The 144,179-nt window shown below is 35.7% G+C and overlaps 1 long non-coding RNA gene across 1 annotated transcript; it reads left to right on the top strand.

The window, feature by feature from the left end:
- Nucleotides 1-45,916: 45,916 nt before the first annotated feature.
- LOC103889811 (uncharacterized) lies at nucleotides 45,917-100,250 on the top strand. The gene is made up of 6 exons (XR_002913830.2): nucleotides 45,917-45,987; nucleotides 50,706-50,871; nucleotides 51,839-51,978; nucleotides 64,207-64,418; nucleotides 69,067-69,297; nucleotides 99,950-100,250. It is a non-coding gene; the product is annotated as an uncharacterized LOC103889811 (long non-coding RNA).
- Nucleotides 100,251-144,179: the final 43,929 nt, after the last annotated feature.

The raw sequence follows: 144,179 nt of genomic DNA, 5'->3' as shown, positions 1-144,179 counted from the left end.
GACCTTTCTGATGATCTAAAGAAAAACATAAACATTATCCATAGGAAAAAATGCAAATGCAAATAAAAACAACACACATTTCTACTACAACCCTTTAATTTCCCTTGATCCTCCCTTCCACAACACCTCCCACCCCCATCCTTCCATCTAGGCCAAGGATTCTGGTGAACCTTGCCTTAGAGTATGATCCCCTTCATGACTTCAGGTAGCAAGTGTTACTGGCATATAAATTATATTATGCAGATAAATAATAATAAGGCCAAAAATAATACACAGCAGAAATAGATTAAGAAGAGTGAAAACATCCTGAAACCAACATCTGTACTATTTAATTAAAGATGATTTTTGGAGGTTGCCGGGGCTGGGGGATGGAGGAAATGGGAGACACTGGTCCAAGGATACAGAGTGAAAGTTAAAAATGAGATGATTTTTATTTCCATCTTTAAACTCTTCATTAAAAAGTTAAAATCCAAAATAAATGCATATAATTTTATTTCTCACTTAATTTAAAATAGACCCAACTTGAAAACTTTTATTTTTAATGTATGGTGAAAATGGCTTTTCTTCCTAGTACTTATTTATAGTAATAAAAACACTAGACTGTGAATTCCTTTGGCATAAGAACAATGTCTGATTTTCTTCTTCATATTCAGCACCTTGTAAAGGATCTACCATACTTTACAAGGGAAGTAAATATTTGTGAAGGGAGAGACCAAAGGAGGAAAAAAAATAGAAGAAAGGAAGAAATTTAAGAAGTGAGAAGGAAACAAACAAAGGAATAAATAAAGGACTGAAGAAAAAATAAAAAACAGCAGTATAGCCAATTACCAACTTATTTATCAATGCACCACAAAGATCTCCCTCTTTCTGGCTTTGAGTTCTTCCTGCTGAAATGACAACTTTCTTAGTAGTATGAATATGTGAAAAAGTTGCAGAAGAAATAAGATTTTATGCTAAAGAGAGCTTCCTCAAACTCAGTCAGGCTCTGTTAGACTCTTCATGGTACTGTGAATAAGACAGGATACTTTGGGCACTGGAAAAAAACATATTGAAAATGCCCCAGTTTGTGCTTCCCTACCTCTCTCCATTCTGTCTGTAGCTTTCATAATTTCCCATATTCAAACCCTTCACTTCAATATTCTAAAATTATCTCTTTCTACTCATTAGTCCATTAACTTTACTCTCCCTTTCCTTCACAGTTGATCCTTATTTATCATTGAAATGGACCTTCTTACCTACATTACTGGTGATTAAGTCATAAAAAGGTAAAGCATTTGCACTGTAAAAGAAATGCTGCTAAATCAAAGGGTTTTAATTCTAGCAATGTGATGTTTCTCTGTGTGGCATCTATAATCTTTTTTTTGAGAAATATTTTCCCAACAGTCCAATGTTCCTAAATATCACATAGTTCAGCCTATCCTTTCTTTGCTTTTGCACTTCACTTTGTTTTCATTTGTCTGGGTCTGTAGTAGAAGGAAGCAGTAACAGTTGGGAGGCTCTAAGGAATCCCACCAGGCTTCAAGGAGTACTGAGAAGGATTAATCTCCCCTACTGCAATTTCTAGATTTAGATTGTCTTATGTGACAGCCCATCTTGCACGACATGCTGCCAGTTGATAATGGGTACCACTTGCATAATGGATTAGTCTAATGAAAAAGGAAGGGGTTAACTGCCAGAAAAATCCAGATTTGAACTCTAAAACTACTTCATCCAGGTTTAGTGGCTTTTCTAACTTTTCTGAACCCTTGAAATGTTCTGATAGTAATAATAACTAGAAAGCCTTATAAAGATTTTATGAGATTGATTGTATAAAGCACAGTGTGACATATGCATGTTCTAAGTGCTCAGAAAATGTGGATTTCCATCTCTTTTCCAACTTACTTTTATTAGCCTTGTGTTACTAGGAGGAAAAAGACATGGTTTAATTGTTAAACTCAGATAAATATATGATAATAAATACATAAATATAGGTAATAAATATATGTTAAAATATAGGACTGTATTGTTAGAGTTTCTCTTACTCCCAACAACATCATTTTTCAAGTATTTGTGACATGTTCTTGAATGTCATTTGACTATCTGACTTTAATAGCCACATAGTATTCCATTTTAGCAACAAACCATAAATAAAATTTTTAATTCTGTATTTTTTCTATTTTTGTTTTACATACTCAGTCTTACCATTAAAGAAACAATGAGCTAAAATAATATATGTAAAATTTTATATCTAACATGACACTTGACATGGTTTGGCTCTGTGTCCCCACCCAACTTTCTCCTTGACTTGTAATAATCCCCATATGTCATGGGAGGGACCCTGCGGGAGTTAATTTAATCATGGGGGCAGGTTTTTCCCATGCTGTTCTTGTGACAGTGAATAAGTCTTGTGAGATCTGATGGTTTTATAAAAGGGAGTTCCCCTGCACATGCTCTCTTGCCTGCCACCATGTAAGACATGAGTTTGCTCCTCCTTCGCCTTTTGCCATAATTATGAGGCCTCCCCAGCCATGTGGAACTGTGAGTCAATTAAACCTCTTTCCTTCAGAAATTACCCAGTCTTGGGTAAGTCTTTATTAGCAGTGTGAGAACAGGCTAATACAGTAAATTGGTACCAGGTAGTGGGGTGCTGCTGTAAAAATACCTGAAAATGTGGAAACACCTTTGGAATTGGGTGACAAGCAGAAGCTGGAACAGTTTGGAATGCTCAGAAGAAAACAGTGAGATGTGGAAAAGTTTAGAACTTCCTAGGGACTTGGAGGACTCAGAAGACAGGAAAATGTGGGAAAATTTGGAACTTCCTAGAGACTTGTGAATGGCTTTGACCAAAATGTTGATAGTGACATGGAGAATAAATTCCAGGCTGAGGTGCTCTTAGACAGAGATGGGGAACTTGTTCGGAACTGGAGCAAAGGTGACTCTTATTATATGTTAGCAAAGAGGCTGGCGGCATTTTGCCCCTGCCCTAGAGACTTGTGGGACTTTGAACTTAAGAGATGATTTAGGGCATCTAGAAGAAGAAATTTCTAAGCAGCAAAGTGTTCAAGAAGTGACTTGGGTGCTGTTAAAAGCATTCAGTTTTATGTATTTACAAAGATGTGGTTTAGAATTGGAACTCATGTTTAAAAGGGAAGCAGAGCATAGAAGTTCAAAAAATTTGTAGACTGCTGATGTGATAAAAAAGAAAAACCTATTTTCTGAGGAGGAATTCAATCTGGCTGCAGAAATTTGCATAAGTAATGAGGAACCTAATGTTAATCACTAAGACAATGGGGAAAATGTCTCCAGAGAAGGTCAAAGACCTTTATGGCAGCCCCTCCCATAACGGACCTGGAGGCCTAAAAGGAAAAAAATAATTTGCTGGGCTGAGCCCAGGGTCCCCCTGCTGTGTACAGCCTAGGGACTTGGTGCTCTGTGTCCAAGCTGCTCCAGCCATGGCTAAAAGGTGCCAAGGTACAGCTCAGGCCATGGCTTCAGAGAGTGTAAGCCCCAAGCCTTGATGTCTTCCACGTGGTTGTTGGGCCTGCAGGTACACAGAAGAAAAGAGTTGAGCTTTGGGAACCTCCACCTAGATATTATAGGATGTATGGAAATACCTGGATGTCCAGGCAGAAGTCTGCTGCAGTGGTATAGCCCACATAGAACCTCTGCTAAAGCAGTGCAAGGGGGAAATGCAGGGTTGGAGCCCCCACAAAGAGTCCCCATTGGGGCACTGCCAAGTGGAGCTGTGAGAATAGGGCTACCATCCTCTAAATCCCACAATGGTAGATCCACCAGCAACTTGCACCATGCATCTAAAAAAGCTGCAGATAATGAATAAAAACCTGTAAAAGCAGCTGGGAGTGGGGCTTTTACCCTGCAATGCCACAGGGGTGGAGCTGCCCAAGGCCATGGGAGCCCACCTCTTGCATCAGTGTGACCTAGATGTGAGACCTGTAGTCAAAGGAGATCATTTTGGAGCTTTAAGATTTGGCTGCTCCAGTGGATTTCAGACTTGTGTGGGGCGTGTAGCACCTTTGTTTTGGCCAGTTTCTTCCATTTGGGGAAATGGACCCAATGCCTCTACCCCCAATTGTATCTAGAAAGTAACTAATTTGCTTTTGATTTTACAGGCTCATAGGCAGAAAGTACTTTGTCTCAGATGAGACTTTGGATTTAGATGTTTGAGTTAATGCTGAAATGAGTTAAGACTTTGGGGGACTTTTGGAAGGCATGATTGGTTTTGAAATGTGGGGACATGAGATTTGGGAGAGGCCATAGATGGAATGATATGCTTTGGCTCCATATCCCTACCTAATTCTCACCTTGACTTGTAATAATCCCCACGGGTCATGGGAGGGATGTGGTGGGAAGTAGTTGAATCATAGGGGCAGGTTTTTCTCTTACTGTTCTCATGATAGTAAATAATTCTCATGAGATCTGCTGGTTTTATAAAGGGGAGTTCCCCTGCACATGCTCTCTTGCCTGCTACCGTGTAAGACATGACTTCTCTCCCCATTTGCCTTCAGCCATGACTGTGAGGCCTCCGCAGCCATGTGGAACTGTGAGTCAATTAAACCTCTTTCCTTTATAAATTACCCAATCTCGGGTACGTCTTTATTAGCAGCATGAGAACAGACTAATAAAACACTTTTAGAGTAGAAAGTCTCAGGATGGTTATATATATTTTTAAGGCTCTTATAATGAAGTTTTTTCCTCTCTCTCTTCCTTTTTTTTTAACTTTTATTTTGAGTTCAGGGGTACATGTGCAAGTTTGTTATTTAGGTAAACTTTTGTCATGGAGATTTGTTGTACAGATTATTTCATCACTCAAGTATTAAGCCTAGTACCCATTAGTTATTTTTCCTGATCCTTTCCATCTTCTCATTGTCTACTTTGTGTTAGGCCTCAGTGTCTGTTCCTTTCTATGTGTCCATGTTTTCTTATCATTTAGCTCTCGCTTATAAGTGAGAATATGTGGTATTTGGTTTTCTTTTGCTGCATTAGTTTGCTAAGGATAATGGCCTGCAGCTCCATCCATGTGCCTGCAAAGGTCATAATCTCATTCTCTGTTATGGTTGCATAGTTTCCTATGGTGTATATATACCACATTTTTAAAATTCAATCTATCATTGATGGGCATATAGGTTGATTCTGTGTCTTTGTTATTGTGATTAGTGCTGCAATGAACATATGTATGTGTGCATCTTTATGACAGAATGATTTATATTTCTTTGGAATTACTGGGTCAAATGGTAGTTCTGTGCTTAGGTCTTTTAGGCCTTTTTAGGGTTTTTTAGGTCTTTGATAAATTGTCAGCCAGGTGTGCTGGCTTATGCCTGTAATCCCAGCACTTTGGGAGGCCAAGGTGGGAGGATCATTTGAGGTCAGGAGTTTGAGAACAGCTTGGCCAACATGGTGAAACCCTGTCTCTACAAAAAATACAAAAATTAGCCAGGCATGATGGTGGGTGCCTGTAATCGCAGCTACTTTTGCAGGCTGAGGTGGGAGAAGTGCTTGAACCTGGGAGGCAGAGGTTGCTGTCAGCTGAGATCGCACCATTGCACTCCAGCCTGGATGACAGAGCAAGACTCCATCTCAAAAAAAAAAAAAAAGTGTAATTGCCACATTGTTTTTCATAATGGTTGAACTAATTTACACTCCCACCAACAGTGTACAAGGATTCCTTTTTCCCTGCAATCTCACCAGCATGTATTTTTTATTTAATTTTATTTTTTTCTATTGTTTTTGGGGAACAGGTATATTTTTGTTACATGATTAAGTTCCTTACTGGTGATTTCTGAGATTTTGGTGTACCCATCCCCCAAGCAGTGTGCACTGTATCCAATGTGTAGTCTTATATCTGTCACCCACCTCTCACCCTTTCCCCTGAATACTCCCAAAGTCTGTTATATGGTTCTTATGCCTTTGCCTTCACATAGTTTAGCTCCTATTTGTAAGTGAGAACATACAATATTTGGATTTTCATTCCTGAGTTATTTCATATAGAATAATGGTTCCCAACTCCATCCAGGTTGCTCCAGATGCCACTATTTTGTTCTTTTTTATGGCTGAGGAGTATTCCATGGTGTATATATATCACATTTTCTTTATCCACTTGTTGGTTGATGGGCATTTAGGCTGGTTTTATATTTTTGCAACCTCAAATTTTGCTGCTATAAACATGTGTGTGAAAATGTTTTTTTCATATAATGATTTATTTTCCTTTGGGGAGATACCCAGTAGTGGAATTGCTGGGTGGAATGGTAGTTCTAATTTTAGTTCTTTTTTTAAATTTTTATTTTAGGGTTGGGGGTACATGTGAAGGTTTGTTACATAGATAAACATGGGTCATGGAGATTTGTTGTACATATTATTACATCACCAGGGTATTAAGCTCACTCTCAGGTCACAGCACAATAACAACAGAAGTCAACAGGAGGTTGGCTAGTCATCTTTTCTGCTTCTCTCCCTTTTCCCACTCTCCCTCATCAAATGGACCCCAGTGTCTGTCGTTTTCTTTTTTTGTATTCATAATTTTTTATCATTTAGCTCCCACTTATAATAATATGTGGTATTTGGTTTTCTATTCCTGCATTAGTTTGCTAAGGATGATAGCCTCCAGCTCCATTCATGTTCCTGCAAAAAACATGATCTCATTCTTTTTTATGGCTGCATAATATTTCATGGTATATATGTACCACACATTTATTTTTATCCAGGCTGTTATGGATGGACATTTAGGTTTATTCCATGTCTTTGCTATTGTGAACAGTGCTGAAATGAACATTCATGTACATGTGTCTTTAGGGTAGAATGTTTTTTATTTCTTATTATATACCCAGTAATGGGATTGCTGGGTCGAATGGTAGTTCTGCTTTTAGCTATTTGAGGAATCACCATACTGCTTTTCACAATGTTTGAACTAATTTACATTTTCACCAATAGTGTATAAGTGCTCCCTTTTCTCCTCAACCTCACCAGCATCTATTATTTTTTGACTTTTGAATAGCCATTCTGACTGGTGTGAGATAGTATCTCATAGTGTTTTTTATTTTCATTTCTCTAATGATCATTGATATTGGGCTTTTCTCATTTGCTTGTTGGCTGCATGTATATCTTCTTTTGAGAAGTGTCTATTCATGCTCTTTGCCTACTTTTTAATGGGGTTGTTTGTTTTTCTCTTGTAAATTTGTTTAAGTTCCTTAGAGATGCTGGACATTAGACCTTTGTCAGATGCATAGTTTGCAAGTATTTTCTCCCATTCTGTATGTTGTCTTTTTCTCTGTTGATAGTTTATTTTGCTGTGTGGAAACTCTAATTAGATCCCACTTGTCAATTTTTGCTTTTGTTGTGATTGCTTTCGGTGTCCTTGTCATAAAATCTTTGCCTGTCCCTAGATCCAGGATGGTATTGCATAGGTTATCTTTCAGGATTTTTACAGTTTTGGGTTTTACATTTAAGTCTTTAATCTATCTTGAGTTGATTTTTGTATATGTTGTAAAGAAGAGGTCCAGTGTGAATCTTCTGCATATGGCTAGTCAGTTATCCCACACCATTTATTGAATAGGGAGTCTTTTCCCCATTGCTTATTTTTGTCAGCTTTGTAAAAGATAAGATGGTAATAGATGTGCAGCCTTATATCTTGGCTCTTTATTCTGTTACATTGGCCTATGTGCCTGTTTTTGTAGCACTACCATGCTGTTTTGGTTACTGTAGCCTTGCAGTATAGTTTGAAGTCAGGTAATGTGATTCTTTCAGCTTTGTTCTTTTTGCTTAGAATTGCCTTGCCTATTTGGGCTATAGTTTGGTTCCATGTAAATTTTGAAATATTTTTTCTAGTTCTGTGAAGAATGTCATTGGTAGTTTGATGGGAATAGCACTGAATCCATAAATTGCTTTGGGGAGTATAGTCATTTTAATGATATTGATTCTTTCTATCCTTGAGTATGGAGTATTTATAATTAGTTTGTGTCTTCTCTGATTTTTTTGAACAATATTTTGTAATTCTCATTATAGTGATATTTCACCTTCCTACTTGGCAGTATTCATAGGTATTTTATTCTCTTTGTGGCAATTGTGACTAGGACAGCTTTCTCATTTGGCACTTGGTTTGCCTTTTATTGGTGTCTAGGAATGCTTGTGATTTTTGTACATTGATTTTTTATCCTGCAGATTTGCTGAAGTAATTTATTAGCTGAAGGGGCTTTTGGCCAAAGACTATTGTGTTTTCTAGATAAAGAATCATATTGCCTGCAAACAGAAATAGTGTGACTTTCTCTTTTCTTATTTAGGTGCCCTTTATTTTCTTCTCTTGCCTGATTGCTCTGGTTATTACTTTCAATATTATGTTGAATAGAAGTGAGCTGTCTTACAGTGACACTGGTTTTTGTGTTTAATTGTGTGTGGTTTTTTTTTTTTTTTTTGGTCTTAGCTGGTAGCAGTCTTTCTTTTCTATTTTAATGCTCTTTTCAAGATCTCTTGTAAGGCAGATCTGGTGGTAATGAAGTCCCTCAACATTTGCTAATCAGAGAAGAATCTTATTTCTACTTCATTTAGGGAGCTTAATTTGGCTGGATATAAAATTCTTGGTTAAATTTTTTTTTTCTTTAAGAATGTTGAATATAGGTCCCCAATCTATTCAGGCTTTAGTGTTTTAGCTAACAGGTCTGCTGTTAGTCTAATGGGGATTCCTTTGTAGGTGACCTGCCCTTTCTCTCTAGCTGACTTTAACATTATTTTATTTTGACCTTGGAAAATCTGATGATTATGTGTCTTGGGGATGACCTTGCGTAGAATCTTGCAGGAGTTCTCTGTATTTTCTGAATTTGACTGTTGGCCTCTCTAGCAAGATTGGGGAAGTTTTTATGGACAATATCCTGAAATAAATTTACCAAGTTCTTTGCTTCCTCTCTTTCCCTTTCCGGGATTCCAATGATTCACAGATTTGGACTCTTTACATAATTCCATAATTCATGGAGGTTTTGTTCATTTGTATTTATTCTTTTTTCTTCATTTTCATCTGACTGTCTTATTTCAGAGAACCAGACTTCAAGTTCCGAGATTCATTCCTCAGCGTGATTTATTCTGCTGTTAATACTTGTGATTGTATTGTGCAATCCTTTTGTTGTGTTATTCAGCTCTGTCAGACTCGTTAAGTTCTTTATTACACCAGTTATTTAGTCCTTCATCTCCTGTATCACTTTATTGTGATTCTTATTTTCCTTGGATTGGGTTTTGCCATCCTCCTGAATCTTGATGATCTTTGTTTCTATCCATAATCCAGATAATATTTCTGTCATTCCAGCCAGTTCATTCTTGTTAAAACTCTTGTTGGAGAACAGGTGCAGTCATATGAAGGACATATGTCACTTTGGCCATTTGATTTACTGGAGCTCTTGTGTTGCTTCTTTCTCATCTCTGCATGTGAGTGCTTGTTTAACTGCATTGTAGATTGAATACAGTCAATAGACTTATTTTCTGGATGTTTTCACCAGGCCAAAGATTTGTGGAAGTTCTTTCTTTAAAGCTGATTTTTTGTCTCTGATTTCAGAAAAGAGTATGTTAGTGAGCTATTTTTGGTGTTCAGGCTTTGGGGTGTAACCTAGCGGGTAACACTTAAGCTTCTTGGTCAGTCAGTAGACTCTTGCTTAGTTGTGTGGCTCCCCCATGTTTCCTCACAATTACTGTTGTGTTCCCTCTTAGTGCTGTAAAACTGTGGGTTCCTTTCCTCCTTGAGGGCTGGCCATGATATATGACTTGGCACTCCTGGGCTGGCCACTGCAGTTCTGGGCAATCTCAGTTTTTATGTTTCTTCCCCAGCTTAGAGGCAGCAGAGGAAGAGATTTTAGTAGTGGTTGTGACCAAGGGTTATGTTCTTGACTCCTGGGGGCTCCACCCCAGAGAGATGCAGGGCAGCAGTCACTCAGTGCAGTCAGCTCAAGATGGAGAGTTTGTCCTATAGACCCAAGCCAGGGGTTCCCTCTCTGGTGATGAGCTGTGAGAGGGTGTGTGGGACCTGTGGGAGATGGACTGGCTTCCTCTTCTTGGGTCAATTGCAGCTTGTTGGAGGTGTAAATAAGGCATTTAGGGTCTTTTCTCCTTTGTTAGTCCAAGGGTGGCAATGGTGGCAGAGGCAGTGGCAGAAAATCTTTCAGTTCCCCCTGGATGCTCTGTCCAGGGCATTGCCTAATTGGTACCGGCTCAATAGCTCTGGTGTGAGAGGTGCTGGAGGCCCAGGCCTGGAGGACCTGCCCAGTGATAAGATAAGGGAATAGGCACCCACACAACTGTCTGGCCAATTTTCCATAGGCCTCCTATGCTTGGGGACTGCTCCAGTCCCTAGTCACCTTGGATTTTCCAGAACCTAGAAGTGTTATCAGTGAAGGCAGTGAAACAGCAAAGATGACAGCCTGTCTCTCCCTCTGGGAGTTTTGTCCCAGAGGGGTACAGACCTGGTGTCAGCCCAAAGGCACCTGTAGGACGTGGCTAGAGAGGATGTGGCTGGAGAACCCGGGTGAGAGGTCCCACCCAGTGAGAGGGAATGGAATCAGGACTCACTCAAAAAAGCAATCTGGCCACGTTTTGGTAGACTAGCTGTCCTGTGCTTGGTTTCCACTTCAGCCCCTGGTCATCTCAGACACTCTGAAGCCCAAACGCTAGAATGGCTGTTGCTAAGCAGCAAAGTTGCCCAAACTTCCTCCTTCTGGGAATGCTGTCCCAGGGGAATTCAGATCTTTGTGGCTGGAGAGCTCAGGCAGGGTTGGCTAGAGGCCCTGGTTGGGAGGTCCTGCCCAGTAAGGAGGAATGGGTAGCTGGGTGGAATTCCAAGACAATGGGTCTTATTTTGTGAGGTGCTGTGGAAGTGAGACCTGTGGGCTGTTGCTGCTCAGCCCCCTGGATTCAGCCTCTTTCCTAGGGGTATGTACAGGAGTCTACCCTCTCACTTTGCAGAAGCTGAAGCTACTTTTTCTGGCAATCCCAAGTATCTAAGTCTCTAGGGTCTATAGGCATGCCTGAGCAGCTGTACTGCTGACACACTGTGTAGTTCTGTCTGTCTGATGGGAGACTGAAGTCCCTCATGGTGTGGGTCCACAAAACAGTCTTCTGACCTGAGGGTTGCAAATATCAATGGGAGAAGCAGGGTTTCCTGGGGTCACTCATTCACTCACCACTTCTCTGGGCTGGGGAGGATCCCCTGGCTCCATGTCGCTCCCAGGTGGGCCATTGTCCTGTCTTGCTTTTCTCTCTTCTCTATGGGTCACGTTGTTTCCTTGATTAATCCCAATGCACGTACCTGCTTATTTCAGTTCAAAGTGTTGTATTTACTAGCCCTTTCTGTTTCTCTCCATGTGAGCCACACACACTAGCTGCTCCGGGGTGAGAATCTTGGCTACTCCCTACTTTTAGTTCTTTAAGGAATCCCCATACTGTTTTCCATAGTGGTTGTGCTACTTTACATTCTCATCAGCAGTGTAAAAGTGTTCCTTTTCCACCACATCCGTGCCAATGTCTATTTTTTTATTATTAAATTATAGCCATTAACACAGGAGTAAAACGGTATCTCATTGTGGTTTTAATTTGTATTTCTCTGATTATTAATGATGTAGAGCATTTTTCGTATGTTTCTTGGCCATTTATATATCTTCTATTAAGAACTGTCTATTCATGTATTTGACCACTGTTTGATGAGATTGTTTTATTCTTGCTGATTTGTTCGAGGTCCTTTTAGATTCTGGATATTAGCCTTTTGTCAGATGCATAGTTTGTGAAGATTTTCATCCACTCTGTGGGTTGTCTGTATGCTCTGCAGTTTCTTTTGCTGTGCAGAAGCTTTTTAGTTTAATTAAATCCCATCTATTTATCTTTGTTTTTGCTGCATTTGCTTTTGGGTTCTTGGTTATGAAGTCTTTGTCTAAGGCAATGTCTAGAAGAGATTTTTTGATATTATGTCTTACAGTTATGGTTTCAGGTCTTAGATTTCAGTCTTTGATTCATCTTGAATTGATTTTTGTATAAGGTGAGATAAGAGGATCCAGTTTCATTCTTCTACATGTGGTTTGCCAATTATCCAAGCACCATTTGTTGAATAGGGTGCTCTTCCACCACTTAATGTTTTTATCTGCTTTGTCAAAGATCAGTTGGTCGTAAGTATTTGGCTTTATTTCTGGGTTCTCTTCTATTCCATTCATCTATGTGCCTATTTTTATTCCATGCTGTTTTGGTAACTATAGCCTTGTAGTACAGTTTGAAGTCAGGTAATGTGATGTCTCCAGATTTGTTCTTTTGTTTAGTCTTGCTTTGGCTAGTGGGCTCTTTTTGGCTTCAGTATAAATTTTAGGATTGTTTTTCTAGTTTGGTCAAGAATGATAATGGCATTTTGATGGAAATTGCAATGAATCTGTAGATGGCTTTTGTGAGTCTGGTCATTTTTACAATATTAATATTACCTATCTATGAGTATGGAATATGTTTCCATTTGTTTGTGTCATCTCTGATTTCTTTCAGCAGTGTTTCACAGTTTTCCCTGTACAGATCTTTCAACTACTTGGTTAATTATATTTCTAAGTATTATATTTTATTTTTACAGCTGTTGTGAAGGGGATTGAGTTCTTGATTGGATTCTTAGCTTGGTCATTCTTGGTGTAGAGCAGTGCTACTGATTTGTGTACATTGATTCTGTATCTTGAAACTTTACTCAATTCATTTACCAGACCTAGGAGCTCTTTAGATGAGTCGTTAGGATTTTCTATGTATAAGGTCATATCATCAGCAAACAACAACAGTTTGATTACTGATTTACATGCCCTTTTTATTTTTTTCTTGTGTGACCTTTTTTTTTTTTTTTGGCTAGGACTTCCAGTACTATGGTAAATAGAAGTGGTAAAAGTGGACATTCTTGTCTTATTCCAGTTCTCAAAGGGAATGATTTCAACTTTTCCCCATTCAGGATTATGTTGGCTGTGGGATTGTAATTGATGGCTTTTATTACATTAAGGTATATCCCTTCTATGCCAATTTTGCTGAGGGTTTTAATCATAAACAGATGCTGGATTTTGTTGAATGCTTTTTTTGTGTCTATTGATCTATGGTTTTTGTTTTTAATTTTGTTTATATAAGGAATCACATTTATTGACTTGCATATATTAAACCATCTCTGCATCTCTGGTATGAAACCCACTGGCTCATGATGTACTATCTTTTTGATATGCTGTTGGATTAGATTAGCTGGTATTTTGTTGAGAATTTTTGTTTCTATGTTCATCAGGGATATTGGTCTCTAGTTATTTGTTGTTGTTGTTGTTGTTGTTGTTATATCCTTTCCTGATTTTGTTATTAGGGTGACACTGGCTTCATAGAAAAATGCAGGGAGGATTCCTTCTTAATCTTTCAGCATACTTTCAGCAGGATTGGTACCAAATCATCTTTGAATGTCTGATATAATTCAGCTGTGAATCAATTTCCTTTTGAAGTTAATCTTTGCTTTCAGTCCACTGTGGTGTTAAGAGGGTACTTTATATTATTTTGATTTTTTAAAATTTATTGAGACTTGTTTTGTGGGCTATCATATGGTCTATGTTGAAGAATGTTCCATGTGCTGATGAAAACAATGTATATTCTGCAGTTGTTGAGTAGAATGTTCTCTAAATATCTGTTAAATCCATTTGCTCTCAGGTATAGGTAAAAGCCATCATTTCTTTGTTGACTTTCTGTCTTGATGACCTGTCTAGTCCTGTCAGTGGAGTATTGAAGTCACCCAACATTATTGTGTTGCCATCTATCTCATTTCTTAGGCATAGCAGTAAGGTTTTATGAATTTGGGAGCTCCAGTGGTAGGTACATATATATTTAAGATTGTGATATTTTCCTGTTAAGTTAATCCTTTTATTATTATCATATAATGTTCTTCTTTGTCTTTTTTTACCCTGTTGTTGTTTTACAATCTGTTTTGTCTGATACAAGAAGAGCAAATCCTGCTGGCTTATAGTTTTCATTTTCATGGAATATCTTTTTCCACCCTTTTACCTTAAGTTTATGTGAGTCCTTATGTGTTAGGTGAGTCTCTTGGAGACTCTTGGAGACAGCAGATACTTGGTTGGTAAATTTTTATCCATTCTGCCATTCAGTATCTTTTAAGTGGAGCATTTAACCCATTTAAATTCAATGTTAGTGTTAAGATGTGAGGTACTGTTCTATTCATCATGCTAGTTGTTGCGTAAATATCATGTTTATTTTTCACTGTCTTATTGTTTCATTGGGCCTGTGAGATTTCTGCTTTAAGGCGGTTCTATTTTGATGCATTTTGAGGGTTTCTTTCAAGACTTAGAACTCCTTTTAATATTTCTTGTAGTGCTGGCTTGGCAGTGTTAAATTTGTCTAAAAAATGCTTTATTCTTCATTTATGGAGCTTTGTTTTGCTGGATACAAAATTCTTGGCTGACAATTATTTTGTTTAAGGAGACTAAAGACAGGACCCCAGTTTCTTCTGGCATGTAAGGTTTCTGCTGAGAAATCAGCTGTTAATCTGATAGGTTTTCCTTTACAAGTTACCTGATGCTTTTGTCTCACAGCTTTTAAGATTCTTTCCTTTATCTTGACTTTAGATAAGCTGATGACTATGTGCCTGGATAACGATCTCTTGGTGAAGAATTTCCCAGGAGTTCTATAGGATTCTTGTGCTTGGATGTCTAGATCTCTAGCAAGGCCAGGTAAGTTATCCTCAATTATTCCTTCAAATAAAGTTTTCAAGCTTTTAGGTTCTTTTCTTTCCTAGGAACACTAATTATTCTTAGGTTTGGCTAATAATTTAACATAATCCCAAATTTCTTGGAGATTTTGTTCATTTTTAAAAATTCTTTTTTTCTTTGTCTTTGTGTGATTGGGTTTATTTAAAAGCCTTGTCTTCAACCTCCATGGTTCTTTTTTCTACGTGTTCTAGTTTATTGTTGAAACTTCCCAGTGCATTTTATATTTCTCTAAGTGTGATTTTGATTTCCAGAAGTTGTGATTGTTTTTTCTTCATATTTATTTTTCTGTAGAATTTTTCATCCATATTCTGTATTGTTTTCAAAATTTCTTTTTTCTGGTACCTTCTTGAACAGCTTAATAATCAGCCATCCGAATTTTTTTACCTGGTAATTTGGAGATTTCTTTTTGATTTGGATCCATAGTTGGGAAGCTGGTGTGATATTTTGGGGGTGTTATAGAACCCTGTTTTGTCATATTACCAGAATTACTTTTCTGATTTCCTCTCATTTGGGTAGACTATTTCAAAAAATTATTCCTGAATTTATTTCTGATTGGCCTTTTTTTTTTAGTTTTTGTTTTTTCCTCTTAAGGATTAGACTTTAACATTTATTTTAGCCTAATTTGAATTTTGGTGCTTGTGTGGGTGAAGACTGTATAAGATTCTTAGTTACAGAGTCTTTGTGTGCTGACTTTCTCCAATGCCTGTTGTAGTAGTTGTATTTTTGGTGTGTAGGCGAGTTCTCTGTATGGAGTTGAGATGGTAGGTATCTCTTGAAATTTATCTTGTTCTCTTGTGGTGTATAGTTTATTTATCTATTTATTTAATATTTTCCTGGTGTTTTATTTACTGAGTTGATGGTAGGTAATCCTGGGTAGGCACCTGTTGTGGCTAAGGCAGGTGGGTAGATGTAATCCTCATTGGTCAGCCAATGTCCCAGCCTTGATGAAAGTTGCTACAGGAGCTTTTTATTAGATGTGTTGAGGTTTTATCAGGGTGAAGATTAGGAGCTACCTCAGTTCCCCTGCCAGATCAGCAGGAAAGCCATCCACCTCACAGCCTCACTTTTGTCCCAGTGTTGTGGTTATTCAGATCGTACAGGCACCTCCTTTTGTATATAGGAATGTTGATGTTCCGAGTAGGGAGGAATTATGACTCTGCCTCTAGTGCAGGGCTAAATCTGGAATTCACTACTCCTGTGGAGCTGTACTCACCCTGGATTGTTCCAGAAAGGCTGTCTATAGGTGCATCCATGCTGCATTCCTGTGGGGGAAGCCCCAGCTGTGTCTGTGGTGGTATGCCAGTGGAGAACAAGGACCCCTGCTCCAAGGCCCTTTATGATTATAGGGGCTGCCTGCCTGTTGGGGAATAAAGGCAGACATTCCCTACTTCACCTAGCACTGCAATTGTGTCTCTGCTGTGAGAAAGAAAGTGCCCAAGAGTGGAAAGATCTGGAATTCAAGGCCTGCTGTTCAGATTCTTATTCCATGGGGCAATACCTTGATGTGGGCTCTCCTGCTTCCCTTAGTGGGGCTTCCTGAGAGCCAGACTGCAGTAATTGTTATTGCTTTTCTGGGTCTAGTCACCCAGCAGTGCTCCATGCTGGTGCTGAGGAATATCTGCAAAGAGTCTTGTGATGTGATCCATCTTCAGGTCTCCCAGACAGCCATGTATACCAGCACCTGCTCTAGTGGATGTGGCAGGGGAGTAGAGTAGACTTGGTGAGAATCCTGGTTGAAGACATGTTTAGTGCTCTGGCTTTCTTGAATGCTGGCTATGCTAGCAGTGAAGTTGTCCATGACTGCTAGCAACTTCACTGCTAGAATAGCCAGCATTCGAGAAAGGTAACCAGGACCTCTGGTTAGCCAGGATTTTTCAGGTGGTAGAATTAGCTGTTGTGTTTTCCTTCCTAGGAGCAGAGTTATTCTGTTATGAGTTGCTGTAATGGCAAGAGTTGGTTGGCCTCCAGCCAGGAGGTGGTGCTTTCAAGAGAGCATCAGCTATGGCAGTAGCAGTGGAATATAAGCTTGGCGTAAGTTGACCAGGGTAGATATTCCGGTATCTCAGGTGATGGGTGGGGCCATAAAGCTCTCAAGAATTTTTGTCTTTTGTGTTCAGCTACCAGCGTGGGTAGAGAAACGTCATCAGATGGAAAAGGGTTAGGTGATCAGACTCTCCTTGGGTGGGCCTTGTCACAGCCACTGCAGCAGACGGGGTTTGGCTCTCAAGCCAGTGAGGTTATACACCTTAGAGGAGATTATTGCTGTCTTTGCTGTGCCATATAGCTCACCACAGAAGTAGGAGATAGCTTGTAGCAAAAGATCTCACCCAGCTTCCACACAGTTGGTGAGGCTGGTCGTGCTCCCTGCCCTGCTAACAGCACAAAGTTTAGATCCAGACAGCCTGCCTGCAGAACTCTGATCTTGTTCCAGGCCATAAACTTCCCAGTTGAGAAAGCATGCTTGGCTTTCAGGCCTCTCCCCTTCCAGTCTTCCCAAAATATCGTCGGTGGCTCCCATGCTTGTCTCTGCAGCAGTTCCTGTTTGCTCCCCAGATTCTACTCAAAAAAGCCTGTGCCCAGTCAAAATTATTACAAAATTTATTCAGAAGTTTCTTATACTCTGTAACTCCTCCCTAATTCTGGTGGCTGCCTTCCCCAAGGGCTCCTGTGAGATATACTCAGGGATGGCTTTCCTGGGCTCAAACTTTGGAGACTGGGAGTGCCTATAAGGTCTTCCCACTGCTACTTTTACATTTCACGTGGCTCCCTAAATCTGTTCCAGCTCTAGGTCAAGTTATGTCCTTCTCTAGTGATCTGGATTTTCAGATTCCCCAGTGGGGATATGTGTTTGAAGGTAGGTTTTTCCCCTCTCAGATTTCAGGAACACACAATTTTTCACCTGTCTGGTGGAATTTGCAGTGGTGTGCCACTTCTTTCAAAGGATTAGTGAATTCTTTTAGTTTTCCTGGTATGTTCCCGCAGTGGCTCTTGAAACAAAAGTTCACTGTGTGAGTCTCCACACACTGTTCTGTCCATTCAAGTGGGAGCTGCACACCCTGTCTCCTATCTGCTATCTTCCTTCCTTCTGTTTTATAATTATGTTTTAATTAAAATTTTCATTCAGAAATATCATAGCAATTTATCCATTTATCAGCATTTGTACTTCAATTCATTTACCAATGTAGATTTCCCAGGTCACACAGATCATAGCCCATGTTCTTAATTATTATGTTCTTCTTACTGGCTTATATAGTTTGTTAGGTGAATATGTTCACATTTAAAACTTCTTTTATGTTGAAATATGGCATACATTTAAAAGAAAAACATATTCCATCCATATTTTTTCATATGAACATTTGCAAAAATAATTATTAAATGATTCCCTTACTGAAAATAACAAAGATATTAAAAATCTTTTTAGATTTTATATTTGTCTTTATAATATTTAAATCACTAGAGTTCTTTTTGTGGTTCATACGTGATATGGAGACCTTACTTTCCTGCTTTGGTGGGAATAACAGAGGTAAGTATTTTTTTTCAAACATTAACTGTTGAATAACCAATTTTTTCAGCAATTATAAATGTTAACCTATTTATATGGCAAACCAAAATGCCTTCATCTAGGCCTTTTATTATGCTTTTTCATTTATTAACTATAAGTGTATAGAGGAAGGAGGCAAAGCAAGATGGCTGAATAGAACTCTGCAACATTTGTGCCCATGCAGGAACACCAAATTGAACCAACCAGCCATGCAAAAAAGCATCTTTATCAGAAATAAAAATCAGGTGAGTAGTGACAGCACCTGGTTCTAACATAATATCTAGGAAAGAGACATTGAAGACTCTTGCATTACCTACATTATCCCTCCCCCATTCCTCATGTCATAGGGAGAGAGAATCTGTGTCCTGGGAGAGGGACAGTGAAGTGAGTGTGGAAATTTGCACTGGAACTCAGTACTGCTCTGTCACAGAGGAACATGACACATGGCTGAATTCTGCTGGTGCCTGTAGAGGGACCATCTTTATTAGCCCTGGGCCAAAAAGGAATTCCCCATCCCTGTAGGAGGAATCTGAGTTTAGCTGGCTTCACTATCACTGAATAAAGTGGCCTGGAATCTGGAACAAATTTGAACAGGAGTCAGGCTACAAGAACTGCAGTCATTGTACAAGCTCTAATGTTTTTCTGGTCCCAAAGGCAGTAGACTTGGGGTATGTGTAACCTAGCATGACACCAACTGAGGTAGCCAAGGGAGTGCTTGCATCATTCCTCCTCCAACTCTAGACAATGCAGCTCAGTGAGAGACTCCTTTTGCTTGTGGTAATAAGAGTAAAGAGTACAGGGAACTTAGTATTGCAACTTGTGTACTAGCTCAGCCACAGTAAAATAAGGCATGAGGCAGATTCCTGAAGCCTCCAATTTCAGGCCTTAGCTTCTGGATGGCATTTCCAGATGCACCCCAGGCCAGAAGAAAATCAATTGCCTTTAAAGAAAGAATGTAGACCTGGCAGAATTCACCACCACATATAAAAAAGCCCCTTGGCTTTGAATAAACATCAGTGATAGTCAGGCAGTAGTTGCCATGGGCCTTGGGCAAGACCCAGTACTGTGCTGGCTTCAGGTATGACCCAGTGCAGTGCCAGCTACAGCATCCATGGGAATGCTAACATAACCTCTTCTCTAATTCCAGGCAGCACAGTGCATAGAAACTCCTTCAGTTAGGGAAAGAAAGAGGAAAAGCGTGAGACACTTTGCCTGGTTACTATGGGAATTCTCACTTATCTTACCTGAGTCCACCAAGGTGGCACCCCCAGGAGTCAGCAAGAGTTGCAGCATTACTGGGCTTGGCGTGCCCCCAATGCCAATATGGTTGCAGTGACTACAGGCTTAGCGCATAACACTCAATTCCCTTTGAATACTTAGAAAGCTTTCTCAAGAAGGATGGCTACAAACAAGTCAATACTGGAATACCTAACTCTTCGATGCCTAGACATCAGCAAACATCCTCAAGTATCAAGAACATTCAGAAAATCATGACCTCGCTGAGAAAACTAAATAAGCACCAGTCACAAATCTCAGAGTGTTGGAGATATGTGACTATTGAGACAGATAATTCAATATAGCTGTCTTAAGAAAGCTCAACAAACTTGAAGATAACACAGAGAAGGAACGCAGAGTTCTGTCAGAGAAATTTAACAAATAGATTGAAAAAATTTTTAAAAAGTAAGCAGAAATTCCGGAGCTAAAATATCCAATTGAAAAGCTGAAAACTGCATCAGAGTCTCTCAACAGCAGAACTGACAAAGCAGAAGAAAAAATGAGTCAGCTTGAAGACAGACTATATGAAAATACACAATCAGAGGAGAATAAATAATAAAAAATAGATCAGGGTAAACATTTTAATCAAAGAAATAATAATAGAGAACTTTTCACACCTACAGAAAGATATAAATATCCAGGTAAAAGAAGGCCATAAAACACCAAGCAGATTCAACCCAAACAAGACTACCTCTTATTTGGCATGTAATAATCAAACTCTCAAAGGTCATAGATAAAGAAAGGACTCTAAAAGCAGCAAGAGAAGAGAGTGGGATGACATATTGAAAGTGCTGAAGGAAAATAAAAGTCCAATCTAGAATATTATGACAGCAAAATTATTCTACAGTTATGACAGAAATAAAGACTTTCCCAGAAAAACAAAAGCTGAGGGATTTCATCAACACTAGATTTGTCTTACAAAAACTGCTAAAGGGAGCTCTACAATCCAAAAAAAAAAAAAGGATGCTAACAACAAGAAATCATTTGAAAGTATAAAATTCAGTGGTAATAGTAAGTACACAGACAAATACAGAATAACACTATAATAGTGGTGGTATAAACCACTCGTATCATTAGTAGGAAGACAAAAAGACAAACCTATGAAAAAAAAACTCCAGCAATTTTTAGGAGATAGGCCATATAAATAATTAAATAGGGAAAGCAAAAAGTCAGAACGCAGGGGAGAATGAGGTTAAAATGTAGAGTTTCTTAGGTTTTCTTTTTTTGCTTTTCTCTTTTCTTATAATAAAAGTTGAGTTGTCATCAGTTTAAAATAATTGGCTATAGTATGTTGTTTGCAAGCCTCATGGTAGCCACAAGCCAAAAAACCTATAACCAATACACACACAAAAAAAGCAAGAAATTAAAATGTAGTACAAGAGAAAATCACTTTTATACAAAAGACAGGAAGGAAGGAAGGAAGAAAGGATGGAGGGAGGGAGGGAGGGAAGGAAGGAAGGAAGGAAGGGCCAATGAAACAACTAGGAAACAAATTACAAAATGGCAGAAGTAAGACTTTACCTATTAATAATAACATTGAAAGTAAATGAGCTAAATTACCCAATTCAAAGACAAAGAGTGGGTGAATGTATTAAGAATATTTGCAAAGAACCCATTTGACAAGAGATTAATAACTAAAATATATAAGGAGCGCAGATATCTCAACAGGAACAAAACTGATAATCTGATTGAAAAGTAGACAAAAGCTCTGAATAAACATTTCTCAAAAGAATACATACAAATGACCCTTAGGTACATTACAAATTGCTCAATGTTATTAATTATCAGAAAATGCACTCCAAAACCACAATGAGATATATCACCCCAGTTAAAATGACTCTTATCCAAAAGAGATGCAATAACGAATGCTGATAAGGATTTGGAGAAAGGGGAACGCTTGTACACTGTTGGTGGAAAAGTAAATCAGTACAGCCACTACGAATAACCTTATAAAGATACCTCAAAAAACTAAAAATAGAACTACCGTATAATCCATCGATCCCACTGCTGAGTGTATATTCAGAAGAAAGAAATTCATTATATCAGAGTTATCTGCACTGCCATGTTTCTTGCAGCACTATTCACAGTAGTCAAAATACGGAAGCAACCCATGTGTTCATCAGTGGATTATTGGATGAAAAAGAAGTGTGTGTGTGTGTGTCTGTGTCTGTGTCTGTGTGTATGAACAATAGAATATTATTCATCCATAAAAATGAATGAAATCCTGTCATTTGCAAGAATATAGACGGGCTGGAAAACATTATGTTGTTTGAAATAAGCCAGGCACAGAAAGACAAATATCACATAGTGTCAATTGCATGTGAGAGCTAAAAAAGAAAATTTAACTCATGGAGATATAATGTGAAATAATGTTTGCCAGAGGAGGGGAAGTGTAATGAGGAGGAATGGATAAATTGTGGATGGCTAGTGGGTGCAAAAATATAGTTAGTAGAATGAAGAAAATCTAGTATTCAGTAGTACTATAGGGTGACTATAGTTAACAGTCATTTACTGAATATTTTACAATAACTATAAGTGTGGAATTGGAATGTTGTTCACACAAAGAAGTGATAAAGACTTGAGGTGATGGATACCTTAATTACCCTTATCTGATTATTATGCATTGTATGCCTTTATGAAAAAATTACATGTACCCTATGTATACAACTATTATGTGCTCATAATAATTGTAAATAAGCTTATGGAGTTTTAAAATATCTGCTGGAATATTTCATCTATATAATGTATAATACATTTTATATTATAGATTTGTGTGTGTACGTCTATACATAGAGATGTACACACACATATGGATGTACCTTATCAAGTATATATTGGTAATATATCATAAAGACCCAGCCAAGTATATTATGTTTTTATATTATAGATGTGTGTGTGTACATCTTACATATAGATGTACACACACACACATGGATATACCTTATTAAGTATATATTGGTAGTATATCATAAAGACCCAGCCAAGTATATTATGTTTTTATACTAATAAAAACTAGATATCTCCAAAATGTCAAACATACAAAAAAGTGGGTAAATAAATCACAGTAAAACCATACAATAAAATGTAGCATTTACAAAGCATGTGGGTACATACTATCAAAGAAAAATTAGAAAGATGGACAGCAGTTAAAGTGGTAAAAACAGATTTTATTCAGGAATATTGCAATATGGAAAAAGATATTTTAGCACAGAATTTGCCTCAGTTCTAAAAACAGCATGGGAATTGAAAATTTGTAGGCAAGTAACATGATAGGGGTCAGTGTGGATGGTAAATTACTAAGAGGAAACCTCAGGGAGAGGGGAAATCTGGCCAATTCCACCTAACAGGATTATTGCTGAAGACAGGCTAATCAGACATCATTTGGGGGTGGTCAAGGATGACAACCTGATTAGGTATTGAGGACGATCAGATAAGGAGAATGAGAGGTTCTTGTTAGATTGACTTAGCAGGGGGCCGAGTCAAATAAATGTTCAGTAGGATAAATAACATTTGGAAAAGAATCCTTGTCAGTACCTATTGATGTCTTTGTTCATATTCGTGTTATGAACATTCATGATGCATATTTTTATTAGAAATGTTCCACTCTTTAAATGACCATATTGGTAATATTTTATTTTTCTTCTCATACAGTAACTTTTTAAATATGAAATTTGTATTTTAACTCCTACTTATTTTGTGCACATTTTGCTTTATCTCTTTCTGATTCATTTAGCTTTAGGTTAGTTATCATTTTATACTGCATATTGTAAACTTTGATTTGTTTCCTAGATCTGAGAGACTGTCAGTTTACAACAAGCGATGGAATTTTTTCATTTCTTTTTTCTCCAATTTGCCTTTCCCCTCCTCTTGTCCCATCTTTTAACAAACCTCAATCCCATTTTGCCAACAAGAAATCCGTTGCTTTATGAGACTAAATAACTTTCCCAGGTCACACAGATATAAGTATTAAGATTCTGATTCTGTTTGACATCAGAGTATTTACTCTTCATTACTGAGTTTATGAATTTTCAAACATCCTATTATCCCTTACCAGTAAAGTAATAGTGATAGCTGAGAACTTAGAAAGCAGATGCCCTTTAGGACACAGGCAAGTTTCAGAGACAGTAAATATTGAACTTTAAATGTCCATCATAACTGAGGATTTGTTAGACATTTACAATATTTCCAACTGTGAACTATTAATTATCATTTACAAGGTTAAGTTTTACAATGACTTTCTATTCTGATAAAAAAAAGTAATGAGTTTTATTTTACTATAGGCACTAATTATAGGTCCTGATTTAAATATCTTAAAAAATTTTATAGCCTCTTTATTTCTGGCTCAAATAATGTAGATAATGAGTTTCTCTGAGCCAAGATTTTTTGTTTATATATAAGGTGTTCTAACATTTTCCCTTGTGGGAAAATTTCTTCAACATACTTCTTTCTCTTACCATGATTTATTTTTAGTTTACAACAAAATTAGCCAAATAGCTGAATCTGTTGATAACGTTCTTTAATTGAGAAATCCTAGGTCTACATAGAGAACACTCTGGGCTTTGTCTTCTAGTGATATAAATGGGTACTTCTCAAGAGGCAAGTTTAGTTCTCATGTACTGTTTACAGTGATTTATAAGTGGAAATCTCCCTAGAAATAATTTCTAGAAAAAAATCAACCTAGAGTCATTGTAACAACAAAGAGATCAAAGCATACTAAAACCTCATTAGGTAGTATCACCAAATCACAATTATAAAACAGTTTATTCCTTTCTTTCCTTCATTTAACAGAGATTTGAAAAATATTTTATTAAGCTTCTATTATGCGTCAGGCTCTGTAATATTTGGTTGAGAAGCAGAATCCTTTTGAATCCGTCATCCCATACAATATTTCAGGCCGCCATTTTTAATTAATATGAATAGATACGCAAAATGAAAATTACTTATCCTTCTCTGACCATGGATGCTTCACCGGAATCATCTGGAAACATACTTTAAATGGTAAGTATCTCTTTCAACTAACTCTATACCTAATTGTGAACACGTACGTTATTCTTACTAATTATTCGTAAGTTTCAGAAAAACAGTCTTACATGCACTGTAAGTGTGTGTTTTAGTGTTAGATTCGCTAAGGAGCAGATCCAAGTATTTTAATACAAGTGATTTAGTGAAAACTCTTCTCAGGGCAATGGAGTGGAGGAAGCAAGCTAGGAAAAGGGAAGAAATCAAATGAGTGTGTAATTACAGGTGATGTCCCAGGCTCAGCCTGATCTCTTATGGAACTGTAGAATATAAACTCAACTCAGTAACAAAAGGCATGAGCTGTGTATTACCCACAGGTCAGTCACTGGCCATGGGCTGTCCCAGGGTCCATGAAGTTCCCAGGAAATTCTTGTTTTCCTTGATAATTTAGCAGATCCAGTGGCCAAGGGCATCCTTTAATGTCCCTAAGTGCAGAAGGCAACTTTTGTCAGGGACAACACTGAAGAAAGCACCTGCTCAAAGAAAGTTAAATGTATCTCCCTTTTTCTTGAAATTCCCATAGCCCATTTAACTTCACAATGGCCTTTCCACTGCTTGGTAATGGATTGCTTCTTTGTTCCAAATCTAGCAATATCCCATGACCTTAAAAATTGCTCCACAAGAAAGACTCATAGTCTGACATTAAATCAGTCTATTACCTACAAGTAAAAAAAAAAAAATCCCCATTTTTTTCATATATGATACCTGCAATGACTTGGGTAAATTACTAAGTGATGTATATTTTTTCATTTTTGTATCTTCCCTGAAAACCTGATGCCTCACACGGGAAAGATGCTTAACAACTTTAATTTAAAATAAAATATCCTTTATGTCTAAAACAATTTAAATTCCAGCTACAGAGAAACATAAACACAAATGAAAAATAAGAACAAATTCTTTAAATTTGTGGTCCTTGACATTTAATAATCTTAACATTGACCAACCTGCATAAACAGAAATGTAAGGCAGTGGGCAGGAAATCCCGTCTGGGGAAGTTTCTTCAATGAAACTCTGCAAGTAGCAATCAAATTAGTCTCTCTATTAGACTCCTGGAAGGAGGCACCAAGATGATCTATAATTAAATTCCTAGAATCCAATTTTCACTAGCCGCTCCTAGAATAAACATCATTAAACTACACATTGCTCATCAAAGCAATGCATAAATGCTTTCTAGAGCACTAGAAAGGGATGAGCAAAGGCACACATTATGTGTAATATTTGGATTCCTCAATCTAGCAAACAGAAGCAGAATACAGGGCAAAAAGATGTTATAAAATTACTCTCTCGGAGAGCTTGATGTTTAATAGATCATGTGACATTTTATTTATTTGGCTGTTTTTGGTATAATAAATTCCCATCTTTGCATGCATAGCCCTATACTTTACCTCTTATTTCAAACATAAATGTTCAAAACCAATATGTACCTAAAGAGTTAAGCTATAAGGTTTGAAGGTTAATTTTTTCTATATTTAAAAATTAAATGGGCATGTAACTTGAATTTTCTTTGTATTGCATATGGTGTAGCATAGGGCATATTATAAAATTAATATTCTGTATTGTATATATATACATACACACAGATACATACATACACACACATATACATATATATATGTACACTCACATATATTCATGGTTCACAAGACAAATCTTCTATAATTGGTGACTTTAAAGGCCATAATCAATTATCTTATCTCACAGAAACAAATACACTTTATTTCATTTCAATGTGTTCTCAATGGGAAGTTGTTTTTGAAGGGAGGCAGTAATTAGAACTGCAGTGAACCATTTGATAGTTGAAAGGTTGGACAGATTATTCTCCTGGGATACTTCTGCCTGAGAGTTTTTCTGGGTACAAGCCAGGTACAATAATCTTTATACTCACTTGAATTATTTCACCTTAAAACTTGGCCAAATATTACCATTAACAGAAGCTTTAACTTCAATCATAGAAAGCAAAAAAAAAAAAAAAAGAAATGTATAAACTTACACATGTTTTATGCTAAAACGTACAAATAAAATATCAAAGTAACATTATTTGAAATATTTTTGAAATGAAGTGACCAAAATATTTTCATACTTACTTTGTAAGAGTAGTAATAAATATTTTAAGGAATCAACTGGATACAAATTCAAGGGAGTATAATGATGTTTTAAATTGATTTACAATTATTAGTAAATAATTATTTTAATTTTACAAAAAATGTTTTAATAAGATTTTCAAAATTTGAAAAAAGTCAGGAGAAACACAAAAATAAAATGACAGAAATGACCTAGAGCAGGAATTAACAAATCTTTTCCATAAAGGGCCAGACAGTAAACTTTTTTGGCTTCCTGAGTCATATGGTCTCTGTCTCAACTACTCAACTCTGTAGTTAGAACAAAAGTAGCCAAAAACAATATGTAAATAAATGAGCATGGCTGTGTTTCAATAAACTATATTTATGGATGCTGAAATCCGGATTTCAAATAACATTTATACATCATAAAATATTATTCTTCTTTTGCCCTTTTTAAATCACTTAAAATGTAAATACTTTTCTTAGCTCAGAGAAAAACAGGCTACAGTAAAACAGAAGGTGAGCTGGATTTGGTCTGTGGTTCTTAGTGTGCAGACTTCTGATCTATAGTTCTAGAGTATAACCTTCATATAAATTGGCACAGCTGACATTGTGATTTTTGCTTTTTTCCCTTCTATTTTTATAATAATGTACCTTTACAAATGTCTATTTTAATATGGTATTTCAGTATATATACAGTGTATATATATAAATATAAACCTCTTTTGTAAAAAGATTATGAATTGTATCTCATTAACATACTATCATGTTAATAAGAAATATTATATATTAATATAATTGGTTTATACAATATCAGCATCATTATTGACATAATTTTCTTCATTTTATGGATAAGAAACCTCAGACTCAAAGACTATCTAGAGGTTCCAAGTTCAGGTCCTCTGTTTTGAAGATAGAAAGACTGAAGCAGAAAAATATAATTTAAATTGCAGTAACATAAATGGACCCTTCTGATCCTGAAACAACACTTGGGAACCAGTATGCTAGGTAAATAGCAGTTTAAAATACATTAACAAAGAAAGTAATAGCAAACACCATTTTATCCAAACGATGGAGCAGACTCATAGATTATTCTTTTTTCTCAGAAAAAAAAATACAGCTCACCAGTGTGACAACAATAATGATTACTGATTATTTTCCAGTCTCAAAATTATTCATATGGACAGTGCTGAGTAAACACTCTCAAACTCTGTTTATTCTTCGTTTCTTAATTCATGTTAACTATCAACATTTCCTTAGTAAATATTTTCCATTAAGTACAATAAATTCAATTTAATTTCTTTTGTATTACTATTTTCCAGTTCTGAGTTTAGCCCATGTCATCTTGACTGAACATGGTTGTGATGTTTTCCTTTACAGACAATTTACAATTTTTGCTATCAGTGTGTATCATTTATTACTATCACATACTATTAGCGTAATTAATTAGTCTAATTGTCAGAAAACCATCTTAGCCCGCCCCTGCGCCCAAACACCATTTTTTTTCTAATTTCTTTGGAGACACCTTAAGGTGTTTTCTGAGTGTTTTCTATGTTACATGGTTGTTGAAACTGATTGAATGAGGTTTGACTCACAGTAGCTGCTAAATGCATTTTTGTGGTTTCTTACTTTCTTACCTCTCTCACATGTAATGTATTATGGCAGAGAAAAAAAAAAGCTCCATTCTTCAGCTTACTATAAGTGTCTTCAGAAAAGCTCATTTTTTCTTTCTCAGTTCATTATGTAAAATATTTAACGCAGTTGGAAATTACAGCCCAAATCTCAATTATGGGAGAGTGTGTGCATGTGTGTGTGTGTGTGTGTGTTTGCACGCACACATGTATATGTGTGCACAATCTGTAAGCCACATTTTCTGAGGTAATAGTTTATCTTTAAATTCTTAAAAGTTTTCTATTTTATGCATATTTTCTCTGAGATCCCAGTTTCAAAATCATGGTTTTACAGAGGGAAAATGCCTACTCTTTTTTCACAGCAAGGCTATTATTTACTCTCCTAAAATATTTATAAAGAGTTTTAAAGTATTAACCTAAATACTTTTTAAATTTTTGCTTAAATATATTTTTCATTCTGTTTTGGGAAGTTCTACGCTATAAGAACTGTAAATTGATGGGCATTGTAGAAGATTGAAGATAAATAAGCAGTTTTTAAAATATGACAACAAATTGGCAGTCATGTTAGCAATACATGAAAGTGACATTATTAAAATATGTTGATTTGTAATTGTTTTGACATTTTACCACTGAGTTTTCAAAACAGTATTATAAGTACAATCAACTCCATATTTTAAGAAGTATTAGCAGATAGCTATTAAGTACCTCTTTTGGTGCCAGACAGCAAATCAATGGAATGATCAATATCACAATCCACAGGCCCTGAATCAGCTACAAAATAAGTGAATTTTGTCCAAATATTAATGTTCACACAAAACAATCATTAAGGTTTTTAGTGAGATCACTTGCAATCATTAATACTGTCAATTATTTCAAAGTTTTTGGTTTTTTTTTCTATCCCCAAAAATGTATTTTTTAGTAAATATATTATCCTGATCTCCTGAATTCGGATGTTGGGCTTATATTTTTAAAAGGTTGGAAGGGTTATTTGACTCTAAGTGTTATGACTTTAGCCAAAGAGCAAAACAAAATGCCAGTAAATGTGAGCTGCCCTTAAAGAAACTAATCTAAACAGTTCCAGAGATTTGTTGTTCATTGGATATATTTTTAACTGCTGGTAAAAAACTGATATCATCATTAATTACACAAATATTCATCTTGAATTTTAGAGGAACTCTATATTAAATATATCTCAAATAAATAATCTATTATGCCTTTCTAATATACTCTGAAAGACCTCAGGTAACTTAATATTTAGTCACTGGGGAAATGAAGGAAGAGCATACATAAAGCTCTATGGCATCCTTAATCATTTTATTAAAAACAGCAATAACTATTCTTTTTTAAGAAAGGAAAAGCAAGCTGGGCGCGGTGGCTCATGCCTGTAATCCTAGCACTTTGGGAGGCCGAGGCAGAAAGATCACAAGGCCAGGAGTTCAAGACCAGCCTGGCCAACATGATGAAGCCCTGCCTCTACTAAAAAATAGAAAAGTTAGCTTGGGCATGGTGGTGTGCATCTGTAATCCCAGCTACTCTGGAGGCTGAGGCAGGAGAATCTCTTGAACCCGGGAGGTGGAGGTTGTAGTGAGCCAAGATCACGCCACGGCACTCCAGCCTGGGCGGCAGAGCAAGACTCCATCTCGAAAAAAAAAAAAAAAGCAAAAACAGACACACACACACAAACTGAATAGGAGAGGATGTAAGCTGGGGATATGGAACTAGTGGAAATAAAATATATCCAGAAAGTGTATTTCTTATATATTTCAGAGACAGGAAGAGCTCTGGTTACTTCACTTTTAAGGTTGCAGGTTCCGAGAAGAAATGGTAGATACAAGGCATTATTTTCACTAAAGTTTCAATAATACTTCTCAGTACATATCTGTATGTATTAAGAATGCCATATAATAAAAATACACATAATAGAAATGATCAAAAGCTGATAAATAATAAGCATTTCCTAAATCTATTATTCTACTGCAATAATTATTGAAAGCCATTTAGCAATACTAACTAAAACGTATTAGATTTTTATCTTGAACTATGACCTAAAAATTCTACTCTTCTTCAAAACACTTATGTGAAGGAAACACACAGATCTATTGTAAAGTTGAACTGTCAGGATTTCCATCACAGTCTTCATTACAATAGAAAGATTAGGAACACTATAACTATCTAATGTAGGGCTTTGATTAAATAAATTATAATGTAATAAAATGCAATATAAAAAGTAAAATATTTACTAGAAATATTATCTGCATTAATTTGTTTATGATTTACTGATAAATAATTACAGCAGATTTATTATTATACAATTTATATTGATAAAGGATTACAAAACTAACTATATATTCGACCTCACTGTATTTAAAAGAGAGGCCTAATATAAAGTGCTGAAAGTAAAGTAAATAAATGCTACAATTTATGGAGTGAGATTTAGGTCATAAAATGTGTTTTGGCTGCTTGTCTGCATTTTAAAATTTATCATCAATTATTTTTGTAATCTGCATATTTAAAAAGATGTACATATTTGTTTCCGAAACAATATTAAATGTTGAAATTTTGAGAGGTCTAAGCTTCATCGATTTTTCTTCTTCATTCTTTCCTTGATAAAAAAATGAGGAAAAAAAAACTTTTTTTCAATGGTTTTCCTTACAAAATAAATTGCCACAAATTAAACTGTCAACAAATATCAAAGGGAAAGCAAATCTTTCTGATAACTGCCTAGCAAAATGTCACTTTGGGATATTTGACATTTTGATACAATCATTGATAATTGTGAAAAGCTCAGTAAATTCGTAAACCAGGTGCAAATAATGTGGCATAAAATGATCATTACGCAAATTAAATGGTTTAAATCTTCACATGTAGCTTATGTGTTTATGCTGAAGTTGAAGGCATTTATTTTCTTCTCACCTAGCAGAACCAACTGCAAGCACATCCTTCTAATTGTCTACATGTTGAGAAAATTACTTATATTACTACGTAAAGAAGCCCACCAAAGACACGCTACATAAAATGGGATCATTTTAGGCCTTCTATCCAAGTGGTATAATAGGAGAAAAAGGTTTCAAGATAAAATGACTTACACACAGTTGTTATAGGAAAGAAACTTAATAATCATAGGTTCTTGTTCTCAATCAGTGAGGAAATTGTAAACTAAAGTAATTGAATTTCTCCCTTAAAACTTAACAATTAGTGGAATAACGGTAGTGTAACTCTAGTCTAGTTATAAGTTTACCTACATATTAGATTATATGTGAAAAGAAAAGCTATTTCCTTTATTTCCTTGTTGCTGATTTTATCTCCCTTACTCTGCTTGGTGCATGAGGAATTGGGAGTGTCATAATAGTCAGTTCCAGTAATCCATGCCCAAACTAACGACTGTGTCTTTTTGCAACTCTTCACGCGAAGAGGCTTCTGTTTCTCTGTATGTTTCTCTGAATAAGGGGCAGGTATGATGAGATAGATATTCTGAGGGAATTAGAGACTATTATAAATACTTAAAATGATGAGGTAAATGCAGAATGATACATGGGCAGCATAATACCACCAGTCTTACTTAATAAATATGTGCAATCATTATTTGTCAATTAAGAATACAATAAAACTTAAAATAAAGTTGTTCTTTTTTCCAGTAGCTTTTGAAAGCTAGATGGAAAAGCTGAGAAGCCAATATTTAGACTTTTACAAAATCACAGTTTAACTGGCAGCATGTAATATGCATGCAAATAAGGAAAAGAATTTGAGATGTTGGCAAGAGAATGATTAAAATGATGCAGCAGAGAATTTAGATAAAAGGGGAAGATAGATAATTCAGTAGTGGGGATATGGCTAGGAGGCTAATCAATAAAGAGATGATATTACAGACTAGGCACGCGGTGGCTCACACCTGTAATCCCAGCACTTTGGGAGGCTGGGGCAGGCGGATCACAAGGTCAGGAGATCGAGACCAACCTGGCGAACACGGTGAAACCCCGTCTCTACTAAAAATACAAAAAAATTAGCCAGGCGTGGTGGCGGGCACCTGTAGTCCCAGCTACTTGGGAGGCTGAGGCAGGAGAATGGTCTGAACCCGGGAGGCAGAGCTTTCAGTGACCCGAGATCATGCCACCGCACTCCAGCCTGGGTGACAAAGAGAGACTCTGTCTCAAAAAAATAAAATAAAATAAAATAAAATAAAATAAAACAAAATAATATAAAATAAATAAAGGGATATTACAGAAGTAATAGGCCTAGAGTTCTTGGTAAGAATGCAAGACAGGTGTAGGGGGCAGTCACATGTGAAAGCTGCAAGGGTAGGTTAGGATGGAAAAAGTGGGAGAGTTGATTTCACAAGTTCAGAATTTCAGTGAGTTTAGATAAGTATGGAAATCAGTGGCTGAAATAGAGTCAAAGTGAAGATCCCAGAAGTTGAGAACGTTATGGAATTAAGAAGTTTACATGTTGGATGCCTGTCTGGATGCCTAATTAACTTTGCAGAATCTATTACTGAACTTGAGTGAAGAGAATAACAAAGAGTCAGGTGATACAATCTTTAACTAATACTAAAATGTTGCCAAGAAGTCTATAGGTGGGAGCAACTAGAAAGAATAATGGATGGTATAAATATATGACACAAGTGAGTTGGCCAATGTGGGCAGCATAGAACAAATACACCAAAAACAACGTCAAGTCTAAACCCAGATTATTCTCAAGACATGTGAGGATTAAATGCAAGAATGTTTTAGAAATACATAGGGCTGGCCAGGCGTGGTAGCTCATGCTTGTAACCCCAGCACTTTGGGAGGGCGAGGTGGGTGGATCACGAGGTCAAGAGTTCAAGACCAGCCTGGCCAACATGGTGAAACCCCGTCTCTACTAAAAATACAAAAATTAGCTGGGCGTGGAGGTGCGTGCCTGTAATCTCAGCCACTTGGGAGCCTGCGGCGGGAGAATTGCTTGACCCCGGGAAGTGGAGGTTGCAGTGAGCCAAGATCATGCCATTGCACTCCAGCTTGGGCAATAGGGCAAGACTCCATCTCAAAAAAAAAAAAGAAAGAAAGAAAAGAAGAAAAGAAATACATAGGGCTAAAGTAACTTTCCTTCAGAGCTTGATTATAAAATGATCAACTGACAGACAAGCCTCAAAAATCAATGCCTAATGTATATTATTTATTATTTGTAGAAGTAATTCACTCAAAGATATTTTCTGCAAATATGTGGTTGACAATACATTGAAATCTAATCAAGACAACTGCTAAGTAATCTTTGACCTAGCCAAAAATTAAGGGAAGTTTAATGTATGTAACTTTATGAATAGTGGAATTAGTTGAATGAAGTGAGTTTTTGTTTAGAGCAACTATTTATTGATGTGTCTTGAGCTCTCTCCAGAGGACCTTGTGCTCACACAAAGGTGAGTGTTTTGACATGGCAAATATGTCTTTATAGCAGTAATGGTAATTATAGGTCCCAGAGCTTGTTCCTGTGAAGAGTCTTCAGGTAACTTTCTTCACTCTGATTCTGTGTAGAGGAAAAGAAATCCTAGTTTATACATTTTTGTTTTTGTTTTTGTTTTTGTTTTTTTAAGTTAGGGTCTGTATTAGCCAAGGTTCTCTAGAGGGACAGGAGTAATAGGATAGATGTATGGATGAAAGGGAATTTATTAAGGAGTTTTAAAGAGTATTGACTCACATGATCACATGGTGAAGTCCCACAAGACGCCCTCTGCAAGCTAAGGAGCAAGGAAGCCATTTCCCAAAACCTTGAAAGTAGGGAAGCCAATAGTGCAGCCTTCATTCTGTGGCCAAAGGCCAGAGAGCTCCTGGTAAACCACTGGTGTAGGTCCCCAAGAGTCCAAAAGCTGAAGAACTTGGAGTCTGATGTTCAAGAGCAGGAGGCATCCGGCACGGAGAAAGATGGAAGCCAGAAAACTCAGGCAGTCTAGTTCTTCCACATTCTTCTGCCTGCTTTTATTCTAGCCATGCTGGCAGCTGTTTAGATTGTACCTTTCCGGATTGAGGGTGGGTCTGCCTCTCCCAGTCCACTGACTCACATGTTAATCTCCTTTGGCAACACCTCACAGACACACCCAGGAACAATACTTTGCATCCTTCAATACAATAAAGTTGACACTCAACATTAACCATCACAGGATCTCACTCTGTCATCCAGCCTGTATTGCAGTGGCACAATCATAGCTCACTGCAGCCTCCAACTCCTGGGCTCTAGTGATCTTCCCGCCTCACACTCCCAAATTGCTGAGACATCCAATGCACATGGCTAATTTTTTTGTTTGTTTTTTGTAGAGATGGAGTCCCACTATTTTGCCTAGGCTAGTCTCAAACTCCTGGGCTCAAGCTACCCTCCCACTTCAGCCTCCCAAAGTGTTGGGATTATAAAATAAGTGTGAGCCACTGTGCCTGGCATATATAATTTTTTTGGAAAATTTAGGGAAAATAAACATGAAAAAAAATATGTTTAAAATTACACATTAGATTCTAATATTCTGTTTCTACTTGTGAAGCCCTGTCTTAGCAAGCAGGCTTCCTCCTTTTTTATAATTTCTACCCAATCACCTTCAACATTTATGCAAAAATGAGTTTCAAAGTATAATGTACAAAATAGAAGAAACATGAAAGCACTAGGCTTATTATCTACAGCATTTGTAGGCATAGATAAGGTCAAATCTGTAAATTGTTAAACACTTCGGATATTAATACTAAGCTGAGTGATAGATGGCAGGATGGTGATTTACATGTTGGCAGGATCAGTGTGCTGAGTGTGATGTGTGTGGAAGTGGCTTTGTCTCTCCTTTTCATACTACCGTGGTGCTGTAAACCATAGCCTCGTCCATGAGATGAGATCCAGGCATGCTTTGGAAGCTCTCCTTTCTGCCTTGCACATATGCCATATAAGCATAATGGGCCCCAAGGTACGCTTCCTGTGTGCAGGCCCAGCTGTCTGCTGTGTTTTCCCTCCTCCCATCTGACAGCCAGCAGGATGCTAACCAGCAGTAGTCTAGCAACCTGAGCCAGATCATCCCCAGGCACGTGAGACAAGTGATAAGTTCTGGGCTTTTTTGTTGTCTTTCTCTCATTGAAGATACTTTCCTGCAATTGTTAAGTGTGTGGTTTGGTGTGAAGTTGTTTAGTCCAAATTAGCTTACCAAAATCACGTTGCTGCCTGTAATTCAGTTCAGCTTCTCCCAACTGTAGGTTTGGGCATCAATATAGATTTTTTTAAATATGTTCCTTTGTTTTCATTTCTTGTTGCCCTCTGTGGCTATATCATCTTCAGATACCTTGACTGAATGTCCCTGAGTTCAGATGAGTTTATGGCAGAGGCAATGTTCAAAATCTTTAACAATTGGTGTAGCACGAATTCTTCAGCATAGATGCTGCTCTTACAGCTAGAGCAGGATCCTAGATAAACCAGTTAGGCCAGTAATTCTTATTTAATTGCTGGATCAAAGAGATTTCTCCAGGACCAGCTGGGTATCTGAGTGGTAGCAGCTTTCAGGTGGGCTGATTGTGGCAGAATTCTACCCACAACCAGTATAGCAAAATACAGTGTTTTCCAGGTAACTAAAAACACTGATTTAGTGAAGATTTTTCTTGTATTACATTCAATGGCTATCAAGCTATTTTAATAGTATAAATAACCAATGATTATGTCTAACAACATTCAAAATATTGTGTTGACTATTTTAGGAAATAACATTGTGACTCAAGATCTGTTTGTTTAATTGGTTGGACTGGATTAAGGAAATTAGTAGCGACTGCACTTAGGTTAACGACGACACAGTAGTCAGAGTTGGTAGTAAGAATTTTTCTGCATTTTGTTTTGCTCTTTAATCAATTTAACTACATATACTTGACTGTCTGTTACTTCTGGATCAAAGAGTATCTTAGTAAATTTTTATTTAGGTGTGAATTCTGAACTATCAAAGTCATTAAAAAACGTTGCTTGTGTTTCAGCCCACATATCTATGCATAGAAAAGGCCACTGTAACACTTTACAGTTATAATCTCACATCTCACTCCTCCTTTAAAAAAGGGACATGTCAGGGATCTTTCATATATTGAAAATATCCAGAGATCTGAAGCAGCTTGAACAAACTTAATCCTCAGTGCCTTACCTTCTATGTTTTAGTAAGCCTACTACCAAAACAGACAATAAAGACTATGCACATGTAATACTCTACATATACACACTTACATTCTTTCCGTCTTTGTCTCTCCCTCCCTCACACACAGAGGCAAAAATATGAGGAGGCTTTTGATTGGGGTCTAGTGTAGTCTGAAATTCTGCAATACAGTTCATTCAAATCCCTCTTTGCAATTTTAACTCTGTTTGAATGAGATCAATTAACTAATTGTTTCAGCCTATTCTTTGTTTTCTATCTGGAGAACTCTAATATTGAGGAATTAAAACATGAAGAATGAAAGAAAAGCTCTCCAAAGCTGGCATTGCTATTTAAAACACACCTTTCATTGCGCACTTTTCAATGACTTGGTGGTCCCTAGGTTTGTGTTTCATATTATTTTCTGTTTGGTTAAATGCTTTATAAGTGCATGTTCTCCTCTGTTGTACATAATTACTCAAACCATCTCGTGTTTCCTTTATGCAAAACTGTTTCCACATTGGATGCACTTCCTTCCACACAAGAGACAACTGAAAATGTAAGATCATGCTAATACCTATGGGTGCTTCATTTAAAAGTTAAATGGATCTGCCTCTGAATTCCTGAATTTCTGTAACTCTTCCAGATGAAGTCATGGCTATCAAACTCTTGAGGTTCAGTTTTACTTGTTCCTGATCTAATTATGTATAAGAAAGGAATCATATAATGAACTTCCTCACAGAAGTAAATGAAGTAGGGAAATAACTCTAGCTTTTGTCTTGTGGTATTCAGAATGCCTTGATGTTGGTCCTTCATGGGCTCATGATGTCAACTCTTCCCAGGCTTTTCCTGTTTCTTGCCATGTTCCAGAGGTGAAAATGTCTCAGTGTGATTCTTCCTAAATATTTGTCTCACTTCCTTTAAATAAAAGCTAAATACCATGCCAGAATTTTTGTTTTACCAATTGACTCCCTGATGGTAAAGATGGGTGGTGATGATAGCACGAGAAAGGTGAATTAAAGTATTTTAAATGTTCTGGAATATTCAACATTCCTATATATCAAAGATTGGTGACATTAATAATAAATTTGTCAAGGCTATTTGATTGAGACATATGGAAAGAACCAGTGGCTGCGCTATAGAACTCAGCATTGCATTTGAGGTTTTACCATTGATCTCTGATTCTTTGGTTCTTAACTTTCACTATGTATACATGCATTGTTTACTCCAGCTTGTCACCTGATTCAGACTAGCAAATATCAGCAAGGAAGCTCATACTTGTGGCAACATATACTTATTTGATGCATTAAGGAAATAATACTTCATTTTATTTACTCTCTTCATTCCAACATTTTTCATCAATGTCTAAGGTTTCACTGTTTTAAAATTCTACTCTCACTATCTTTTAATTCCCAAACTCCAGTTAACTTCACTTCAGCTTCTGCCATGTCCTTAGTGATCGCAATTATTATTTTTCAACTGTTGTTACAATCATCTGGGTCTATGTTAACAATAATGATCCCCAGGCAGCACCCTCAGAGAACTGGGTCTGGAACAGGGCTCTAGAATGTGCATAATCATAAAAACCCCAAGCAATTCTGATTCAGGTAGTGCTCCTGCTTACACTTTGGGAAACACTGACCTAGATATTCTAATCCACAAAGTTACTTCACCATATAAATAATAAAATTAAATACTATAGTCTTTGGACACAACCTCATAACTTTTTATCTCTTTCTCACTCCCCTTCATAAATTCTAGACCTCATAGAATTATGCTTTCGTGATAGGCAGTGTTTCTCAGACTACACATCAGCTAAGCTAACTTACCTTCTGCATCCTATTATTTACATTTAAATATTTTCTTGTCAGCATCTTAATCCCCCTTCATGCCTTACTCCAGTCACAAAGATCCTCCCCGGAAAAGAGAAAGATAAACAGAAAAATGGAAAAAAATTAAATAACTATAATAATCCTATATCTGCATCGCTGTGTGCAACTGGAGAAAATCATTCAACTAGTTGGTCACCAATAACAATTCTGAATTTTAAATTAAAATGTCCTCAGTACTATTTATCAATCACTTATTTTACCTCTATACCCTACTTCACCCATTTTAAAAAACATTATTCCAAATGCAAAGACCAATAGAAATCCCAGCTGTACCTTCAAAAAAAAATGTGTTGCTTTCTTCCATAATTTCTCATTAAATTGTTGTGTCTTTCACAAACTTAGAAACATCTGCATACAGGTCTTGTTTATCTAGTCTCATTTGTTGAAACGATTAGTCCTTCTTTTCCTAATCTGGGCCATTGTTGTTCTCCTTGACCACATAACTTATGAACTTTCATCATTGAACATATCCTCTCTCTTTTGTATATTCACTCTGTTGGACAGTTAGTCCCTTGTCTTTAGCCAATAATATGTATTTATTGTTCCAATTTTATAAAAATATATTTTGAACTTTATTTTTATCTAGCTATTGCAGTATTTTAAAACCTTTTTAAAGTTGTAGAAAGAGTTCTCTTTTGTTAACTCATGTTGATTATGGCCCAGATGTTATCCAACCATTATTATCTACTTTCTATACCCATATCTTCTCTTATCTCCTTGACATAATGTTGGTTGGATAATTTTCTCTAACTGCTAAGTAGCTTCACCTTGTTCTCTTGAAATACATATTATCTTTCTTAGAATTTGCAATCATTTAGTCAAAAACCTAAGCTAAGTCTTTTGCTGCTATTTTCAACAAACTATTGCAATTCATTTCTTGCTATGTTTTCCATGATTTAGATTTTCATTTTACAGAGCTCACAATACACAGTAGCTAGATATATTGAATCTATCCTTCCTTGCCTTTTTACTTTTACTTTATAATTTTTATTTCTTTACATATTTGCATTTTTCTCTGGTACAGAGTCACTACATATTGTTTTAAATTTTAGGGTATTCTTTTATTTTGTCCCAAATACTTTTAAAAATAAGCAAAAATTTGATTAAAAGTTTTAAATAATTATTAAGTTTCATAATAATAAGTTTATCAATTAGCTTTGTTTTGTTTATCTTTCTCAAATTTTCTATCTTTCTGATAATATTTAGCATCCTAAATAATTATAAATAAGTATTTACATGGCTCAAAATGTAACTTGATGTTAGGAGTGGAGAATCACTTTCATTTCTTTAGAATTAAACAACTTTATTTTTAAGACGGATTTAGATTTACAGAAAATTGAGTAAATAGTACAGAGAGTTCCCAAAATATTCCCTTTCTTTCCTGTTCACAGTCTCCCCTATTATTAACATCTTGCATTAGTGTGGTACATATATTGTAGTTGATAAACTTATGTTGATACATTATTATGAACTAAATTTTACAGTTTGCGTTCGGGTTCACTCTGTGTGTTATATAATTCTATGAGTTCTGACAAATGCATAATATCATGTTTCCATAATTACAGTATCATAGAGAGTAGTTTCACTTCCTAAAGACTAGCCAGTGCTCCATCAATTCATCCCTCCTCCTTCTCCCAAAGCCCTGGTAACCACTGAACTTGTTCACTGTTTCTACATCTTTGAGATGTGCCTTTGACAGATGTCATATGGTTAGATATGTAGCATGCACTTTTTTTAGACTGAGTTCTTTCCGTAAGCAATATGCATTTAATAGTCCTCCACATCTATTTGTGATTCAATAGCTCATTTCTTTTTATGAATGAATACTATTCCATTGTATGGATGTGCCACAGTTTGCTTATTCATTCACCCTTTGAAGAATATTCGGTTGCCTCATGTTTTTGAAGATTATGAATAAAGCTGCTATAAATATTTGCAAGGAGATTTTTGTGTAGATATGACTTTTTAACTCATATAGGTAGATATGTACGAGCATGATTGCTAGATAATATATAAAGATTATGCATAGCTTTGTAAGAAACTGACAGTCTTTCAAAGTTGCTGTACCAGTTTATCCAATTTCTATGCTTATCCATCAAGTAGTCTTTAAATTTTTGATATGATAAACAATGATATAGCATACATCATTTTAATGACAAATTTGCTCACATGCTTAAATATGTTCTTATGACATCAACATGTTTTCAGACATGAACTACTAGTCAAAGATTACACACATCTTAAGATTATTTATATGTATTTAAGAATCATCATATAATAAGCTTACACCAGTTTTTATCTGTGCTCATATTTATAGCTTAGAAAAAATTGCCTTTGATCAAGGAATTTTGGAGGATTTCATGATAATAGCTTTTAAAGAAGGGAATTATAATAAAAGTAATAAATCAGCTTCTATAGCATGAGAATGAGTATTGCCCAAAAGCTCAAACATGTACTGGTGGGATAAATGAAGTGGGTTATGATGGAGCATTTCTTATTCAAGATGACTGCAAATTCATAAGGTAAAGTAGAACTCCTAATATAAACAATAAAAAATCTGGAAGCTGAGGTAAATAGAAAATTTCTCAGAGATATGATGTACTTCTATCCTATTTTCTCATGGTCATGAGATTAGAACGACCTTGAGGTTATGGTCATAAGATAAATATGAACACATTGGTATGCTCTGAACTGTGCCTAACAAAGCCATGTTTTGCCATAATGTTCTGTGCTTTAGAGACACTTGTGGAATAGTATGGCATTAAGAGGTTGATTTGCTGTGAAACTGTTTCAATGGAAAGCACACATTCACACACCTACACCAAGATGAAGTTAAGTTCATTTCCCGGTGACATGGAGAACAGCTCTTGCTAAAACAACAAATCTAAGGGTTGAGAACTGGCACTGATAATGTCCAGGTCTCAGATAAACCTTCTCATGTGGAATAAGGTTGTGCCTCTTAGTGCGTTCCATAAAATGATCAGACTTTCAAGGGAGCAATTCTGAGGTTCGGTAACATCAAACAGGACTTTCTTATGTTATAGATGAACACTAGAGCATAGTAACGTTATGCTGGGTTTTGCCTCCAATTATTTGGAGCTAGATAGTCCCAGAGTCTTAGTTGATTAAATGAATGACTTGGAATTGTTTGTGTGTGTGTGTGTGTGTGTGTGTGTGCATGCTAGTGTGTTACATACGTACATTAATGCACATACATATGTATTTACATATTTAACACATTTAAAGCGTGTGAGACTCCCATAATATATAACTCATTACTCTATGAAACTCAATGATAAAAAAGAATATCTAACTTTCTGCATAAAATTTAAAGTTCAAAACCAAGACTAAAATAATGGCCATTATGTATTAAAACAAAGTAAATGAGATAATACAAAAAGTGGTGATAAAACTTTTTTAATTTCAGCTATTCTTCGAGGAGAGTGATGAATAAAGAAGGAGGAGCATAGGTACTAATCATAAAGTCTTCACGAAGTAACTTCTGGTTTTTTTGTGATATTTCACCTATTTTATACACTTGAAAATGCCTCTGGGAATTAATTCTGATTCTTCAACATTTCACCTGAATATATAAAATTAGAAAAAGCCAGAATTGGCGATTTATGAGAGAATTAGGTAACATCTCTTGTTGTCGACTGAATATCTAAGCAGAAAGAGATAAGATACATGTTTTAAAAGTATATGTAACGTTGAAAATATATACTCTAAGTGAAGTCCAGGTGTATCTGCTAGATATTCTGGACAGGACATAGATTAATTGAATTCTATTAAATGGAGGTTAAAAAATTGTGGAAGATTAACTTGAATTGGAAAATGATAAATAAAAGTGATAATGAAGGTTACATTAGTTGTTTTTATAAACAATTTTAAATAGAGCATTAAATGTGGTATGGACTGAATTGTGCTCCCTTAAAGTTCATGCTGGAGCCCTGTTCGCCAATGTGATCATATTTGGAGGGGAGATTGGGAGTTAATTAGGTTTAGATGAGCTCATGAAGTTGTGGTTTTAATGATGGTATTAGTACCCTTACAAAAAAAAGATACCAGAATGCTTGCTCTCTCTCACTCTTTCTCTCTCTCTCTTTCACCCTCTTTCTCCCCTTTCTCTTTTTCTGCATGTGAGGACACAGTGAGAAGGCATCTGTGTACAAGGAAGGAAGCAAGACCTCACCAGAAACCAACCATACTAGCACCTTGATCTTGAACTTCTAGCCTCCAGAGCTGTGAGAAAATAAATTCCTCTTGCTTAAGACACCTGATCTATGGTGATTTGTTATGGCAGCCTGAGCTGAGTAAGACTATATGCTATACATAATTGCAATACATGAGAAAGTTGAGGTGTGTATGTATGTGTTTGTGTGAGCACATGTACAAATATGTTGAGATAGAGACAGCAGGCAATGAGAGAGAGAGAGAGAGAGAGAGAAAGAGAGAGAGAAAGTAGCAAGCAAGCCATGAAAAATAATTTTTTTCCCAGTATTTCCTGAGGTAGTGCCTCTGATACCTGTATATTTTAAAGTGGAATAAAAATAGAATTTTAGTCAGGGTTCTTCACAACAACCACAAATCCATTGTTCTGGCCTGCTCTATGCAAGAGTTTGGTGTTTGGCCTAGTAAATTCACTACATTGTGTTAAGAAGGAAGCATAAAATGAAGATTTCCTGTCCTGTGTAGCAAAAGAATCTTGTGTTATATCATTTATCACACTGTAATATATGCAAAATGCTATTTAGAAGCCTATCTTTTTTTTCAACTTTTATTTTAGATTCAGGGGATACATGTGCATTTTCGTTACCTGGGTATATTGTGTGATGCTGAGGTTTGGAATATGAAAAATCCCATAACCAAGGTTCTGAGCATATACCCAATAGTTTTTCAACTGTTTCTCCCCTCACTTCCCCCAAGTAGTCCCCAGTTTCTATTGTTGCCGTATTTATGTCCATAAGTACCCAATGTTTAGCTTTCACTTATAAGTGAGAAGATGTAATATTTGGTTTTCTGTTCCTACATTAATTTGCTTAGGATCATGGCCTCTAGCTGCATCCATGCTGCTGCAAAGGACATCATTTCATTTTTTATGGCTGTATAATATTCCATGGCATATATGTACCACATTTTCTTTATCCAGTCCACCACTGATGGACATCAGGATGGTTCCTTGTTTTTGCTATTTTGAGTAGTGCTGCGATGAACATGTGAGTGCATACATCTTTTTGATAGAATGATTTGTTTTCTTTTGGATATATATCCAGTAATGGGATTGCTGGGTCTAATGGTAGCTCTGTTTTAAGTTCTTTCAGAAATCTCCAAATTGCTTTCCAGAGAGAAGAAGCCTGTCTTTTAGATAATTTTCATTTTTCCCTACTTTAGTATCCTGATTGATATCTGTATTAGGTTTTAGATAGGTAATTTGATTTGAAACCAACAAACAAGAGTATGCCTTTTCCATAATGCATGTTCTATCATGCCAGAATGAGGTCTTTTAAAACATCACTTTTCAAAAGGCCATACTTTTGAAGGGTTATGGAAGAAATGTTCTGTACTGTTGACCTCTAACATGTATCTATTTGGGATCTCAACCACTTACTACTTTTATGCTCAGCATACATTATTATAAGGTGCCAAAATTAAAAACAAAATTCCTTCATATAAATTAGTGACTAAATACCATAGTTCCAAGTTTAGCATGTGCTAAGGTGACAAATTGCTGAAGTACTGTAGAATAAATGATAAAGAACTATGTCTTTGGAGGCAAATATATCTACATTGGAATGCTGTCTCTGTGTCACCTACTTATGTGATCTTCATTAGCTTAATGAAAAATGTACATAGGTACTTAGCCCAATGACTGGCATTTAGTCACTGACCACTTAATGTTAGCAGATGCAGAAGTCTTTTAGCCTTAGAAATTGGAAGGATATTTATTGTTTCTATTTGCTGCAATGCACTTTTTCCCTCAACATATGCAGAAATTTATTTCCAAAATTAAGGGAGATAAGGAGGGAAGGGGAAGGTAGTGGTACTAACCAAAGTCATCAAACCCAAGCTGCAACAAGAACAAGTCACTTTGGTTCCTGCAACCAAACCTGAAGAGGAAATAGGCAGAAAGGAAAACACAATTGTAAGAATATATAGTCAGTGGGATTTTTTTTCTATCTGAATGATTTAGTTATAAATATAGATGTCTTCCCTCTATGCATGTAACAAATACAAAGTTCACTACCGTGAAATTTTAAAAATGAACTTTTTCACATTTGTTAAAAAAAGTAAAAATCACATAGTTTTCTTCCCTTCAGTTTCTGAACTATTACATGGAATAATAGCTAGTCCTAACTTCTATACACAGTTAAGCTAGATTAAACTTCTTTGACAATATAAGGAGCTACATAATTTCTATCACACTTGCCTTGAATTTAGGCATGAGAAAAATTGCTTGAAGCAGCTAAAAAGGAGCAAGTCAAGAAAAAGGAAAGCTATAAAGGGACAAAAGAAGACTACCAGATGAAACAATTACCCTGAAAAACTCATATCTTCTATTCAAGTAGTACAAATACCCCACAAATGGCAATAAATGTAATCTATTACAACAAAGTCAGCAAAATAAAGTGCACATCTCAAGCATGATACATGGCCCTAATAGGCTATCTGCTGAAAGATGTAAGGCTCGAGATTAAGTCCACCAAAAGGTCCAAATTCCTTTTAGACCCTAAAGAAAAGGTTCAGCAATGCACTTTTATTTTTATTCTTTTAGTCTTTAAATTGTTGCATTGCACTTTTAATATACAAACGTATGTATATGATATTTCTCATGTATGCATTTAAGAAATATTCATTGTGAACCTACTATTCCAGATACTGTTATAGGCATTAGATTTATACACACACACACACACACACAAATCAGCAAATTTTCAGAATCATTCTGGGCGGCACCCACTGGATGGATTACCAATGCTTCCTACATACTATTTGAATGGTCTTTATTTTCCATAAAATAAAGAGAAATGCATAGCTCAAAACATATCTTTACAATAATAAGCTTCAAGATTTTCCTAGATAGTTGCAAATTTGAATATTATGTGTGATCAGACCATAATTCATATGTTGCATTGTCAATTTATATCTTATGGTTACCATTCTTTTATAGTACAAACACAATACAAATTTGAAATAATTCCTTTGTTAAAAAAATTAAAACCTAAAGCAATATTTAATTATGTAAAAGCAAAAACTGCAGCAACTCCAATATCAATATTCTGTTATAAATATTAGAAATCACATTCTTCTCTTGGTCAGGGTGACCTGAGTATTTTTTTCTCCACATTTAGTATCAAATAATCTTATTGGCCTGGTATAGGGCATACATGTGTATTTATATCTGTGTGTATTTGGACACATACATAAATATGTGTATATATTAATCATTATACACATACACACACACATATATATATGTGTATATATATATATGCATTTAAGATGAGGACATTGAGACTTAAGGTGATAGGTGTTATGGTAATAGTTGAATGGTATGTCCTTTATTAAATAATCATTTTTCAGCTCCAATCCCTCTACTTTCCACTCTGTTTGGCAACGACGGGCTTGGAACTTCGCAAATCACACTTCAACATCACCAGCTGCTCACATTCTTCCAAGAGAGACCAAGTTTCCAAGAAGGGAAACTGGGAAGCTGGAGGAGAAGGGGAGAGGACTATGCCTTCCCTGTGTGTTTCCTGTTAGTGTTAGCAGCATCTCAGTTTCTCTCTCTGTGTGTGTGTGTGTGTGTGTGTGTGTGTGTGTGTGTGTGTGTGTGTGTGTGTGTGTTTTGTGGCAGTTTATTTCCATCGCATTAGTTGCAGTGTATTTTCTAAAAGTCTCCTGCAGTTTTTTGTACCTGGGGTCTGGAGAAGGCTAGACATAAGAGCTAGGAATAAAAATATATGGAGTACTAAGTCAGAGTGGAGAGAAGGGTCCTCAAGGTCCCCCTGCCTCTTCTTCTACCCCCATAAGGAAGTGTTTGCAGAGGTGCCTGAGGAAGGCCTCAGACAAGGGGGCCTCCAAATGAAGGCACCTGGGATAAGAATGCAGCTATTTGTCAGGGCACAGCTGACCATATGGGTCTGAGTTTTTTGCTGCAATGCATTGGCTATATGCTAAATTCGATGTCAGGTATACAGCTTTGCTCCATGAGGCCTGCCAGGCCAAGCCTTTGTGATTGCCTATGGTCAGGCCTGAAAGATCACCCATGGGATTTTACCTGTACTGCTAGTTCCCTCATGTCATTTTTGAGTGGATTTATAGACCAAACCTCTCCCAAAATCCTGCAACCAGTGTGCATATTTTTCTTCACTGTAGATTAGCTTTGCCTTTCCTAGAACTTGATGTGAATATAATACTAATGTCGATAGATATGGATAAATTGTAATTACAGGATAGGAGAGTAGAAATAAAATGAATGAGCAAAGTTCATGAGAAAGTAAAAAGAGAAGGCATCGAGAGCTCAGATTGAGGGATTGGAATAGTTATTTTATTAACAGCAAAATTGGAAGAGAAGACAGATGGAGTTGAAGATAATTTCTAAAAAGAAAATATCACCTGAGATTATCATTCATATAATCCCTTTGATGTTCAATATATTATATTTTATTAATGATTTTCTGATTGCAATCCATCCTGTTGTACCCTATTTAGTAACTATTATTATTTTACCCTTCAACTTTAAATGATAAAGGTTGATGCAGAAATGCTCTTCTGAACCATATTGTAGAGAAAAAAATTAAATCCTCAATGAATTGAGAGCATGTAAAAATTAGGAGGAAAGAAAAATATCCTAGGAAAAAACTAATCACATGAGAAAAGCTGGACGTATTTTAAAATAATTAGTTAATACATGTAATTTAGACGTCTGAGTAGTTAATGGTAGAGATGTTGAAACTGTCACCCACATTCATATGGGTGAAAATCACCATGTTTACTAGCAACCTATGGATGCACAAATTGAATGAACGAATGAATACAAATGAGTATTATTTATGTATATATGTGTGTGTGTTTGGCCCTTTTGGTAAAGCAACTTCACATTTAGGAATTTATCATACAGGAGGGACAAGAGTCTGCTCATGTTTTCACCTGCAAGAATGTTGATTCACATGCATATTTAAATTAGTAACACAACTAAAAATCTCTCCTGAGTTCAACAATGAAAACATAGTTAATAGTATAATAATACAGATAACTAAGTGATTGTGATGAATAGATCTTTGCAGCCTATTGTTAAATGAAAAAACTCTAAAAATTATGTATAATATAAACCCATTGGTATAAATGTAAATATAGAAAGATTTTGAAATGTTATAGCCAAATATTTACAATCACCATCTCTTAATTGGTGAGATTACATGTGAGTTTTAGATTTTTCTTCTTGTTTTATTTTGGATAAGGTTATTTAAATTTTCCTCAGTAAATATATATTACTTTAGCAATAAAAATAATTTGCATTTCTGATAGTTTATAGTTTGTTTCTTCCCATGTTTCAGTTGTTATTTTGTGTTGTAACTATCACTCAGAGCCCTTTGAGACTCCAGTTATAGCAGAACAATTTTGCAACTGCTTTTCACAGTGTTAAAGTCTCTCTGGTTATTCTGCTTTATTGCTCTAATAGTTTAATGTCAACTCTTTTTCATAAGAAATATCTATCTTGGGTATTTCAATCATCTTGCAAAAAAGGAAAAGCATTTTTTTTCATGAAAGATTGAAAATAAATACTGGCTTATATAAGATCATAAACTTGTTATCTTTTTTTCTTTTTTTTGTGTGGGAAAATGTCAGAAAATTGCAATGGTAGGACTAAAGTAATAAATTAAAATATAACTAGTAGAATAATATAAAATGTTAAATATATTATTTAAAGCAGAATAACATAGTGAGAGCTACCATATAAGAAAAACTTGGATTTAAATTCTTACCTTTCATCTGATAATCATGTGATCTTAAAGTGATTACTTAACATATGAATACACCACAATAACCTCTAAAATATACAAATTTTCCTGCCTTTTTTGTAGGATGAGAATGAAACTTAAATTAGTGAAGTGTAAGGACTGATACATGGTAAGGATGCAATTACTATTACCTATACTTAAATTTTTTATTGTTCAACCAGAAAATATGTATTGCCAGATGGTAATATGTTCTATGAAGAAAATAAACTGGACAACATAATAGATAGTGAATGAGAATTAGCATTGGAAAAGATTTGAAGAGGCTGACTTAGATTACTTGAGTTCATCAGAATTTAAATATGCTCATACCTACCATCAAGTGTGATCCCACCAAGTGTCAAATACTTCCACATTGTGACAAGTAGTATTAATAACAAAAGACAATATATTACAAAGGTTTTCTATGTGCCAAACTGTAAGATTATTTGCTTTAATCCTATATTAGCACCAAAATTGAAGCATAATATTGACACCACAGACTTCTGGACAAAACCAAATGGAAAAGTCAATTTCATGGAAATGAAGAGTAGAAAGGTGACCACCAGAGGCTGAAAGGGAGGCAGAGAGAGGGAAAAGGGCGAATGCTGATCAAAGGTGTTATATTACATTTAGCCTAAAGCTGCTTCCGTAGGTATTTTAAATTTGACTTAAAGTTTCTCTGTACATTGTGAACTGTAGCCTAATTGGATATATAAACAGATTGTAACTTACTCTTGTACCTATTACCAAGTTTCAGCCAACCAAAGGCAGTCAGCTGTTCAAGCCATATTTAAATAAAGCAAATGCCATGCTGTAACCATTCCAACTGTTTCTTTAACTCACTTCTATTTACTGTACGTCTCTTTCCTCTTTCTGTCCATAAATCCTCTTGGACCACAAGGCAGTACAGAGTGGCTTTGAGTCTCCCCTGGTTCTGGTCTGCTTGATTCACAAATCATACTTTGCTAAATTAAACTCTGTCAAATTTTATTTGTCTTAAGATTTCCTTTTAATAAAGTTTCAGTTAAGCTGGAGGACAAAGGGTGATCCTTTGCACTGCATCGTGACCAAATTTAACAATAAAGTATTGTATATTTCAAAATTGCAAAAGAATAGATTTTTAATGCTTTCACCATACAAAAAATAATAGGTTGATGAGGCGAGGAATATGTTAATTAGCTTTATTAACTCTTTGGACAATGAATACATTAGTCAAAATTTTATACCCCATAAATATACACAACTATTTTTTTGTCAATTGAAAATAAGTTAATAAATATATTTCAGTTCCTACTGCTTCATTTTCATCACATTTGACATGAAATTACAAAGTGGCAAAATTTATTTTGTGGCAGTGGACTATAAGTAAGCTCTCTACCTATACCCAATTAAGCCATGGCTAAGTAAAGAGAAAGTGCACAAAGAGTTGGCCTGAAGTTTAAGACATATGAGAGTAGTCTAACAATGTTTAAACCAGCACTGAAGGAATATGAGAACATAGATTTTTTAAATTTAAATTCCATTTAATTTTTTAAATTTTAATTTTAATTTTTTAATTAAAATTTTTTATTACAAAAAAATTATGTATACATAAATATCTTCCCGATCTATATTTTCTAAAATTTAAGGTTTATTGTCCACTAGATGATGACAGAATTCTTGTCTCAAATTTAAGTTGGGGGTCAGGTTGATAGGCATGGTTCTTGGCCTAATTTTTTAATTTCTCAGAAAGTTTTTCAATGCAAGACTACCGCACTAAACTGTTACTTCTAAGTTTAAAACTTGGCTCTATAATACACTATACTAGTGTAAAAATAAAAGGTAAAGATTACACCATAAACGACAAGGAGGAGAACTTTTGCTGTAGTTGCTTCTGCATAGAATAGTTTATTTATGGTGAAACCATCCCATAGAAAAATGTGACATATGAAACTTACTCACTCTTCCAGTCTCCTTCTTTCTTCACTTTTCTTCTCTGGAGGTTGCTGTATTTGAATAGTTTATAAAGGTTAAGGGTTGAGGGTGAATGGGATGACTGGACTTCACCTCTAAAAGAAACATCCAGTGCAGTGCAGGATAGCTGTCCCATTATCTCAATGCAGTTTCTAAACTGAGGGACCTATAGTGGAGGAGGGGCTTTCTTTCTTATACGGGATCTATTTTATGTATCAAGGTGTGAATTGGGCTTGAGGTGAAAACAGTTTCACATAATATAACTCCATTAGCATTATTAATAGCCTATTACCTCCACAGCCCCTCACACACTTTTTGTAGGTTGACTATCAGTTTGAATTTCTTGGTAGGATTGTGTTTTCATCGTGCCGTACTTATCAGTATTTTAAAGGACACTTTGCCATAGCTACATATGGGTCTGTTGGTCATTCTGCAAGTAAATCTGGAATCCTTTTGGAGATTACAACATAATATACTTAAAGTACTATTTTTTTTTTCAAATTACAAAGAGACAAAAGACAAAGCCTTTTGCTTCTACTATAAATAGGGTACCTGAGTCAATTATGTCCCTCAGAAAAGCTGGAACTTCTAATTCTTCCAGTGATGGAACTCAGCATATTTCTAAGGAGCAGAGAATTCAGAAGCTCCCATGGGCCTCCCACAGCTGGAATCTCAGTAAGAAAATGAATTCCATCCCTCACATGTTTTAAAAATGCAAAAGGATGCTGACATTCTAGTTATAAAAGTTATCCAGGCTGTCAATTTTGCGACTTTAATGTATTCAGTATTCCAAGAAAATGCTTCTTGGAGTCTGGCACCTGCAAATACTGATTTCTTAAATCTATGTTTTGATGCTGTGTTACAGAAATTGTAATTGCAACAATTTCAAGCAAGTAGTTGTACTGAATGATATGTTCACTACCCTTTACATTTAGAAAGAAAATATTTCTGAGTAGGTAAATATTGCTGTTCAATCCTATTGACAGTTTGCTTTATGAATTTGAGGTGGCTTATGAAAATGTCCCTGAATTTTGAAAGTTCTTTTATAGCCTCTGGATAACTTTTACTTTCACAGAGCTTTCTACCTAAACTGCTAAGTCCATGATACAATATGTTAAAAATAAACATTAGTGAAATATTGAATTTCAAAATTATTATATATAGTTACTAAAATATTATCATTTTAAAATATAATCCTTTTGTACAACTTTTGCATTAGTTACTACATTTGCTTCTATTTATAGCTCCTAGCCATGTAAAGCTTTCTTCACACTGGTTTTTCACACAAGAATTTCTTCATTTATATTTGCTTTAAGTGACACCTTTTTTTAAAAAATTTCAAACGTTATCACTTATTGTTATATACTTATTTGTCTTCAAAGTTTCACTTCTTGGTCAAATGATGGACTGTAATTTGGTTTTATATTCATCACTAATATTTGGATTTTATCTGTCAATCTATTTATATATGTGGTTTAATCAATAAAATGCAAAAGACTGGTCATTACTCATCTTTCTAGTAGATAAGTTGAATAAATAAAAACTTAGAATCTCAGAAGTTAACTTTAGCAAATTTTCTTCAGATTCAAGAGGACATCTAATTAGAAGTTCATAACACACCCTATCAATTTTTTTTCACTAGAACAACCACAGAGGTCTCAGAAAAGAGAATATAAAAGCATACAACAAAATAAAGGACTCATAAGAGTACAGAGATCACATACACGAAGTTGAACAATGTTCGGTTTTAATTCTTCACAATTATCATTTGTAAGACTGTAGGTGAGTTTATTTTTCTAATACTGGGTTTGTCTTTTTTAAAAATGCAGATAAGTGGCTGGGTGCGGTGGCTCACACCTGTAATCCCAGCTTTTTGGGAGGCCAAGGTAGGCGGATCACGAGGTCAGGAAATAGAGATGATCCTGTCTAACATGGCGAAACCCTGTCATTACTAAAAATACAAAAAAAAAAAATTAGTGGGGCGTGGTGGTGGGCACCTGTAGTCCCAGGTACTCAGGAGGCAGAGGCAGGAGAATGGCATGAACCCAGGAGGCGGAGCTTGCAGTGAGCTGGGATCGTGCCACTGTACTTTAGCCTGGGCGACAGAGCGAGACTCCATCTCAAACAAAACAAAACAAAACAAAACCAACCAACAAACAAAAGCAGATAAGTAAATATCCACTACATTAGGCATTGTGAAGAACAAATCAAATATTATGTAAAACTTTTTTGAAACAGTGCCTAACATGTACAGCACATCAATAAATAAGGATTTTATTGATTATTTTAAATTAATCTTGCAGCAATAAAAACGAAGAGATTAGAAGACAAACTTCTATCAAATCTGGCGGTAAATTTCCTTACTTAACCACTATAATTAAAATTGAATTTACAGTTGAAAACTGATATTGCTAAATTCAGTCTTACATGTGAAAAAGCAAGTCTAACATGCTAAAGAGTGGTAAAGGGTTGCCTCTTCTGATACCTACATTATGTTTCGCTGATCCCAGTCTTACAGTTTTTATAACCCCAAATCTGAGGTGCCTTTTATTTATCTATATTTATATGTATATCTACGTACCTAGATCTATAGTATATTTTTTTTGAGGTCACCATACTACAGTTTTTCTATCTAGCATATCTCTTTCTATTTATATGCAAGACAACAGATCACATGTGGGAGATGCTTGAAGTGGAGAAGTGTGTCTCCAAGAGTGTGATATCTACAATGAATCATTTGGAAAGAGTCCTCAACCGGGTGTGGTGTCTTATGCCTGTAATCCCAGCAGTTTGGGAGGTCGATGTGGGCGGATCGCTTGTGCCTAGGAATTCAAGATCACCCTGGCCGACATGGTGAAACCCTGTTTCTACAAAAAATACAAAAATTAGCTGGGCATGGTGGCGTATACCTGTAGTCCCATCTCCTCAAGAGAGGCTGAGGTAAGAGGATCACTTGAGCTTGGAGGTTGAGGCTGCAGTGAGCCATGATTGCACCACTGCACTCCAGCATGGGGTTCAGAGTATGACCCTATCTCAAAGAAGAAAAAAAAAGAGTCTTGATGCAAAGAGCACTGATGGTGCTTTAAGTTTTGGATTTTGGATTTTCATGTACCTATTGATTTATCATAACAATCAAATTAGCCATGGAGTCAGGAGAACATTAAGCCTCAATTTGGCAGAGCTAGTCATCATCAATTGTACTAGGCAACAAAGTGTAACTGTCCTTTGGCATTAGGGCTAACAAAGAGATTCATACACACACACACACACACACACACAATATATATATATGTGTGTGTGTATATATATAGTGTATACAATATATATTGCTATATAGAGAGAGTATATAATAATACCTTTGTTAGCCCTAATCATGCCTTTTGTTAGCCCATATATATACAAAATGCTCAACAGCACTAATCATCAGGGAAATGAAAATCAAAATGAGATATCACCACACCCCGCTTAGAATGGCTATTATCAAAAAGACAAAAGATATCAAATGCTGGTGATGATGAAAAAAAGAGAACTCATCCGGGCGCGGTGGCTCAAGCCTGTAATCCCAGCACTTTGGGAGGCTGAGGCAGGCAGATCACGAGGTCTGGAGATAGAGACTATCCTGACTAACAAGGTGAAACCCCATCTCTACTAAAAATACAAAAATTAGCCGGCCATGATGGCACGCACCTATAATCCTAGCTACTTGGGAGGCTGAGGCAGGAGAATCACTCGAACCTGGGAGGCAGAGGTTGCAGTGAGCAGAGATCGCACCACTTCACTCCAGCCTGGGCGACACAGTCAGACTAAATCTCCAAAACAAAACACACACACACACACACACACACACACACACACACAAAACTACTCATCAATAAAAGGAAAATGCTTCTAATTTATTAAATACAACAGTCCAACTTAAATATATAGTAAATGCAACATAAATGACAAAGCTTTTTTAATCAAGCTTACATTGTAGTTGTTTTAATATTTTTACGTTATCTAATTATACAATTTTGAAGCCCATGCCCCTGCATGTAGCATACTGTAGATCTTATGTACATATTTCATGTATCAGCATAATGATATATATATAACATAGAATATAGAATAATGCCCAGTGCTTTTATGTACACAGGCATGTAGTTTGCATGTAATGTGCAAAGATTATTTATGTAAACTACAAATGAAAATTAGTGGCATTATTTTTTAACATGTTCTACAAAAAATAGTTCTTTTGTGTTTTGTTTTAATTTAAAAGCAGAGTAATGTCAAACCAAAAAGGTGTGTTTTTCAAATTAACAAGTATTTTCTATACATGGACAAAGAAGAATATTTGTTAATTACAATTAATTATTAATTACACAGTCAGGTTAAACATAAATGTCCTTGGTATAATAAAAATCAAACATTCCAAAATTTTACCCACATTTAAATATAGCTGTGATGAATGGAAAAAGACACAAGGTATAAACAAGATTTTTAGAGCGAGGAAGAAAACATCTAAGTTTACAGGTTTCACCCCAATAGCAAAAGGATTCTTTTTGCCAGGGTTAGCTGACACAAGCAAAAAGCAATGCAATAGCCATCAATCTGACTTGAACAAGATCTATTGTCTCTTTTGGTTGTTATATTTTAGTAGACTTTTTCAAAACTGAATTTTTCAGGAAACCTGAACATACACGTTAAATTTACATATTTTCCTCCTTGTTGTTTTCATATGTTAAAAGACTTTGACTAAGACCCCAAAAACAATTTTTCAAAAACCCTGGCTAATTTTCACTGATTTTCCAAAAATGAAAATTTTCTATCATCTTCACCCCATATTTTCTTCCAAGACAAAGGGTTTCACTAAGTGAATGAATCTAACATATATCATTTAACATTTTTATTATATCATGCCACCCAACCTCACTCATTATTCTCTTTGCATGATATAAACATTCAGCTCCCCAAAATTAAAGCCACTGCCTGAAAAATACTGTCTTTTGAGAAGTACAATTAATGAAATGTTTTTTAAATGAATATATGTCCATTTATGGAAATGGGCCTTTTCTTAGAAATAGTTTGTTGCTTGAGAAGTATTCAGGATTCTTTTGTGAATGAATTGTGCACACAGATGGAATGTGAATAAAAAAAGATAGCTGTTGATAATCATTTATATTAGAACCTGACTGCCTGAAATAATGAAGTGAATTAAGAAAATAAATTGTACAAAATACAAAATTAAAGAAGTATAAATACCCTCCATGTGTCTCTACTACTGTCAAATATAGAGGGCACCTTCCCTGAAAAACTAGCCTTAATATTCTGGTTAACTTGGGAGGTGTGCACTGAGAGAGCAGACATGGCGGGGTGGCCTATTGGCTTGATTACTGAGGTCACTTTACTCCTTACCTCTGATCTGAAGAGGTGCAAACAACTTTCTGAACATAAAATGACCAAGTATTTGGATTTTCTGCAGAGGAGAGAATTCAATCAAAATTCAGTGAATGTCTTTTTATTTCTATGATAGGTAAAGTGAAAAGTGCTAAGTTTTTAAAGACAAATTGGTTCCATTACTGGCCTTAAAAAAATGTTCACAAATCGTTGCTAGCTAAGGGCAGTCTGGAATGTAGCTAAAAATGTGATAAGTGCTTATGAATAGGTGCTGTGGGAGCACAGAAGCAACAGCAATTAATTCTGCTTCGAGTAAAGAGAAATATTTTACAAATAAACTGGGACCTAGCTAATGAGAAGAATTTTGCCAGGAAGGTAAAGGGAAGCTTTCTAAATAAGAGAAAGACAATACAGTATCATCTTTAATCATCACAGCTTGTATTATCCCCAGTTTGCAGGCCAATTTATTGAGGCTCAAAGACCTTGTTCAAGTTCCCTTTTTAAGTTACAATGAAAAATGAGATTGTAATGAAATGCTGTTGATCCCAAATATAATTTTCTCAGCACTTCTTTCTGCAGTTTCGGTTAATAATACCAAACAGACAAATGACAATAGGTATGAAAATTAAAAGACAGATTAATATACATTTATTTTCATGGAAGTGGAATGGCTCCAGAAGAGCAAAGTCACAATAGAAAACTCTGCTCTGGGTAAAACAGCAAAAAGTTTCTGAGTTCAGGAGTTAAAATTGTCTGGGATCAAAATGAAGTGGTAGAGAAAACATGGACCCTGGTTTGGAGACCATGGAAGAAACAGAAAATGCCATGATCGGTTTAGTGTTGAATGTAGAAAGAAAAGGCAGTAAAGCTACATTTCTGTAAATGTTAGAACTTACTACTAGGAAAATACGAACTCAAGAGGCAAGTTGCTAAGGAAATGAGAACAGCCAATGGATGCCACTAATACTTAACATAGCCCTTGTAAAATTCCATAATAAAATTGATAAAGAATTATAAACATTGAAAAAGAGAAAAATTATCATTCCTCTCCAGAACACAAGGGTGCCTTTCTAGAATGGCAACAAAGTGATATTTTAGCTTATAAATGAGTAAATAGGAGTCTATAATACATAAAACCACATCTGTCTGCCACAAAGTATATGTTTCACTTTCCCAGTATCCCTCCTTTTATAAGCCAATAAATTTCCTTCTTTCTTTCTCTCTTTCTCTTTAATTTTTTCCCTGGTGATCTTACTCTAACACCCTTGATACGATATATTTGTTTACCAAGAATAACTTTTATAAGAGTAAATGTGCATAAATATTTTTGGCTATATCAGTATCTGTAAAGTATGCCTATAAAGATAAAACCTATAATTCAATAATACAATTAATATTGTTTTCTTGAACTTAAATTCAATTCATAAACATAATAATTATTTTATATCTTTTAGTTGATAATTATACATTATGAAATATATGGTGTAATTAAATTATAGCAATCTCTCCAAATGGAGTTCTCTTTGAGGCCTCACATAATTAAAATCTGCTCTTAACTTTAAAAGTACCACAAAGGCCAAAATTCTTCATCCCCAGATGTAAGATTAACTGGAGATTTGTCTTCATGCACAAATATCTCTCTTATTACAACTTCTATTTTGATATTTCCTGACAATAAGAAAATATCTTTACCAGTATTCTGAGCTTAGTAGGTGTGCACTATGTGTTAGGTTCTTTATTTCTTCACTTTCACTTCTTGCACACACATTGCCTACCTTCTAGTCTATACACAGAACACCTCTTCATGTGATGACATGCATTTGAGGATGTGAACTGTAGACTTTGGTTAATAATAACGTATCAGTATTGGTGTATCAGTTGTTAAAAAAAAAAGTACCACAGTGATGCAAGATGTTAATAGAGGAAACTGGCTGGGAGTGAGAGGGTATAAGGGAACTCTTTGTATTCTCCACTCAAATTTTCTGTAAACTTAAAGTTGCTTTAAAAAGTATGTGTGTGTGTATACACACCACACACTTTATTGTATAGGTAATATATACTTTGTAATATATACTTTATTTTTTATATGTACTTTTATATATACTGATTTATATATACTAATTTGTATGTAATATATATGTGTTATATATAATATATAATTATATATGTAAATATAATGATTTTAACCCATTCTGCCAATTTACATTTAATGTGTGTGTGTGTGTGGAAATGAGAATAGAATTAAAATGGTTGCTACACAAAATCAACTCAACAAAAGAAAGACAATAATGGAGGGAAGGAGGAAATAGTTGACAAAAAGGTAAAAGACATACAGAAATCAAAGCAAAATTGAAGTTTTGTCTTTCATTATCAGTAATTATTCTAAATGCAAATGGATTGAACTCTAATCAAAAGGGAGAAATTGCCTAAATGAAAAATAGAAAACAAATATGATTACACTGTGTGCCATCTACAGACTCATTTCAAATCTAAAGACATATATAGATTGCAAGTGAATGGATGGGAAAAGACATCCCATGCACATGGTAACAAAATAAGAGTTTGAGGTCACTCTACTGTTATCAGACATAAAAGACTTTTAGTCAAAAACTGTTACAAAACACATAGAAAGACATGCTGAAAATCATACCAATTCATTAAGACAATATGACTATTTTTCAGCTTTATTGCAGTGTAATTGCCAAAGAAAACTGTACATATTTACGATGTTTTGATATATACATACACTCTGAAATGATTAAATCAAGCTAATTAACCTATTGATCACTTCACATATTTATCATGTTTTGTATTAAAAGTATTTAAGGTCTACTATCTGAGAAGTTTTCAAGTTTACAATGTATATTATTAAATATAACCACAATGCTCTTCAAGCTTATTCCTCCTCACGGGAAACTTTTATTCTTTGACGAACATCTCACCCTTTCTATCCCACTACCCACACAATTTTCTTTCAACCATATTTCTACTCCCCTTCTATGAGATTGAAGTTCTTTAAGATATTTTAATACACAAACATTCCCTAGGATAGAACATACGTTTCCAGAATAGATCATATGTTAGACACCAAACAAGTCTCAATAAACTTATTAATAAAAAGACTGAAATCATACAAGTATCTTTTCTGATTATAAGAAAACGAAAGAGGAAAACAGTAACAGAAGGAAAACTTAAACATTAACAAATACATGGAAATGAACAACTCTCTAAAACAACCAATATGTCAAAAAAGAAATAATGATGGGAATTAGAAAATAAGATGAATAAAAACAAAAAATGCAACATGCCAAAATTTAATAAATGTAGAGAAGGCAGTGCCCAGAGGAAAATTTATGTATACAAATAACTACATTAAAAAAGAAGAAAAAGTTTAAATTAATCACCAAACTTTATATCTTGAGCCACCAGAAACAAACAGAAAATTATACCTCAAAGTGGCCAAAAAACAAATAAAAAAACAAAAATAAGAATACAGTGGGGATAAAAAGAAAGAACATAAATGCAATATAAGAAACCAAAGTTGGTTCTTTGAAAATACTTTTTAAATAATTAACAAGCCTTTAGCTAGACTGACAAATCAAAAAAGACAAAAATAACTAAAATCAGAAATGAAAGTGGGGTATAGTTATTGACTTTATAAAATAAAAAGGATTATAAGAATATATTATGAATAATTGTATATCAAAAAATGGATAATCTAGATGAAATAGAAACTATCTTATAAGCACACAAATTGTCCAAACTGACTCAGAATAAATAGAGAACAACAGATCTATAATAAGAGATTGAATCAGTTATTGAAAACCTCCCAGTAAAGTCCAGGATCAAAAGATTTTACTGTGACCCTTATTAAACATTTTTAAAGTAACACTAATATTCCTGAAACGCTTACACAAAATAGAAGAGAAAACACAACCTAACTCATTCCATGAGTCCAACGTTATTCTGATACCACTGACGAGTACAAAATATTGCAGAAAGTAAAACACTCAATTAAATGGAAAGATATGTTATGTTCATTGGTAGAAAAACAATATTTTTGTGTTAATACCACCCTAAGCAAGCTCTGGCCTCATGCACTCTCTATCAAAAATTTAACAGCCATTTAGGCCTAAATTAAAAAGCTTGTCCCCAAATTCATATGGAACTGCAAAAAGCTTCAAAAACCCACAACAATTTTGAAAAAGAAAACAAATGAGGATTCATATTTCTCAATTTCAAAACTTATTACAGAGCAACAGTAATCAAAGCAGTGTGATACTGGCACAAATATTAGAAACAATATATTAACTCATTAGAATTAAAAGTCTTGAAATAAACCCTCACATATACGGACAACTGATTTTTTTTAAAAGATAGTTATGTTTCCCAGTGGGAAGGAGAACTATCCTCAACAAATAATACCAAGATAACTGGATTTCCACAAGCAAAAGATTTAAGTTGAACCCCACTTTACACCTTTTACAAAAATCAACAAATGTATCAGCTAAACCAATAAAACCCTCAGAAGAAAACCTAGGCATAAAACTTTATGTCCCTGGATAAAACAACAGATTTGTTGATATATCACCAAAAAACAAGCAACATTAGTGCAAATAGATGAATTAAGATTCATGAAAATTGAAAACTTTTGTGCATCAAATAAAATTATCAAGAAAGTGAAAATAAAACCTATTAAGGATTTAAAATATTTATACATTGTATATTTTTTGAGAGCTTAATATATTGAATAAAGTACTCTTACAGGTCAAGAACAAAATGACAAAAAAAACCCAATGAATATCAGGCAAAGGACTGTATAGACATTTTTCCATACAAGACAAACAAATGCTTAATAAGAACATGAAAATTTTCAACATCTTTAGTCATTACAGAAATGCAAATTAAAACCTCAATGAGAAACCACTCACACCTCATCTCCTAAGATGGTTATTGATAGCAATGCAGGCAGGAGGTAGACAAATCCTAGGCAGACAGGGGTGTGTCCCAGTGAAACCCAACCTTCAAGTTGAAGGCAGTTTGAAGCCTAACTTCAAGTCTTGCGTAAATCCACAGACCAGACTGAGCACCTCTATCCCCAATTGGTGCACTTTTTTTTTATTGCTCCCCACCCTTCACCTATTTTACATATACCTATCCTTCCCTAATTGTTTTTCTACACTGTCATGTGCACCTTTGAATGATGGCTTTCTTTTAGCCTCTTTTGCATACTTATAAACCAATCAGCACAGAACACTCGCCTTCTGAGCCCATAAAAGCCCTGGACCCAGCCACACTAAGGGAGAGACCACCTGACAACATTCCCTCTTCACTAAGAGCTGTTTCATCACTCAGTGAAACTTTCATCCTCTCTCCTCACCCTTCGATTGTCAGCATGAGCTCATTCTTCTTGGACTCAGAACAAGAACTTGGGACCATGCTGAACACAGGTACAAAGAAAGCAGTAACCCTGTGGCCCTCCACCCTCCACCAGCAGAAGGGGGCTGCCCCACTCCATGGAAAGCAGTGCTGGGGCTGAGCCAACCCGGGTGCCTCAGGCCAGAGCGGGGTGATGGGACTGACAGAGCTGTTAACTTGCCACTGTGCCTTGGGCTGTGGACAGTGGGACTAAAAGAGTTATTATTCATACTGTAACACCCACTCTGGGACTTCTGGGTCATGGGCTTCCCTGCTTGAGTGCCTTCATGTTCCCCTTGTCTAGATGCTAGAGTCCACCGTGGAAGTCACTTGCAACATACTTGGTCAAGCTGTAAGCCCTACATGGAACCCACTCCTGTGCCAGCACTTGAAGCAGCTGGCCAGACCCTTCACTCACTTGCTCACACACCCTCTTCATCTGGGGGCTGAGCTCATAATTATGGTGGCTGCAGGATTCATGCCAGAGTGCAAGCCAGGTGTGGCCCAGTGGCTGAGTGGTTGGGGCACCTCCTGTGGAGAATGTGGGCCAAGCAGGGGCATTGCTGGCTGGAAATCTCCAGCTGGAGGTCTCAAGCTGGCAAAATGGCTGAGAAAAATCCTGCATCATTTCAACAACTTAAAAAAATTAAAAAAACATAAAAGGAAAATATCAAGTTTGGGCAAGTCCATGAAGATACTGTGTTAGTGTTAATATAAAATGGAGAAGCCCCTATGTGGAATAGTTTAGAGGTTTTTCTTAAAAAACCTAAACACAGAATTACTATATGACTAAACAATTCCACTTCTAGTATATACCCAAAGAATTTGAAAACAGGAACTCACGCAGTTACTTGTATGCCAGTGTTGATGAGGATATGGAGAAATTGGAAACTTTGTGCACTGTGGTTGAGAATGTAAAATGGTTGCAGCCACTACAGAAAACAGTGTGCTAGTCCTCAAAATAAACAAACAAAAAAAAATTAACACATGATACAGCAATTCACTTCTGGGTATATATCTAAAATAATTTTTTTTTATTAGAGCTTTAATTTTTTCTTCCATTTATCTTTAAGCAGCTTTTTTAAATTTTTTTTTATTTTTTATTATACTTTAAGTTTTAGGGTACATGTGCACAATGTGCAGGTTAGTTACATACGTAGACATGTAGGTTCTCAAAGAGATTTATGACACTGATGTTCTTAGCAGCATTATTTACAATAGCCACAAAATTGAAATAACCCAAGTATTCAGCAACAGATAAATATATAAATATAAGGTGGTATATATAAATGATGTGTTATTTAGGCTTAAAAAGGAGTGAAACATCCTATAATATGTATGATCCTTGGAAATATTATGCTAAGTAAAATAAGCCAAACACAAAAAGAAAAATATCATATGATGCCACTCATGAAATATCTAGAACAGGCAAATTTGTAAAGACAGAAAGTAGATGAGAGGTTACCAAGGGCCATGGGATTGGAGATTGGGGGGTTTTGCTCAATGGTTATGAAGTTTCTGTTTGGGATAATGAAAACATTTTATAAACAGATAGTGGTGGTGGTTGTATAAGATTCTGAGCGCACTTAATACCACCGAATTGTATACTTAAAATGGTTGCAATGCTAATTTCATGTTATATATATTTTGCCACACAAAAAAATCACAATACATAAAGGGACTAAGAATAGATTAACATGCTATTGTTAAAAAGAGAATGGGCATTAAGCATCTGTGGTTTCAAATAATAAAAAGAAAATTTTTCCATAGATGAATTGTTTATGGGTAAGTAATGGGCAGATTAGTCTGAAAATATAAACATGGACTTGAGGGTGAAACGTCTTGAAGGTTAAATATGGTCTTCAGGGTTCAGTCAGTGAGAAGACAATGAAGGTTCTCAGGATGGAGGGTGCCAGGTTCTAACTGAGTGGGTAAGTGGCAGGTAGCTGGAAAAACACTCAAGGAATCATAGACAGTTTTGACATGGATTTACTCTCTCCCTGGGCACAAGCAAGCCATATATACGGTGTTATCAGGATAATTATACCTTTTACAGACAATAATGGCTCCAAGCCCAGCAAGAGCTAAAATTGGTGATCATCTAATGTGCCTCACATAGCATGGTTACATAATGTGTGGGGTTGTATGCCTGCACTCCAAACTTGCTGAGTTATGCTGCGTTGGAAGGCTGCTTCAGCCTACTCCTGACTAAAGCACAGCCATTCCCTTACACTCCACCCTCTAGGCTGAGGTTTTCCTCTGGGCAGGGACACGAGCCAATAGGGTGAAGCCCTGAATCCATAACCCACAACAACAATACAGACAGCAACAGCTCACTACTAGGATCCAACCTATGCAACTTATGACTATTAAGGCCTAGCACAGGTCAGAGCCTAGGGATTCCCGCCATCTCTGCAGGGAGTTGTCAGTAAGGCTCTTGACCACCTTAATCTCCCATGAGTCCCCTTGCAAGGCTACTGTTATATTCTGCCAATTGTCAGGGATAAAGGTACAACATTGTGTTCCTAAAAGTGCACAGGTACCTTCTTGGGCAGCAATTATTATGTCTAAGGCCATTCAGTTTTGCAACATAACTTTTCTGACCTGATCAACCTCATCTTTTAACAGGAGGAGGACCACTCAGGTGTAATTTAGAACCTGAGCGGTATGCTCTGCAAGAGCAGTAACTTGTGCTTCTACTATTATGGCACCTGCGCCAGGGATAGTCATTGCCAAGGGGTAGAATCGCAAAGGGGCTCATCGCACTCACAAAAACCAAGAGCATTGTACCTCCTCCCAGTTATGTGGGCATCTGGGCAACATGGGGAGGACAGTGGCAGGTGCATAAGGCCACCCTCAGGTACATCATCCAGTTCAATCCACTGGTAAGTAAGTAAGCCACCCTTTGTCCCAAAAGACCCATAAACTCCCAGGGGGCACAAAATCTATCAGGGCCTGACCTTGGTGGGGCCACTCGTTCTACCATACCTTCAGCGTGGCGACATCTGTTATGTTTACACAGGCCGCGATGGGTACCCGCCCCACAGTGGTGTTGCCCCAGTGTTACTCTATGCACTGTGGTGCCTGGGCTGGGGGTACCACATGTTTCTCAACTAGCTAGCCCCACACATCATAAATGCTGTGGGCCAGCCAGGGGGCAGGCATGCATGGGTCTTGTGGCATCCTTTGTCCAAAGCTTGTCACATTGCATTACAGGCATTGGCCATGGAACCCCAAGTCTCCAGCCATCTCCAGTTCTCTGCAGGCACTGAATGTATGTGCTAAGGCAAGCCATCTGCAGCTGCTGCTGGAAGCGAGGAACAGATCCAACAGTTGGAAACCTTGGTCACCATAGCATAGGTGTGGGGCCAATCCACAATGCAGGTGGAGCATGTTAACTTATGGATGAAATGACAGAGAAGACACAGGTACTAATGGAGATAAATCACATCCCTCAGGCAAAATACAGGCTAACCTTTCATCCCTGGATAACAATGCAGTCTCTAAGGGCTTCGCCCTGGGCAATGGTACCACACTTTCTCAGCTCCCATGGTTCCTTTAAGTCCTGTATCTATGCCAAAGTCATGGGGGAAATCATAATAAGCCACACAGACAGTACATATGTCTCCTAGAGGAGGGTTCCTTCCCTGGCTATTCCCTATAAACAGTCAACCATGGGGGCCGTGCATTGAACACCCAAGGAGTGACATGAAAGTCATACTGTAGATCCTCCCCACAGGCAGCTACAATGGCCAACCACCGGCAGCGGGGGCTTGGAGGGTCCATGGCCACAGCCAGGTTTTCTATTCCCATATCTGCAAGGGCATTGGGGCAGGCAACAACAGGTTACCATTCATCCCCATACCTGGTTGGAGGAGCCATCCTTGGTGTGTATCTAAAACTAAATGTGGGTGGCAGCCAGGTGTAACAAAGCCTCCACTGCGGATGGGCCACCTTTCCATGGCCATTCATTCAAGGTTTGGAGCACCCGGTCCAGCCTGAAACTCCAGCCCCACAAAGACAGAATGTGACATGCAAATGTAACCCATTCTTCAAGAGCCTGTTACATCACTCAATCCTACCTGCAGCTTGCGGGTTGTATAACACATAGAATCCCCACTTTTTGTCCATGTATTGTACTTATTGTTGTACCTGTTTTCCAGTAAAATGTGTTTCCCTATCATTCTCAGCAGCCAGAGGGTGAATAAGTGTTGCAGGGCCTGGATGGTGTGTTGTTGGTTGGCCACCCCTGCATTTGGCAGGGGCCCAATACTTGCCACCTGGTCAAGGCCACTCACCTTATTGTTACTTGTTGTGTAACACTGGGCACCTGCCTCCATCTAGGGTATGCCTGAGCACATGCCAGGCATTTCTGACAAGCCTTCCAAATGTCTTGTGTGGGCAGGGACAGACCCCAACGCTTATTGACCTGTTGCATCAGTTTCCCCCACTCATGTCCCAGTTTCTGCTGTAGCCACAAGGCCACATCTTGTCTAGGTACTTACTCTAACCATCAAACCTTGGCCAAGGCATCTGCCTCATCATTGCCGGGGTGGCCAAAGGCATATGGTGTGACATGTGATAAATAGTTGCCTCTTTCTGATGTCCAATTTCCCAGAAGTCTTGCCACATGGCTTGGCCCCGAATATGTTGGTGGCCGACTAGCCACTTCTGTATTTTCCAGGTAGTTAACCATAAGGCTAAGCCTCAGTAGACTGCCCAGCTGTTGGTACAGATTGCCATAGTTGTCACCTCCTGGGTGATCACCCTCCATAGGCTCTAAGTTCAGCCCATTGGCTACTTTGTCCACACCTGGTTTCAAATCATATGGTGTCACTAGTAGGTTGGGCTGCAACAGTGATACAGGCAGCAGTAGCACCCCAGCTAGACCCATCTGTGTACCATGCCCTATCAGGAATGGGGGGATGCCCTTCCTTAATGGTGAAGTCTCAGGGTCTAGGGGTGCCTCAGGCCCCATGGACTTATCTTGCATTAAGACTACTGGTCCCAAGATCTCTTGCAACTCTTCTACCAAGGGGCTTGTACTCAGCATACTCCACTACTCCAAGTAGGCGCCCCACTTTGCCAAAGTGGATGTCTGTGCCATTCCAGTCCAGGGGGTCATTACCCATGAACTCACCCATCCTGCTATTGAATAAGTCATCCACATGATGATGGCAGCCCATCCTGTCACACTCTCACAAGCCTGAAGGGTGCCAAACAGAGCTGTTTCTCTATCAAGGAATAGTGGAGGTCAGCTCTCTTCCATAGTTTCAAAAGCCTACTGGCATTCTCAAATGCTCTGTGAGCTGCCACAGGCCCCAACCAAAACCATCTGTGCTCACATGCACATCCAGCTCAGACGGGCACCTCTGGTAAACTACCCATGGAGCTTGTGCCTTCTGAAGAGCCTGCTTGCCTGCCAGGAAGTTGGTCTCAGCTGCATCATACCAATCACAGGTAGCTCTCTTCTTTGTTAACATATGAAACAGTTTTATCATTTGAACTAAATAGGGCACAAATGCCTGCCAATATCCCAGGAGGCCCACAGAAGTTTGTAGCTGCTTCACTGTGGTGGACTGGGGATATGCCTGAATCTTATCAATGATAGCCTCTGGATGGGCCTTTGTCTTACCCAACCAGATAACTCCCAAGAATTTGGCAGATAATCCAGGCCCTTGGACCTTGGATTTGTTGATGGCCCAACAACATGCTGCCAAATGTTGCTGCAAGAGGGGCGCTGCCTCTTTTAAATCTACAAGAGAAACAGAGGTTAACATAATTACCATCAATATGATGTAATAGGCAGACCGCTTCTGGACATAGCCAGGTGGCTAAATCCGTGACAACTAGACCATGACATTTCGTGGAGCTATGCACATAGCCCTGCAGCAACACTGTAAAAGTCCATTGTTGCCAGTCCCACGTGAAGGGGAACTGTTCTTGACTTTGGGGCGATGTCTATGGAGAAAAATGCACTGTCCAAGTCCACTACATAGTGGTGCTCTCCCAGTTCCTTTGTCAAATGGTCCATCAAATCCATGACTGACAGTACAGCTGCATGCAAAGGGGGTGTTACTTTATTCAGTTCCTGATAGTCCACCGTCATCCACCAAGTTTCATCAGGCTTTCTAACCGGCCACACTGGAGAACTGTAGGGGCTGTGGGTGCCACGCACTATTTGCATCTCCCCCAGCTTTTTAATTGTCTCAGTTATCTCCATATGCCAACCCAGCAAATGATATTGATTGGGGTTGTGGCAGGACCTAAGGCTAGTGATGTATATGCCCTCGCAGCACTGGCTTCACCACATGCACTCAGAGTCTGAATTCCCTGGCCATGGTTTGTAATGCCAGGTTGTGCAAGATATCCACCTGCAGAATGTATTCCAGTATTGGAGAGAAATGCACAGTATATAAATGGAGAGCCAAATGGACGATGCCAAGGAGCAGAGATACAGGTTTCACTTTCACTGACTGGCCTCCATAGTCATAAATGTAAGCAGGATTGACAGGAAACTTATCCGGGTTCCCATAAACAAGGCTGCAATCTGCACCAGCATCCACCAGTGCCAGCATCCACTGTACATTGGTGGGGGAACCACTGGATCGCTAATTCTATACGTGGCCTCCAGTCATCTGGTGTCCCCCCAAGCTGGGCACCTCAGCCAGCTCCCTAATCAAACAGAAAAAGCCTTATATTTTCACCCGGCTGCAGAAAGTAGTCACCGAGCTACAGCACCTGGGTGGGACTGGATCACACAGCAATGTCCTTTTTCCCCTTAGGCATTTTCTGGGACTGCTCCTCCAGAGACAACCGTCTCCTCAAAGTTAAGAGTACTTTATTAGGTTGCTTATCAATTTGCTCATAGTCAACCCTGGCCAAAATCAAATCTATCCACACATGTGAGTGTGTCACTCATTGGGGCCCCTTTTTCTTCCATTGTGGGGACCCCTGAAGGAGGGATATCCTCCCCTTATTTACAGTGTGGACCCCTCTGTTTCACTGACAGCCTTCTGCTTCCCCAAAAGCTGCCGTAGCAGTGGTCACTTCACGTTTGCAGCGCCATAGGTATGGGATGAGATGAGGACAGCAGCTAGGGAGCCAAAGGCACTTGGGGGTGCAGAATCCAACACGATATTCCTCATGTGGGAGGTGAAATGTTCATCATCTGGCCCCTGGTTATTCAGGTCAAACATAGCCTATCGCATACCCATCTCTGGGATGTTTTGTGCCAAATCGGCATACAACTGCCATTTACTCATGGTTTTGGGTATTTCACTGGTGTCATTCCACAGTCTGTATGGCTGCCCATAGTCACTCAGTCAGGGTGTGGTTACCTTGCCCTTGAACCAACCACCTGCTCATCTGCAACCACTGATGGAGGGAAGGGTGAGTCATGATAGAGGCCAGCTTTTCCATCTCAGAGGCAGAACAGGAGATACTATCTGCACCCTCTTCCCACAAATGAAGCACTCAGGCAAGCAGAGGTTCCCCTGGATGATGACAGCAATGCTTGCCTCATTCCCCCAACTCAGTTGGGGTACAGGCAGTATATGAGGTATGTTGCCTTACCTTGGAGAGTCCCTGAGTTTGCCTTCAGGGCCCCAATGGCTGTTCATGATCTACCTTCTGATGGACCACTGGGCAAGCACACAACGGGGGTTCTTCCTCCTTGGTATCAGACCAAGTGGGGGTGTCTGGCTGAGATGAGAGACCCAGGCCTGCATTCACAGCAGCCTCTAATTCCTTTTCCAAGCTCTGTAGCCAGGCCTGCAGGTGCCCTGCTTGCACCTGGAGGTCTCCATTCATGGCAGCTTCTATCTCTTTTTGTGAGATGTGTAGCACGGCCTCCAGGTGCCCTGCCTGTGTCTGGAGGTGTCCATTCATGGCAGCATCTATCTCTTTTTCTAAGCTGTGTAGCTAGGCCTCTAGGTGCCCTGCCTGCACCTGGAGGGCCCTGAACTGCACTGCGTCTCTCAGGGACTGGGTGTGCACTTCTTGTAACACAGTCAAAAATTCCTATTCAACTCTTCTGGCAAAAGCTCACTCCCTCTCCATGCTCTGTACTTCCAGCTGCTTCAGCACCCTCTCCATGTTTGCAGGAAACCATCTACCACCACTCAGGTTTCCACCGGAGCCCATCTGAGCAGCACAGCTGCCACCGGGTACCACAACCCATGTTGCAGTCACATGGCTGACCAAGAAGCAGCAGGGAATGAAGGCTCACTCACCTTGGGATCCTGTTCGTAATGCCAATCGTCGGTTCTAACTGAGGTCCGACGGGAGTTGGTGGGCGAGTGGCAGGTAACTTGGAAAACACTTGAAGAATTGTAGACAGTTTTCACATGGATTTACTCTCTCTATGGGCATGAGTGAGCCATATGTACAGCTTTTATTATACCTTTTACAGACAATAGTGGCTCAGAGCCAATCACAAGCTCATGTGGGTGATCACCTAATGCAGCTCACATGGCGTGGTTACATAATGTACAGGGTTATGTGCCTGCACTCAAAACCCACTGAGCCGCCACAGCCTACTCCTAATTAAAGTGCAGTCATTTTCCTTATAGAAGGTGACAAAACAATACTATATTACAAATATTTAGCCTAGTAGTAGATGGGCCATAATGGAGAAATATTGCTGGGCACAGTAAGCTGTTCGGTATGTTCACAATCATCCATATAAGATATGCAGTATTTCAGAACCATCTATGGAATAGGAAGAAAATGATAACTCCACCATATGTTAAGTTCTTTGATGAGAAATATAAGTTTGGGTTCATCTATATATACCCTAAGTAGCATAGTGATTGGGATATTTGACGTACTCTTAAAATATTAAATACTTTAAAATGTTGTATAAATGTGAGTACATATCAAATAGCTTAGATGAGTAATTTCGAGTTGGGGAGATGGAAGTATTAAAGATTCCTTTTGAGAATTTGAGCTGGAGTAGAAGGACGTCATTTACCACAGAAAGGTCCTATTGCAATTTGTCAGATTTTTCTATTGGACTGATATAATTAAATATTTCCAACCCATGCTCATACACATAAGTAAAGAAATTATTCTTTTTCTGTGCAGCTATAATTCTGACTCTAAAGGAACAATAAAAATGGCAAACAACTCTTATGTGGCTGAATTAAATTGGTAAAACCATGGAGAACCATGCTCTTCAGTGGGTCTTCTGGTAGAAGCTTATGAGACCTTAGACAAGCAGCTCTGGCTGATGCTGCAGCCTGAGGAAATATCTCCCATTATGTCCATGTGTTCATTTCACGTCTGGCTTTTGAATTGTATTCTAGGTTTATGTATCATTTTCTCATGTTTGGATCTTCCTCCCCATGAATCCTTTATAGTTGATTCCTTAATCAAGTTATACTTTTGAATTACTTTAAATTTTTACCTCTGTCCAATGTCTTACTAATTCTCTGTGGATCAGTGCTCTTAATATCAGTCCTACTTATCCTGCTCCCATCTTCAGCTCCCAGGAGCCCCCTTTCTTATGTGTCTAGTACCCCTGAGTGAAATGAGTCCAGATTTTCCACCTGGAAGTGCATTGCTCCTTATTAGAACAGGTGGTTCTTAAGATATTGTACATCTTTACTCTGCACTGTATTGATATTTAAAATTTAAGAAGTATCATCTATTTTACACATATTCTAAGATTACTACCTTTTAAAAGCAATCAATTTTTTATAAATAATCTTAATCAGGGATTAAACGGTACTAAAAAAACTTTTTGTCCTGAAATTGTGCCAGAAACTCTACTAAATATTTTAAATTGCCTATTCTAAATATATTTTTAATGTTTTATGTTATTCAAAACTCAGACTGAGAATAATTTTTTAAGTCAATTTATGGAATTAAGTAATTATCCTGACATAATTCATTGTAACATTCAGTATATTTTTCTTGCATTATATCTTAGAGTTCTTGTAAAAGAATAATGCAATTATATATATTCATATAGAAACTTGCAATTATACTCTATCACTAAATAATTACTCAACAGTTATCACTTCAATGCTTAGAACATCAAAGAAACTTTGAAATGAAGATAATACTTATGAGATCAAGTTCACAAAGTAGTTGCGTCATTTATAAGAGGGATAATTAAACACAGTTTACGAATTGGGGATGGGATCTAGATTGGGCCAAATTCTGCATCCTTTGCAGAGTTGAAAATTGATCATTTATGTCTAATGAGAAAATGAAGAGATTCTTTCACTTAGTAGGGAGAAATCCTAAGGGAAGTTGCTGCTAGACAGAACAAATTTGTCCACATACACTTTCCCATTGGAACAGTGGCTTCTAGCTTTCATCACAGTAAAATATTTTTACTCAGTTTTCACTTACTGGTCAGCTTCAGTTTCTTGTTGTGATAGATTGTAAAAGGGAAGTATCTACGTTTTAAAAATTACTTTTTTAAAGCCATGAGAGACTGAAGTATAAGAGAGCATCCCCAAAATAGGAAAGAGGCATTTCTCCTGAACTCATCAATCAACAGCCTTTAGTTGTAGCATCTCCTTAGGTGCAGGGCCAAAAATGTGTAAGTGGCATGCAGCAAACATAGTAATACTCACCAAAGAAGTACCTGTACCCAGAGGAAGAGATAGTGGGGCCCACCAGCAATGGTCTTTCTGGCAGAAACAGTAGTAAAACAGAAATGGCAGTAGTTTGAAACAAAGATGGTGATACCCAGGTGTACTCATGACCCATAACAGATTAGGCAGAGGTGTGCTTTGAAAGTAGAAATGTGTGGGGCCACAATACATGGCTGCCCTCTACATCTGGTGCTGAGGAATAGAAACGAAGGACAAGTGTCACTTGATAAGCAGGAAACAAGTTATATTTATGAATTTATTTGACATTCTACACCTGGCAATATGTTTAATTCTCATAGCAATTTCTGTATCAGTAGGCGAGAGTAAATACCAGGGTGATATATTCACTTCTCTCAAAGTGACCTTGTAAGCTAAAGAAAAGAATTGCGTATTATTATATATTTCTGGAAAAAAATTGGCTCTTGATACCACCTAAATTGATTACTTTTTAGTATTTCCTCAGTAGTACTTATGTATCTAGTCAGCACTATATTATTTTTACCTCTGCTAATCTGCACTTTGAAATTGGTTCCACCAGTTCACTTTATAAATATCTATTGAGTTCAAGGAATGTGGCCCAGTATTATAGTGGAGACATAAAAATGAATAAGATAGCTCTTGCTCTCAGAGAGTTTGCAGTTAGGCAAAAATACAAAATAAAAATAAGGATCATATAGTCAGCAATATATGTAGTAGTCTCTGATATGATACAGAAGAAATTTACTTTCATAATTAGACTATTATACAGAATAAGTTCCACTAATTTATTTATTCCATAAATATTAAATAATCTACTATATATTGAATGCTAGGTACTTAGTATATGGCAGTGAAGCATATAGACAAAACCCCTTGCTGTTATGTAGCTTATAGTCTAGTGAGAAGACAAAGAAAACAAATAAATAAATGAATAAAGAAAGGAACAATTGAATGAATGAATGAATGAATGAATGGCAAAGAGAAAATGTGCTATGAAGTAGACTTAAGCTATAATTATACATGTGATTTCTGGGCTTGGGGAGGTTAGTTTCAATTTCATTTCAATAACACGATTAGTTAAAGCATCTTTGAATAACTGAGTAAGAACCTGAAAGTGATGAGCCATACATGTACTTGGAGAAGACAAATAGTGATAGGATAGTGCTTAAATGAAAAATTTTGAGGCAGGAACATCCCTTTCCAATGGAAAGAACGGGATACAATCCAGTTTAGCTGAAGCAGAAAATCTAAAGGAGACTAACAAACGGATGACTCAAGAAAGATGTCAGGAGCCTGGAACATGTAGAACTTTGTAAGCCATCGTGAAGACTTTGGTATTTTTCACCGAGAGAGATAGGAAGCCATTGGAGAGTTTGAGTAGATGAGTGACTAGATTTGACTTACAGCTTAAGAGAATTATTCTGGCTGCTGTGTCCAAAATAGACACCAGGGAAGCAAGTTTAGAAGAAAAGACACTAGGTAGGCAGTTGCTCCAGATAAGACATTATCATGGCTTGATGCACAGTGGGATAAAGACACACACTCAGATGCTTGAAATGCTTTGCAGATATAGCTTACAGTACTAACTGATGTATTGGTTATGAGATTTGAGAAAAAGAAAGTAAACACAGTCTCCAGGATACCTGCCTTGAGTAGAAAGAGATTGGTGTATCCACTTATACATGTGGGAAAGACTGTGGAAAGAGAAAATTTAGAGATAAAATTGGTACATTTTTCTATGTGTGAATCTTGAAATGTCAATTACATATTTGTGTGGAATTTAATACACAAACATTTACAGCTCAGTGGAGAGGTCTGTAATGAAGAGGTCAAAAGTATTAGAAACCCTAATACTGGATGATGATACAGAAAGAGAGGTATAAATAGAGAGAATAAATTAGGAAGAGAAACAGTAACAAAGAGAGAAATAAGAGAAGAAAATAAGGCATGACAGCATTTGGAGACAGAGAAAGTGAGCTAAAATAGTGAAGTACACTAAATGAAGTAATCAATGAGGTAGAAAAACTAGAATTTTCTTTCTTTCTTTCTTTTTTTTTTTTTTTGAGACAGAGTCTCACTCTGTCGCCCAGTCTGGAGTGCAGTGGTGCGATCTCCGTTCACTGCAAGTTCCACCTCCGGGGTTCAAGCCATTCTCCTGCCTCAGCCTCCCAAGTAGCTGGTACTACAGGCACCTGCCACCATGCCAGGCTATTTTTTTGTGTGTGTGTATTTTTAGTAGAGACGGGGTTTCACTGTCTTAGCCAGGATGGTATCCATCTCCTGACCTCGTGATCTGCCCGCCTCGGCCTCCCAAAGTGCTGGGATTACAGGCATGAGCCACCACCCCCGGCCTAGAATTTTCTTTTTTAAGTGAAGCCAACTGAAGAAAGTATTTCGATGAGAAGATAGGGAATCCATAAATTCCCATTAATAAATTGAATAACTGGAAAAATCCATAGATTATGAGTGCATAGTCATGAATTATTACATGCATTAGATAATCTATAATGTGTTGCATACAGAGTAGGCAAAGTGGTAGGAATTTGTACCCTACAATATAGCTAGATGCATACCGTATTTTTTATTATTCATAAATTATCTACAATAATAATTTTATCTTTCTGTCTTCTTTAATGGAAATACAATATTTTTATGTTTTACAGGTCACAATACATTCATTTAAATACATTTAAATTATAATTTTTAAATGAACAACTATAATAAATATCACAAAATGTTTTAATAAACATTCATCGTCCAACTTTTTTTCTGTAGAGTTCTACTATACACAAATATAATGAGTGATGGTGAGATCTATTCCCTATGGAGAAATAGCTATGCACCAAATTTTAGTCATATTCTGTTATTGAACACACAAATGTGTATAGGTAAATGAAGAAAATCTACATTTTCTTGGCTTTATTAACCCATCTTTGCTGCACGTATTTAACTTAAACTTGCAAGAAACAGAAATAGCATCTTTTCCTTAAGGTTATAATGATAGTCTACATCTGCTAGAAAGTACAATGCAGACAAGGAATTGTCAGAAATATATTTATGCAACAACATCAATGTGAATGTAGTTATAATATTTATTGCTGCAAATAAAATATAATAAAGTATACAAAAACACATAAATCTTAAATAATTTGGTATTTACAAGTTATTTTATAAGATTAAAAATTTGAATGGTAAAATATTTTGTAAATTAAACAAAAACCAAATAAAATGTAAAAATGTGTTTGTCCAAAGGATTATACGTATATTTCTATTAATTGTGCCAATTATCTCTATAGATTTCCTTAGAAACTTCTGAGAAAAAAAATATAACCTTACAAGTCATAGAACATACTATGATAAACTCACAAGATGATGTATTAAATGGTACTCAAATAATCCTAAGAAGTAAAATTGGTTATATTTCTTAAGTTTCTGAAATTATTCCTGAGAGATTTTATAAATAAAAATGTAAAAATCCATCATCATGAAAAAACTCCAGTGGCATAAATAACATTTCATGATTAAATTAAATAGATTGAAAAAGGATGTAGAAAATTTTTTCCATTATGATGTTGCTGTTTGGTGGATAAAATTTTTTATTGTAATTTATAAGAAAAACAATCTTAGGAAATAGATATATTTCCTGTCTCATCCAGAAACACATGCTTTTCATATTCACATTTCAAACTAACCAAAGAGTGTATTTTACAAAGGTTCATAAAGAGAGCTAGCAGGAAAATCAACTTGTCCTTAGTCATACCAACTGTTGCCAATCTTAAGTAATTCTGGGAGAGGTTTCCTGTCACACAGGCAACAGCTGCAGGACTCTGATGAGCCTCCAGAGTGGCCTTGTGTGCCCAACATTTTTGTTTTCTACTTAAAAACCAACTGACCAGGATGTGCCTGAGTACACGCAGTTCTAACCAAATGCCTAATGCTATTTTATGATGCCTTGAATTTTATTACCGAGCATCCTTTGAAATACGACGCATGCCATTTTTCTTTAATATCTAATTCTAAAAGCAAAGGAAGATAGCTTATTTCCTTGTATGTTTCATAAGTAAGGCAAAGAATCATGTCTGAAACATAAAGCAATGCACTCCTAGGTAACAAGGTATCACTTAGCAAATTATCATGAAAAGAAATGCCAAATTGGCATAAGGTAAAACAAAACCAGCAAGAGAAAGTTAAATTAAAAACTCATGGTCAATTCATTTTCTATTAGAAAAGACACAATTTCATTATACAATTCTATTTTCATACTTAATCTTTGTGGAAAACATAATTAGAATAAACAATGATGAAAGAGAAAAGATTCATAATCTTAACATCTATGGTTAGCATCTTGATCACAATCCTTTCTGATACACTCACAAATTAGGATTTGTGAGTCAATCCTCACAAATCAAACATGGTGCTTATAAATTCACTTTTTCACATTAGCGTTCTATCCTCACTTAAATTTTTCTTCTTCTTCTTTTTTTTTTTTTAACTTTTACTTTAGATGTAGAGGTACATGTACAGGATAGTTGCATAGGTAAATTGTGTGTCATGGGGGTTTGTTGCACAGGTTAGCCGCTCAGGTAATAAGCATGGTACCTAATAGGTATTTTTAAAAAATTCTCTCTCTCCTGCCACCCTTCACCCTCAAGTAGACCATGGTGTCTATTGTTCCCTTCTTTGTGCCCATGTGTTCTCCTTTTTTAGACCCCACTTATAAATGAGAACATACAGTATTTGGTTTTCTGTTCTTGTGTTAGTTTGCTTAGGATAATGGTCTTCAGCTCTGTTCATGTTGCTGCAAAGGATATTATCTTACTCTTTTCTTGTGGGGGATGTATAGCATTCCATAGTGTATATGTACCACATTTTTTTTGTATTTTTTAATCCAGTCTACTGTTTGATGAGTGTTTAAGTTGATTCCATGTCTTGGCTATTGTGAATAGTGCTACAATACACTTATGTGTACATGAGTCTTTATGGTAGAATGAATTATATTCCTTTGGGTGTATACCCGATAATAGGGTTGCTGCATCAAATGGTAATTCTATTGGAAGTTCTTAAAGAAATTGCCATACTGTTTGCCACAATGGCTGAAACTAATCTGCATTTTCACCAGCAGTGTATTAGCATTCCCTTTTCTCTACAACCTCTTCAGCGTCTGTTATTTTTTGACTTTTTAATAGTAGCCATTCTGACTGGTGTGAGAAGGTATCTCATTGTGGTTTTAATTTGTATTTATCTAATAATTAGTGAAGTTCAGCATTTTCTCATATGCTTGTTCGCTGCATATATGCCTTCTTTTGAAAAGCGTCTCTTCATGTCCTTTGCCTGCATTTTAATAGGATTGTTTGCTTTTACTTGTAAATTAGTTTAAGCTCGGGTGGGGCACGGTGGCTCACACCTGTAATCCCAGCACTTTGGGAGGCCAAGGTGGGTGGATCACAAGGTCAGGAGATCAAGACCATCCTGGCTAACACGGTGAAACCCAGTCTCTACTAAAAATACAAAAAATTAGCTGGGCATGGTGCGGGGCGCCTGTAGTCCCAGCGACTCTGGAGGTTGAGGCAGGAGAATGGCGTGAACCTGGAGGTGGAGCGTGCAGTGAGCCGTGATCGTGCCACTGCACTCCAGCCTGGGTGACAGAGCGACACTCTGTCTCAAAAAAAAAAAAAAAAAAAATTAGTTTAAGCTCCTTACAGATTCTAGATAATAAACCTTTATCAGACTCATAATTTGCAAATATTTTCTCTCATTCTGTAGGTTGTCTGTTACTCTATTGATAGTTTATTTTGCTATGCAAAAGCACTTTAGGTTAATTAGTTCTCATTTGTCAATTTTTGCTTTCATTGCAATTTTTTTTGGCACCTTCGTCATGAAATCTTTGCCATGACTATGTCCAGAATGGTAAAACCTAGATTTTCTTCCATGGTTTTTATAGTTTTGGGCTTTACAATTAAATTTTTAATCTATCTTGAGGTGATTTTTGTATATGGTGTAAGGAAGTGGTCCAGTTTCATTCTTCTGAATGTGACTAGTCAGTTATCCCACCACCATTTATTGAATAAGGAGTCCCTTCCCCATCGCTTGTTTTTGTTGGTTTTGTCATATTTCAAATGGTTGTAGTTCTGCAGCATTATTTCTGGGCTCTGCATTATGTTCCATTGGTCATGTGTCTGTTTTTCTACTATTACCATGCTGTTTTGGTTACTGTCACCTTGTAATATAGTTTGAAGTTGGGAAACACTATGCCTCCAGCTTTGCTATTTTGCTTAGGATATCTTGGCTATTTGGGCTATATTTTTGGTTTCATGAATTTTAAATTAGTTTTTTTTCCTAATTATGTGAAAAATGTCATTGGTAGTTTGATAGGAATCACATGTATCTGTAAATTGCTTTGGTCAGCATAGCCATTTTAAAGATATTGATTTTTCTTATCCATGAGCATAGGATGATTTTCCATTTGTTTGTGTCTTCCTTGATTTATTTGTGCAGTGTTTTATAATTCTTGTGGTAGAGATCATTAACCCACCTGGTTAACTGTATCCTTAGGCATTTTAGTCTTTATGTGGTAACTGCAAATGAGATTGCATTTCAGATTTGGCTCTCAGCTTGGATGTTGTTGATATATAGTGCACATTGATTTTGCAATCAACATAATTTGAAACTGTTGTTCAACAAATTGAAACTTTGTTGAAGTTGTTTATAAGATCAAGTAGATTTTTGGGCTAAGCCTATAGGATTTTCTAGGTATAGAATTGTCATCTGCAAACAGAGATAGTTTGACTTTCTCTCTTCCTGTTTGGATAGCCTGAGTGCTCTGGACAGGAATTTCAGTACTATGTTGAATAAGAGTGGTGAGAGAGAGCATCCTTTTCTTGTTCTGGTTTTCCAAGGGAATGCTTCCAGCTTTTGCCCATTCAGTAAGATGATGGCTGTAGGTTTGTCATAGATGGCTCTTATTTGTTTGAAGTATGTTCCTTAAATGCCCAGCTTACTGAGTGGTTTTAACATGAAGGATGTTACATTTTATAAGGAGCCCTTTCTGTATCTATTGAGATAATCATATGGTTTTTGTTCTGTTTATGTGATTAATCACATTTATTGATTTGTGTATGTTGATCCAACCTTGCATCCTGGGGATGAAGGCTAATTGATTATAGTGGATTGGCTTTCGATGTACTGCTGGATTTGATTTCCAAATATTTTGTTAAGGATTTTAGTGTCTATGTTCATCAAAAATATTGACCTAAAGATTTTTGTTGTTATTGTTATGTCTCTGCTAGCTTTTGGTATCAGGATGATATTGGCTTCATCCTGATGACTGAGTTAGGAAGGAGTCCTTTTTTCACCAATTTTTTGGAATAGTTAAAATGGAATGGGTTCCAGCTCTTCTTTATGCATCTGGTAAAATTTGCCTGTAAATCCATATGGTTCTGTGCTTTTTTTGCTTAGTAGGCTTTTTATGAAGAATTTAATTTCAAAGCTCATTATTGGTCTGTTCTGGAATTTAATTTCTTCCTGGTTCAGTCTTGGGAGGCTGTATGTGTCCAGGAATTTATCCATTTCCCCCGGGCTTCAAGTTTGTGTACCTAGATGCATTTGTAGTTGTCTCTGGGTTTTTTTCTCCCACTGTGGGGTTGGTGATAATGTCTCCTATGTCATTTCTGATTGTGTTTATTTGGATCTTCTCCCTTTTTCTTTCTTTATTAGTCTAGCTAACAGTTTATCTTATTAGTTTTTTCAAAGAACCAACTCCTGGATTTGTTAATCTCTTGTATAATTTTTTGCATCTGAATTTTCTTTAGTTCAGCTCTAATATTGGTTATTTCTTGACTTCTGCTAGTCTTGGGTTGGTTTGCTCTTGTTTCTTTAGTTCCTCTGGGTATGACGTTAGGTTGCTAATTCGAGTCTTAAAAAAATTAGTTTTCAATAGATAAAAAACATTTCATTGTTTGCAGTGGTGAGGGATTCAATATACTTAACAAACAGCATGGGAGAGTCTATACTATGTGCTAACTGAGGGCAGACATCAACTGCAACCAACCAATATGCTTCTTCAGCTAACCAACTAAATACCAGCAAGCATTATAATGCTATAAATATATTAATATTAATATATTCCAGCCACATTTGATGTTTTAAAATTGTTTGAATGTTGAAAAGAATGTAGATACACATTTCAGATCATCAGTTTGTCACTACTGAGACATAGATATTGAGTATAGATATGACCAATTGATATAACTTAAACATACTTAACGTTTAATTTTGTGTTTCTATTTATTTTATTTGTAAAATGTAGCTAATAGTGCAAACATCACAGGAATCGTATAAGAAATGAGGTAGTTTCATATGTGATCCTTATGCTGACATTATACATAATAATGAGAAACTAGGTGTTTTCCTCCTAATATGGAGGACATATCAAAGAATGGCTTTTTCAACATTATGAGGAAGTCCTAGTCAGTACAATAACACAAGAAAATGAAATACATTTCAGAATAAATTTCTAAATAAATTTTAGAAGGAAGAAATAATTGTCTTTGAGATGACATGATTGTCTCTACAGAAAATCTAAAAGAATCAACGAATTAACTTTTGAAATATAGAAACATTGCAGGATATAATTTCAATATGTATAAAAATCATTTTCTATTACCAGGAATAAACTATTATAATTTAATTATTGAAATTATCAAAAGCTATGTCTTCTTTTTAAATATTTTGGAACACAACCAACCATTAAAGTAATATATTATTTAAATAATTGGTGAAGGTTAACAGTGGAACTCTAGAAATTAAGTTTTTTGAAGGGAAATGAATGGCATTCTTCAATTTTTTTTCCTTATAGTAAGTGACTTATATTCTATATATACTGATCTTACTGCATATATCTTTTTTTGCTTTCTGTAGAGTTGAGGATTAAATTTCCTGTAACATAAGATTAACCATTTTAGAATGTACAAGTCAGTGGCATTTAGTAAATTTGCTATGTTCTGTAACCAATACCTCTATTTAGTGACAAGACATTTTCATTACCCTCAAAAAGAACTCATACCCATTAAGCAATGAATTCTCATTCCTCTTACAGCCAAGCTTCTGGTATCTACTAATCTGTTTTCTGTCTCTATAGATTTACCCATTCAAGATATATAATATAAATGAAATCATGCAATCTGTAACTTTTTGTGTCACTCTTCTTTCTCTCAGCATAATGCTTCTGAGATTCATCCAAGTTGTACCATGTTTCAGGACATTGTTCTTTTTTATGGCTAAACAATACTGTGTTGTGTATATATACACCAAAAGTTGTTTATTCATTTGTCTATTAATGGACATTTGAGTGGATTGCCATTTTGAGCTATTGTGAATAGTGTTATTATGAACATTTGTGTACACTTATTTGTCTAAATGTCTCTTCTCAATTATTTTGAGTATGTATCATAATTCCATGTTAAGCTGGTTGAAGAATCACTATTTTCCGTAGTAGGTGCAGCATTTTATATTCCCACTATCAATGCATGAGAGTTCCAATTTGTCCACATTCTTATCAACATTTGGTATTTTTCTTTTTTTAAAAAAATCACCATCCTAGTGTTTGTGAAGTGGTATCTCAATATGATTTTGATACATATTTTCTTAATGACTAATGGTTCTGAGCAGCATTTTGTGCGTTGGTTGGCCATTGTAATACGTTCTTTGGAGAAATGTCTATTTAAGTATTTTGCCCATTTCTAAATTGGGCTTTTTTTGTGGTTGTTGTTGAATTTTAAGTGTTCCTTATATATTCTGGATATTAAACACTTATTAGCATATGACTTACCAAAATTTTCTCCCGCCGTGTTGGTTGTCTTTTCACTTTTTTATATTTTCCTTTAATACACAAACATTTGCATTTTTAATAAAGTCAAATTTAGCTTTTTAAAAATTATTTTGTTGTTCATGCTTTTCGTTTCTGATCTAAAAATCCATTGTCTGAACAAGATCAATAAAATGTAACTTACCCCTGTGTTTTACTCTGAAAGCTTTACTGTTTAGATATAACCCACTTTAAGTTACTTTTTGTGTATGGTGTAAAGCGGGGGTCGAACTTCACACTTTTGCATTTGAATATCATTTTTTGAGCGGTATTTGTTGAAGATATTATTTTTTGCTTATTGATTAATCTTGGCACCCTTGCCAAAAATTAATTTGTCAAAAATACATGGGTTTATTTCTGGGCTCTATATGCTAGTATCACACTGTTTCAATTATGGTAGATTTGTAGTATATTTTAAAATTGGGAAGTGTGAGTCCTCAAACTTTGTTTCTCTTTCTCAAGATTTTTTTGACTACATGAGGTACCTGGTGTTCTATATGAATTTCAGGATCAGTTTTTCCTTTTCTGAAAAGAAAAAGAAAAAAGAAAAAATGGCTGTTGGGATTTTGATAGGGATTTCAAAGAGTGTATAGATTACTTTGAGGAGTATTGACATATTTACCATAGTAAGCCTTCCAATCCGTGAATGCAGGAAGTCTTTTTATTTACTTAGGCTTTCCTTAATTTACTTAAGGAATGTTTCATAGCTTTCAGTGTACAGTTCTTGCACTTCCTTAGGTATTTTATTTTTTAGATTTTATTATAAATAAAATTGATCTTAACTTCTGTTTTGATTGTTAATTGCTACTATATAACAACACAATCAATTTTTTATGTTAACTTTGTGCCTTGCAAGTTTGCTGAATTAATTTTTTCCGGCACTAATAGTTGTGTGTACTTGTGTATACGTATGGGGGTTCTTCAGGATTTTCCATATATATGTATGTATATATACATCTCTGTGTGTATATATATGCATGTATATACACATCTCTGTGTATATATGCATGTATATACACATCTCTGTGTATATATGCAGGTATATACACATCTCTGTGTATATATGCAGGTATATACACATCCCTGTGTATATATATGCATGTATATGTGTATATATGTACATACATATACATCCATGTGTATATATGTGTACGTGCATATACATCCGTGTATATATATGTACGTGCATATACATCCATGTGTATACATATGTACGTGCATATACATCCGTGTATACATATGTACATGCATATACATCCGTGTGTATATATGTACGTGCATATACATCCGTGTGTATATATGTACGTGCATATACATCCGTGTGTATATATGTACGTGCATATACATCCGTGTGTATATATGTACGTGCATATACATCCGTGTGTATATATATGTACGTGCATATACATCCGTGTGTATATATGTACGTGCATATACATCCATGTGTATATATGTACGTGCATATACATCCATGTGTGTGTATATATGTACGTGCATATACATCCATGTGTGTGTATATATATATGTACATGCATATACATCCATGTGTGTGTATATATTTACGTGCATATACATCCATGTGTGTGTATATATATATGTACATGCATATACATCCATGTGTATATATATGTACATGCATATACATCCATGTGTATATATATGTACGTGCATATACATCCATGTGTATATATGTACATACATATACATCCATGTGTATATGTATATATAATCATTTTCCATTAAAATAAAGATAGTTTCACTTCTTTCTTTACAATTTGGATGACTTTCATTTTGTTCTCTTGCCTAATTGTTCTGGCTAGCATTTCTGGTAGAAAGTTGAGTAGCAATGGTGAAAGTGGCTATCATTCTCTTGTTACTGATTTTAGGAGGTAATAATCCTTTATTCTTTCACCCTCTAGTGTGATGTTAGCTGTGGGTTTTTTATAATTCCCTTTGGTAGGTTGAAGACATTTCTTGTACTCCTGTTTGCTAAGTATTTGTAATATAAAAACATGTTGAATTTTGTCAAATAGCTTTCTGCATTGAGATGGTCTTTTTTTTATTCCTTCATGTCAGTAATGTATTAGGTTATTAGTTTTTATATGTATTCATTTTTATATAATGTATTAGTTTTTATATGTTGAAATATCCTTATGCTTCTGGGATAAATATCTCATAGTCATGGTGTATAATTTATTTGAGTGATGAAGTCAGTCTGCTAGTTTCATTTTTATTTATACATAAAAATTATCCATATGTATAGAGAACACATGATATTTTGATACATGCATACAATGTGTGATAATCAAATCAGGACACTTAGAATATCCATCGATTCAAGAATTTATCATTGTTGGGGGTTGAAGGCATTCTAAATTTTCTTTTCTAACTATTTTGAAATACACAATAAATTACTGATGACTATAATCACCCTACTGTGCTATCACACATTAGAACTTGTTTTTTCTATCTAACTGTATTTTTGTACTCATTAACCAATTTCTCTTCATTCCCACTTTCTTCCGTACCCTTTCCAGCCTCTGGCAACCACCATTCTACTTTCTTCCTCCGTAGTTCAACATTTTTAGCTCCCATATATCAGTGAGAGAATACAATATTTGTCCTTCTGTGCCAGCCTTATTTTGTTTAACACAATTTCCTCCAGGCTCATCTATGTTTCTCCAAATGACAAGATTGTATTCTTTTTCTGGCTGAATATTTAATATTTCATGTGGAGTGCAGTGGTGCAAACTTGGCTCACAGAAGCCTCTGCCTCTAGGATTGAAGTGATTCTCCTGCCCTATCTTCCTGAGTAGCTCAGAATACATGTGTGCACCATCACACCCAGCAAATTTTTGTATTTTTAGTAGAGAAGGGGTTTTGCCATGTTGTCCAGGCTGATCTTGAACTCCTGGGCTCAAGCAATCCTCCGACCTTGGCCTCCCTAAGTGCTGGGATTAAGGCTTGAGCCACCACACCTGGCGATCTCTATTTCATTTAGTTCTCCTCTGATCTTTATTTCTTTCCTTCTACTTATTTTGGGTTTTGTTTGTTCTTGCTTTTCTAATTCCTTGAGAAGCATAATTAGGTTGTTCATTTGAAATATTTCTACTTTTTTGATGTAAGCATTTATTGCTATAAACTTTCCTCTTAGTACTGCTTTTGCTGTATTCCATGGGTTTGGGTATTTTGTATTTCCATTTTTATTTGTTTCAAGAAATCTTTTGATTTTCTGCTTAGTTTTCTCCTTAATTTTTTTCTTGACCCAGTGGTAATTCAGGAACATTTTATTTAATTTTCATGCATGTGTACAGTTTTGAAACCTCCTTATTTTATTGATTTCTAGTTTTATTCTATTGTGGTCTGAGGAGATATTTGATATAATTTTGATTTTTAAATATTTGTTGATAGTTGCTTTGTAGCCCAACAAGTGGTCTATTTTGGAGAATGTTCTATGTGCTGATACGAATGAATGTCTATTCTGCAGCTTCTGGATGAAATGTTCTCCAAATGTCTGTTAGGTCCATTTGATCTGTAGTGCAGTTTAAATTAGATTCCCCTGTATGAATTTGCTGTCACAATGACCTGTCTAATGTTGAGAGTACGGTGTTGAAGTCCATTACTCTTAGTGTTTTGGAGTCTATCACTCCCTTTATCTCTAATAATATTTGCTTTATGTATCTGGGTGCTCCAGTTATGAATACATATATATTTATATTATTATATATTTTTGTTTAATTGACTGCTTTATCATTACATAACTTTGTTTTTTTTCTATTTTGCTTACTTAAAGTTTATTTTGTGTAATGAAAATATAGCTACTTTTGCACACCTCTGGTTTTCGTTTGTGTGGATTATCATTGTCCATTTCTTCATTTTCAGTCTATGTGTGTCTTCTCATGACAGTAGCTTCCCATAAGGAGTGTACAATTTGGTCTTTTTTTTTTTTTAATTCAGCTAGGCTATAGCATTTATTTGGGGAATTTAAACTGTTTACATACAAGGTTGTTATTGATTGGTGAGGATTACTCCTTTCATTTTATTCATTGTTGTCTGATTGTTTTGTGTATTTTTTGTTCCTTTCTTCCTTTTTCATTGCTTATTTTTCTATTTGGTGCTTTTTGTAGTGATAACATTGGCTTTATTTCCCTTTCTCATTTAAATACCTGCTTTTCCAGTAAGTTTTATACTGTATGCCCCTCTCTATTTTAAAACTGAATGTTACTTTGAAGGCCAACATGATTATTTTCTCCTATAACTGACTGGATCTTTTTTTTATATAGTTGCTTCAAGGATTCTATTCTTTTTTTTTTTTTTTTTTTTTTTTTTTTTTTTTTTTTTGAGACAGAGTCTTGCTCTGTTGCCAGGGTAGAGTGCAGTGGCACAATCTTGGCTCACTGCAACCTCTGCCTCCCAGGTTCAAGCGATTCTCCTGCGTCAGCCTCCCAAGTAGCTGGGACTACAGGTGCGTGCCACCACGCCAGCTAATTTTTGTATTTTTAGTAGAGACAGGGTTTTACCATGTTGGCCAGGATGGTCTTGATCTCTTGACCTCGTGATCCACCCGTCTCGGCCTCCCAAGGTGCTGGGATTAGAGGCGTGTGCCACCGCACCCAGCTGCCTCAAGGATTCCTTCTGTATCTCTGAATTTCATTAACTTGACAAGCATATGTTTCTTCTATATACTATTTATGGATTTTTAAAATTGTGATAAATGCATATAATATAAAATATACCAACTTAACCATTTTGTAGTGTGTGGTACAATAGTGTCAACTACATGCACATTGTGGTGTATCAGATTTCTAAAACTTTTCTTCTTGCAAATATGAACAACTTCCATTGAACAACTCCCATCCCCCACTTCCCTCCAGATTCTGACAATTTTCATTTTACTTCCTATTTCTAAAAATTTAACTATTTTAGAATCCACATGTAAGTAGAATCATGCAATATTTTTCTCTTTGTAACTGACTTATTTCACTTATCAAAATGTCTTCAAGGTTTATCCATTTTACAGAAAATGACAGGATTTCTTTTTTAAGGCTGAATAATATTTCATTACATGTACATATACCACATTTTCCTTATCCATTCCTCAGTCTATGGACATTTAGGTGACATCAACCTCTTCGCTATCGTGAATAAGGCTTCAATGAACATTGACAGGCATATATGTCTTTGAAATCCTGTTTTTAAGTTTTTGGATATATACTCAGAGATGGGATTGCAGGATCATATAGTATTTCTATTTTTAATTTTTTGAGGAACTTCTACACTATTTTCCCTAGTGGCTATACCATTTTACATTCCCACCAGTAGTTTATAAGAATCTCAGTTTCTCAACATACTAGGAAAAACTTCTTATTTTCTGTGTTCTTGTTATTGTTGTTTCACACTTACCATCCTAACAGTATGAGATGATATCTCATTGTGGTTTTCATTTGCATTTCCATGATAATCAGTGTTGTTGATGATCTTTTCATATACCTATTGGCTATCTGTATATCTTCTTTGGAGAAAAGTCTAGTCTATCCAAGTCCTTTGCCTACTTATAATTTAGGTTATTAGTGTTTTGTTTTTGAGTTGTAAGACTTTTTAATACAAGTGTAAGCTCTAATTCAAAAATACAATATTTGAAATACTCCAACTGAAACTTATTGAGCACCAACATAATGCTCAAAGGAAATGCTCATTAAAACTTTTTGTATTTCAGAATTTTGGATAAGGGATGCTAAAACTGTATATTCTATACATTAACTCCTCTTCGGATATGTGGTTTGCAAATATTTTTCCCTTTCTGTAGAATGCATTTTCATTCTGATATTGTTTCCTATGTTGTGCAGAAGTTTTTAAGTTTGATGTACTTTTATTTGTCTATTATTGCTTTACTTTCCTGTGATTTTGGGGTGATATCCAAAAATTGTTGTCACATTCAGTGTCATGAAGTTTTCCCCACTTATTTAGGCCTAGAAATTGTATAGTTTTGGGTCTTACATTTGGATTCTTAATTGATTTTTAGTTAATTTTTGTATGTGGTATAAAATAAGGATCCAATTTTACTATTTTGTGAGTGGATATCTAGTGTTCCCAACACAATGTGTTGAAAAGATCATTCTTTCTTCATTGTGTGGCTTGGCACCCTTGAAAAATTATTTGACCATGTATGCAAGAATTTACTTTTGGACTCTATTTTCTGTTCCATTGGTCTATTTGTCTTTATGACAATACTACACTATTTTGGTTACTACAGTTTTACGATATATTTTGATATCATGAAGTGTGAAACCTCTGGTTTTTTCTTTTTCAAAATTGCTTTTATTATTGAGAGTACTTTGAGGTTCCATAGAATTTTAGTTTTTTTTTCTATTTCTGCAAAAAAAAAATGTCATTTGGATTTTGATGGCCATTACATTGAATCTGTAGATCAATCTGGATAGTATAGATATTTTAACAAGACCATTTTCAAATCCATGGAAAATCCAGGGACATGTAATGTCTTCCAGTTTACCTGTATCTTCTTTAATTTTCCTCAACAATATTTTGAAATTTTTGGTGTATAAGTCATTTGTCTCCTTGCTTAAATTTATTCCTTATTATTTTGTTCTATTGACGCAATTGTAAATGACGTTGTTTTCTTACTTTCCTTTTTGGATAGTTTATTGTTAGTGTATAGAAATGCAGCTATTTGTATTGATTTTTGTATCATCCAACGTTTCTGGATTCATTTATTAGTTCCAACTGGTTTATGTGTGTGAGTGTGTGTATGTATGTTCTTTAGAATTTTCTGTGAATAACATAATGTCTTTTGAAGATACCATTTTATGGTAATTTATTTTTTTTCTATTGGTTGCATTTTATTTATTTATTTTTTATCTAATTGCTCTGGCTAGGACTTTCTGTACTATATTAAATAGAAGTGCTGATTTCTGTGTTGATCTTCTGTCTGGTTGTTCTTGATTTATGCATTTTTAATGGTACTTGATGTAATCTTTGAGTCAACTGCTTCAATTTTATTTTTACCCAGGAATCTTTTACTTAATAATGTTTATAAATGCTTTCAGTTTTATTCTTTTGGTTCATTTAAAGCACACACACACACACAATCATGGCAAAGGAAAAGACCTCTTTTCTCCTTCTGTCCTCAGCAATTTTCTCTCCCCAATTCCCTCTTTACTGTATTCAACCAAAAAATTGTTTATGTCTGATTCTGTCAGGAGTAAGTAGGTGAACTCTGGTCAAATTCAATCATATGGGGTAAAAAACAATCGCTGCACATACAAGGCAAGAGATTCAAATTAGAAATATTACATGAAACGCTAGTTGAGTAACAAAGACATCTTTAAAGGTTTTAAAAAAGTTGCAGTATTTTTTAAATCCTGTTTATTATTAGGCTATCTTTGTGTCTGTCAGTTCCTTCAAACGTCTTTATCCACTCCCCTATGATGAGGAATTTTGATCCTTGTAGCCACACCGAATGCAGCTCCCTGACATCAACATTAGTTTAAAAACTGGTTGGCAGTAGGCCTGGGGCTTCTGTGTTCTTACCATTTATGGATTTGGTTTCTCTTTCACATTATGAGAGGCATTTGTTTTTCTTTTTGAAGAAAAGATATGTATTTTAGATATTTTAAAAATATCTCTCCCATGTTTTGTTATGAACCACATGAAGGAGGTATTCTGTGATAATACTTAAAATGTGAAACTATCTTAATTGGTAACTCTGATTAATGTTTCTTATCAAGCACACAGATATTGTACATTTATCTATGGTAAGATAAATTGCTTGGACTTTGGTGTCTGATTTTGTCATTGCGAGATTTTCAAATGCCGAAAATATTTCATAAAGAAATGATTATTATTCACTTAGATTTTTATGCTCTACTGCATATACAGTTAAGTAATGCAAAATATCATGGCAAAGAAGAATATTAACTGTCATTTTATGCTTTTTTGTATTTTGTTTACCATGGTTATATATCTAGAATTGTAATATTGTTATAGATCATATTCTTAAGTGTCTTAGACAATGGATTATCACAGTTGATAAATTATCCCATTTAAATAAACTATTTGAATCTTTCATGATTATACATCACAGCCACCAACTAAATAATTTTAATCTATTTTTGTAGGTTAGATATTTTTAAGATTTAAGATAATTCCACCCCCTGCCCCCCATCCCAGGATTTTATAGCACAGTAAAAACATGCTCTTTAAGATAAGCTTAATCTGTATTTTTAATTTTCAACTATATTATTTAATATGTGGCTTTGTAAAAGTAACTTATAAATGTCTTTTCCAGTTTCTCCTGTGATACCTACCCCAAGGTTGTGATGAACTTGTTAGTATGTTTCAGGAAGGTATCAGGCACATTCTAAGTGTTCAATAGGTATTTTTATTTGTTTATTTTTTAGTTATTCTCAAGGTCAACTTTAATCCTAATGAAAAAAATAAGTTATGCTTACTTGATATGAGTTTTAAAATTTTATATTATAATTTCTTTCCTTAACCTGCCTTTCATATGATTACTACCACTTTCTGACTTATTTTAAAAAGAGCTCATGAACTTGAGAAATCCTCAGAATGTCGTAAAAATAACTAAAACTAAAGCTATTCCTATATTTTGATTTATTTGAGACGGATTTGCTTATATAAGGGAAATAAACAAGATAGCTGAAGATCATGCATTAAACGTTTTGATGTTCCCTAACACTATACAGTGTATAAAGGAGACAATTAAAATATAACAGAAAGACAACTACAGGTGAAAAATATCTGATGGAAACATTGCTCTTAAAGCATATAAAATGAAATGCTATTATGAATTAACTATCTCCAAAAATCTTTTTCTGCATTCAATTATAATTTAAGCATTTAAAATTATTTAAATTACTGTTCATACTGTTTTTATTATTAACTACCAGGGTAACTTAAAATTATTCATCTTTTATCTAGTAGTTTTACATTCATTCATTATTTCATTGAGAATTTATGTTTGTTCTTTAACCATTATGAAGTTTCCATATTTTCTAAAGGAGAAATGGAAGGAAATATTGTTGCAATGTCAAGTGATTATCTCACTTAAGAATGTGGTTGCAATGAGCCAGTGAATATTCTGAGTGTTGAGTTTTCTGTATCAGAATAATTTGTGTGTGTGTTTTTTTTTAAATGCACATGTATGCGGTTATTCCAATATATGTTGAATTAGAACTTGGGAGTAGAGCCCATGAATTGGAATCTTAAAGTCAGCCTCCCACACGCTTTTTCTGCACAATCACATTGAGAAGCTCTAGATCTATTCCAATCCATAAACGGAACAATTGATTGCTTCTAATACATGGCATTACTATTATTATTATTTTCCTAAAATATCCCACGACAGGACTATAGCTATTCTTGCAGTTTTCACTATTTTGGAGTGGGTTTTAATACATGCACAATCATTTAACACAAAATCAGAAGTTTAAATTGGAACCCATAACCCCACATTCTTTTCAATAGATATTTATGCTAATGAAGAATATAAAAAGCTCACACTTCTTTTAGAATTTTATTGTCTGCCCCTATGATAGTCTGTACTTTGAAACATCTCATTTAATTGATAGATTCACTAATTATTTGGCATTTAAGATACAGAGGGGCAGATTGCATAGTGTCTCATCTCAGTATTTCAATTGGGAAATCAAATACCCCTAGTTCTTAAAATAGTAACTGTGCCATTCAACATATGTGTGATTTTCTAAAAGATACATAACTTCTTTATATCTCACTTTACTCATCTAGAAAATGGGGAAAGCGATAATAGTCTTATTTTAAGAAATAGTGATTGATGTAATACATGTAACCTAACAACAGAGCTTACATAAGTAACCACTCAGAAAGGACTCACATATAAATTTACACAAAAAGTGGTAGGTGTTACGGAAAATACATGATTCAAAATAAACCTTACTATTCCTAAGGACTTCACAAAATATTTGGGTGAAAATATGTTACGAAGTTTCAAGACAAAAGTAAAACACTGGGCCAGGCACGGTGGCTCAGGCCTGTAATCTCAGCACTTTGGGAGGCCGAGGCGGGCGGCTCACGAGGTCAGGAGATCGAGACCATCCTGGCTAACAGAGTGAAATAAAAAAAGATTCGGGCGTGGTGGCGGCGCCTGTAGTCCCAGCTACTCCGGAGGCTGAGGCAGGAGAACGGCGTGAACCCAGGAGGCGGAGCTTGCAGTGAGCCGAGATCGCGCCACTGCACTCCAGCCTGGGCAACAGAGCGAGACTCCGTCTCAAAACAAAAACAAAAACAAAAAACAAAAGTAAAACACTGTTTGATATAGACAGTGATTCATCATGTGACCCACAGAGAAGCCCTGTGAGGGATTCCACGTGCAACACAATCAAGGCCAGGCCAGGGAGGTGGACACAGTAACCTAAAATCATTTTAGTATCATTCTAAGAATGTTTCTTTTCAGATCCAGGAAGCTTTTTATTTTACCATGGGCTTACAAATAATTGTAGCAAATAAGCATGATCATGATTCTGTTGTTTTAAAAAATCAGAGCTGTTTATGTAGCTGATTTTTTTTTAATGGGACACAGTGTTATAAAATTTCAGTACTTTTATCAGCAACTCCTCAGCCATTGAGTATTTCTTAATGAACTAACCATTAGGAATACAAAAATGTTTTCTTCTTACTTTAAGGGTTGCATTCTTCAACTAGGCAGGCATAATCATGTTTGGGCACATTGATTATGCTTTTTTGTAGTGAAACTTGAGTCAATTAAAGACCAGAATTTTATAGCAAGCAATGATAATCTCTCTTTTAAAGCATGTTTTCTGAAAATCTGAAGGAAGAGGAGGGAGAGAATAAGGAGGAAGGAGAGGGAGAGAAAGAGAGAGGGTAAATTAAAATAAAACAAGTAATGTTAGCAATATTAGCCACTATGCGATATCCTTTAGGTCTTGCTTTCTCTAAACCAAACAAAACAATTAAAACCATCATACATATTTCTCTCTAAATACATACTATATTTAGAGAGAAATATAAATATAGTATGGAACATATTTAAATTCTGGCTAAAACATAATTTACTTCTGGAAAGTCTACAGCAGCCTATTAAAATGGAGAGTGAAGTTTTATGGGTACCCACTCCTTTGCTAATCCTTTATTTCACCATACATTGATTATGAGGGTCAAAATAGTGAGTTATTTCTTCAAGTTGCATGTGGCTTTTCTGGATCTTTTTGTTTCACATTACGCTTCCTCTACTTTATTTTCCACTCTTGGCATTAGGCATTCCCTAGATACTCATTATGCCACTAAGAAAAATGAATATAATTGAGAAATCAAGTTAGAATCTGCAGCTGCTTCCTTCCCATCTATCAACTCTACCCTCTACTTCTGTACATGGCCAAAGAGCTTAATTTGTCATGATTCTCAAGTTCTCCAGCAACCCAATGAACCTTACATAATATACTAATCTAACTAAATATATTTGACATCTTTGTCTTTTTAGTAACACGTCTGATTATAAACTTACATAGTAACATAAACTCATGATCACAGGAGAAATAGAAAAAAAGTACCTGCAACAAAGATTCCTATAAATTATCTCTTCACATCATTTTTGCTGTCAATATGTTTTTTAAAAATTACTCAAATGCCAAGCTTCTGAGTGACAATTCACAGTATAAATGAGCAGTTACATGATTTTTTTTGTGAAATTAATCACATTTTTCCTAAATAGTGTTGACAGATAAAATGCAGAGTGCCTAGGTAAATTTGAACTTCAGATAAAACAGTGAATATTTGTTTTCATATAAGAATATCCCAATTATTGTATGGAACATAAGTATCAAACATATTTCTTATCTATATGATATTCAAATTTTACTGGGTATCCAATGTATGTTTATGTTCTGGAATCCTTTAATAGAGGTTAGCTAAAATCAGTGTGTTTTCTCTACTTTAGAGAGATGAAATTAGTTCTCCCTCTCCTCCCAGGTGTTGTTTCTGGACCATTTTCCTCGTCTCCAAAATCAAATAAATAAGAGAGAGAGAAAAAAATCACTTTAAATACATTCCCTTTAGGCACACCTATTTTCTTCCTTACTAATAAAATATAATCTTCTGACCTCTAACAATCATTTTAGATTCAAAACCTTATAATCTTACCACATTTCATTCTTCAATTTGGTTGCTTGCCTTACAACCTCAGTTTTCTGATTAGTTCAAGGAAATTTATTATTTGCAGAGTGGTTTAGAGTGATGTCTTTCAAAATGAGGGTTTTGAAACTGGGGTTTTATTATTTTTAGTTTACAATAGCAATGTTTCAAGCAACTATATTCTTGTAGAATTTTGAAGAGAGTATGTCATCAAACTTTTGGATATTGCCCATCTGATAGGTGAAAATAACTCATAGTATTTTTGTTAGCATTACATTAAATGTATAAATAAACAAACACACACATTTTCTTTATCTTTCCTTTGATGGACCCTTAGGTTAACTGGACAAGAGTGGACATCCTTGTCTTGTTTCTGATCTTGGAGAAAAAACTTTCAACTTTTCATCATTGTGTGTAATGTTATCTATGGATTTGTCATATATGGCCTTTATTGGGTTGAGGTATATTCCTTTTATTCCTAATTTGTTGAGTTTTATAATAAAAAGATATGAAGTTTTTAAAATGCTTTTTCTGCATCCACCGAGATAATCCTATTATTTTTCCCTTCATTCTCTAAATGTGATATATCACATTTATTTATTTGCATATGTCATATCTTCCTTGCAACAAGGGGATAAATCCTAGTTGATCATGGTGTTTGATCTTTCTAATGTGCTATTGAATTCAGATTTATAAAAATTTGTTGAGAATGTTTGCATCAATGTTAACAGAGATGTTGGCCTGTAGTTTTCTTTTCTTGTAGTGTTCTTGTTTGGCTTTTGTGAGAGAGTAATGGCGATCTTCTAAAATGACTTTAGTAGTTTTTCCTTCTCTTCAGGTTTTTCAAGTGTTTGAGAATAGGTATTAGTTGTTACTTAAATGTTTAGTAGAATTCAGCATTGAAGCCATCAGGTTCTGAGGGTTTTTTTGGTTGTTGTTGTGAGGTTTCTGATTACTGATTTAATATCCTCACTTGTTATTGAACTGTTAGGTTTTCTATTTCCTCATTGTTCAGTCTTGGCAGGGTGCATATTTCTTGAAATTTCTTCATTGCTTCTGGGTTATCCTATTTGCCCACATATAATTCTCATCAGTAGTCTCTTAAATTATTTGCATTTCTTTTACATGAGTTGGAATGTCTCTTCTTTGATTAATAATTTTATTTATTCAAGCACTCTCTCTTTTTGTCTTGGTGGGTCAAGCTAAAATTTGTCAATTTTATTTATCTTTTCAAAAAACCAACTGAGTTTTGTTGATTATTTATATTTTTTCTACTTCCAATTTTATTTGTATTTTCCCAGATATTTGTTATTTCTTTTATTCTGCTAACTTTTGACTTAATTTTTTAAGTTGCTTCTTGGAGGTTTAAAGTTAGATAGTTTATTTGAGATCTTTCATTTTTCTTAGTGTAAGAATTTATCATTCTAAAGTTCCTTCTTAGAATTGCTTTTGCTGCATTTAATATGTTGCGCTTCCATTTTCAGTTCTATCAATAATTTTTAAAATTTTGCTTTGATTTCCTCTATAACCCACTGGTTGCCCAATAATATGTTGTTTATTTTTCACATATTTATAAATTTTTAAATTTTCACCTGTTACTGATTCTAGTTTCATTGTACTGTGGTTGACTGAGATATTTGGTATGATTTTGATATTCTTAACTTTATTGGGACTTGTTCTGTTGCCTAACATATGATGTATCATGGAGGTTGTTACATATGTGCTTAAGAAGAATGTGTCGTCTTCTGCTGCTGTTGTCCCCAGGTTTTCTGTGGTAGGCCTGAAGCTGGGTTTATGATGAAATCAGATACTCAATTCACTCTCCTTTATTTATGCAAAGGATATCTCTCTCCATACTGTACTTTCCAGGCTTGTGAGAGGAATGATGCAGATAATTTGAAACTGTCCTTTCTAACATTTTTAATACATCAATTTTAATTTCCATGTTAATCTTAGGTACTGTAACATCTTATCTGCATCCTTTCGTTTTGTGAAGGTATTTTTGTGGATGGATAATTGTTCAAACTGACGTTTTTGTGAGGAGATAATTGCTGAAAAGTTTTAATCCATCATTTTGCTGACGTCACTCTCCTGCCAATTTTGTTTTAGATATTGTCTATTATTATCAGTTTTTTATTCTATTTACTCAATCATCTTTAGATACAATTTAAAAATCCAATAAAATTATTTACATTTTCCCACAGTTATAACATTGTTGTGTTCTTCATTTACTTTCATAAATTTTGTTTTTTATAAGGTATCATAATTTTATGCCTGATGAAGTGCCTTCAACAATACTTATAGTATATGTCTTCTGTCAGTAAATACCCACTTCTTGTTTATCTGAAAATGAATTATTTGCCTTCATGTTTAAAAGGCAAATTTTAAACATATTTCACTGGGAACGTAATTCCCAGTGAAAACAAATTTCACTGGGAACGTAATTCCCAGTGAAAACAAATTTCACTGGGAACGTAATTCTAGGTTAACACTTCTTTTTTTTCCCCTGTGCTTTAGAGATTATCCATGATTTACTTCTCCGACTTGCATAGTTTCTGAAGAAAAGTCTGCTCTCATTTTAATCCTAGTTAGATAATATGTGATATTTCTTTTTTCTCTAGCTGCCTTCAAAGTTTTCTTTTTATCTTCAGTCTTCAGAAATTAGACTATAATACACTAGGTTATTATTATCATTTTATCCTACTTGTGTTTCTCTGAGCTTCAGGTACACCTAGGTTTTTTACTTTTGTGAAACCTGGAAAATTCTAATTCTTTCATATTGATTATGTATCTCTCTCCCTCTCACTCTCTTTGCACTGCTTTCAGTATTTCAATTACACGTATGTATCATACAGACCATTTATGTTATTAAATATTGTACAGAGCATTTATATTCTTACACAGGTGCTGGATACTTTGTTCTTTTTTCATTTATGTTTCAATTTGGAGAATTTATATTTGTTTATCTTCACATCAACTGATATACTAGTCTTCTTGGTCAGTTCTGGTAATAATCCCATCAAAAGAATTCTTCACCTTTGATAATTGTGTTTTTCATTTCTGCCATTTCAGTTTTACTCTGTCTTACAGTTCTGAAATTCCTAGTCTCTTCCAAATATGTTGTCTTATTTTTCAAGATTATTTAACTTTTCATAGCTATTTTTGTTTTCATTCTGATAGAACATGTGGTCCATCTCCGTGTCTCTCTTTGTTCTATTATATCTGTTAATAATAGGTTGTAGTTCTTTTGCATTTTTATGAATAGCCTTATTTCCATTTTAATTCTAAACACTGTGTGCAAAAGAACAGATACTGGAAATAATATTTCTGTTTGACATGTGTTTTCTTCTGTCTGAATATCAGTGTTGGGAGTGGAATCTTGTAAATCTGTAGCTGATCTGGAATTGGTTTATATTGTATAGTCAGTAATCATTATCTGTAGTAGTTATGTTCTAAAATGTTTCCAGACACCGAACCATTGCTTCTAGGAAAAATATAGATCTAGGTTCCTAAGAGCTTCTGGTCACAACATTTTTATTAACCAATCAATATATGACTTTGTTTCATTTGTTTTCCTGTGTAAAGACAACTTATTTAATATAACAAAGAGAATCTAACACAGGCATTTTCTCTGTAAGGCACATCCTAGACTTCTTGTGCTTCCAAACACTAAACACACTTTAGCACAATCCTTAGGGGCCAAAATAAAAATAAGAATAAAAAAAACTGTATTATTAAGTAATCCTTGGAAAGGATGCATTTACAATACAAGGTCTGAAGCAAGAAAGTAGAATATTTCCCTGTTTCACTTCATCTGGGAATGTGTGCATCAAGAAACTCAAATTTTTCACTCCTCTGTGCATTCACAAATAACTATAAAAGTGCTACAAGCATGGACTTCGAAATGACAAATAAATTTTAGCAGGGAGGTGAATTTGCAAATAATCCACAAATAGTGAGGTTTGACTATGTTTGTGTGGTGACTTTCAATGTACCATATGCTTCAAGGTCATGAATTTGCAAATAAAGAAGCCACAAATAGTGAGGACTGACTATGTTAGTGTGATGGCTTTCAATGTACCATATGCTTCAAGGTCATTCTGTGCAGAGCAGTAACTTCAAAAAAAAATGGGGTTAGGTTGCTTGCTTGTGCTTGATATGAGGCCTAGAGGGCTTGAAGAGTTTTTCTCAGTATTCCGCTTCATCCCCAGTTGCAGTGGACTATGCACACCTGCATCACAAAAGAAATCTCTCTTCCCCATTGGTGCTTGTTACTTGATTCAATGTTCATAGTGAGTTCATAGGAGTTTCTCAGTTCTCTTTTCTTTAGACTCAGTCTTAGGTAGGCACTGTATAACCATGACTTGGAAACAACACTTATACAACACTCCTGCCTATTTCCCAGGGGCAAACAAAAAATGCTTACTATTCATTATAGGCTGTAAATCAAGGCTATAAAACATTTTCCATAAATAATCAGATAGTAAGTAATTTAAGCTTTTAGTCATATATGCTAATTAAAAAATACTTTATAGAATGTAAAAAAACATTCTCAGCTCACGGACCTGCCAAAAATAGACTGAGGCATGGAATGAGCTCCAGACTCTAGCCAGCCCACGGGCACTTAGCACAGGTTGTTAGTACTTAGCACAGGTTATTTTCCTGTGCGTCCCACCTGTGGCAGGTTAACTCTGCCTTGAATCAGCAGGGATTCTGGGACATGAGCAAGCATGTTTCTGCTACACAAGCAGTAGAGTCTTGTAATCTAGTGTCAATAAAAAGTTCTGATGGAGTGAGTACATTTTCTACACTTCCTCAAAAGCAGCACACAATTAATTGTTATCATGTAGAGGACAAGGGCGCAGGCAGGTTTTATGCCTGTAAATCAGTGGTTGTCAATCTTCACCTTACATACAAGCAGATTATGGACGCAAGTTTTCGAAGTATATGGTCTCTACCCTCAAACATTGGAAAGTCCTGAATATCTGTACCATGAAGGGAGCCTTAGATCTCTTTCCTTGCCCCTGTATTTTCCAGGAGGATGCTACAAAAGCCTATGGAAATTCCTGGCAGGTAGATACATGCTGTCCTGTGTCTGGGACACAAAGAAATTCTAAATTGCGATGTTAGACTTTGCCCAGCTTTTGAAAAGTTTTTCTTAACAGTTCTGTTCCTTTTTCTTACCCACTTTTAAGGCTTCCATTTGTTTTCTCCCATGCTAAAAATAAATAATATGACTTGTCTCTCCTTAGAGTAACTTGTTACTCATTGGAATTCAGTTTATAAGACTGCCTTGGGATCACAGCTTTCTGTTGGACTGAAATTGTTATGTACATTTTTTTCATCTTTCACATTTTTTCTTATTGTTTGAATAGCCTTCCCTTGTGGCCTTCTGTATTCAGAGTGGAAGCAGATCTTTCAAAGATATTTAATTAATATTTTTATATGTATTTTGATTTACATATTTTATACGTATTTTGTTTTACTTTATTGATCCCATATTTCACTTTATCTATTTTACTTTGAGAATGAACTAAACTGCACGGAACCTCATTTGAGTACCCTTAATAATAAGACCAAGAACATCACCTTCTCAGTCAAGGAACTTCTGCTGTTGTATATTCACATAGACATTATTGGCTTTTTTCCTACAAACATATTGAACATTATGAAGGTATGACTTCTGGAATGCTAACTGTGTTGGATTCAGTAACATTCTTTCCAGAAGAAGCACACTTCTTTTGTCACACCAAGAATTAAAGAGGTTGTGGACACTATTCTACTTCTGTGCCCGTAAGAATAACAATCAAAACTATTTTATATCTTTACTATATGTTACAAGAGGGATGTATCCATGAACTCTCACCATGATTGTCTTTAAACCAGGGACTTACGACTTTATTCATCATCCAAATATCCTTTTTTGTTCCATTTATTCTGTTTTTCTTCTTTTAAAAATTCATTTATTAAAAATTCATTTATGTAAATCTATTTTTCATGTTTTATTTTTATTATATTTATTGTTTATTTTATTTCAAATTCATTTTTCACTTCTTATTTTTCTTTCTGTGCCAATTTTCTGTACTCTGTCTTCTTGGCCCACCCCAGGATTAAAAGGAGTAGTTAATCTAATGGAGGTATGTGAACACATTTGGCACGCGCAACCCAGCATTAGAGTGTCGGAAGTTTATCAGAATTCACAATGAGTTGAGTCTTCAGTTTTTTAGTGATACCAGAAACATATGAGTTAAGCTAGCCTAATAAAGGGGTGAAACATAATAGAACTAAGTTAGCCCATAACTAAAGCTTGCATTTCAGTGACTATTTCTTCTCTTTCTTTCAGTTGGCTTAGAATTACAATCAGGAGAAAGGAATGTTCTTTTGCTAATGAATGAGGAGAAATTGGCAACATTCCAGTCCCAAGTCTAGGCCTTGGGAGGCTTGCATTTTGCCAAATTATGATCCCCTTCTCAGCTGCTGCTCTTTCAGCATGGACGCTATCACGAACACATGGAAAATGGTCTTCCCTACTTAATCCCAGCCAAACCAAACCCAGGTGCAAACTAGAGCCACACAGCCAAACCCACCCTACAACAACCATTCTCAACTGATCTGTATCCATGAGAATAAATTATTGTGGTTTTCAGCCATGTGGTGGCATGTAGCATTTTTGTAGTAATAACTAGCTGATACAAGGGATGTTATTTAATTGCCCTTTTAAATCCAATATATGAAGCATGGGCGAGAAATCATGAAATACAGATAAAGGCTGTTATTAGGCATCGAATGCTGAAATCAGGTCATAGAGCATCAGCTTTGGCATAGAAAGATAGAAAGAATATATTGAGTTTTTTCTTTTTAATATTAGAATAAATGCAAAATAATGCACAAAATATAAGTATGTAACTCAAAGAATTAGCATCATATAAAGAAATTACTAGTGTCCACAAACCCATTCTCTCCCAGAACTTCATGAAGGGGAGGAACTGGGAGTTGTGATATCTTAGTAATTAAAATGTCTTCAGGTTCAGATTTGAACACTTGCAGATTTAAACAGAAAGGTAATAGTAAGCTAAGAAATGAAGTACTATCTTTGTAAGCAACATTCCTAAAATGACATTCATCTAAATGTTTTTAATTCCCTGTCATAAAATAGGAAAAGAGAGTGCCAATTAAGGGCTATTTGCTAGGTTCACTATCCTGTGCCCTGTATGGTGACAGATTGTCTTTCTATATTTAAAAAACTAAGCAAACTGTTATAAGAATCCACGATTTTAATAGTATTGGTACAGATCAAGTGAATAGTACATTTAGATTAATAAATATAACACACAATGGAGAAGAACACAACCTGAAATTTTGTTTCAAAGAGTCAAGCTGCAAATGTTGATAAAATAAATTAAATTTCAACTTATGTGACATTTTTCAAAATCAAGCAACAATAAAGCATTTAAATGTCAGCACAATTTTTGTATTCAGTTAAATCTTTTTCAAACTAAATCATATTTCTTTACTTCCATTTTAAATATCAGCTAATTAATATGTTCTTAGTGGAATTCAGAGTAAAATAAATTTGGGAACTCACACAATGAATGTGTAGATAAGTAACTTGGAAAAAAGAATCAATAAAATTCTTTGTTACGAGGTTACCACATTAAATTTATAGCAGCTGGTTAAACAATACACATCCTCCTCCATACTTCTAAGTTTTGCTCCAGGATCTTTTTTACAGACTGTATTATTTCATGGTAGAATTGTAAAGAGTCAGTTAAAATAATGTTTCTGAACATTCAGTGCACCTTCAAGAAAGGTTCTATTTTGAAGATTTCTCCAAATAATAGCTTACTTAAATATCTCAGAAAGTTTTTCTTTAGGGCACATGTAGGTTTTCACCATGGGTAATTCTAAAATAGAATGTTTTTACCCAGAAAGGGAGCTTCCCACAGGGAATGTTAACCTTTTAAAGATATAATCAAGAACAAACTTTACATAGGAGAATCATGAGCTTTGACATCTATTTTAAATTATTTCCTTTTTCATCTATCCTACTTCCTCAAAAATTATTTTTGTTTTAGTGCTAGTTTATCTTATTGGTCATAGGTATTTTATGTTTTCAAATATTAAAATACATACTATTATTTTATGGCCGTGGAATGTATTAGACCACATAATAAAACCTGCCACTGTTCATAAAAAGCAATTCTGAAAAGATGTCACTTGTCACACTTTACAGGGTCCTCTCTAAATAGACAAAAAGAGAAAAAGATACTAAACTTTCACCTCCTGCAAAACTTGTGTTTTTTCTGACCTGCCAATTTAGTAATTCTATTATTAACTATGTGTTTTGATGTGTAAAGAAGAATCAGATTCATGGTTCATCTCTAGCAGTTGTACAACCATATATATATCCATTTCTGTTTTCTAAAATCACAATTGATTATTATTATTACTTACTTGTATTAATGTTCTAATTTTATATTTATTCTCACTCAAATTGTTATAAATATTTTGTTCATATATATTAAAATCACATATAACTATTTTCTCATGTGAAACTTGCATGATCAATAGAGGGTAAAGAACAAAAATAGTAGAAGAATGAATAATCCCATTACCTAAAGCAAGAATATACCAAGTACTGTAGCTAAATTATATGTGTTTCTAAATCTAGCTCTAGTCCCCTGGATGGGCCTATAAATGCATACATAATTATATACATTGTATATGTTGCTTGCAAATTCTATGTTCTATGAATTGGCTGTAGATACATATATATAGTATATATATTCAAAAATATACGGAAAAAATTGCTTTTGCAAATGATATAATACTGTATTTATTTAAAATATCTTTTACTTTATTTTTAAAAAATGAGCATTTGAAATAAATGCTTTATGGCAAGCCTATAAATCACTTAATTTACTATAGAAGTAAATTAATTTACATAAACATTTCTCAATTGCTTGATAGAACTTATACAACAAGTTTTTCTGTACATAGATAATTGAACACATGTTTTATAACTTTCTAGATGTAGAATTTCTGAGTCAAAATATTTACAAAATTCTAAAGCATGTGATGTGCCCTGGGAATAAAGAAAAGTGAGCATGTAGCAAAGATTCTTAGTTTGAAGAGGGATAAATCAAAGATGATGCTGAGATTTCTGGCTTATGCAATTTAATTATCAATATGATTGTCAGTGAATTAAATACTATATAATACTGTAATCTCTTTATCATTGAACAACTTATACCATAATTTAGTTTGAATATGTGTTCCCTCCAAATCTCATGTTGAATTGTAATCTCCAATGCTGGAGGTGGGGCGTGGTGCGAGGTGTTTGGATCACGGGGGCCGATCCTTCATGACTCTCTGCTGGCTTCATGACAGTGAGTTCTCATGACAGCTGGTTGTTTAAAAGTGTGTGCACCTCCTCACCCACTCTCTCTCTCCTCTGCCTCTGCCACATGATGTGCCTGCTCCAACTTCACCTTCCACCATGAGTAAAAGCTCCCTGAGACTTACCCCAAAGCTGAGCAGATGCTGGTGCCATTCTTGCATAATCTACAGAACTGTGAGCCAATGCAATCACTTTTCTTTACCCGGTCTCAGGTATTTCTTTATAGCAAATGCAAGAAAAGCCCAATACACCCCCTTATTATTCAATCTGACACAAATACAGATAAATTTAATTATACTTAAAATATTATTAAATTATCTGTAAAATGACCTGTAAATAGAATGAAGCAGTACATATTTTTCTATACAAACTCAAAGTAGATCTATAAAAAGACATATTAACAAATGAAAAGATGTGCAACCTCATTAATTTTTAAAAGAATTAATAAAAAATTACTATAGTGTTTTCATGTATCCAAAGGACAAATGTAGTATTCTTCATAAATGGAGTAAAACAAGGATCTGGGTCAACAAGTCATTTCAAACTCTTTGTTGTCATGGAAATGAATGAGGGCTCTTTGGAGAGTATTAAGACAATAACTTTAACAGTGCACATTTTCTTTGACAAAACAATAATACGTCTAGTGATACGTCCGAAACACAGATTACATGTAACTATAAAGTTATGAACCAATAAGATAAATGCGTGTTCGTTTTTTGTATTTTCCTATTTTCTGTACCAATTTGTCATTATTCTCATGCTCTAAATCCAGCTACTTCACACTAACCAAGAAAAGTTGTATGATTTTATTGAGTAATTCATGGAGCCACTAATGAGGATAACTTGAGAAAGAATTTAAGAATATTTCAGCACACTGCTTTATTCCACATTTTCCCCATGTGAGACAGAAAGGAATTACCACTTTTCTCAAGCCAAGTGATGGGCCTTCAATAAACTTCCGAGATTGCTTGATGTGTTTAACCTGCGGTTTAAAAAATATTCAGCATTCAGTGTCTCACTCTCATCCAAAAAGAAAGATGCTGGCATTGCAGCTGCCCCTGCCTATGGGATGGCACAAGCACAGAGGTATACTGAGGCTGTAGTTGCAGAAGTATGCAAGTTTCCCATGGAACAGATACTGACTCCATAATAACTACTTCTGGAATTCTGAGATGCCATTTACAAAGGGCTGTGCTGCTGGAACTCAAATGGGAAGGAAGATTTTTCAGTTGCCAATTGAAGATTGCATTGCCCATGGCAAATATACTGTAGATGAAAGATCCTCAGCAACTTGAGGTGAAGGACTAGTTAAGGAATTCAAACATGCTAATAGGAGGGAAAGAATAAATAATGGATTCTTTCACATCCAGAAGCCAACAGCATTAGATTAAAATCTTACCAGCCAAAATTCTTGCAAGTTATTTCTACCTGTCAAATGAGATATTTCTGACGCTTTCTCTTTCCTCCATTACTCGATACTCCAGACCTACAAGGGCCCCAAACTGCAGTTATGGAATGGAAAAATAAGAACAAGAAAGACAGACAAGCTTATCTTATTATCTACTTCACTGCAGATTTCACAGTCGGGGCAGGCCCAAATTGGAGAGGAAAAACAAATGAAAACTCATTACTTTGATATGACATTTATTAGGCTGTCTTACCATAAATGATTGAAAAACATTTTATTACTTGAGCCTGACTGAGAAACTGAAGGACTTGCACAAGTGTTTACATACCATGGAGAAGATATGAGCTCACAGAGCACACTTAAAGGCACAGTCCTTAAAACAGATGAAAGTAAGTTTACCTAGTAAACTGTATTAAAATTTTACAAAGATTTTCATTGCAGCCTTGTTAATATTAATAAAACTTACATTAAAACCTTGTTTCAACTAGAAAACTGGTTAAAGAAAGTATAAACAGCTTTAAAATGCAATACTATAAATCTTTCAAGAAAAGATGGTAGGTTTCACTTGTAATAATAGGTATGACTCAAAAGACAGTGTTAAATGCCGGAAGCTACAGACATAACTTAAGAGCATGGTAGACCCTTAAACAGTGTGGAGGTTAGAGATGCCAACACCCCTCACAGTTGAAAATCCACATATATGTTTTAACTCCACAAAAAAAAAACTACGAATAGCCTACTCTTGAAGCTTACCAATAACACAGTTGATTAGCACGTACTTTGTACAAGTATTATATACTGTATTGTTACTATAAAGTAAGAGACAAGGTTATTAAGAAAATTATAAGGAAGTGAAAACATACTTACAGTACTGTACTGTATGTATTGATACTGTAAGTATATGTCATCTGTTTACAAAATAAACCTCTTCCTGAAATGGCAGGGAACTGAAGCTGCAGACCTCAGTCCTCTGTACATATCAAGCAATTCAGTTTTCTCCTGTAATATCATGATTTTTCTCTGCTTCCTGGGAGCACATCCAGCATCACTAGTGGCACTTCGTATGGGAGCCATGATGTTATTCAAAGTTTACAAGAGTTTGCAACATTGAAATAAACAGAAAGAAAGATACTCAAGAACTGCAAGATCATTTACTGCAATATGCAATTTACTGAAGACATGATTGGTCACACAATGATTAGCATAGCACAGCATTGTAAATAGATTCTCACATTTGAGATCCCCACAATAGCAACAGGAGGTGGCTGTAAAATTATTACAGCAGTGCAGTTTGTACTAGAGTTAATTTATGCAGTTAGAGTTTAATATTGCTTATTTACATTTATTTCTCTACTGTATTTACTTCGCTACTGCAAATGGCACCAACAAACACTGCAAGTGTTTATGTCCATGTTTTGATGCATTTTAACTTCTTATAAATTTGTGTATTTTATGGTAATAAATGATAAAATAGACTAATATCTACATATATTTTTTGATTTATGATATACTTCTTTTTTTAATATTCTAGGCTACACGGTATATTTGCAAGTTTTTTGAAACTGTAACAAATTTCTGATAAATTTTCCAGCATATTTATTGAAAAAACATCTGCACATAAGTGGATATAGGCAGTTCAAATCCTCGTTGTTTGTGAGTCAACTGTACAGTTAATTATATGTTCTTCATTCCATAATTTGTTTTTTTTTTTAAATTAGGTGTTTCTGAAACTCCCTATACAAACTAATTTCCTCGGATGTTAGCTTATTTTCTTCTTCATCAGGTGAATTTATTTCATGTTCCATTAATAAAAGACTCCTGGATGCATGTGCTGTGCCACTTAGAAGATAGGCAAAGATAGATGCACAAAACACTGAATTTTCCTTTTGCTGGGATCTTTCCTTGGCTTTAATTTGGCCAGGCCACTGTAGCTCTCAGCTGGTCTCTCAGAGGTATTTTAGTCTGAATATTGCTGTTAACTTGATGTCTTCTGAGGGGAGATACGGTCTGGGGCTTCCTAGTTTTCCATCTTGCTTATGTCACCTCTGAGAACTTTGTGAGATATATATCATCCTCAGAAACCATACATTGAAGTTGATGATATAATGTGCCACCCAGCTCCTCTTTTTAGAACTCAGTCATTCATTCCTCCAGTCTTCAGGAGTCTTGGCAACTGATAGGTCAGAGTGGAGTCTCTTCCTGAGAATTGCCTTTGCCCTTAAAGAACTGCTTTGCCCAAGTTTACGGATTCATCAGCAGCAGCCCACCTCCAGTGACTAGTCTACATAGTGCTTCTAAGATTCCTTGATGCCTCATTGGGCAATGATTCTGAAGGGTTTTGCCAGTTTCAGAGCTCCTGATGGAACCAGCTGAAGGTGATTAGTTGTTTTTTTCTTTTTTTGTAAGTTCTGCTTCCCTTGCTCTCTCACAGATGTTATTCCTGACAACACTGCTCAATAACCCTTCTAGTCTGCAAATTCCTTTTTCAGTTTTTCCTAGGGAATCTGGATGAAGACATTCAGTTACATTCCTGTCTCTACTGAAATATCTCTATCTTGTTTTCTGTGAATCTCAAAACTCCACTGAATCATTATATTCTGCATGTGTGTGTATATATGTTTGTATGTTTACATGTGTGTACATGGTGGGTATTGCCCTTCCTACTCTACACAGGAATGCCTTTTATCTCTGATCAATCTAAGGATGTTGTTGCAAGAGGATGTTGCCACATTATTTATATCCTTACTCTTTCTTAATGTAATGACTGTCATTAAGGTATGAAAGAAGACCTTCAAAATACCCTTAATCACATCAATTTTTGTACTTTTTTCCTGCTAATTTCTAGTTGCTCAAATGGGATTATTTTTTCTCACTCATGAAATCTATTAAAGTCTTAATAATGCAAATCACTGATGCTTTGATAAACATTACATGTGGTTGAAAGTATAAAGTTGAATAGATTAAGCAAAGTTTGAGATAAATTATATACCTTTCTATCATACATTTGACAGAAACCCTATGTTTTATCATGTCTTATCAAAGAGGAAACAAATGGAAGGATGCATAAATGTCATCCCTTTTTATACTCTTTCAGATTATATGATATTTGAATAGTTTTTATGTTTCTCTAAGAAGAAACCTTTAAATAATGGATATATAACTTATTGATATGGTTTGGCTCTTTGTCCCCACACAAATCTCACTTCAAACTGTAATCTCTTGAACCGTGTCCAGGTGTCCAGGGAAGGACCTGGTGGAAGGTGATTGGACCATGGAGGCACTTTCCCCCATGGTGTTCTCATGATAGTGAGTGAGTTGTCACAAGATCTGGTTGTTTGATAAGTGTCCGGTGCTTCCCCCCTTTTACTCCCCCTTTTTCCTGCTGCCTTGTGAAGAAGGTACTTGCTTCTCCTTCACCTTCCACCATGATTGTGAGTTTTCTGTGGCCTCCCCAGCCATGCAGAACCGTGAGTCAATTAAACCTCTTTTCTTTATAATTTACCCAGTCGTGGGTAGTTCCTTATAGCAGGGTGAAAATGGACTAATACAGGAAATTGGTACCTGTAGAGTGGGGTACTGCTAAAAAGATGACCTGAAAATGTGGAAGCGACTTTGGAACTGGTTAATGGGCAGAGACTGGAATGGTTTAGAGGGTTCATAAGAAGACAGGAAGATGTAGGAAAGTTTGGAACTTCCTAGAGACTTGTTGAATGGTTTTGACCAAAATGATAATAGTGATATGGACAATGGAGTCCAGGCTGAGGTGGTCTCAAATGGAGAGGAGAAACTTACTGGGAACTGTAGCAAAGGTTACTCTTGCTATTGTTTAGCAAAGAGACTGGTGGCATTTTGCCCCTGCCTTAGAGATCTGTGGAACTTTGACCTCGAGAGAAATGATTTAGGATAACTGGTGGAAGAAATTTCTAATCAGCAAAGTGTTCTAAAGAGATGACAGAGCATAAAAGTTTGGAAAATTTGCAGTGTGTCCATGTGGAAAAGAAAAACCCATTTTCTGGGGAGAAATTCAAGCCAGCTGTGGAAATTTGCATAAGTAATAAGGAGTCAATGTTAATCACCAAGACAATGGGAAAAATGTCTCCAGGTCATGTCAGAGATCTTTGTGGCAGCCCCTCCCATCACAAACCTAGAATCCTAGAAGTTAAAAATGGTTTTGTGGGCCAGCGACAGGTCCCTGCTGTTCTGTGCACTTCAGGATTGGTACCCATCCCATCTGCTTCAGCTCCAGCCATGGTTAAAAGGGGCCAAGGTACAACTGAGGCCATTGCTTCACAGGGTGCAAGCCCCAAGCCTTGATGGTTTCCTTGTGGGTGTTGGGCCTGCAGGTGTACAAGAGTTGAGCTTTGGGAACCTCCACCTATATTTCAGAGGATGCATGGAAACGCCTGGATGTCCAGGCAAAAGTCTGCTTCAGGGGCAGAGCCCACATGGAGAACCTCTGCTAGAGCAGTGCAAAGGAGAAATGTGGGGTTGGAACCCCCACACAGAGTCCCCACTGGAGCATTGCCTAGTGGAGCTGTGAGAAGAAGGTCATTGTTTTCCAGAACCCAGAATGGTAGATCCACTGACAGCTTGCACCATGTGCCTGGAAAAGCCACAGGCACTCAGTGAAAGTCCCTGAGAACTGCCCAAGGCCATGGGAGCCCACCCCTTTTATCAGCATGCCTTGGATGTGAAACATGAATTCAAGCCTTATTGGGTTTTAGACTTGGATGGTGCTTGTTGCCCCTTTGTTTTGGCCAATTTCTCCCATTTGGAAAGGAAACATTTACACAGTTACACAGTGCCTGTACCCCCACTGTATCTTGGAAGTTAACTAACTTGCTTTTGATTTTACTGGCTCGTAAGTGAGAGAAACTTGTCTTGTCTCAGATGAGACTTTGGACCTGAACTTTTGGGTTAATGATGGAATAAGTTAAGACTCTGGGGTACTGTTGGGAAGGTATGATTGGCTTTGAAGTATGAAAAGGGCATGAGATTTGGTAGGGGCCAGAGGAGGAATAATATTGTTTGGCTCTTTGTCCACACCCAAATTTCATCTCAAATTATAATCCCTATATTTTAGGGACAGACCTGGTAGGAGGTGATTGCATCATGGGGGCAGTTTCCCCCATTCTGTTCTCAAGATAGTTGTCATGAGATCTGGTTGATAAGTGTCTGGTACTTCCCCCTTTTCTCTCTTTTTCTTGCCATTTTGTGAAGAAAGTACTTGCTTCCCCATGATTTTGTTTCCTAAGGCCCAGATATGCAGAACTGTGAGTCAATTAAAAGTTTTTTCTTTATAAATTTCCCTGTCTTGGGCAGTTCTTTATAGCAGTGTGAAAATGCACTAAGACACTTATTAAGAATTCTTTCCATCACAGTATTCTGTTTCCTTATTTAACTACAAAATCACGAAATTTAGTTCCTAAAACCAGCCCCATGAGAATGACATTCATTTCTGCATGACAATTTTTAAGACTACAAACATATCAATTTATTCAAAATTATGATGAAGAAGAAACCAGGCAAAAATGCAAATTGGAATTAGAATATCCATTTGAAATATACTTATTAATAATCTTAACACTGCATACAGTTTTCAAGAATCCATACTGTAATTAAATTAGCACTCTTTATGCTTTTCATATTTAAAGTCTAAAACTGCAAGCAATAACCATAAAATAAAGTAGTAAATAATGATAATAACCAATTACCACAGAAATTGAACCAAACATTGTAATAATCAGTTTTTTATTGACAACAGCTTCTTTATGGCACTCCAAAATCAGTGGATAATTCTACAAAGATTACTCTTATTATCAGCAAAACTTTTGGTTCCACCTATTAAATAAAACAAAGATTTTCTCTGCTTACATGAGAGAGCTACCTTATTGTTTACGTTTTTAAAATTTTGTGAAGTAGTGCCCCCTCACATTTTGTGACCTAAATTGTAGGTTATAGGAGATAAACTAACTGAAGACCACTTCAAATAATTACATTTAAAGAGTTGAATGCATTACTAATGGAATAATTTTGACTGGTTATAATTACAAAAGAGTCATCATCCAATACAAACACCCCTCCACACACACACATACACACACACACACATACACTTGCAAACACACATATATATATTTCTTGTTTATTCCTTCTTATCTACCACCAATGTTACACTATTGAATTCTGGAAATCCAAAACTCATGAAGATTATAAAAACTTTCTAGAAGTGAGGGAAGTGTGGACTAAAACTACTCGAATAGATGATTCAGATGATACTTGATTAATGGAAGGCTCTACATAATTTTTAATGAGCTACACTTACTTCTGTGATACACTTATTTATAAAGCAGCAAGGTATCCTAGCGTATAAAGTACTACATTGAAAATGAACTACAGATACACATAACATGGAGTCAAATCTCACAATGATACACTTTTGAGTGAAAGAGGCTAGAGACAACACTATTAGACTCTAACGATATAAATTTTAAAAAATATATAGCAAATTGATGTGTTGCAGGCCCAGGCAATTTTTAACCTTCATGAGGAAGAAAGAATGAAGTGATCTAGAAGGAGTATCAGGAGGACTTCTGTCTGTTCTTATTTTTGGACCTGGATGGTATTTCTGGTAATTTTTTCTTGATAATTTTTAGCTGTATACTTAAGGTTTAGGCATCTTTTTCTTTTATATTTTTAAATATATGTGTATGAATATATGTAGACTATATGAAGAGATTTTGAAACACATTCTCTAAAAATATCTTACTTTGTGACACCCAAGCAATTCAAAAACCGCAATAAAACTACTATATTAGCCTCAAACATTCAATAAAATTCAACAGCATATATTGTATAGGCTCCATATACCGAGGATGATATAACTTTAGAAATATATAGCAAAAACATATGTTTAAAATGCATTACATTTGTCAGATAATTTTATGATGAAAGGTATTTTAAATAAAAAAGCTGTAATTCCCGTATAAAAATTAGATAAATTCCATTATTAAAATTAGAAAAACATTTTAATAAAAATTTCTATCTAAATATTGAAAATAAAATTCAAAAAATTATGACACTTTATTTTGAAAGGTATACATGAAACAGTGTCCATTAACATACTATTTTATCCTTTGTGAACTAAATCTTGAAATTTTTAAATTATAAAATAAGTTTTTACCATGTGTAGAAATGCATGCAACATGCTTATGGCAGCCTTTTTCATTGTAGTAAATATTGACAGCAAAATTAATTTACACAAATAGGGAAATGAACAAATTATTTAGTATTCCAGTTGGCAAAATGCATGAGTTGAATCTACAAGAAGGATTTAGGAGGATTTCCACTGTGTGTTACTAAGTAAGGAGTAAAAACAAGGTGGCAAGAGTATACATGAGACTTTTAAAAATTTATAAAAACGCTATGTATGGTTTCAATGACATTAATTCTATTTGAGTCTGTGGATGAATATATTGGGGCATATATTGGGCATAAATAGATGGCCAAGAAAATGTACATTTCTATTTCATGATGGTTGGATTTTAGGTGAATTTTGTATTTTTGTTTTGATTTTATGTCTTATTCAATTTGTGTCAAAGGAAATATGTTATTTATATAAATAATTTAATATTTTAAAAGGTATTGTTATTATAAAAATATTCAACTACAAATAACAGATTTTAATGCATGAGATATTTAAAATATGTGAAATATAAACAAATTCATCTTTGTAATTTCTACTTTTCTGATTTTCTGCTTTCTCTACATGTTTTAACTTTGTGGATTTTTCTTTTTCGTAGTTCAGTTATGTATTTAAAAATTTTTTTAAAGAATCCAAATTTCTTCTCAATATTTACTGTTCCATGTTTCCAGAAATAGGTGTAAATGAATTACATTTTTACTAAATATTTTGAGTTAACAAACTTAAAAATATATATCTTTTAGATTAATTTTATCTTCTTCTCATATAATTTGTGATGAAGCTCCAATAAAACCCTACTCTCATTTTGCATTTAAAGACCTTTGGGATTAGGCAGATTAAATAAAACACTTTTCCTCCTTTTTTCTCCTCTAAGAAACTTTTTGAATTTTGTCCACAAAGCCACAAGCAAATCAAATGTCACTTCTACACTGGCATAATTAATGATAAACCTTTTAATGGGGGTCTTTTGAGGTTGGAAGAGCTTACATCTTACCCAGCTGATTGATTACTTTTATGCTACTCTCTATCTGTAATTTCTGGGGCAACACAGGACTGAGACCAATGGTAAAAGGATATTTCCATCTACAATTCTAACAAGTTTGATTTTACTCTTATGTCTATCATATATTGATTGTACAATTTTTTCATGATGACAAATCATCTATATCAGTTGTTCTCAAACATGGGCTATTTTGCTCCCCTAAGAACATTTGAAAATGTTCAGAGACATTTTTATATTTCACAGCTAGTGTGCTGCTACTGACAGTGGCTGGAGGTCAGGACACTGCTAAACATTCTACATTGATTTTATTAATGAATATTCTAAATTCATTTTATTTTGTTTAGAATCATATTTGCAAAAAATATACTATCTGCTCTACTTTATACTACAAACATCTGTATAGAAAACAGTTACTTGAAATAAATTTTTGCAATAACTTTTAATATTGAGCAACCATATCATTAATACCAGGTGCCAAACACCATGGTAACCATTATAAAATATAAGATTATATAGAAACTTTAATAATATATCAGGGGCAATCACTGTCAACTTTTTTAAAGAAGAGTAAATGAAGATTCAAAGGTATTAGGTGAGTTTCTCACATAACATAGGTATTAAGTGGAAGTATTAAACCCTTTTTCCATAAATTCTGACTCCAAGATCAATACAAATTTGTTTCTAAGAACAAGAATAAACTAACCAGCATTTATCATATATTTTCCAAAGTAAAGAATAGTATATATCATATACTTTCTAAATGCTACATGTAGGACAGAAATCATAAAGTAATTTAATATAAATCATACTGGATGCTCATTAGCTCATTGCCCTACAGGAGGAATACAAGCTGTGTCTTATATGTGAGCATGCCAGACTCTCTAGTTATCTACCCATAAAAACAGCTGGAGAGATTATGAAATTTAATAGTTTAGTGAACTGCCAATGACATTTGCAGAGGAATGGAAGCTACTGTATGAAATTAGTACATATACATAATTTCAGCTTTTGTTTCGTTGTGAATCCTCCAGTGAATGTTCATCTTGACCCTGGTCATGACCACTGGCATGACTACCTCTAGATTTGGGGATGTTGTCATTAGATTCTTTTTTCTTTAATTAAGTATGCTATTAAAATGCACTTTAAAGTATTGGGTTTCTATACATTAACTTTTACAAGTTTTAATAGAACCCACACCCTTTCATCCCAATATTATTGGAATAAATAATCACTTTTTCCTCTGGGATTTATAAGGTAAGCATAAAACTACCTGGCTTCCAGAAGCCTAAAAATTAAATGACTTCATAATGTAAATTTGGAAGTGTAACATCTCAGAATTGCTCAAAATTTTAAAAATTAATGACACTTTTATGAAATGCTAATACTCTCTCCCCAGGAATTCTTACAACTTGTGATTATTTCTTCACATCTGTATCACCTATCCCCTCACCCAATCTTGTGTTTGTCATAGTTTTTATTACTACTTAATATTAAAGTCTCTCAACATTCGATTATCTGGTAAACGACAGCAGAGTGTTGACTCTTCTATTAGATTCTTATAGATAAGCCTGACATACAAGAACATCTCGATAAATATTTGTTGAAAAATGTATATAAGAGGAGGCCATACTCACATTTCCAATTTCTGTATTCAGACACCTCCCATTAACTTCCCACCTCCCAGTTAACAATATCCCTCAGAATAGCTTCTGTGAACTTGATGTTTCTCTTTATTTGTTCCATAGAAGACTTTCTGCAATAGTTAATGTCATTTTCCAGCAGACAGTGCTATATAGTAAATATGTAGCCAAATAAATTCTAAATAAGTGTAAAATAACTTAGATGAATGGATTAACTCTATAATATTCTCTCTGTATATAAGATTTTTTTTTATATTTTGACAACTTTTTCCTTGGAATTTTGTATATTTTATTTCATTTATTTAAAATTTCTTTCTGAGAAGTGATCTCTAGGCATCATCAAACTGCCAAAGGATACACACACATATAAGTTTGACAACCCCGGATCTAAGTTTCATACCTAAGAGTGAAACTGCCAGTTCCCTGGATGTAATTATCTTCAATCTTAGTAAATGTGTAAATATTTTCTGAAGTGCTATTACCAATGTATTCTCACAAAGGCATGGTGTAAAGTTTGCCCATTGCTCCACATCTTCAGTGTCTCAGTCCATTCAGGCTACTATAATAAAATACCATAGACTGTGTAGCTTATGAGCAACAGAAATTTCTCACAGTTCTGGAGTCTGGAAAGTCCAAGATCAATAGGCCTGCCGACATGGTATCTGGTGAAGGCATATCCTGGTTTGTAGATAGTGTCTCCTTACTGTGTTCTTACATGGTGGAAAAGGCAAAAACCCTCCTTTGGATTTATTTCATAAGAGTATTAATTCCATTCATGAGAGTTCTTTCCCCACGACCTAATCATCTCCCAAAAGGCCCCACCTCCAAATACCATCCCTTGGAAGTTACGATTTCAACATATAAATTTAGGGGTTTATGGACACAAACATTGAGACCATAGTATTTTGTATCCCCTGGTATTTTCAGACTTTCAAAATTTGTCCTATCTGGCGGATATATGCCTTAATTTGATTTTTTTTATTTTAATGAAGCTTTAAACATTTGCAAATTTATATTTGCTAATTGAATTTACATTTTATAAAGTGTTGTTTAAATGTTTTACTTATTATTTTATTTTATTGCTTTTATATTTATCTCTAAGCTTTTAAGATAGTAGCATTCTGTTATTAATTTGCATGTCAAACACTACAGTAAAATCTATACATTGCCGATACTACCTACTATTTTAAGACTTCTAAAACATTCTACTATATGGCTTGACTTAGGTTAAATATCACATTATTAATATATATTTTTAATTTTTTTTTACTTTTCCAGTGTTTTCCTTATTTACCAACATTTCAGATAAATATTTAGCTTATTATTAATCTTCAGATATTTCTCTTTTTAAATAAAGCCAGAAATTTTCTGTTCAGTATTTCCTTGGATGGACATTTAATTATCCTTTGGTTCTAAATTTTGTTTTTATTATTGTATTGTAATCCAAAAAAGTGTTTTCTTTCTTAATTTCCAAACATATGGGGGTATTCTGCTTTATTTCAGATTTCCAAATAATTATTGTAAGGCAACATGATATTTAAACCTTAGCATATGTTCAGTATTGTGATCTATGTGTGTGTGGAAAATGTACATTCTACAATTGTTAAGTGTATTCTTCTATAAATGTTCATTTAATGTTCAAATTTTCCTATATATTTGATTGTTTCTGTTTTTCTCTCTCTCGTTTCTCGTTTTCTAATAATTTTTTGTCAACTATAAAAATAAGACAAAATGGATATATCTAATTCTAACAGTTTTTGTTGTGTACTCAAGCTATAGTCTAGATGCATAAAGCTCTATCATTCTGGGAAAGTAATATTTAATAATTATTGAATAAATATATTTAATTCTTAATAACCCAGCTCTCTTTGGTTATAATTTGCGTGCTCTATATTTGTATTGATGGCAGCTGGCGGGCCATGCAGAATGGTAACTGCCATCACATTGGCTGCAGTAGGGAGGTGCAAGTGGTGACATCAGGAGCAGCTGCAGGAACGGCAGTGGTGGCAGTGGGACCCCTGTGCCCCACAGCCCCTGTGCCCCACAGCCCCTGTGCACCACATCCCCAAGGCAACCAACTGCACCGCCACAATCCTCATGCAGCCAGGCAGAACCTGCCCCTGGAAGCCTGGAGCTTCCACCACTGCAGACCCTGGCCCCACACCATTGCTCTCTCCTGCCATGTGGGGAAGAGGTAGACAGTCCCCAGAGTCTGCCCCTGGGAGCCCCCGGGAGCCCACTGCTCTGGGGGCTGCTGCATTGGAACCTGGCCGAGTTGCCCACCAGCAGAGGAGAAGCATGGTAGGCATGGAGGGACATATAGAAAGGGGCCCTGAGGTGGAGCTGGGCCTGGGGCAGTGCTGCACTTGCACATGGAGTGTGGGTGCTAGACCCAGGGTATGAAGCTGGGGCTGTGATTCTGGATCCTGGGGTAGGAAGTGGAAGCAGTACCCACTTTGGGGACCTGGCTAGCAGTGAGGCCACCATGTGCCCACTCTGCTGATGGCATTTGGTTCCTGGGCCTCAGGAGGAGCATCCACAAGGGGCCGACCTGGGCTACATCCCCAGGGTTTGCTCCGCATTGTGGCGACCACTGGGCCTGACACTCCCAGTGACTGGGCCCAGGGCCACGATCTGCTCCTGGAGAAGCCCCACCATGGTCAGGTCCTTGAACGAAGTGAAGGGGAGCCCTGGGCCATCCCTGAGCACCAGGGTCACATGATGAACTTGTGGTGACATCACCCTGCCCCAGACACCAGCCCAGGCCCAGTGAGGACCTGGAGCCTTGCCCCAGGCTGTGAGGAGGCAAGGCCAGGGTGGCCTGCACACTCCACAGAGATGGTGGGACCCCCGCCTACAAAGGTGCAGGCCCCAGGCATCTCTGCACTCTGCACCCTTAGGGATCTAGGACAGTCCTCCATATCCCCTGCAGGCTCAGGGGTGTCTGCTCCCACTGCCTGGCCTGTACCCACTCCCAGTGCCCACTGTGATCTTGCAGAAGGGTTGGGGGTGAGCATGGGTGCTGTCACAGACCAGCTGGGTGTGCGCACATTTGGGGCAGGACTGACATACAAGCCCCCTGTGGCCTCAGGCCCCTCCAGGCTTTGGCCATCAACAAGCACAGTGGGGAGGCCTAGGGGGAGCTGAGAGCAACTCAGCACTGGCCTACAGGTGCCCCTTGGCATGAACAGCCTGGGTGGATGGACATCAGCAAGAGGCAGACAGGCTCTTGGGAAGAAGAGGGCAGGTCCCTGGTGAAGCCCCACCTGCAGGCAAGGGAGGGCCTGAGGGCTGGAGGTTGGGCTACCAGTCCCACAGATGAGAGTGGGAACTTGTGGTGCCTTTTCTGGGCTGTCCATGGGTGCTCATGTACCAACTGGGGCATACCTCCTCCCCTCTGAGGCCCATAAAATCCTTGGACTCAACTAGAGGAGAGCCAACTACTGGAGGACCAGCTGCAGAGTGAAGCTACCCCCTCTGCTTATAGTTGGAGAGATGGGACGACTAGCTGCAGAGAGGAGCTACCCTCTCTGATGAGAGATGCAAAGGCAATGGGATGACCTGCCTGCAGAGAAGAGCTTTCCACCGTAGGGAGATGAACACTCAATGGGACAACCTGCCTGCAGACAGGAGCTTACCACTCCAGGGTTTCCTCTCTGCTAGGAGCTGAACATTTGTCCAGAAAACCTGGCTGCAGAAAGGTTCTACTCACTGTGGGTCTCTTCTGAGCTGTTCTATCACTCAATGAAGCTCTTTTCAGTCTTGCTCATCCTACATTTTTCTATGTAACTCATTCTTCCTGGTGGCAGGATAAGAACTCGGGACCTGCCAAATGGTGAGGCTAAAAGAGCTGTAACACAAACGGGCTGAAATATGTCCCTTATTCACCATGTTGCAGGTTCAGAGAAGGAAAGAAAAGCTGCGGTCCTTCAAGGAGCCGAGACCTTGGAGCTGCCCGAACCAGAGCTGTGACTCCCTCTTTGGGGCCCTGAGGTTCCTGGCATCTACAAGCTTCCAGGAGCAACCACATTACCTGGTGCTAGCCAGGGAAGCTCTGTGTGGTGTGCCTGGTCCAGCTGCAGTCTTGAAGAGAGCCAGCACCCATGCTGACACCTGGAGCTGCCCACCCCACGGCAGCAGCTGGCATGTCTGACTGCATAGTGGCCAGACACCATGCTCTCTCATACACTTCTCACTGCTCCATGCCTGACTCACAGTCTCCCTTGGAGGCATGGGATCCAGGCTGGTAGCATGAGCCAAGCACAACCTGCCAGACCCGGTGGGAATAATGAGCCCAGCGGACCTGAGCAAAACTCAGGCAAAGGTGCCACCAGCTACAGGTTTCCCACCAGAACAGCAACACTCCAAAGATCCCATGACTTTTGTGTCATCACTGATTCAAAGCCTCAGTATGTTCTTGCTTGAAAATTACTTCACAGCAAAAGATATTTGGGAGATATTTTTCCTGTCTTTCTAGATTCTCATGTTTTCCCAAATTTGGTTGGCAATTTTTGGCTCTCTACCCTGCTCCTCAATACTTTTAAGAAATTGGAAAAATTAATTATAAGTTTTTTTTTTTTACTGATTATAACCAGATATTTGTCTGAGTAAATAAACCAGCATTCCTACAAACAAGTATCTTATGGAGGCATTATTTGTAATATATGCACCAAATATTGGGAATAAAATAAGCAGAGGTAATTAGGTAAATAATTTGGTAGCAAACTATACTCCTTCTGGTAGATTTAAACTTCCTAAACCCTTGGCCACAAATTTGGCCAACAAGCATTAATGCCTTATTAGTAACCCCATTTAAATAGAACCTAAAAAATTAAAGAGTTAAGGTTTAATGACTAGATAGGTGTTTTGAGTAATGTACTCATTATAAATTAGACATATTGAAAATGTAAATAGTAAAAGTATTTCAGGGACTTTGTTATTCAGGTCAAATATAGTATAAAATAATAATAAACTAGAAGTCCAAACCTAACCATTATACCATATATCCACGTAACAAAACTTCACATGTACCCTTTCAATCTGTTAAAAAAAAAAAATAAGATAACAAACACCAAAGAGAGCTATTATTTCTTCAAAAATCAAGACTGATGTACTCTATAATAAACCAAAGTTAGTAAACCATAACAGGCTAGTTTTAGAATTCTAAAAAAATAAATAACGTAACTTAAAATTATAGTCTATACTCACAATTGTGACTACCTGCACACACACACACTTATGCATACCCACTTATTTGACAAAAGTTAAGTATCCATATTCTTTCCAATCATTATTTTAAGCTCTCAAATAAAATTTGAGATTTAGACATAATACTCTTATTTTAAAAAAAAGCATTGAAGAGAGAAATTGAAAGTAAACCTATAATAATAGCAATGATAGATAAACCAAAAGTAAATTATGGGTGAATCATACTTAGGGCCGTGTCATTCCTAAAGAGAGCTGAAGAAACTGATAGAGGCATGAGAGACCACACCCTTCCCAACTACTACATGGTAGGTGTACTTTCTTGGTGGAAATATTGGGGGAAGGAGAACCACAAAGAAAACTAAACTTGTTTCTGTATTAAAGGCTTAATGCACATAAATTATTTTATAATACATCTAGGTAAAAAGTAATAGCATCTACAAAGGCAACAGGCTTTTTAGAGCCTAGAGATCTTTTCCCTTTTTCAAAAAACCCAATATGATTTTTTGGAGACAACTTTCTTGACCTACACACAGATCATTTTACTGTTTATACTTAAATATTTAAAGACCTATTTATGGTGTGCAGTTGTGACTAATTAAAATATGAGATAATGCCATCTGAACTTAGATCAGATGGCCACATATGTACAACCATCTGATCTTTGACAAACCTGACAAAAACAAGAAATGGGGAAAGGATTCCCTATTTAATAAATGGTGCTGGGAAAACTGGCTAGCCATATGTAGAAAGCTGAAACTGGATCCCTGCCTTACATCTTATACAAAAATTAATTCCAGATGGATTAAAGACTTACATGTTAGATCTAAAACCATAAAAACCCTGGAAGAAAACCTAGGCAATACCATTCAGGACACAGGCATGGGCAAGGACTTCATGACTAAAACACCAAAAGCAATGGCAACAAAAGCCAAAATTGACAAATGGGATCTAATTAAACTAAAGAGCTTCTGCATAGCAAAAGAAACTACCATCAGAGTGAACAGGCAACCTATAGGATGGGAGAAAATTTTTGCAATCTACTCATCTGACAAAGGGCTAATATCCAGAATCTACAATGAACTCCAACAAATTTACAAGAAAAAAACAAACAGCCCCATCAAAAAGTGGGCGAAGGATATGAACAGACACTTTTCAAAAGAAGACATTTATGCAGCCAAAAGACACATGAAAAAATGCTCACCATCACTGGCCATCAGAGAAATGCAAATCAAAACCACAATGAGATACCATCTCACACCAGTTAGAATGGTGATCATTAAAAAGTCAGGAAACAACAGGTGCTGGAGAGAACGTGGAGAAATAGGAACACTTTTACACTGTTGGTGGGACTATAAACTAGTTCAACCATTGTGGAAGTCAGTGTGGCGATTACTCAGGGATCTTGAACTAGAAATACCACTTGACCCAGCCATCCCATTACTGGGTATATACCCAAAGGATTATAAATCATGCTGCTATAAAGACACATGCACACGTATGTTTATTGCGGCACTATTCACAATAGCAAAGACTTGGAACGAACCCAAATGTCCAACAATGATAGACTGGATTAAGAAAATGTGGCACATATATACCATGGAATACTATGTAGCCTAAAAAATGATGAGTTCATGTCCTTTGTAGGGACATGGATGAAGCTGGAAACCATCATTCTCAGCAAACTATTGCAAGGACAAAAAACCAAACACCGCATGTTCTCACTCTTAGGTGGAAGTTGAACAATGAGAACACATGGACACAGGAAGGGGAATATCACACACCGGGGCCTGTTGTGGGGTGGGGGGAGGGGGGTAGGATAGCATTAGGAGATATACCTAATGTTAAATGACGAGTTGATGGGTGCAGCACACCAACATGGCTCATATATACATACGTAACTAACCTCCACGTTGTGCACATGTACCCTAAAACTTAAAGTATAATTAAAAATAAATAAATAAAAAATAAAATATGAGATAATACATGACTCTCATAATTGAAATGGAATAGTATATCATTTTTATTTAGTTCTAATGTATACCAGGCATTATATGAATCTGACGATTTTAGGAATAAAAATAAATTACATCCAGCATTTAAAAGGATGTGCGAGCATGCTTTGGTTACACTAGTGGAATTTAACTTAACTCATCAACCTCTTACACTTTTCTTCTCTGAATTACTAAAAGAATGGGTGATTATTTTAAAAATTGCAACTAGAAGAGTATAAAGAAGACTGAAATCACTTTGGCTCTTTAATCTCATAGCTATTATAAATAAACATATATTTATTTCTAGAATGGATGTATCTATCAGTCCTCTGCAGAATGGTTTAAATCTCATACATAAATGGGAGTACAATGAATTTTTCACATCCTGTAGTTACCTTTTTATTGGCTCTCTGAAATTAAAAACATTGTTCTTAATTTGTTCTTTTAACAAATACCAGTTGAATTTCTAGTATGTGACAGAAACTGGGAATACAGAAAAAGGCTCAACAGGCAAAAACATTTACCTTCACAGAGATTATACTTTAATGGTGAGAAGGGCCCAGGGAAGGGAAAATACATGGGCTCTTATGGCATGGCTGTGATTTTGAGTGCCTCCTTAAGTTGTGTGCCTGAGGTCACTTATTCATTTCACCTCAGTCAAGCCTTGAATAGAACAAAACTTCTGTGACTTTGTGTTAGACTAAAATTTCTATGATGTAACTACAAAAATCCATAAAATGACATATTGCTAAATTGGATTTCAAATTAAAATATTTTCCCCTTTAAATCAGACTGTAAGAGAACGAAAACCCACAGATTGGTTGAAAATATGTGCAAGTTATATCTCATAACAGCATATGAAGAATTGTCAAAACCCAATAAGAAAACAACCCTATTAAAAATGTTACACTTGGCCAGGCGCGGTGGCTCATGCCTGTAATCCCAGCACTTTGAGAGGCTGAGGCAGGCAGATCACAAGGTCAGGAGATTGAGACCATCTTGCTAACATGGTGGAACCCAGCATCTACTAAAAATACAAAAAAAAATTAGCCAGGTGTGTTGTCAGGCACCTGTAGTCCCAGCTACTCGGGAGGCTGAGGCAGGAGAATGGCGCGAACCCGGGAGACGGAGCTTGCAGTGAGCCGATATCGTGCCACTGCACTCCAGCCTAGGTGACAGAACGAGACTCAGTCTCAAAAAATGAAATAAAATAAAATAAAATAAAATAAATGGTACACTTGACCAAAAAAACATATAGTGATGGGCAAAAAGATGCTCAATATTATTATTCATTAAGAAAATATAAAGTTAAATCACAACAAAATACTAGTACATGTGATAAGAATAATTAAAATTAAAAGAATTGATAAGGTCAATTGTTTCTCCAGTACAATATTGGAGAAGTTGTATAATAGGACATCCAATTTATATATGGTTACATGTGATTTTCCCTGGGTATCTGTATTTACTGCTTAACAAACTTCCATAAAACAGTAATTTATAACAACTGTTTTTCCCCCAACAATTTAGCAGTTTGAGATAGGTGGTTTTGGTTTAGGCCAGCTAGGAGCTGAGTGATCTTGAATGGCATTGTTCATATGCCTAGTGTCTGGCATACTGGATGATCTAGAAGGCCTGAGGTGGATTATGTTATTTCTCCTCCTTATGGTTGTTATCCAATGGCTTTAAATATCATCTTTTTTAAAGTCAGATTTTATCATTGTTATGAGCTATATGTATTCTTAGTCCAATACAAACTTCTATGGCATCCGAAGAACAGAAATTACAATCTCAAACATTTAACTACTGAACTTTAGTATACAGATATTGGCATTTCTTTCTGTATCTTCCATGTACTTTAAATTTTCCTTTCTATTTCCCATTTTTTATCATGTTTTTCTGTGAAGAAAAGTGTTAATCAGATTATTCAGCTCAATAATTATTTTTTCAATTTTGTTCCATTTTTAAATTTTTTTAACTTAAAATATATTTTTTACATTTAGTGTTTCCATATGATTTTTCACATTGTAAATACTAATATCAAGCCCTCGATAGCTTTATTTTATCTATTATAAATCTATTCAGCTTGTCATCTTTATTTTAACAGTGATTGTACTCCTCAATTATCTAATTATTTTTCCATTAGTGCATTTCCCTTGATAACATCAGCCACTTTGGCAGTTATTAAATAATATGTACCTGGGGAGAGAGGCAGATGTCCTGCTCCTCCTTATGCTCTTCTGTGAATGTAAGATGGTTTGTGCCATAAAGCAGATAGTCTCAGTGCCACAGCCTGGGACTGGCCACTTCCATTTGCTGCATACCACATCCTTCCATGGCCTGAGCCTGGGCACTGATTTTTTTTTCCCTGTGTCATCATCTGGGACTGGTACTGGATAGGAGTTTCTTATCACATAGGCACTAATATTTCATTAATATGTCTATTTCCCAATTTTGACACCTGGATCAGATTCTCCACACTGCACTGCCATTTCCCTCCCACAGCAAGTCAAAGCTGCTATTCTTTCTCTCCATGGGTGAATTTCTCTTTAAAAATCATGATTAATGTATCATATTCATATATTTTTCCATGGCTTTCGTGTTACCACTATTGATAGGCTTGCAACAAAAGTCTGCTAGCAGACCTAGTTCTAGTTTTTTACCTGTCATTTACTGAAAATGTACATCATCAATAGGCTATACTTTTAAAAACTTTTTTAACTAAATTTTTAACTTAATATTTTCTTATGTTAAACTTTTATATTAAGTTCAAGGGTACAAGTGCATATAGACTATACTTAAATGGTATGATGATCTTGATTTCTTACTGTAATCACAAAATAAGTAATATAATAATAAATACAAAACTAGCATTATGTTAAAAATATATTCGATTTTCTATTTTACTAATTATCCCTGATTTTCAAACTCCAGTATGCATTATTATTACTCAGAAACTTGTCTAAAACACAGGCTGCTAAGCCTTAACAATAAAATTTCTGATTCTGTACACCTGGGGTGGTGCCAGGGAATTTGCATTTCTAACAATTTCCCAGGTGATAATGATGTGACTTTTTCATTGCTATAAAATTATTAGGTTTGACTTTGGACACTTGCATTAACACAGTAGAAAGGTAGCTTTATCTAAGGTCAAGGTTTACATATTGTCAATCAGGTAACTTCCAAAAGTTTTGTTTATCCTTTTAGTATTCCCTGGAAAATTTCAAATTGTTTTCATTATAGCCAGTATTATACTAGTTCCCCCTTATCCATGGTTTTGTTTTCCATGGTTTCAGTTTCCTGCAGTCAATCACATCTGAAAATAGATGAGTACAGCACGGGAATATATTTTGAGAAAGAGAGTCCGAATTCACATAACTTATTACAGTGGATTATTATAATTGTTTTATTTTATTATTATTACTATTTTTTGTTTGTTTGAGACAGAGTCTCGCTCTGTTGCCCAACCTGGAGTGCAGTGGCACGATCTTGCCTCACTGCAGCCTCTGCCTCCCGGGTTCAAGCAATTCAACTGGCATGCACTGTCACGCCCAGCTAATTTTTGTATTTTTTTTAGTAGTGACGGTGTTTCACCATGTTGGCCAGGATGGTCTTGATCTCCTGACCTCCTGATCCACTGCCTTGGCCTCCCAAAGGGCTGGGATTACAGGCATGAGCCACCGCGCCTGGCCAACTGTTCTAGTTTATTATTAGTTATTATTGTTAATCCCCAACTGTGCCTAATTTATAAATTATACTTTATTACATATGTATGTATGGGAAAGAAACAGTGTATACATGGTTTGGTATCCACGGTTTCAGACATTTACTAGGGTTCTTGGAACATATTCCTCAGAGATAGGGAAGGACTACTGTATCTGTATGCAAAAATGTGTACACAGATACTGTACTTACAAATTTGATTGGTGATCATGCTGGATTGTTTTTATTCATCTCAATTTGTCTTTTCTTCCCCCTTTTCCACCCTACTCTTTTTTCAAGAGGCTGATATATATAAATACATATACTATTTCAGTGAGTTGTCTTTCTCTCTCTCTGAGTCACAGTTCCCTAGAGAAACAGAAATAAAGGAAGTCATCTATCTATCTATCTATCTATCTATCTATCTATCTATCTATCTAGAATAACATTTTTAAGACGTTGGGATATGTGATTGTGAGGACTGGCAAGTTCAAAATCTGCAAGGCTGGCCAACAGCTGGAAATTCTGGCAAGAATGGGTGTTGCAGTCTTTCTTGGGTTAAAGGCAGTCTGGATGATGAATTCTATTCTTTTCTCCCAGATTTCTTTTTTTAAGGATTTCAACTGATTGGATGGAGTCTATGCATATTGTGGAGGGTAATCTGCTTTTCTCAAGGACTACTAATATACATGTTAATCACGTCTCTAAAACTACCTTCACAGTGATACAGGAACTAAAAAGAAATTAGGCAGTTGGTGAGGGTAAGAGAGTCCTTGGTAAGCCTTCCCTTTTAACAAAAAAGCAGCCCCCAAATCGTTTCTTTTCTAACAAAGAGCAGCCTGAAAAATCAAACTGCAGACGTAGAAAAGCAAGCTAGAAGCTTGCAAGGGTGAATGTCAGCAGCTGTGTCAATAAGGAAAGGTTACCTAGGGGCCAGCCATGTTCAACATGGAAGCTTCATCTTCTCTTATCTTTGTCAACCACGTGTACAGTAAAGAAACAGGCAACATGGCGCCGTCTAGGTAGATAACCCATCTGTATAATAAAATATTAAGGTGGGGCGACCAGCTTCTTCCCGCGCTATACAAATGGCACATCTGGTCCAAGCAATCTCTCGTGCCCTATGTAAATCAGACATGGCCTCCTCAAACTCATCTATAAAACCCGTGCATTTCACCAGGGAAACCGAAGACCCGCTCAGTAGCTCGTCTTTCTCTGCAGAAGGAAGAGCTTTTCTCTTTCTACGCCTATTAACCCTCGCTCTTAACCTTACTCCACGTGTGTCTGTGTCCTTCATTTCCTCAGCGTGAGGCAACGAACCTCGGGTATTACCCCCGACGAACGACATGGCTTCAACAGCAACACCTAGAATGGTGTTTGACTAAAAACTGCGTATTATAACACAACCTAACTGACACCTAAAATTAACCTTCATACTCCCTAACATCTAGGCTTATTCAATGGTGAATTCTAGCAGGAGATATGAGGGAGGGAGAAGCATGACATCCAAAAAGTCAGCCCTTTGGTTTCTTATTGGATGTGTTACCATGGACTTCACAGCTCGGGCCAAGGAGACCCTGTACATGTGACTCTGTCTTTCCAGTTCCAGTAGTTACTCTCCTCTTATCTGACCCATTTCCAGAGAGCAGTGGTGACAGACTCCTCTCCTCCTCTTACCAGCTTCCTGGTACTGCACCATTCTTTATATTTTGTTTAAATTCTCATATCTTTAAAAATACCCCCTTTATTAAAATCTCCTTAAATCATCCACTTTGACCATGGGTTATTTTTCCTGCCATAGCTGGACAGTAAAAACAAACTATGGGTTTGGAAATTAGCAGATTACTCCTGTGGATACTCGAATCTCTAAAGCAAAGCCACAGATATTTCTTCTACTCTTTCAGAATTTCCCTTACACTCTTAGAGATTTCAACCGTTCAATCTAATTCCCAGTTTTACTTTTGGACCCCCTTTGTTTGCAAGGATATCATTTCCCAATGCTCAATTTGCTAACATCATGAAACCGGCTTGATGTTTGGAAGTACATCAAATACTGAAATTAAGGTGACTAATACTACAGAAAACAGAAAATAATCTTCACTATCAAACTGCTTCAATCATACTTTGCTATGTTGGAAGCAAAAGACAGGCATTCTTTCAGGTCAGCAGTTGGTGCCATTTCTGCATCTGTGCTGAGGAAATATAGCACTTTTATTCACTTTCTTTCACATCCATCACTTGACTCTTCTAAACAGCAAATATATTTCTTCTTGCATTGTTGACAGAATTGGTGAAGCCAGCACTGCATCTGAGCCTTTTTTAAAGACGAAGAGCAATGTACTGTCCTTGTGCTTACTGCTCATCTTGCTTCTCCCGACCATATGATACAGCCTGCTCTCTTGCCTCAGTGGCTCAGCAGTTACTAATATGATTTTTACAAGACATTGATCCAAAAACTATGAAAAATACTTTGCAAGCTTCCAGTAGAGGTAAGGTTAAAGCTGGTAATGTGGTACACAAAAACTACAACACAAGAAGAGGCTTTGCAGTTATTTTCTATTGCTTGTGTACTTATTTTTCCAAAGGTAGTTTCTAGAACCAGTTAGCACAGAAAGTTATAAACATTGTATAATTATTCATCTAAATGAATTGTAATAATAACTACAAAAAATTATGTCTACTGGCTGTAACATAACTTAATAATTATTCTGTTTGTATGTACTTAGATAGCTTCCAGAGGTTTATGGCTAAATGATCCCTAATAATTATTCTTATTTTCAAATTTAAATGTCAATTGCTGAATATATACATACAATAAAGGCTTTATAACTATGTGTATTAGTTTGCTAGGAATGTCATAACAAAATTCCATACACTATGTGGTTTAAACAGCAGAAATGCATTTTCTCATGGCTTCAAAAAGGCTCTAAGTCTGGTATCAAGGCGTTAGCAAATGTGGTTTTTCCTAAGGTCTATCTCCTTTTCTTTCAGATGGCAGCCTTCTTCCTGTGTCCTCACTTGGTCTTTTCTCTGTGCATATGCATCCTGTGTCTCTATGTCCAAATTTTCTTTTTAAAATAATGACCCAGTCATACTGAATGAAGGTCCACTCATATGATTTCATCTAAGCTTAATTACCACTTTAGAGGCCCTATTTCTAAATATGGTCATATTCTGTGGAACTGAGAATTAGCTCTTCAACATATGAATTTTGGGGGAACAAAATTCCGCATATATTTCCTGATATATAGAGCAAAATTCCTGATATATAGCAAAATTCCTGATATATAGAGCACATAACTCTATATATCAGGAAAAATAAAGTATATACCCATATCTGCTCATCTCTGTAAAAGGAGTAGAGAAAGAATAAATTTTAAAATTCATGAGATGCTTTCTTACAGGGGTGTGTGATAACGGATGGGCAAGGATGAAGATAGACTAGAATAGAAGGAATAAGACAGGAGTAAAATTTCCAAGATTGCCATGTTTTACAGTACATATGTTTAGAAACAGATTAATATTTCAGATACATTATAGATAGATATATGTATATTTTATATATACATATACAAAAACATAATAAAATCATCAATGATAGAGGAAAATGTAGAATAAAAAATAGAAATAAGTAAAGTATATTTCAAATAACTTTATACACGTTATGTTCATATGCATTTATTCATCTGTATACTTATTGAAACTTTATTAGTAGAACTTTATAAAATGTGAAATGAGATAGTTTATATATATTATATAATTTAATATTTTTGTTATTTATATTCTCAATAATTATGTTTTATCAATTCTTATTGCTTCTTATATTTGCACTTACAAAAGCAGCACTTCAAGTGTAATATTTTTATGCAAATTAAACTCCTTTTTTCCTTTTTATTTTTCATTACTTTTATTCAAATAAAAGCCTCCCTCTTTTTTTTTTTTTTTTTTGAGACAAAGTTTCTCGTGTTTCCCAGGCTGGAGTGCAATGGTGCAATCTCAGCTCACCACAACCTCTACCTCCTGGGTACAAGAGATTCTCCTGCCTCAGCCTCCCAAGTAGCTGGGATTACAGGCATGCGCCACCACACCTGGTTAATTTTGTACTTTCAGTAAAGACGGGGTTTCTCTATGTTGGTCGAGCTGGTCTCGAACTCCTGACCTCAGGTGATCCACCCGCTTCAGCCTCCCAAAGTGCCTGGATTACATGCACCATTAGACATATGTGGGTATTTTCATGGTCTTACATGTACAGAGGTGCCAACAAGCACTTTGCAAGACACTTAAGGAAAATCCACTTATTTGAACAACATACCAGAGTAAATGTCATTTGTTTATATATCAATGATTGGTAACTTTCTGTTTCTTCTGTGAGAAACAATTGAAAAATTTTCATTACCTTGGCATTCAAAATGTATTTTTATCTTATAGGACCAGAAGACCAGAGACTGTATACTTCTTCACTAACCCCATCTGTTTGAGTCTAGTCTTAAACATCCAAAAATCGTCCATAGACACGTATATGTTACTCTGGACATTTAATGGAATAAATAGTCCTTTCATCCAGGTGTTAAAGTCCATAATTTATTATTAATATTGATATTGGAAACATAATACCATTAGTGATGAATATGTGAGCATTTAAAACTTAAATATTTTAAACTAGCTGATTATTTTGTCTGTTAGTTAATGCAGTTCCTTCATAGTGTTGAAGGTCTTTACAATTTGGTATGTTTTTGCAGTGGCTGGTACCAGTTGTTCCTTTCTATGTTTAGTGCTTCCTTCAGGAGCTCTTGTAAGGCAGGGCTGGTGGTGAGAGAATCTCTCAGCATTTGCCTGTCTATAAAGTATTTTATTTCTCCTTCACTTATGAAGATTAGTTTGGCTGGAGATGAAATTCTAGGTTGAAATTCTTTTCTTTAAGAATGTTGAATATTGGCCCTCACTCTCTTCTGGCTTGTCGGGTTTCTGCTGAGAGATCCGCTGTTAATCTGATGGGCTTCCCTTTGTGGGTAACCCGACCTTTCTCTCTGGCTGCCCTTAACATTTTTTCCTTCATTTCAACCTTAGTGAATTTGACAATTATGTGTCTTGGGGTTGCTCTTCTTGAGGGGTATCTTTGTGGTATTCTTTGTATTTCCTGAATTTGAATGTTGGCCTGCCTTGCTAGGTTGGGGAAGTTCTCCTGGATAATATCCTGAAGAGTGTTTTCCAACTTGGTTCCATTCTCCCCATCACTTTCGGGTACACCAATCAGATGTAGATTTGGTCTTTTCACATAGTCCCATATTTCTTGGAGGCTGTCTTCATTTCTTTTCACTCTTTTTTTCTCTAATTTTGTCTTCTCACTTTATTTCCTTTAGTCGATCTTTAATCTCTAATATCCCTTCTTCCACTTGATCGATTCAGCTATTGATACTTATGTATGCTTCACGAAGTTCTCGTGCTGTGTTTTTCAGCTCCATCAGGTCACTTATGTTCCTCTCTAAACTGGTTATTCTAGTTAGCAATTCATCTAACCTTTTTTCAAGATTCTTACCTTCCTTGCGATGGGTTAGAACACGCTCCTTTAGCTCGGAGGAGTTTGTTATTACCCACCTTCTGCAGCCTACTCCTGTCAGTTTGCCAAACTCATTCTCTATCCAATTTTGTTCCCTTGCTGGTGAGGAGTTGTGATCCTTTGGAGGAGGAGAAGAGGTGTTATGGTTTTTGAAATTTTCAGCCTTTTTGTGCTGGTTTCTCCCCATCTTCATGGATTTATCTTCGTTTGGTCTTTGAAATCGGTGATCTTTGGATGAGGTCTCTGAGTGGACGTCCTTTTTGTTGATGTTGATACTATTCCTTTCTGTTTGTTAGTTTTCCTTCTAACAGTCAGGCGCTTCTGCTGCAGGTCTGTTGGAGTTTGCTGGAGGTCCACTTCAGACCCTGTTTGCCTGGGTATCATCGGCAGAGCCTGCAGAAGAGCAAAAATGGCTCCCTGTTCCTTCCTCTGGAAGCTTTGTCCCACAGGGGCACCCACCAGATGCCAGCCAGAGCTCTCCTGTATGAGGTGTCTACTGGGAGGTGTCTCCCAGTCAGGATACACAGGTGTCAGGGACCCACTTGAGGAGGCAGTCTGTCCCTTATCAAAGACAAACATAGGGTCAAGATAAAGGGATTGGAGGAATATTTACCAAGCAAATGAAAGCAAAAAAAAAAAAAAAAAAAAAAAGCAGGGGTTGCAATCCTAGTCTCTGATAAAACAGTCTTTAAAACAACAAAGATCAAAAAGAGACAAACAAGGGCATTACCTAATGGTAAACGGATCAATGCAACAAGAAGAGATAACTATCCCAAATATATATGTACCCAGTACAGGAGCACCCAAATTCATAAAGCAAGTTCTCAGACACCTACAAAGAGACTTAGACTCCCACACAATAATAGTGGGAGATTTTAACACCCCACTGTCAATATTAGATCAACGAGACAGAAAATTAACAAGGATATCCAGGACTTGAACTCAGCTCTGGACCAAGCGGATCTAATAGACATCCATAGAACTCTCCACCCCAAATCAACAGAATATACATTCTTCTCAGCACCACATCGCACTTATTCTAAAATTGACCACATAATTAGAAGCAAAACACTCCTCAGCAAATGGAAAAGAACAGAAATCACAACAAACTATCTCTCAGATCACAGTGGAATTAACTTATAACTCAGGATTAAGAAACTCACTTAAAACTGCACCACTACATGGAAACTGAACAACATGCTCCTGAATGACTACTGGGTAAATAACAAAATGAAGGCAGAAATAAAGATGTTCTTTGAAAGCAATGAGAACAAAGACACAATGTACCAGAATCTCTAGGACACATTTAAAGCAGTGTGTAGAGGGAAATTTATAGCACTAAATGCCCAAGAGAGAAAGCAGGAAATATCTATAATCAACATCCTAACATCACAATTAAAAGAACTAGAGAAGCAAGAGCAAACAAATTCAAAAGCTAGCAAAAGGCAAGAAATAACTAAGATCACAACAGATCTGAAGGAGACAGAGACACGAAAAACCCTTCAAAAAAATCAATGAATCCAGGAGCTAGTTTTTTGAAAAGATCAACAAAATAGATAGACTGCTAGCAAGACTAATAATGAAGAAAGAGAGAATAATCAAATAGATGCAATAAAAAATGATAAAGGGAATATCCCCACTGATCCCACAGAAATACAAACAACCATCAGAGAATACTATAAACACCTCCACGCAAATAAATTAGAAAATCTAGAAGAAATGGATAAGTTCCTGGATACATACACCCTCCCAAGACTAAACCAGGAAGAAGTTGAATCCCTGAATAGAGCTATAACAAGTTCTGAAAATGAGGCATCAATTAATATCCTACCAACCAAAAAAAGTCCAGGACCAGACAGATTCACAGCCGAATTCTGCCAGAGGTACAAAGAGGAGCTGGTAGCACGTTTTATGAGGGCGGCATCATCCTGATACCAAAACCTGGCAGAGATACAACAAAAAAAGAAAATTTCAGGTCAATATCCCTGATGAACATCGATGCGAAAATCCTCAATAAAATACTAGCAAACAAAATCCAGCAGCACATCAAAAAGCTTATCCACCACGATCAAGTCAGCTTCAGCCCTGGGATGAAAGGCTGCTTCAACATATGCAAATTAATAAATGAAATCCATCACATAGAACCAATGACAAAAACCACATGATGATCTCAATAGATGCAGAAAAGGCCTTTGACAAAATTCAACAGCCTTTCATGCTAAAAACGCTCAAAAAGCTAGGTATTGATGAAACGTATCTCAAAATAATAAGAGCTATTTACAACAAACCCACAGCCAATATCATACTAAATGGGCAAAAACTAGAAGCATTCCCTTTGAAAACCGGTACAAGACAAGGATGCCCTCTCTCACCACTCCTATTCAACCTAGTATTGGAAATTCTGGCCAGGGCAACCAGGCAAGAGAAAGAAATAAAGGCTATTCAATTAGGAAAGAGGAAATCAAATTGTCTTCGTTTGCAGATGACATAATTGTATATTTAGAAAATCTCCTCGTCTCAGCCTAAAATCTCTTTAAGCTGATAAGCAACTTTAGCAAAGTCTCAGGATACAAAATCAATGTACAAAAATCACAAGCATTCCTATACACCAATAACAGACAAACAGAGAGCCAAATCATGAGTGAACTCCCATTCACAATTGCTACAAAGAGAATGAAATACCTAGGAATACAACTTACAAGGGATGTGAAAGACTTCTTCAAGGAGAACTACAAACCACTGCTCAAGGAAATAAGAGAGGACACAAACAAATGGAAAAACATTCCATGCTCATGGATAGGAAGAATCAATATCGTGAAAATGGCCATACTGCCCAAAGTAATTTACAGATTCAATGCTATCCCCATTAAGCTACCATGGATTTTCTTCACAAAATTGGAAAAAAAAAAAAAACTACTTTAAATTTCATATGGAACCAAAAAAGAGCCTGCATAGCCACGACAATCCTAAGCAAAAAGAACAAAGCTGGAGGCAATCATGCTACCTGACTTCAAACTATACTAAAGGCTACAGTAACATAAATAGAATGGTAATGGTACCAAAATAGATATATAGACCAATGGAACAGAATAGAGGCCTCATAAATAATGCCACACTTCTGCAATCATCTGATCTTTGACAAACCTGACAAAAACAGGCAATGTGGAAAGGATTCCCTATTTAATAATTGTGTTGGAAAAACTGGCTAGCCATATGTAGAAAGCTGTAACTGGATTCATTCCATACACCTTATACAAAAATTAACTCAAGATGGATTAAAGACTTAAACATAAGACCTAAAACCATAAAAACCCTAGAAGAAAACCTAGGCAATACCATTCAGGACATAGGCATGGACAAAGACTTCATGACTAAAACACCAAAAGCAATGGCAACAAAAGCCAAAATAGACAAATGGGATATAATTAAACTAAAGAGCTTCTGCACAGCAAAATAAACTATTGTTAGAGTGAACAGGCAACCTACAGAATGGGAGAAAATTTTTGCAATCTATTTACCTGCAAAGGGCTAATATCCAGAATCTACAAAGAACTTAAATTTAAAAGAAAAAAAAAACAACCCCATCAAAAAGTGGGTGAAGGATATGAACAGACACTTCTCAAAAGAAGACATTTATGCAGCCAACAAACAGATGAAAAAAAGCTCATCATTACTGGTCATTAGAGAAATGCAAATCAAAACCACAATGAGATACCATCTCACACCAGTTAGAATGGTGATCATTAAAAAGTCAGGAAACAACAGATGCTGGAGAGAATGTGGAGAAATAGGAATGCTTTTACGCTTTTGGTGGGAGTGTAAATTAGTTCAACCATTGTGGAAGACAGTGTGCCGTTTTCTCAAGGATCTAGAACTAGAAATACCATTTGACCCAGCAATCCCATTACTGTGTATATACCCAAAGGATTATAAATCATTCCACTATAAAGACACATGCACACCTATGTTTATTGTGGCACTGTTCACAATAGCAAAGACTTGGAACCAACCCAAATGCCCATCAATGATAGACTGGATAAAGAAAATGTGGCACATATACACCATTAAATACTATGCAGCCATAAAAAAGGATGAGTTCATGTCCTTTGGAGAGACGTGGATGGAGCTGGAAACCATCATTCTCAGCAAACTAACACAAGAAGAGAAATCCAAACACCGCATGTTCTCCCTCATAAGTGGGAGCTGAACAATGAGAACACATGGACACAGGGAGGGGAACTTCACACACTGGAGCCTGTTGGGGGTGGGGAGCTAAGGGAGGGATAGCATTAGGAGAAATACCTAATGTAGATGACGGGCTGATGGGGTGCAACAAACCACCATGGCACGTGTATATGTACCTAACAAACCTGCACGTTCTGCACCTGTACTCAAGAACTTAAAGTATAAAGGAAAAAAAAAAATACTTTAAACTAGATATCCTAGTTTCAGGGCAAATGTCACCATTAAGTTGTAACTATAATTTGAGTAAGCCAGACTTGTACTTCTGTTTTGACATTGACTGTACTCTGACCCGCTCATCAATTTTCTTACCTTGAACAATACTCTACTCTTGTATAAAATAGATATGGGGCTATCGATATAATATGTAGTGTCTTGGAGCTTCAGATTTTTCACCTCTAAAGAAGGAATAGATAAAACAACTGCACAGGGAAGAAAGGCTGTGAGGACTTTAAAATTTCTTTTTACTTGCCTCAATTTGGATTCTCCACTAATAATAGAGATAAAGCTGAAGAGAAGCACTGAAGAATACAGTAGAAAGAAACTACATGCATGTCTAAGATAGGAAGAGTGTAGATAATAAACAAATCATTTACAGAATTGCTGATATCCTGGAGCTTTTCATGTTAACACCAGCATCATTCCTTTCTTTAGAAATTTGTAGGACAATATACTATATGTGTACTACATGTATACTATAGTACATAGTTTTGATCATCCATTTTGTTGTGTCTTATTTAGTAAAGAAAGTTATCTTTTAGCTTCTCTAGTTGATCACTTTCTTTTTTTTTTAAATGCATCCTCCCTTAGCTATATAGAACACTGTTCCTTCTATTAATCACCCTTTAGATAACTTGGCAATGTCCAATATCCATGGGCTGTTTTATATATTGTCAGTTAAGATGTCAGCCAGAATTGTAGGTTGCATAGAATATAAACCTAAACAATTATATTTTAAAAAATAAACTATTATAGCTATTAATCTAGCTGGGAAGTGACATGAGCAATTTTGTATTTTAGAAAGTCAACTGCAGCTCAGAGAAGAGAAAGGATTTAAAAAGGGTCATATTAGGAAAAAGTTTTTCATGGCAGCTGTAGTAATTGAAATGAGATATGATGATATTAATGAAGGGAAAGGCAATAGAAATAAAAATTACAATATAAACTCAAGTGATAATAAAGGGAAAGATTTGACAGAATATAGTGACTTATTGGTAGGAGTGTGTGAGCAAAAAAAATAGGAATGAAGGTAATGTTATTGATTGGGAAGGTCATTGTAGCATTAACAGATATAAAATACAGGAGGAGGATAAGACTTTGTAAAGAGTATGCTTGTCTTTGTTTGGACACAGTGATATTTGAAGCATATGTTCTTGGAAACTTTGATATTTTTTCCCAAGAATTTTCTGCCATATCCGCAGTTTAGCATCATTACTTACACAGACCTTTAAATGTTGTGGCTGATTTTTACTGAAGAAAAAGAACACATGTATATTTGAACATTGGTAAGTTATTCATATATATGTAAAGAATTTATATATATAACAAATACATATTTATATAATACATATATGATAGATAATTCTTACACATTTCTAAATATATATCAAAATATATATAAATATATATCAAATGCATATATTTGATACATATAAATTCTTCCCATATATATGAACTTCTCAATCTCCACATTGTGTTCTGTTTCTGGGATCAGAAACTCATATACCTCTATACGTTTTTTAACTTAAGTGTATAACTACATGCAAAATAATTTGGTTAGACTGCTATCTCATACCACATAAAAATTAATTCAAAATGGATCAATGCCCTACTCATAGAAACTAAAACCATACAACACTTAGAAGGCAGCATAAGGATAAATACACACAACCTTGGGTTTGGCAATGGATTATTAGATATAAAACCATAAGTATCAGCAACAACAACAACAAAAAATCGATAAATTGGACTTAATAAAAATGGGAAATATTTTGTGCATCAAAGAACATTATCAAGAAAGTGAAAAGAAAATCTATGGAATGGTAGATAATATTTGCAAATATTAACATCATTAGTCATTAGGGAAATGTAAATGCAAATCACATTGCAAATGTAAATGCTAATTCACACCCACTAGGATGGCCATGATCAAGAAGACACATAATAACAAGCATTGCTGAGGACATGGAAAAATTGGAATTCTTTCACTTTGCTTCAGGAATGTAAAATGGTACAGCTTCTGTGGAAAGCAGTTTTGTGAGTCCTCAAGTTAAACAGGATTACCACATAACCCAGCAATTTCACTCCTAGGTGTACACCCAAAAGAATTGAACATAGTTACTCCAACAAATACATGTACATGCATGTTCATAGCAGCACTATTTACAAAGCCAAAAAGTGAAACAACCCAAATATTCATCAATGGATGATATATAATTTTAGCCATAAATAGGAATGAAGTGAATGCTACAGTGTGGATCAGCCCCCAAAATATTATGATAAGGTAAAGAAGACTGAGACGAAAGGACACACGTATCTATGATATGATTCAATTTATATGAAATATTTTGAAGAGGTAAATCAGTTGAGACAGAATGCAGATTGGTAGTTCCCAATTGTGTGGGATTGGGGATGGGGAGAAGGAAGAATTGGAAGTAACTGCTTAATGTGTATGGTGATTCCTTTTGGGGTGAGGAAGATATTTTGGAAATAAATAGAAATAGTGTTTTTACAACATTGCGAAGGTATTACATGCCATTGAATTTTCACTTTATTATGTTATGTGAATTTCACCTCAATTACAAAAACAAAAAAATTAAAAACATTTAAGTCAGGTATTGGTCTTTCTCCTCTCTCTGCCATTCTTTTTATCCTATTTCTTATAAGCAGCCAACTTTTTTTTGCAAATCTGAGCAGGTATGTTCATATATATTTCTTTCTCGTTATTTCCTACACAAAGCCAATAAATTAGACCTATTCAGTGGCATTTTTTTTTCACCTAATGCATTAAGCAAAACTCCAGGGTTAATTCTGAGAAGTGTAATTTATGAACCAAATGGTAAGTACATATGTAGTTTTGATAGATATTGCCAAATTGTTCTACATCAGGGTTGTATCATTTTACAGTCCTAAAAGCAGTGATAAGTCATTTTCCCACAACTTGGCCAACAGTATATGTTGTCATGTCTTTGAGTTTTGTCAGTCCGATAGGTGAGACATTGTGACTAAGTATAGTTATAATTTGTATTTCACTCATAAGTGATTTTTAGTATCTTTTCATATATATATATAGACCTTTTTAATATATTTTTGAACATCTTAAAAATTAATTTCAGGCCTTGTTTATCATCACGAGTTTTTAGTCTTCCCTCAAGGTTTTTAGAAATTTTGTTCTATACATTAAGGTTAATGGCCCTTTTATTTTGCAGCACATGTTGCAAATATTTGTACCCAGTTAGTTATTTATCTTTGTCATTGCTAACTCTTTTACTCTCCAAAATGAAATGATTTAAAAATTTTATATATTCAATTATTAATCATTACTATTGAATCTGAATTTAGAAATGTAATTGAAAATGTTTTTCTCCATATAGAATTTAAAGGAATGGGCCTGGTGCGGTGGCTCACGCCTGTAATCCCAGCACTTTAGGAGGCCGAGGCATGCTGATCACAAGTTCAGGAGATCGAGACCATCCTGGTTAACACAGTGAAACCCGTCTCTATTAAAAATACAAAAAATTAGCCAGGCATAGTGGCGGGCCCCTGTAGCCCCAGCTACTGGGAAGGCTGAGGCAGGAGAATGGCGTGAATCCTGGAGGCGGAGCTTGCAGTGAGCCCAGATCGCACCACTGCACTCCAGTCTGGGCGACAGAAAAAAAAAAAAAAAAAAAAAGAATTTAAAGGAATCCTGTCCTGTTTTCTTCTGCTACATTTATAATGTTCATTTTTACATAATATCTTATCCACTAAGGTTTACTGGTATTCTTAAAAATGGATGCTATTTTATCCCTTACTAAGTGTCTATCCAGTTGTCCTAACATCATTTATTAACAACATTATTTTGGCCCCAGCAATTTAGGACATTGCCTTTATTATATACTAAAGTTCTACATTTCTTTATTTCATTACATTACTATTTTATATTGATACAAATATTTGCACATATATATGGCATGCATTTGATGTTTTGTTAAGTGAGGAAGTCAGGGTATTAGGTGTGTCCATCACCTCAAGTTGTTATTATTTCTAAGTGTTGGGAACATTTCAAATCCTCTCTTCTATCTGTTTTGAAATATACAATACATTATTTTTAACTATAGTCACACTATTCTGCTAGCGAACATTATCATTAAATGTATTCTTTATATCTAATTGTAGGTTTCTACCTGTTAGCCAACCTCTCTCTATCCCTCCACCTCCCCACATGCCTTTTTTAGCTTCTGGTATCTACCATTCTATCCTCACATGAGATCAGTTTTTTAACTTCCACATATAAATGAGAACATTCTATATTTATCTCTCTATACCTGTTTATCTCACCTAACATAAGGACCTTCAGTTCCACCTACATTGCTGCAAATGACATGATTTTATTTATTTCTATGGCTAAATAATATTTCACTGTTTATATATGCCACATTTGCTTTATCCATTCATCTCCTGCTGGAAACTTAAGTTGATTTCCTGTGTTTGCTATTGTTAACAGTGTTGCAATAAACATGGGAATGCAGGTATCCCTTTGATATATTGATTACTTTTTCTCTGGATAAATCCTGAGTAGTGTGATTGTTGGATGGTATGGTAGTTTAATTTTTTCACTTTTCAAGAAATCTCCAGACCATTCTTTCATAGTGACTGTAATAATCACCATGGCCCCCAGTGGTGTATACATGTTCCCTTTTCTCTGCATCCTTGCCAAAGTTTGTTTTTTTGTTGTTATTTTTGTTATTCTTATTTTTTTGAGACAGGTTCTTACTCTGTCACTCAGGCTAAAGTGTAGTGGCAGTGGTCATGGCTCATTGCAGTCTCAGCCTTCCAGGCTCAAGCAATCCTCCTACCTGAGCTGCTCAAGTAGGTAGGACTGCAGGCATGCACCACCATGCCTAGCTAATTTTGTTGGTTGTTTTTTGTAGAGATGGCATCTCACTATGTTGCCCAGGCTGGTCTGGAACTCCTGGCCTCAAGCAGTCTTCCCACCTTAGCCTCCCAATGTGTTAGGATTACAGGCATGAGCCACTGTACCCCACTATTTTTTATCTTTTAATAACAGCCATTCTAATTGTGTAAGACGCTGTCTTATTGTGGTTTTGATTTGCATTTCCCTGATGATTAGTGAGTAATGTTGAGCATTTTTTTATATATTTGTTGGCCCTTTGTACATCTTCTTTTGAGAAATATCTATTCATGTCCTTACTTCACTTTTTAATGGGATTATAAGTCTTTTCTTTTTGTTGTGGAGTTGTTTGAAGGCCTTGTGTTTTCTGGATATTAGCCCCCAGTCAGATGCAAATATTTTCTCTTATTTAACATGTTGTCTCTTCATTCTGTTGCCTGTTTCCTTTGCTGTGCAGAAGCTTTTTAGTTTAATATAATTTCATCTATTTTTATTTTTGTTGCCTGGCTTTTGGAGTCTTAGCTATACAATCTTTGTCTAGACCAATGTCCTGAAGTGTTTCCCCAATGTCTTCTTCTAGCAGTTTTATAGTTTGTTTCTCACATTTGGCTTTAATTTATCTTAACTTTATTCTTGTCTACGGTGAGAGGCAGGGGTCCAGTTTCATTCCTCTGCATATAAAATTCAATTTTTTCCAGCACCATTTATTGAAGAGGGTGTCTTTTCCTCAGTGTGTATCCTTGATGCCTTTGTCGAAAATCAGTTGGCTGTAAAAAGGTAGAATTACTTCTGGATTTTCTATTCTGTCCCATTGATCTATGTGTCTGTTTCTATATCAATACCATGAAGTTTTGTTTACCATAGTTTTGTAGTAGATTCTGAAGTCAGGTAGTATGATGCCTCCAGCTTTGTTCTTTTTTGCTCAAGATTGCTTTGGCTAATTGGGATCTTTTGTGCTTCCACAGAAATTTTAAAATGATTTTTACTATTTCTATAAAGAATGTCATTGGTATTCTAATAGAATTTCATGCCTATGGTAAATAAGCTCTTTTCTTTCACTATAATTTTAAACTTTCTGTTTTTTGAGTTCTTTAGTTTTGTCTGTTGATTTTGCATCCTGTATATATATATAATATATGTAATATATATATCACATATATATAATTTTTTGCTTTGAGTTAATCTACATGAGCAACACAAAGGAATTGGTGATGGAAATCATGTCATCCATATAGATAATAACATTTGTTCTTTTACAAACCTTATGCCTGCATATTACCCTTTTCCTAATTTCATAGGCTAATATTTCCAATAAGTTGTTAAATAAAAATGAAAACTGTGGGCTTTCTTGACTTATTACTAACTTTGGTGAAGATGACTCTAGTGTTTTCCCATTAAATAAGAAGCTAACTTTAGGACATATATGTATTTAAAGTTATTATGACATAGAACTCACTTTTTATACATTTTAATACCTGACATCGTTCAGCAGGAAATCTTTTTCTCTTAATAATCATCTTTATTTTGTCTATCCATTTATATTTTTAACTCCTGGACATTAAAAAAACAATTATTTTTGCAGTTTCTGTCTAACACATGGACCATATTTTCATGTTACAAGCTCTTTAAATGATTTATATTTATTACTCACAAATTGTATGATTCAAAACAAAGAAAAACAGGTGAAATAATACATAAAAAGTATAAAGTTTACTATAGGAATTAAAATGAAATCCTTCCTCATTAGTGAAAGAAAAATGTAATCATTTAAAAATATTTTTTATGGATTATGAATTCACAAATGTAACTTCTCCCTCCTGTTAATTCTTCCATCTACCTCTAGGAAAGAAAATGCATACATAGAGAGAAGCACAACAAATAATACATGGAGAGCAATTTTAAAAAATAGAAAAGAAAATTGTTTATGTGTTTAGAGGTTAGACAGTTGAAAGGTCAGTTGTGTATTAGAAAATTCATTTCAACACTAGAAAGGTTAGTAACCTGGAAAAATTCCCTGTTGAAATAAATAGCCACATTCGTCGGAACAGCAGCCTGTCAAAAGTGAATGGCAATTTACATTCACAAATCACAGAAGCCTTGGGAGGAGGGGATGCTCCTTGACACTTGCAACTAGAAAATGAACCAAAGGAATCCCAGCTGGTTTTAAGCCTCCTTTCTTTTAAAGACACACGAAGGATTTATATATATATTTATTATTCTGAAACAAAATTTTTAGCATCCTGGGAAGACAAATATCCAATTAATAAATTAGCCAACAATTTAATGACAGTGACAATCTATAGACATACCACCTATAGAATTATTATTCAGTTTATATTTAAAACTGGTAGTAAAGCCAAATGGTCTTTCTGTTTTCCTCTATATTAATCTGAATGAATATTAAAAGAATACACATTTTTTGTATAATTATAATCATAAAATCACTTATTGAGTTCATCAAATCACTTTGTATAAATACATATCACAATCCAAATATGTCTTTAAACTTAATCTTGTTTACATTGTATATTAGATAACTATTTCTTTTTTAATATTCAAAATTATTAATAATGTAATTACATTTAAACCCACCATTCTTAATACACTGGTCACTATTATTTTTCTGCTGTGATTAATAAAACTGAAATAAATAGGAAAATAAATTCAACTTTTACATTATTGAATATGTTGACATTAGAAGAATTCCTAAATATAATGAAAAGTATACATTTTAAAATATCAAATATCTTTATAGGTAAAAGAAATATAATGTCTCTTTTCCGTAAACAGTGTTTTCACTTGAAGATATTATTTTCTTTACTGAAAATTAAAACAAACATGTCATTTTTATTAAGTAATCTTAAATTTGTTTCTTAATAATGTTACCCCTTTTCCCTATGTTTTCTAAATTTGTAAAAAAAAATACGTGTTAAATATTGGCTTTTTATCTTTCTTTTGCAATTCAGAGGCTTTTCTAAATTATTCATAAAGGAGTAGTATATTTTATATATCTCAGTTTAAGTAGTGAAAAAAAAATCTCACTAAAACAAATAATCTAGTGGATTTACAGAAATAATGTGAGTGAGGGAAAAGGGAATAATTCATGCTTTAGACTGGTATATTTTATACCAAGGTATACTTGCTGTTCAGTTTCCTTTTGATTTCATAATCAATATAATATTAAATATAATGCAATTACCTAAAATCACCAGTATTTCTTTTTCCTAACGTCTGACACCTGTCTTGAAACATGTATGGCCATGATTGATGGACTAGACACTTTACTCAGGAGATTCAGGAATTTGGATGGTGACTGTGTCTTAACATCATCAAGAGTAAATACAAGCAGATGGAAGACATGTGTTCTAGAGCTTTCATGTCATGTATCAGTGTGAATATATTTTCCCAAATAATCCTTTGAGCTCAAGATCATTTTGGTCTGATCATGAATTATTCCTTTTTCTTTCACTTGTATTACTTCTATAAATCAACTAGAGTATTTATTTTAGTGAGATATGTTTGTTGCTACTTAAACTGAAGAAGATTGCCTGAAAAATCCTAGCATTACACAAGAGGTATAAATCCTGCTTTTAGTAGTACTACAGAATGTGTTACTTACCCTTGATAAGCAAATGATATTTAAATAGCTCAAAATTAGCAATTATGAAATTGCCAAGTGCTGATTATTGAAAGTGATTGAAATTTGTTCATTAGATCTCATATATTTTGCATTTCATAGTAAAAACTGATGTCTTTTCCAGAGGATTTTAAATTGTCCCACTAACTGCATATTTTAAGTTGTATAGAACTTTATTATAATATATTTTTATTCATTTCTGATTTAAATTGTAGCCTGGGATAATTAACAAACTGCCCATTTTAAGGGATTTTGAAAGAGCTTGTTAAATCATACTGTACATTGATCATTTAAATTGCTAAAGAAAGTAAAACTAAGAGTGTGCATTTTTAATTGTATTGTGAATAATTCATCTACCCTCCATGAATATAAAGGATAATGTCACAAATAACACAACTTGAGTTATGATATAAAACTTACCTGAGGGTTGCTGTTCTTGTTCTTCTTACTTGGATTAATGGCTGTTGT

Source organism: Pongo abelii, chromosome 12, assembly GCF_028885655.2.
Source record: "Pongo abelii isolate AG06213 chromosome 12, NHGRI_mPonAbe1-v2.0_pri, whole genome shotgun sequence".
In the NCBI taxonomy this organism is placed as follows: Eukaryota; Metazoa; Chordata; class Mammalia; order Primates; family Hominidae; genus Pongo; species Pongo abelii.
This window is presented reverse-complemented; position numbering and strand designations above follow the sequence as displayed.